This window comes from Zootoca vivipara, chromosome 7, assembly GCF_965207765.1.
Source record: "Zootoca vivipara chromosome 7, rZooViv2.hap1.1, whole genome shotgun sequence".
Lineage (NCBI taxonomy): Eukaryota > Metazoa > Chordata > Lepidosauria > Squamata > Lacertidae > Zootoca > Zootoca vivipara.
This window is the reverse complement of record NC_142590.1, coordinates 3061362-3183257: the sequence shown is the minus strand read 5'-3', so window position 1 is coordinate 3183257 and position 121896 is coordinate 3061362. Positions and strand designations below refer to the sequence as shown.

The 121896-nt window shown below is 43.5% G+C and overlaps 3 protein-coding genes across 46 annotated transcripts in view; 2 read left to right on the top strand and 1 right to left on the bottom strand.

Annotated features, from left to right (window-relative positions):
* Positions 1-2092: 2092 nt before the first annotated feature.
* On the bottom strand, positions 2093-77891 carry PRRC2C (proline rich coiled-coil 2C). 42 transcript variants are annotated; one of them, XM_060276560.2, is made up of 37 exons: positions 77793-77891; positions 71041-71106; positions 67832-67980; positions 65860-66037; positions 65099-65208; positions 63657-63794; positions 61152-61393; positions 60668-60747; positions 59898-60031; positions 59722-59809; positions 59349-59463; positions 55774-55851; positions 53643-54186; positions 52535-52695; positions 51227-51473; positions 47981-48194; positions 44374-46761; positions 42538-42743; positions 42035-42189; positions 39752-40100; positions 38814-38899; positions 38265-38450; positions 35158-35409; positions 31575-31664; positions 27949-28050; positions 22681-22906; positions 21604-21819; positions 21154-21266; positions 20308-20444; positions 18735-18969; positions 17239-17361; positions 13622-13834; positions 11984-12087; positions 11370-11435; positions 9982-10102; positions 8817-9053; positions 2093-3809 (listed from the first exon to the last, which is right to left on the bottom strand). In XM_060276560.2, exons 3-37 carry the CDS (start codon positions 67944-67946, stop codon positions 3549-3551), a joined length of 8310 nt encoding a protein of 2769 aa, XP_060132543.2. In that variant the 5' UTR covers positions 67947-67980; positions 71041-71106; positions 77793-77891; the 3' UTR covers positions 2093-3548. The 42 variants fall into 42 exon arrangements, with proteins under 42 accessions (XP_060132543.2, XP_088529749.1, XP_060132541.2 ...); XM_088673623.1 differs by having other exon boundaries at positions 65114-65208; XM_060276558.2 differs by lacking the exon at positions 71041-71106 and having other exon boundaries at positions 67832-67982.
* A 13187-nt stretch (positions 77892-91078) lies between these two features.
* On the top strand, positions 91079-115404 carry LOC118089249 (flavin-containing monooxygenase 4). 3 transcript variants are annotated; one of them, XM_088673622.1, is made up of 9 exons: positions 91144-91291; positions 91488-91567; positions 92217-92405; positions 95923-96085; positions 102361-102503; positions 104020-104219; positions 107872-108227; positions 109958-110030; positions 113902-115404. In XM_088673622.1, exons 3-9 carry the CDS (start codon positions 92280-92282, stop codon positions 114284-114286), a joined length of 1446 nt encoding a protein of 481 aa, XP_088529748.1. In that variant the 5' UTR covers positions 91144-91291; positions 91488-91567; positions 92217-92279; the 3' UTR covers positions 114287-115404. The 3 variants fall into 3 exon arrangements, with proteins under 3 accessions (XP_060132539.1, XP_060132538.1, XP_088529748.1); XM_060276556.2 differs by lacking the exon at positions 91488-91567 and having other exon boundaries at positions 91079-91291; positions 107875-108227; XM_060276555.2 differs by lacking the exon at positions 91488-91567 and having other exon boundaries at positions 91079-91291.
* A 4778-nt stretch (positions 115405-120182) lies between these two features.
* The window catches only part of LOC148684955 (uncharacterized), a 1862-nt gene continuing 148 nt past the window's right edge, over positions 120183-121896 (top strand). Inside the window, exon 1 of the mRNA XM_088673500.1 lies at positions 120183-121896. This exon is cut by the window's right edge and continues 148 nt beyond it. Coding sequence (XP_088529626.1) covers positions 120727-121896 — 1170 coding nt within the window. The 5' untranslated portion in view covers positions 120183-120726.

The window sequence follows — 121896 nt, the reverse complement described above, 5'->3', positions numbered from 1 at the left end:
GACCAGTGGTCAGGGATGATGGGAATGGTAGTCTCAAAACACATAGCTGCCAAGTTATCCCTTTTTTTAAGGGATTTTCCCTTATGCTGAATAGGCTTCCTCGCGAGAAATGGGAAAACTTGGCAGCTATGCTCAAAACATCTGGAGGCCCAAGGTTGAGGACCACTGCTATAAGAGTACACACAAAATCTATAGAAATTGCTATAAAAACTAGCATGTAACTGTTAATTACACCAAACTGGGCAGGGTGCCTTGGCACTGGCCAAACTCAAGTAACACAGCTAAGCAGCTAAGCCTGAGTTCCAGCCGCTTGAATGACTTGAGTTTCCCACTACAGGTCAGGCATCTATGGACTATCACCCAGCTGCACCGAGGGATGGATGCGAGATGTTTTTGCATGGCTTCATTAAGTCCTTGCTTTTCAGATGCTTCTCCTGCTCCTCCCAGAAATGTCCACAGCTTGTCCCCTCCTGAGCCAGGGGGACAGCCCTGCAGATGCCACTGCCACTGCCACTCTGCAACATTTCGCCAAGGTCTTCCAAGCTGCCTCAGACAGGGCTGCATGCAGCGGCTCTCAGACAACCGGGTATTTCCCACCAATGACCAGAGCCTCATTAACCCAATCTCTCCAGTCTGTGCACAAAGAAGTCGAAACATCACCTATCCTGAAAGAGGTCTCTGTTCTCCCCCATGGTGGCTTACATGCCGGAGAGATGGGAGTGGCACACCACCACACTCCAAAGACCCTGTGTGCAAAGCAACTGATCTAGCAGAGCATCAACCTACATCTGGAAGCTGGGCTGTCTACTCCCTTGATACAAGAAGTCTGAACCCCACATGCCAACATGGAAGCTGTGCTCCTTCTCTTCCAAGGCATTATATCATTTACTCATCACCTGTTTCCTTGAGCTATTTGCAAAATGAAGGTGGCCACCGATTCTCTAATAATGTGCCACCAGTTCTTGTTGCTGTGTATCCAAGGGAACAAGGTTCCCCACCTCATGTGGAACAGCTAGCCCAAATTGACCGGACTCCCACACCTGCTATTCCAGACAGCTACCTTGCCTTTTCTAGGTAATAGGAATGTGTGCCAAGTTTGAACAGGGCATCATAAATTAATGGTCACTGCATTAGATCTCTTTCTTGGTCTTTTCATATTTTCTTCCTCTCTCTTCATGTGACCTTGGCTTTTGTCATGCCTCTCTTTTGCTTTGTATGTCTGAGCAACATCGCTGCAGAGATGGATTCTGGAGCTGCAGAATATACCTCCCCTTACAATATTGGTGGGTGGGCTGACTTGCAAAAGTAATTTCTTAAAGCATTTATCATGGATAAATTTGCTGATCTAGGTATTCTACAGTACTCTCGAGTAACTGCAAATTAATTTAGTGTAAGTTAAGAACCACTATTTTTAATCACTATGTTGAGGACTGGTATTCCGGCTTCTTTTTTATGGACCACATTTCATAACTTTACTGCCACCAAGCAGGAAAGAACCTGAAAGGCTTCTAAATTAAAACTGGAATGCTATTTGTTCCCGGTGGCCAAAATCCAAAGGAACCTTGTACAGCCTGAGGTTTCTTTGTGCAGCAACCACAAGCTGCTTTTCCAACTTAAAACAACAGCCCAAGAACACATCTAACAACTCTAGCTGAAGAGTTCAAACTTGAGCTGAGCAACTTCCATCTTCAGCAGTTTCCTCTTATGTACTAAACTGCTCGGTTTGTATCTAACTAGTACATTATAGCTCTGATGCATTAAAGAATTTCTGTGCAAACAAGGGCCAGGTGCTGCCTTTAACCCAAACTCCTATTCTAGGCAGCCAAGCAACACTTTCAACTTTAGCACCTGCAATGCAGACTTACCTCAGGCCATTTTCCTCAAGCTGCCTCAGTTGAGGAAGAAGCAACCAGAGAATGTCAGCTGCCCTAGGGTCCTAGTTTTAATCTTTAAAGCATTTTTTGGCTTGGGACCCGAAGGGGTACTTGTCTCTATATGAACCTGATGGTGTTCGAAGTTCTTCAATAGAGGCCATTCTTTAATGTCAACATTAAAGGTGAGGTGGGTGGCAAAGCATGACATTCCCAGACACTTTATGTAGAGAATATTTTTTATTAGTTTCTGTAATCAAACCCATGTAAATAAGACCTTACATATTTAATACAGTGTTACCCCTGTACAAATGAAAAAAAGTTTAAACATTTCTAGACCAATATGGCTGTTAATTTCTGTACAATGCCAACTCACAGTACAAGTGGATATCTTTCCCCCAAAGCTGACATCACAGCTAAGTTTCCAAAAATTCAAATTATAATATTTATATAAAAAGATAACCAATAGCATTTCACTAGGCATCAATAGCAGCAACAGACTTTTCCAGCTTCTGCTGTCATCTGAACAAAATTATACACATTAGACTTTTAGCTCACTCTTCGTTCCAAAAAAATGTTGGGAAGGGGAAGAAGAAATTCTCAGAGAAAACAGTCAATTCTGCAATTGCTATGGTATGTGGTGCTCTCTTATTAACTTCCAATCATTGCCTGAAAAAGTCTTCAGTAACGTCATTAAAACAGCTCTACTATAGCACAGTCACAACTACATATAAGCAAGTATGGAGTTTTTTACATTCACAGAAGTTATCATACAGTACTCTCCTACAGCTATACTACGAGAAGGATACAATTAAGAAGGCATTATTTGACTTGATTCTATTTCCCAGCACACAGTGAGCAGGAAGAAGTAGCTTTGATATAAGAATGCATTGTTTCAGAGGATGCCGTCTTGCAGCAGGCTGCGTGCTTGTTGCTCTATACAGACATAAGCTGAAAGCAGTTTGAAGGCCAAAGGATTCCTTCCTCCAAGTACTACTGAGCCACAGCTCAATGTGACTGGCAATACAACTCCTAAATGGGAGTAATATAAACTTTGCACTTTTGGTATCAACATGGGAGTCAATTAGCATCTTCCCCAGTTAATTCAGCACCGTATCAAACCATAGCAGCAGCTATAGCCTGCCTTTTAGGGATATCTGATGTAGAGCATCACAGAATGAAGTGTGTGTTGGTGGGGAAAAGGAGGAAGGCTGAGGGCGAGTTGCTCTGCGTGACTTCTCAATCACCTTCAATTCTCGTTTCATTATTAAATAACAGCATCCTCTTAGGACCCTGAGCAACATAAAACCAATTTCATTTCTGTCCAGCATAGCCTTCCTTCAATCTGCCTTTCTTTTCAAAATGAAACGGCAAACAGAAGAGCATTTACCACTGGCTAATAACATGCTTCAGCAGCATTATTTTTCATTTTGCATCCTCAGAAACACAGGTGCCCCTATACAGGCAGGTTACACTCAATTCATGTGGCGGCATGGAAGCTACAAGCCCCAAGATCTCCAGACCTTTAAAGCATGTTACCATTCATGTCTGCCAAGGCTAATTAGCAACAGAGTCTATTTATGCCATTCACAGCCTTGAAGGGACATGCTTTGCCCTTTGGCTACAGGTTTTGCCACTGTCATTTCGCTCCCAAATTGAAATAAATGGGCACAACACTTAGGATTTTGTTTCCTCCGTCTTGATAGCCTGAGGTTTGATTGGTCCAGTTCTCACAGGCTTGGGGGCTGTTGTGGGTGCAGGGCTTGGTTTCTCCACCACTTTGTCCTGACATACTCCTGGGGAGGAGTCTGCCATTGCCTCAGCGGCTTTGCTCCCACTGTCACTCGCTTTCTGCATTTTGCTTCCAGGTGGCTTGGCCTGCTGCTGTTCAGAGAAGAATCTCTGTGTTGACTGGAGGACTTCTGCTCTCTGCTTTGCCTTAATAAGAAAGAAAGTGGGTTAAATAAGAGCACAGGCCTGAAAGAAACTACTTATTCTGTGTGTTCAGGATCTGAGGGATTCCAAGTTCTCCTGGTACTGCCTACAACAGTAACTCACACACCTTGAAATTTCTTCCACAATGTAGTTTGAATGCCAAGACAAAATCGCTTCTTGTCATGCTTGGCATTTTGAGTTTCTCTGGCAATCCAGTGAACTTGCAGTTCTCCAGATGTTGCTACCGTAGGAGTTGTCATTCAACTCCCTAACCTAGAGCCTACTAGTAGTACTACAGGAATTAAAGGGAGCCGGAGTGACATTTAGGTCAGTCCCACTGCGCAAGCCATGACCACGCTTCTTCCTCTCAAACACATTCTACAGTTTGTGATAAGCAGAAAGGCTATAACCACCATAAAAGTCAAGGCCAAAAAAAGCAATAAAGAATACACTGTATTTCCACCTTTTTACAAAGTCAACCTAAAGGCTACAGTGCCCAAAACATGTCATCAAAATTTATACAATCTATACAAGCATGTGGTAAGAATGGAATGTGACCTAACAAGTACAAAGATTAAAAACAAGGATACCGAAGTATAAAAATACAGCTTTGCATAGCTGTCAAAAACTTGAGATGCTGAAACTATAAATAGTAGTAGTATGTCAGCATGTGTAAAAACTTGGTGCAATCAAGAAAATAATCAATATTCTTCAGTGAAGTTCTACAGACCTTTCAAATGCCAAACGTGTTTTGGCTTGGTCAGATTTCCTCAGTGGCATATGTTCTTGTACAGAAGTTCTACCGTATTTATGAGTTTAATGTGCTATTGAATTTAATGGGCACCTCAATGTTCAAAACCTTGAAAGCAAAAAAAAAGTATTTGCTCGCGAATTTAATGTGCATCGGCAAAAAGTGCACTCTTTACAACAATTTGGACTCTTTAGAACAAGAATACAAAGCTGAAAATGAATGAACAGCAGCTAAAAGCTTATGTTCATTTTTCATATGTTCTCGTCCACACCAGAAGACTGAAAAAGCAAAGCCATGCTTCTTCCCCTGCCGGCCCTCCTAATATTCTTATGGGGGCCCCTTCTCCAGTCTTCAGGGAGTGGCTGGAAGTGGGAAGGCAGAAGAAGGTCCTCCTTTCCTTCCACTCTGCAGACAAGCTCTGGATTCTCCCTGCACCCCCTTTCCTTCATATTACATCTAATTTTCTAGCACAACTACTAACACAATACAGGCCTACACAACTGGTGGCAGAGACACTCACCTTGAGTGTGTAGTTCACACAAACCTAAGACTTCAGTGTCCCTCAATGTTCTCCCTCTACAAATGTTCTCTGGTGGCAAGGAACAGCTTGCCTCCAGTGACATGCAGAGAGAGAAAAAGACTGTGTGTGAGGAAGCCAAAAGCGGGGACACTTAACTAAACAGTCTTAAAGGCATTTCCAAAATCATGCATAGAAGGTGTAGTTCTCTCTAGGCCAGAGCTTGGAAGCCCTTCTTCCCCAGCCCTCATGGCCAATAGGGACAGCCCTAGGAGTAGTGGGACGGGGCTTGGAGGATGCTGCTTACCACCTCCCCCCCGTCTTCACTGACGATAAAACTGACAAAAAATGGGGTTTCCCTAACAAAAGGCACTTTATTTCGTTTTTCATTTCCAGCAAACAATTTTTTGCAAGTAACACTGACCACTTATAGCAGTTTAAGGACTGTTTCCCACAAAGTTCTGTTTCTCCAAAGCATGGTTTGTAAGGATGAATGACTAGCAACTCTCTTCTTCTGGGAGTTGGCTTCTTGAGATAAAAGACGCATTCTTTAGTGAGCGGGCAGTGTTGCATTTTGCAGCTGCTGCCCACTACTGATGACTGTTCCACCTCCTTTTGAGGAGGTTGGAGGAAGAGAACACAGACTGAGTCCTGTAGTTCATTTCTTTCTTTCTTTTTCGTCTGACAGGAGGGAGGGAGGGAGGAGAAGGTGGCTGTGGGGGCAGCAGCAGGGGGTGAGAGGGTCTTGGGGCACCTCAGCAGCAACCACAATGCCAGAGATCAGGCGCCTGCCACCGGCATCCCACTGCTGCCTCTACTGCTAGGGCTCAAGACAGGAGAAAGTGTTTTGGCGCTGGTGGACTTTTGGCAGCAGGGAGAACCAGGGGGAAACACAAGCCTCCTGGAGGAAGTGAAGCTGTAGAAGGCCGATGGCCTGCAAAACTACCATATTTACTTGGATGTAATGCGCTACAGAAACTAATGTGCACCCTAATTTTTGCAACGTAATGGTATATGCATAAGCTCACTGTATCTGACGAAGTGTGCATGCACACGAAAGCTCATACCAAAATAAAAACTTAGTTGGTCTTTAAGGTGCTACTGAAGGAATTTTTTTATTTTGCTTCGACTCTGACCAACACGGCTACCTACCTGTATCATACTTGTTGATATCTTCCATCTGCAAAAAATTGCAACATCTTTTTCACAGCAGTAACATTTGATTAGTGGGTCGCAAATTGTAATATTCGAGATTTTGTAAAGGTCAAAATCTATTTTTATCACATGCTTGTATAAATATTGCAAACACTTTCTTGGAACTGTAGCTGTTAGGTTGACTTTACTAAAAGGTGGAAAATTTAAATAAACCGTTTGAGTTTAAAGAGAAGAAGTCAGAATTACAAGGAAACCACCTGAGAATTATTATTATAATAATACCACCATCAGGGCTTGCCAAGAGGAAAGTCTCTTCTCATACCCTTCCACCCAAAGGTTATGTGATTAAGCTGCAGTTAAAAGTTTTTTTCAAAAGGAAGTCCCACAGAGTTCCATGGGACTTAGTCCACAAGCACAAACTGCTGATGTAAATTACCTCTAACAATGGCAAAGCCCTATTGGCTTCTGCAAATTCTTCCAAGTATATTACCTGTCCATCACCAGCAGGTCCCAGGGCAGATTACAACAATTTAAAATTCAGTATTAAAAACAGTTAAAATGAATTAGTCACAGAAAGTGGGTATGCCCTGGAAGCACACATCTCAGGTGTCAAAAGCCACAGTAAAGATCTGTGTCCAGCATTCACTGAAACTGTATAATGAAGGGGGCAGAGCCACCTACCTCTGCAGGGAGGAAATTCAGCAACTTATAACAGCAGCTGAGAGCTTAATAAAGTTCTTGTAGCTGGGACACACTACTGCAGATCACTGAGAACTGGCAGCAATTACGACATGAACCACACCCTAACATGCCTACTTCATGCTACAGCCTTAGCTGCTGCAACTGTATACTCCTCTCAACTGTGCTAACAACATGAGTCAGATTTTATTGCTGTAGAATCTTATGACAAATGGCACCTTGTGTTGTGTAGTTTTAAAAAAAACCACAAGCATCATAAAAAATTCTGCACAACCAGACCCTGTAAATAATTCTACTCGAGAAAAGGATTCTGCCCCCATGAAACAGGCATCCAGTTCATGGCACAGAACTGGAATTTAAGGGAAAAAAGGGGTGGTATGGAGGACAACAACTGAAAGTGTCATTTCCTCTTCATAATTCAACTGTGCATTTCCACAATTTTTCAAGATGGGATACGGGATCCCTGAGCACGATCATCGGAAATAGTAACTGGAATTGAAAAAGCATACGTGCCTGTAACAATTCAAAGTATCTTTTTGTAGCACAAACTTTCCATATGGTATAAAAATGTCTTCTTCTTTTAAACAAAATGATGGTCAGATGGCAACAGGCAAAGGCTTTATTCTAGATATCACACCTGGTTGTTATTGTTAGCCAGGCACAGGCAAACTCGGCCCTCCAGATGTTTTGGGACTACAATTCCCATCATCCCCGACCGCTGGTCCTGTTAGCTAGGGATCATGGGAGTTGTAGGCCAAAAACAGCTGGAGAGTTTGCCTATGCCTGTTAGCCTTCCTCAAGTCAAATATATATTTTTAAACATTTTCTCCAAATGTAATAATGATAACCTTGGCTGAGAAAGCAGCTACTTGTCTTAGGAAAGAAAAAGGACAGCAATGAGACCAAAATTATTCAGGTGGATGTTCACTTTACCATCTGCAGCATATTTGCCCTACATGATTTGGGACACAGGCTATCTAAATAGGTTATTTATTTTTCTTTTAAGTTACCTGATAAGTTTTAATTTTAATATTAAAAAATATCAACATATGCACTCCTCCCATCCACCCTCAAGCTAGCTAACCATAATTTGGACAAATAGCAGAACTCATTTGTCAGAAGCATTGCCTATTATATTGACCTATATTGACAAAACCATTTGAAAATACAAAAACCCTGTAGAGACCAGGCATCCTGAGACTTCGGCCCTCCAGATGTTTTGGACTACAATCCCCATCATCCATGACCACTGGCCCTGTTAGCTAGGGATCATGGGAGTTGTAGGCCAAAACATCTGGAGGGCCGCAGTTTGGGGATGGCTGCTGTAGACTGTCTCAGGGAACCACTCTTTTGTCCTTGTACACAACTGAAAAAATGAGGAAAGTCTGTTCTTTTTAACAATTGATTGGGTGCATTGATTTTGAGTTAATTTAATCTTTTGGTATCCCCACACAGCTCACATCGAAAGGAAAGTGTCTTGTTTCATTCAGAAGGGTCTCAAAGTGCTCTTCAAATAATGTCATGCAGTGAAATGCAGCTATTGATGGGAGATTCTAGCTATTTAATAACAGTTTTGTACACTTAAAAGAAGAGAAAGGCAAAGGGAATGGGTGCAATCCACCAGGCAGCGGACTGCAATAAAAGCAGGCAAACTCCTAAGCGTTGAAATCATATTTCCTGGGATTGTGCTTTTTTCTAACATGTGCTACCTGTAATCAATATTTAGAATAAATAATAATAAGAAAAAAAAATTGGTTTATATTCTCTTTGGCCACTGCAGAAAGGGGTATCTGAAGGATCAAGAGGCATCTTAATAGTAGTCTTTTGCCTTGCAAGCTGTTAAGACTGAACTGTGGTTAACACAGCATGGCCATCCAAAAATACTAACCTTTATGTCTTGTTCAGCCTTCATCGCAGTCTGGGCCTGATTGCCTCTGACTCCAGAGAGTGATCCACAAGGACCCCTGGCCATATGTGGCAAACGAGGGTGGCTCATAAGGCCTGTGGTCATCTGAGGTGGCATCTGACTAGCCAGTGCCACTGGCGGCCTCTGAACAGGCGCTGGGAAGGTGTTAGTATGTGGGGCTCTTACCAATGGAGGGACCAGGTTAGGCTGAGAGAGGATCTAAGTGGGGGAAAAACAACAACAAAAAGAGAGACATTTAGCTGTTAGCAGAATGCCAACCTGATCACATGGTGGCTTCTCTGCACCAATCAGTGCCTTGTAGCGGGTGCATTTTTTCTATTAAGATTGGCCATGTTTGGAGAATTCTAAGGGGGGGGGGACTTAAGGTAGGAAGTGTGCTTAAAAATTGTCTTAGCACATTTGAAAACCAAAAGGGGGAAGGGGTTCCTCAAAATATATGTCAAGATGCAGGGATTGGCAACAGATAGGTTGATGTTTTCAAACAGAATCCGACAATCTCAAATGTGAAGTGCAATATACAAGACATTTTAAGAATCAAAAGTACACACCACATGTCTCCATATCATATACTTTATAGCAACAGCACTCTGAAAGTGCTCCCCCTTTTAAAGGATGCTCAGTTTTTTATTTGTAGCTAACTATTTGGAAGACTGCTTTACAGCTGCATTTCAGGTAAGTGGCTAACAGCACACAATTCACCAGGAATTTCTGTACAAGCACCAATAAAATGAGTAGAGGTGGAGGCATATGCGATTCTCAGCAGAGCCAGCACAGGAGACATTCCTGGTGTATTGTGCCCTTGATGATGTCTGCTTTAAGCCGCACACTGGGACCCTTCTCTCAGACACTATTTTCCCCTCTCCCTTTAAATGTTTAACACTCCAATGTAGCAAGAGCTGTGCGGAGAAGCCTGTGGTCACCTGCCTACATTAGAGCTGTCCAATCTCTCAACTTTAGGAGCACAGATATTACTGAAAGCAAGATACAGAATGTTTATATATATTCGATTTAGAAATTATTTAAGGAAATATTTGATAGATATTCCTACATATAGGGGTTCTTCCATTTGAAATAAGCTGAAGATAGAAAATCTCAGACCATTGGCAGTATAGCAGCTGCTGCCCACCTGGGGTGCAAACTGTGGAGGAAATGGCTGCGTCATTCTCACAGCTGCCGACTGAAACTGCTTCTGGTAGACGATGGTATTCATTTTATTGGCCTGACTGTTCGGACTTGTGGAAGCAACCCTTAGAGAGAAAACAATTTAAGTAAGTTAATATACTGGATATCATAGGCACCAGAGAAACCCTGTGTTACACTTTTCATGTGCTACCTTGAATCCAGAAGAAAACCAGCCATTATTTAGTAAATGCTGTTTGTAGCGAATACAAGGAAACAGGAGCTTATTGTACAGCAATATGAAATAGATGCTAAAATTAAAGCTTAATTTACTACCACCACCCCACACAAAGGGAGAAATTAAGATGAACTATAAATTGTGGTATTCTGAATTCAATAGGCAGTGCACAATGCCTCTGGAAACCCTGAAATACAGCAAGAGGATTTAACACTATTCTGTTCTTTCACACAGAACCATGAGACCTTTGCTTCCTTCTGGCACCCAGCAAGCACTCTTATGTGATATTGGCAGTTTAATCTCCTGAGCTGCTGCCACACCTGACTGGGTTAATCACTATGGCTAAATGCTTCTATTAAAAAAATGCCTTCAGATTTTGGGAAACTCCCAAATTACTCTTAGCTGGGGGCTTTATTTTAAGGGAAGCACAAAACTTAGCTTTCCAAATCATCTCGTTTGACTTCCACTGATCTTGTGCTCAGTACTGCTTTCAAAGTCAATCTCCAGCTCTGATCAGGATCCAATGTACTATGAAGAGAGTTGTATTAGCCCTCAAAACTGAGAGGGAAAAACCTGAATGGGAACCTGCTTTTAAAGCTGAGGAGAATTTCAGTGCTTTGGTCTGGTGGTCAGCATTTCAAAGGAAAAAAACATTCTAATGGATGAGGAGTGCAAGCTTATTGCGTGAGCCGAAGCATATATTTGGTCCCCACCCTTCTATGTTTTGATCTCTCCTCTCACATTTGTGTTCTTCAAGTAAGAATTCCACATAATACTAGAAAGAGTCTTACAAGTCACCTTACTTTTCAATTTGAGTAATATGAGTGACTTTTGAGTAATTTGAAACCCTAAGTGCTGGCTGTAGCTCAAATCTGCAAGTTCTTCCCTCTCCAACTTAAGACCCAATACTACATGGCACGAATAAGAAGTATCTCTTCTTGCTCTGTTATTGCTGAATCCCTAATATCGCATAGATAATATTGGGGCTATGTAGAAAAATGTAAAAGGAAATGAAAATAAATTCTAAGGAGCACTCTTCATAAAATTCAGAACATTTAATCAAATAGCAGTATTCACTGACATGAGTACAGTATCCAAATCATAGTCATATTGATTGTTGTCATATATATATGAAACACAATCCTATGGAAACACACCTGTGCAAGCTCTGCTGAAATAAATGGGAATTGGGCAAGTATGCAGTCATTCTGTCTTCATATTTCCTGCAAAATAAATTGCCCTGTTTCCAAATATGTTTCCTTTTTCATCTCAGTCCTGAGCAGCTCAGTTAGTTGAGCCCTCCAGCCACACAATTACTGACACTGTCTCCTTACTACATAGCAGAGGAAATACCAAAAAGCAATATGAAATGGCTCACTGCAGAGAGGTCAGAATGTCTGTTAATGGCTTAATTAAAACATAAATATTCCACGCCAGTCAACCCATTCCCACATAACCCCATTTATTACATACTTATTTTAAAATAAATAAAATATAAAATATAAAATAAAATATTGAAGATGGGAGGCGTGGTCCATGTTCTGTGTTGTTAGAAGCATGTCCATATAAAATACTGTGGCCAGGTCAATGTTCTGCACAAATCTTTCTCCAAACTTCATTAGCCCTTATTTATTTATTAAACATTTCCATGCCACTTCACAGCTGGCTACCAGAGTGGCACCCTTATACTAATGCCTAATTAAGTACTATTTCTTTAAGTGGGCTTCATCACAAATCTATGCTGCTAACTTGTTTGTAAGGACTTGCTTACCGGAAGGGACTAGACGTTGGAGTGGTGCTTCGTCCGGTGACTGGAGGTGTGCCTGGTTTAACATCAATGCCACTTCCAAAAGCTTTCAGGTCCATTTCTGACATCTGAAGCAAAGAAACCCAACCAACTTACAAAGGGCACAAAATTAAACACTAACATTTTCATGCAGGACCCTGTCATACTCATTCAATCATCTTTACAATGGCAATAGGAGCTAGGAAACAAGTTCCACACCTACTCCAAAATTTCGGGGGGGGGGGGGGTAAGCTGTTGACATATTACGGTTCATACTCTCATATTCCATGTGACACAAATAATTAAAATCCTCAGCTAGGCAAACTGAAAGCTCTTAAACACGCCCTACCAATACTCAGTAAATCTCACCAAAAGACTTATGCATAACAGATAAAGGAGTCACTGAGTATTTGCTTGGTCTCTATAGGACTTAGAAGTACTTACTGGATAGTGTCAAATGGTCTAAGTAAATGTATTGCTATGGTGTTCCAGCATTTGGCTGAGTCCTCCAGAAAGCTACGTGCACAACATGAGCACAAACTCTGTCCGCTCAGCCTACCTCAGTCAGCTGTACAGTGTGGGTGGCAAAGCTGCAACTTGCACATTGCACACCAAGGTTTTCGGTGGTCTAAGGGAGCCCCAACAATTCAGTGGAAAATAAGCGGCTTTTTAAAAATAAAAAATAGTGACCCCACCAAACACTTTCCTCCACTATTTGCAAAGTGGACTTCGTCTAGTACCCCCAGGTAATTTTCAGTAGTATAAAAAGAACTGGAGCTTCTAACACGCCATTCCCCCCTCTTTGAAAAAATGACCTTCCCTTTTTTTGCTTATGGGTCCACTATTTTTAGTGCTACCCCGTGATGCCATTGGCTCACAGCTGGAGAAACAACACAACTGTTGTGAATATAAGGGTGCTTGGGGGAGGTACACTCACTAAGTAGCCAATAGTCAAGCATTTGACTGTGAATGTGAACCACAAACCTCCAGCCTCTGGGCCAACCTTAGCTTACCAAGGGGGTCCAATTTGGCCCATGAGGCTACAGTGGTACCTCTGGTTAAGAACTTAATTCGTTCCAGAGGTCCGTTCTTAACCTGAAACTGTTCTTAACCTGAAGCACCACCTTAGCTAATGAGGCCTCCTGCTGCCGCCGCGCCGCTGGAGCACGATTTCTGTTCTCATCCTGAAGCAAAGTTCTTAACCTGAGGTCCTATTTCTGGGTTAGCGGAGTCTGTAACCTGAAGCGTTTGTAACCCGAGGTACCACTGTATTTTCCCCAAACTACTCACTTGTCCACCAGCTGACAACACTGGGTGATGTCAGCTGATGGGGAGAGGGAGTTCAATTCTTCTGGGTGCTGTTTCACCAGGGTGTTTCCCTGCAGGGTATGTTCTGGGGAACTTTGGTTGAATTAGTTTAATTCTAAACCAATTCCATCAATGTTCAATCTCTTCCATTTGCTATTTGTTCCTACCTAAACTGGTTATGGTGCTATAAGGACTAAGACGTTATCCCTTTGGAATGATTGCTATACAATAACCATGACATGCCTGGATATGATGTGCATTTGTTCATGCTTTTCTGATGCCATTCAGCAAGATTTAAGACACAGTCACATTTACCTTCCCAGTTATAATGCTGTGTTGAGCTCCAGCTGGAATTAGTCCTCTGAAAGGCTGGCCTACTTGCGCTGGCCGACTCATATTCTGAGTCTGAGGCTGTGGTGGTGTGTGCTGTAAAGGAGGCTGAAGGGACTGTGGAAGAGCGATTAAAGGCTGGCCTGCTGATCCAAAGTTGGGCAAGGAAAGTTGTGATCCTGGAATAGGTACTGTCACCTGGAGAAAAACCAAGAATGATTTAGACACACAGATGCTTCAATAGCTAAAGTGCATCACGATTAAATTGCCACTTTTGAATACTGTTGAGAAATATACACGTGCTGCTCTCTATGTACAGCTAAATATAACTTGTACCTTTTGTATATCTGAACAGAAAGAATATACACATTTTTATCCTTTGGAGTTGTAAACTTGAAAACATATTGGCAGCATCTGATGATTCAGAAAGCAAGCGAGTCAGACATGGTTTTTAGTAAACAGAATTCCCTCCATGTCCTTCTTCTATAACTTATGTTTTCCCTATCGTCCTCATCAGCAAAACTGAGTTGAGAGTGGTAAATGGTTTGTTTTTCCTTGTGGAACTCTTGCCAAACTGGGTGATTCTTGATAGAGTTCTCCAGTACAGAGAGTTCCTCCTTTATTAACTTCTGTTTAGAGTACAGAACGCCGATCAGATGTTTGAGCAGCTTCTTGGAGAAAGTGTGGCACAGTTTCCTTGTATATTCAGTAGGATAAGTGGATTGTAGAGGGTTCTTAATTCTAAGACCCTTAGGTATAATGTCCAGGTTCTTGCATTTAGCCAGAAAGAAGATGTCAGCCTGTACCTGTGCAAGTTTCTTGGTGAGGTTGATGGACTTCCATTTCATGTGGCTCAATGTGGTGCTTTCCATAGTTCTAATTACAGGTAGGTAGCTGTGTTGGGCTGCCATAGTCGAAACAAAATAAAAAAGTTCCTTTCAGTAGGTGCTACTGGAAGGAATTTTTTTTTTCAGTGGTACCTCGGTTTACAACCACAATTGGTTCCAGAAGTCTGTACTTAACCTGAAGCGAACTTTCCCATTGAAAGTAATGGAAAGTGGATTAATCCGTTCCAGACAGGTCCATGGAGTACTCTACCTGAAGCGTACTTAACTCGAAGTATGAGTGTAATTGGTTCTGGAAGTCTGTACTTAACCTGAAGCGAACTTTCCCATTGAAAGTAATGGAAAGTGAATTAATCCGTTCCAGATGGGTCCGCGGTGTTTGTAAACAGAGGCAGTTGTAAACCGAGGTATGACTGTATTTTGTTTCAACTACGGCAGACCAACACGGCTACCTACCTGTAATGCAAAACTGAGGTTTCAGAAGCAGGAATTAGGTTTCATGGTGCAGAAAGCAGTAATTGAAAGTATTTATTTCTTGGCCCTGATGGAGAAGACATGCACCATACAGGCTCAAAAGGACAACACTGTGAGGACACAATAGTGGAAGAGATATATAGTTTCTTCATAGCCATCTTATTTGTGTTGGGTAGATTTTGCTAAAATTCCACACACACCCCATTTTAATCATGGCCCAGCCATTTCACTGCCCCTAATCCTCAAGTTTGATGCTTTTGAATTATGGTGCAGGAGTAGACTCTTGAGAGTCTCATGGACTGCAAGAAGATCAAACCTATCCATTCTGAAGGAAATCAGCCCTGAGCGCTCACTGGAAGGACAGATCCTGAAGCTGAGGCTCCAATACTTTGGCCACCTCATGAGAAGAGAAGACGCCCTGGAAAAGACCCTGATGCTGGGAAAGATGGAGGGCACAAGGAGAAGGGGACAACAGAGGACGAGATGGTTGGACAGTGTTCTCGAAGCTACCAACATGAGTTTGATAGGGAGAGTACACTTAGGGGATTGTGTCAAACAGGTTCCACCAAGTGGCCAGAGCACCAATAGGAGCATCAGTCATATTGACTGGAAATGTTCCAAGAACTCTCAAGAATACATATGAATCCATCAGCTGCTGTGGTGGGAGACCATCTTAATGTGTCCCCTACTCTGTGCAGAGAAACAGGAACGCAAGAAATGTAAATTTCACCAGGAAATGAGCTTAAGACAAGTGTGCTATTTTAAAAAATCTCCTCATCTAAAGCACCAAACCTATACCCTGTTGTGAACCAGTGTGTTACCTCCCTCAGGGTGGGATCATAACATATTGTGACAGCTCTATTGTTGTCATAGTAGCCGTGAAGTCCCGAGACACCAAAGATGAGCTCACTATAGATGCTGAAAATCCACTATTAAATTGGTATGGCATCTAGGGTCCACACATTCAAAGGGAAGGATTGAGAAGAGGCTTAACAGTATACTTCTCTAACCCCTCATCTGTTCTGTCCAGCCCCCATTGCAACCTCTCTTGTGTGTCTGTAATGACTTCAGTGATGGTGTCCTCACTGGATAACCAGACAATTAGATACAAAATACCAAAATTTAAAGTGCTACGAGCATAAAATATTAAATGAGATACAAAAGATAGCAGTATCAGTGGCAATATAGTTAGAAGACAAACGACACCCTACACCAAACAATATACCAAAATATCAAATAACATGAAGGGGCAATTGCTCCTGGCTACGACAGGGCACAAGCGAAGTTCTTAATTCATCCACTCCAGTTGCAGACCTTATCTAAATATGTACCTTATTCTGATATTACCTTTCTTACTCAGAAGCAACCATTCTCTGCTCTCATGTAGAGACCTCTGTCTTTAGAGCATGGAAATTTTGGTAAACATACATACTATGCCCAATTCCCCTTGCAACTTGGCAATAAAATAGAACCTCCATTCTTGATCCAAAACGGATGACCTCTTTTTTATTATTGTCCCACCAGCCTAATTTAAAGATTTGCCTCTTGCCTAGCAACAGTGCTGGCCTCCAATGCCACCACTGACTGCTGAGCCATGGTTTGGGGTAATACTGCAGTATGATCTAATGTAATATATCAAGTAGCCATTATTAAAAAGAGGGAAGCTTATGAAACACTTTTAGGATGCTAGCCTCTATAGAAGATCAGCACATCACTGAACAAACTGAAGTGAATGGGAATTGTATGCAGACATTCATCTAGTGCTCCTATTCATTTCTATGTACTCTATGTAGAAGAAATGGCTATGTAGTTTACAGATCTGCACCATCTTGCTAATGTTTAGATGCCATGAACAGCATGCATAGGATTTTTCTAACAAATCCCCAGCAGAAGTGCTATGGTCCTGAGTATCTATCACCTGATCTTGGAGAAAACTATTCTCTGAAACATTATGGTTTTGCATAATGGAAGATCAACTTGCTAGCTGTTGAAGATTAACTGGAGTAGGGTAAGGATCACAGTGATCTCTAGACAAAAGGTGGCTTGATTTTTTTAGAGCAACACCTCTGCAAAAAAACAATCTTATAGAAAAAGAACACTATATATATATTTTAAAAAAGTTTTATTCTGTGTTAGAACTGTTTTGGACTGCTACTTCTCTATAAAAAAACACCAACTATGTTCTCAAAAGGACATTCTCCTGTCAGGAGACAATGATACTACATGCACCACAAGACACACAGACACACAAACACTTATTAAATATAATTGAAAGCCATTTACCGTGCCATAGTTTACCTGCTGAAGAGCACTGGGAGATGGCGCAGTGTTATAGAAGCTAGTCTGACCTGTTTGCTGAACCTGTCCAGAATACAAATTTGAGGCCTGGGTAAGAGTAGCTCTGGCCTGAGAAGAGAGAGGTTAACATTTTCTAGGTGACTAGCTAAGCAAGGTTAATTTAATTTGAAGAACAGAACAGTTGTATGACCATTTCATTTTAAATTTACTCTTCTCTGTACACTGCAGCAGGAATGTTGCTGAACTTTAATTCCCATCAGCCCCAGCCAGCATGCCCAATGGTGAGAGCTGAAATCCAAGGACACCTGGAGGGTCACAGGTTCTCCACTCCTGCTATAAACATTTCCACATTTGGAAAAGCAGCAAGCATGAATAAAATATGTCCCAGATTTAATTGAACACATAACAGCTGCTATGTATAATCTATATTCAAAACAGCTGAAATACTTCCACTGCCAAATATGGGAACATGCTTCTATAAAAAGTGTAAAAGTTTTAATGGATGAATCAGGACTGCATCAGGGTGTGCAGGACTCTTCCATACATCTGTCTGAAATTACCTGCATGCTATCTCTGTTCTAATTTTCCTTCCTCCCTGCTACAGTTCAGAAAGAAGGGGGTGGGGAGAAGAGGTGTATTTGGGGAATCATATTCAGGGTTTGATGGGGTCCCTCCAAGTGTGGGTAACATTGTGAGCTGCCTCAGGTGTCTATGAGTCACCTCCCATTAATTACTCACAACGTTCTGGAGTGTCACTTTGTGTAATTGAAACAAAGTCTGCAGGCCCAGCTGCCTGGTGTGGAGGGCCACAGCAGCTGCAGGGGAATGCTGGCTGTTGACACCAGCCCAGTACATTAAGTGTTCAACAGTATGGTGCCTCAAACAACTGAAGCACTATGTAGAATAATACACATCAGTTGGGCCGTAGCTCAGTGGCAGAGAATCTGCTTTGCATGCAGAAGATTCCAAGTTCAATCCCTGGCACCCTCCAGGTAGGGATGGGAGAGACCCGTTTGAATTTGAAATGCTGCAGAGCCGCTGCCAGATAGTGCGCCATTGGCTTGACCCAGTATAAGTCAGCCTCCAGTACTCATATGACAGGGCACAATTAAATAAATGCACATCACAAAAACTGGGAAGGCTGTTTGCATGATACGGCTGTGACTGCCTGTGACAGAATGGATAACATTACCCTGTAGCTCAGAGGTTTTTAAGTTTTTTTCGAGTCCATGGCTCCCCTGACCAACTACATTCTTTTTGCAGCTCCCCTGTGGGGAAACACCTTCTGAGCCTCAGAAGTCGTTATGTCACCCCTTGCCTGCAGAGCCGGGTACTCATTGCCTCATAATGCAGATTAATTTCCCTTTTATATACACTCAGAAGCAGCACAACCATTCCATTTTGTTGTATTAAAGCTTTTGTTGTATTAAAGAGGTGATTCCAACTCTTCAGTTGCTTTTCTGGGGAGGTCTGACTCTGACCTGGAGAAGATGTGTATCAATAAGCTGGGAGCCTCCTAGTCCTGAAGCTTGACTCAGTTGATGCTCATACAAGATAGGAATAGGTTGAGTATTAGATGTCTGCTGAAACGCAAGGCTTGACTGTGCCTTGGCAAGTTCCTGGTGCTGCACTGCTGGGAAGTTGTGTAAGGCTGTGCCAGAAAGGACCACTGGTGACGGCTGAGACAGGCCACTTTGCATAAATGCCTGCTGGGATCTATAAAACAATAGTGCCCTGAATTAGTTAAGTTAATAAACATTATTAAACTACAAAAACTGGTTTCGTGATTAACCTTTTAATGTGCACTAGGCATAAAACAAGGAGAAACACACAAACGTATATCATACACCCCCTTATTACAAGAAGAAGAAGAAGAAGAAGAAGAACAACAACAACAACAACAAGAAGAAGAAGAAGAGGAGGAGGAGGAGGAGGAGTTTGGATTTGATATCCCGCTTTATCACTACCCGAAGGAGTCTCAAAGCGGCTAACAATCTCCTTTCCCCTCCTCCCCCACAACAGACACCCTGTGAGGTGGGTGGGGCTGAGAGACTTCAGAGAAGTGTGACTAGCCCAAGGTCACCCAGCAGCTGCATGTGGAGGAGCGGAGACGCGAACCTGGCTCCCCAGATTATGAGTCTGCCGCTCTTAACCACTACACCACACTGGCTCTAAGGGGGGAAGATTACTAAGGGGGGAAATCCATGCAAATACAGTGGTGCCTCGCAAGACGAATTTAATTCGTTCTGCGAGTCAATTCGTTTTGCGAATACCATAGGAATGCATTGATATTTTTTTGCCCATAGGAATGCATTAATTGAATTTCAATTATGGGAAACCGCGATTTGCTAGACGAATTTTTCTTGCGATGCAACCTCCGATTGCAAAACCCATTCATCTAGCGAAAAATTCGTCTAGCAGGGCATTCGTATAGTGAGGTACCACTGTACTCAAAACTGACATCATTTTTTAAAAGACTTTCTTTAGTCTTGTTTACAGAACTGTAAGAATGGTTCTTTCTAGAAACTGTAGCACATGACTTAAAGCCACTTCACCAGCAGTTGAATAAAAGTGTCATAGCCAGGGAAACAGATTATTTCAAAATCTAGCACAAAAATGCACCACACAAGTTGTAAAAGGAACAAATTTACAAGATTTCAAGTGCTTCTGCTCAGAATTGCAGAGGAAACCTAAAGTGGACAAACACAAAGGACTGGCAAGATTCTGAACAGGCAGAGAAATGATACTTCACATACCACATCTAACCTACTCCCACCTCAGAAATTCTAAGTCTCCTTTTAGTCCTTTTAGTCTAACATTTTCAACACTTATCCCTAAAGCACGCGAAAATCTAAAATGAACGAACTTACTTTGCATGCATTTTTAAATTTTAATGTGGACTGTTTAATTTCAGAACTTGCATTTTCTGGTCAAAAACAGTGCAGTTTTCACAATTCTTACACCAATGAATACAAATGAAATAAATGTGTGACATAGTTAAGAGACTAGAACTAGAAACAAAATATTAACAAAGAGATGTTGCTTTCTATTTACCTATAAGGCTGCAATGATGAGTTAAACAATTCCTGGGCTTGGGAAACAGCAGGTGCTGCTCCTAAACCCATCTGAGCTTGATGCTGCCCTTGCAGAGGTGCATATATAGGGATTGGTATCTGTTGAACTGATGTAGGCTGTAAGGAATATAATTAATTAGATATCCAAGCAAACAAACATCAGAAATTGCCATGTGCTCAGTCCGTCTAGCAATTCTATTCTCTTGAGGTGGCTCACAAAGTTCTCAGTTAAGAGGTTGTCTTTTCAACCTGCTTCTTGAAATCCTTTAACTGTAGATGCTGTGGATTGAAACTGGGAGTTTTTACTCACAAAGAAAGTTCTCTGATACCTATGATACCTGAACAAATAATGGTGTGTGCATCTCACTAGTTGCTAAAAATATCAAAGGAGTGGGAAGTACCTGCAGATTCTGTGCTAGATATTTGGCTTGCAGGAACTGCAGACTACAGAAGGTACCCCAGTTCTTGCAGCTGATGAGCATAATCTTTCACAGTAGGATGCCTCTCCTCTTTGAATACACCAGGCATCCCCAAACTTCGGCCCTCCAGATGTTTTGGACTACAATTCCCATCATCCCTGACCACTGGTCCTGTTAGATAGGGATCATGGGAGTTGTAGGCCAAAACATCTGGAGGGCCGAAGTTTGGGGATGCCTGGAAGACACTGTTAAAAATGTTCCAGTATGAGCCACCAGCTGTGACCACAACTCAATGGTTTAGCTGGACAAGGACATTTAAAATGTTGAACTCTGATTTGGAATACAAGAGTCAACATTTGTATGGTTATTAAAAAGCAAATATGCCACCCAGTCAATCCCCTAAGTACCTGTGAGAGCCCTGGCTGAAATCCTTGCTGTTGGGCCAGTGATGGAGGAGCCAGTCGTGCATGCTGGGTACCAAAGAGATGGCTTGTATCCATGTAGAAAGCTGGAATTTGAGCTACAGAGTCATAAGAGAAAAAAAATCAGTAGCACAGCGCCTGAGTTAACTAAAAAGTAAAGGCAATTGATACGCCTAGCTGCTAAACAAATTGGGGGGGGGGGGAGATTTCAAAGGCAAGAAAAAAAGACTGTCAATTTTCAAAAAGAGTGTTTGTGTTTTCTTTACAAATACTACAACATTCAATACAATTTGTTGGGAGCAACGAATAGACTGCAAAGTTGCAATCATGAAAGTAACCGGAAGATTTAAGAAACACTGAGCTTAAATTTAGTCACCCCTACCTTTAAATAGAAAGAGGAACCATTTATACCCAGATACAATGCAAAGAGACTACCTCGTATATTACCTGCTGCCGACTGAGACACATAGACCTGTGGACTCTGCTGCTGCTGAGCAATTAGCGATGGCATACAGCTTAGCTGGGAAAAGTGACCAGCAGATGCCAAATTACTTGTCTGTAACTGCTGTGGCTTCACTTTACAAATGTTAGGTGGATCAGAGGTTGTGGTTGTTTTTGTACTCAGTGAAGAGGTAGTGTATGTTCCAGCTCCTAAAATTACAACCAGCAAAGCACTGCTTTAATAGTTACTAAAATCTAACATGCTTCAGTAAGCTAGTCATAAGTTTGGTATACCCTAAGTAAAAATGCAAATTGTTAACTACTGCAGTACTTTATTCAAACATTCTACTTCTGTTATTTATTTATTTAATTTCTGCCCCAACCTTCTTTCCAAAGAAGATCAGGAAAACTAACAAAGCAGCAATATATATATATTTTAAAAAGAATACTTAACATTAAACACCTAGAAACATTGAAACACAGTTAACATATTCTTACAGGTAATACTTTCAAGGTTACCAAGAACAGTATATTTCAGTCATCAAATGCTTTGGAGGACATTTCACCAAGTGAGGTCTTGTCATGGGTCATCGCCAACCAGGCAACACCCGGACATAACAACACTAGCAGGACCTCCCATGCTAATTGAAGGGTGCCTACAAGAGGATTTGCCTAAAGTAGCTTCACAGATTACTTCTTCCTACATGTGATGGCCCACATCCAAAGAGTTAAACAGACCTAGAGCCTGAGTTTGCTTTTCCCCTCTTCCCTCCCCCTTTAGTGTCATGTCTTTTAGACTGTGGCCAGGGGCTGTCTTGCCTTGTTTCAAGGGACTGTATGCAAGCTGCTCTGGCAGTCTTTTTGACTGAAGGACCAAGAAACTTTCAAGGAGATGAGCAACTATATAACCTTTAGAAGACATCTGAAAGCAGCCCTGTATTGGGAAGCTTTTAAATGTTTAATTATGCTTTTATATATGTTGGAAGCCGCCTAGAGTGGCTGGTGCAACCCAGTCAGACAGACTGCGTAACAACAACAACAACAACAGCGGTGTAGTCCAAAAGCTTATACCTGACAATGAAGTTGTAGGTGTAACTGAAGCCACAGGAATGGGAGGCATTGATGCACTTGAGAAAGAGCTGTATGTACCACTGGTTGGTCCACTGCTACTGCTGCTGCTTCCACTGCCACTGCTGCCACCACTACCGCCACCTACTGGAGATGCTGATGATGTAGCTGGTGAATTCTTCTCCCCGACATTTGGTGAATTCTCCCATGCTTTGCGAGCAGACTCCATCTAGTCAGAAAAAGGAAATGGTTCCACTTTGAAATACATATTTAGCCCATTTAATTTTCACAGTGTCTTATTTTCACTTTGTCTCTCTAGATAGCATCCATACTCCTCTAGTTAGCTGCCAGGGAAACTGAATTGTTTTAGAATATTAGAGATAGAAATTGTTTAATGTTTTCAAAAAACATGGGGCAAGCATACAGCAAAGGTTAGAGCCAAGTGTGAATCATTACTATCTTTGATACATTTTAAAAAAACTTTTCTCAACAAAACCTTTTAGAAGTATTCCTCAGCTATTTAATCCACATTACATTGATAGCACCATTAATCTAACACATTTTACACTCTAGATCTGAATCTCAGGGACCCACAAGTATGCAATATGAACTAAGCCAAATGTAGCACAATCCTGCACATCAACCATAATACAGATTTCAAAAACCCCGACAAAACTTTTGCTTTTTATACCACAGTTTAGAATTTGCCAGTAACCAAAACCAGGATTAAATACTGTAGGTTTAAATAAGCTGGGCTATAATGGAAAAGTCAAAGAAGAGATTTGCAACCACATTTTCATTAACTGCTATCACTGGGCTTGCTTTTAAGTATAAAAATGTGCCCAAGACATGTGTCAACTCTTCACGGTTCTATATTGAACCTACCACCTCAGCATCTCTGAGCAGTCCTGAATAATGCATAAACTATGCATAAGCCACCATATTAATAGTACTCATACCTAATGAGGCATCATAAAATTGAACAGATTGTTACTTCTCTGGAAGTTGTATTATATTTTCTGCAGTGATTGAATACAGAAACAGGCGATGAAGATATATAATTACAATCAAAATTATTCAACCCTCATTGCAAATCAGGTTTATTAGCAAAATTTACAGACTTCCAGCTGTTTGCAATGAGCAAACTAAACAAAAGCAATTGAAATAGCTCAACACAACAGATGCTTCAAGTGGTTTCTCCAAATTCAGCTCAAATTGCAACTTATACTGGCTTCTCCCATCTCACTATTATTCAACCCCTTCATGGCAAGCATCTTAGTGTTGTTGTTGTTTAGTCGTTTAGTCGTGTCCGACTCTTCGTGACCCCATGGACCATAGCACGCCAGGCACTCCTGTCTTGCACTGCCTCCCGCAGTTTGGTCAAACTCATGTTGGTAGCTTCGAGAACACTGTCCAACCATCTCGTCCTCTGTCGTCCCCTTCTCCTAGTGCCCTCAATCTTTCCCAACATCAGGGTCTTTTCCAGGGAGTCTTCTCTTCTCATGAGGTGTCCAAAGTATTGGAGCCTCAGCTTCACGATCTGTCCTTCCAGGGAGCACTCTGGGCTGATTTCCTTAAGAATGGATAGGTTTGATCTTCTTGCAGTCCATGGGACTCTCAAGAGTCTCCTCCAGCACCATAATTCAAAAGCATCAATTCTTCGGCGATCAGCCTTCTTTATGCTCTCACTTCCATACATCACTACTGGGAAAACCATAGCTTGAACTATACGGACCTTTGTCGGCAAGGTGATGTCTCTGCTTTTTAAGATGCTGTCTAGGTTTGTCATTGCTTTTCTCCCAAGAAGCAGGCGTCTTTTAATTTCTTAGTAGAGCAGCCTTTTGCTGCTATTACCTGCTGCAAATGAGATGCATAGCCAGAAAGCAGCTTCTGGCACTGTTCCTGAGGAATCTTAGCCCATTCCTCATGAGGAATGGTCTTCACTTCAGTAATATTCTTGGCTTTGTGTGCTGCAACCGCCTTCTTCAAATCCCACCAGAGATTTTCTATGGGGTTCAAGTCAGGTAACTGTGATGGCCACTGTAGAACCTTCCGGGACTTCTTCTGCAACCAAGCCTTGGTGGAATTTCAGGTATGTTTGGGATCGTTTTCCCGTGGGAAGGTCCAGTGATGCCCAAGCTTCTCACGGACAGCATGTTTTCTCCTAAGATTTCCTGATACTTCAATGAATCCATCCTGCCTTCCACATGCTCCAAGTTTCCAGTGCCAGAGGATGCAAAGCAGCCCCAGAGCAGTGTGTTCTTTTCATTATTCTTCCTCCAGACATAATGCTGATCCATGGGGCCAAAAAGTTCCAATTCTGTTTCATCACTCCACAGAACAGTATCCCAAAACTTCTGTGGCTTATTTACATGATTTTGAGTATACTGGAGCTGACTTTTCTTGTGCTTTTGGTTCAGTAGTGGTGAACGTCTTGGAGTTTTGGCATGGAAACCTTCTGCACTTAGTAAGGCGCCTTACTGTGCTCACTGAAACATCAGTGCCTGCTGTCATCAAGTCTTGCTACAGCTCTTTCGCAGTCACTTGGAGGTTTTCCCCAGCCTGCCTTCTCAGTATTCTGGTTGCTGCCTCAGATAGCTTCCGTTTTCTGCCCTGTCCAAGTAGTGTAACCACTGTTCCTTTAACTTTGAACTTGCAAATTAGGCTTTCAACAGTGTTTCTGGGAACACGCAGTGCTTTTGCTATCTTCTTGAATCTTGCTCCTTGTTTGTGAAGGGTGATGATCTCTTCTCTATTTCTAACATGACCTATTTATCCATATTTCTAACATGCAGCCAAATTTGACACTCAGCAAACACCTGGCCAGCTCAGGTATTTCATGCTTTCCGTCTCAAGCACACTTGTTGCAACACACTTTGTTCAGCTGCATAAGGTGTGCTTGAGACAACACCTGTTGTATTTGTGCTGTTGTGAGGGATTCTATTCAGGGGAGTTGAATAATAGTGAGATGGGAGAAGCCAGTATGAGTTGCAATTTGAGCTGAATTTGGAGAAACCACTTGAAGCATCCGTTGTGTTGAGCTATTTCAATTGCTTTTGTTTGATTTGCTCATTGCAAACAGCTGAAAGTTTGTAAATTTTGATTTCAGCTTAACAGTTCAGCCTTAAAAACTCTGGTATTTACTTCCTTTCTTCCTGATGTTTAAGCATCTGCTTTGCGCTCTTGTGCCACTCAGTGAGTACTGAATAACTGCCACCACTGCTCTTCCTTTGAGTGAGAGAGGATGGTTGAGTTTGGTGCAGAAAATGGAAGGTCACCCACAGCCGTGGCCTCTTGCCTGCCTTTGAGCAAGAGCCTGGCCTGGCCTGATAACCCTTGCCATTGCCCCAACAATCCTTCTAACACCATGCTGACAGAGAGTGCAAAATACAGCATGCGCTTCAAACCTGCATAGGACAATTAGGAGAATACTGACGACAACCCATTGTATGTGTAACCACCCCCTGCAACTAGGCAATTGCAACAATCCAGCCAGGTTACACAGAGATCCAAGATTATTGTGTGTCATGAGAGGCATGCTGGTTTAGCCCCCCACAAACTGTAGGAAACATTTTTGCCACTAGTGTGTGGCCCTCAGGGGAAAAAGTTACTTATCCCTGCTACTTTCAGAAAAGTAACAATCAGTCAGTCTTCAGATGCCTCAGAACTTGTAGTTGTCTATGCGAGACAATTTTTATGGATAACCACTTTTGATCATAAGATTATGTATTACATGTATCAGTTTAAAATCAACCCTAAATTTTCTAATGCAACGGATTTCAGCTACAATGCATGCTGCAAATTAGCATCTTACTGGAAATTACCAGACAAAACTATATATTGGTTATTAAGTTTATTTTATGGCATTTAAAGCCTCCCCCCTCCCATTAAGTTTAATGTAAAATTATGTCCCTAGGTGTAAAATATTCAAGACACTACTCAGAAATATCAAATCTTCATTACAGAACACAAAAGGTTCAAATGTAAAACCTGTTTTAAGAAAGACAATAGCATGATAAGAATCAATAGCAAGACATTAGATACTGTTCATAACACAACTGCTGTATCAGAACATGGCATGTGCCTTTATCTACTCACTACCTTCCTATTGGCCTACCTGTCCACATTCACAACAGCAAGTTACATGCAAACTTTATACCAAATACCCAAATAGTTCCTCAGACTAAACAGAACAAAAGGGTACATTACTTTATCACAGCAATGCTTTCAGCCGAATACATCTACAGAGGCACAATAGTGAAGTTTAAATGATACGTCAATATGAAACAGATCAGAGAGGAAAAAGGCAGCACAGCCATGTCAATCTAAGCAACAACTGGAATAATTGTTGAGTGTAAGCTCTGCTGAAGTTGTGCACATTTACTTTACAAGTTGCTTTCAGCCCAGTGCTATGTTTGTTTTGCAATTTCCATAAGTATTTTGAAATGTGGGTCAGGTCTTCAAAAATTCAGTCTAGTCTCAGCTGATTAAGAGAGTTATTAGCATATACATACAATGTATGTCAATAAGACAAGAACCCCACCCTCTAAAATCTGTAATCACAGGGGACATGTTCCTATTTGGAATCTCTCTCACAAAACCTCTATTTAACTGAGTTATGCAAATACATGTTCTACCACTTTACAGAACTGAGAAGAATTGGTATCAACCTGTAAATAATGCTACTGAGACTCACTTTGCAGCATGAGATGCACAATATAGTCCAAATGAACACCGTCACCTATGAACACTACCTGGCTGCCTTCACAAACCTACCTCACACCATCACTAAAAAGGTCACACTAGTTACCACTTAATAGAAAATATTAAGCGATCAGCAAGTTCTAACACTGCCAGTCTCCTGCACAAAGTGTGCTGCATCAGCCAGCCAATATACATTACATATTGCTAACCTCAACAATAATTGCTCAAAACAATACAAGCTATTTCACAGGAAGGCATCTGGAACCACCTACATAGCTCATTTCCCATATACTCTCTATAGGAGGGGGAAATCACAATCATCCTAATAAGTCCTATCTGATATTCTGATGTGTATCTAGGATTTGGGTGGCAAGAGTCAGCTGATTGCTGTTAGTTACAAAGTGGGATAAAAGAAATGTAATGAACCCCCTTAGAAACTCTTGTTCTAGTGGTCTAAAAAGCAAAAACTGCCTTTTTGGTCTCTCCACTGAAGTTTGCCAGCAAGATCTTGATTAAGTCTTTCCCCTGCATGCAAGAAAATGACCCTTAGAGGGATGTGGTACATACCTTGAGGGTGAGGTCCACGGTAGCGGGAGAAACTGGAGTTAGGCTGGAGCTCTGTTGTAGAGCCTCCCTCCTAGGGAGGGGAAGGGTGTGGGGCAGGGGCACCTGAAAGGCAGGCAACACACATCACATTCTAGCTAGGTCTATAACAAAAGCCCCAACAAAAGCAAGAGCTCAAGCAATGCCGCTGAACTAGATTGTCTTTCAGGTGCAAGCATTTAGCAGGGAAGCTTTAACATAAAAAGGACAAAAAAGATCTGATAGGTGTGTGTGTGTGGGGAGACTTTCCGGTTCATAGTTATGGCTTGTTGACCATTTCCTTTTGGATTTAATTCCAAAAATTTAATTCAGGTTATTGTAATTCCCCTATACTGATTCTCACAGGACTCATTAAAGAAGTAGAATGATGGCCCTCAAACATTGAGAAATATCCTCCTTTCATAGTAAAATAAAAAAATTCCTTCAGTAGCACCTTAAAGACCAACTAAGTTTTTATTTTGGTATGAGCTTTCGTGTGCATGCACACTTCTTCAGATACAGTGAAATGGAAGTTTCCAGGCACTTATCATAGTGTCAGAGATGCACAAAAACTAAACTACTGCAGGAATAGTACAATTTTACTTGAACTTAACTAAGTGCAATCAATAGATTTCCTGAAGACTCAAATATAGACGAAACAAAGACATTGATGCTCCCTTACTCTTGGCCATTAACAGTGCTCTTACAATCATTCTTACAAAATACTGCCACAGAATGGAATTAAGCTAGTTTAAAGAATGAAGGTAGATGAAATTTTCAAACCACATATCTAGGAGTAAATCGAACTCCAAAAATACTGTACACAAGTCATCAGCATCCGAGAATTACACGGTACTCCAACATGGACATAATAATCAACCTCAAACATTTCAAAACTTTATGAACAAAAGGGATGACAAAGAAAGCCACAAACACCGCCACAAAGTATACTTAATAGGAAACAATTCACTAACTGGAAACTCTCTTGGAGAGTCATTCAAATCCTGCTCTCCTTCAAACACAAGCATGGTTAAGCCAGAGATGGAGTCGCAAAACAACAAAATAATAAGCACCAGGATTCCATAAGGGGACACTTTCTGTTGCCAGACAGCATTTGTCAAGGTGTACCATCAATCAAAGAACACAAATCCAAAGCCTTTGCAGACTTACCAAATAAAAATAAAGGTACATTGGATAAAAGCATTTAAATTCAATAACCACTGCCATTATTCTGCTCTTAAAAGTTCTAGGTTGCTTTGATCTTATTTGGCATCCACAATTGGTTTCCAAAGTTATTCACAGAATATCTAGGTGTCCACATATTGCAGCAGGAAATAAGATACTAGTCAGGAGAACCATTTGTAGAGGACCTGTACCACTTTGGCGAGAAACACGAGACTAACACACAAGCAGAATGATTACAATTCACATTGTATGCCCAGTTATTTAGAGGTCATTGCCCACACACTTCTCAATTTTGTGTGTGTGTGTGTGTGTGTTGCTTTTGCTTTTTCAAGCCCTTATAAGATGAACAGAAACTTCACTTCTCTCTTGTAGCTGTGGCTAAAGAGAGATATCTAACAGAGCCATGATTTGGCAGTGAGAAGCAACTTCATGGTCTCATGCTTTCACCCCTCAAACTTGTGCATGCCTTCTCATCCATTCTTTTCAGAGTTTGAGAGAACAATAATTTCCCATAATGTTTTAGTTGGGCAGCCCATCAATCCAAACCAGGGATTTAGACCCACTTCAAAGCATGACTCCAATCTCCACTTTGCAGGCAAACTATGGTTACTGCTAACCTGGATTATCCAATTTAGCTGTCAGCTGTTACAGTAATCTCAAACAGTGAAAGAGTAGGTGAAGGAACAGACTAATCATTGGGGGGGGAGGGGAGAGTAGAGAAGATGAAGAAGTGTGTAATCATAAATGGATGCTCCAACGGCTCCATGGCATATGAATTTACTCTAAAAGTGATATTATTGCATGAAAAGTCTGTTTTGTTACTTACACGCTTGTCCAGAGTTATGCCTACTAGCATAACACAAAAAGCCAATTTCAAGACTATGGTGCGAAGGGTGTATGTGAAAGACAACAAAGTAATTACTTGAGTAAGCCCTATTACTATATTATGATTGCAAATATGATCTTCAGGATTGCTCAATATGGATGTAGTTAAATTAACAAAATTCTTCCTGTATGTGTGACGAGTAATTTTTTTCAACATGTTCACCATGTTATATAGCAGATTGGCAATTTTGATATAGAAATAAATTCTAGTAAAACTGAAGTACATGCAGGTGCTGCTATTGGAATGGTCATTATACAAAATCTGAGTTATCTGAACACAAATAATTATGCCTAAACCTTGGTACATGGATGACTAATTCAGATATCCAAACAGTCAAAGTTTGCCCATTTCCTTACTTGGTTTTTTTGCTGGCCAGCAGCAGTCATTTCGGGCACAAAGCATGGAGGGAGATCAGACAAATCAGGGAGCAGGAGAGATCAAAGAAATGTTTTTCCTTTGTTTGGCTTTTGCTGATTGGCTGCAGCAGTTTCAGGCAGAAACCATTAAGTGAGGGAGGGAGCGAGATCAGACAAATCAGGGAGCAGGAGAGATCAAAGAAACAATTTTTTCATTTGTTTGGCTTTTGCTGACTGGCTGTAGCAGTTACAGGTAGGTAGCCGTGTTGGTCTGAGTAGAAGCAAAATAAAAAAAATTCCTTCAGTAGCACCTTAAAGACCAACTAAGTTTATATTTTGGTATGAGCTTTCGTGTGCATGCACACTTCTTCAGGCTGTAGCAGTTTCAGGCAGAAAGCATGGAGGGAGGGAGAATGGATAAATCAGATTAGAAATGTTCCCATAGGAAATAATGGAAATCATCAGCTCATTATGCAAATGCTCACATCATGAACGGTTTCCTGGGAATGCATTGTGTTTGGAGAATGGAACCTGCATGTAGACAATGCAGTGGAAAGAATCATGTAAGAAAATCCCTCCTGGTGTAATGGAGATGTCATGACTGGATGCTCTCCCACCTACTGCTGGGAAGGTAGCACTTTGGAAAGAAGAGCTAGGCCAGATTTCTTCTCAACGCACAGCTTTCTACAGGAAGGGAGGTGTTGTTTATTTTTAATGTGGAGGGTGATTTTATGCAAACCTCACCTATATTGTATATTCTGAAATCAGGCAAGCCCAAGAGAGATGACACCAAGTAATCCTTCTGAATGTGTAGTGAGAGCCTTAATGAACCTAGAATTAACTATTTTGTGAAAATCTCAATTGCCATAACAATATGCATTTCCTTACCACATAGGACTGCACACACAATATGCTAAAAACCCTATAGCCTAGTTTGCACTGATTGCTCAAACCACTTTCTATTTTCCCCACAATTCTTGAACGCCTCTCAAAATTCCATGTTCTGCTAGCCTTTATCTACAAGGTCTCTAACATTATTTTTGCATTGTTACTGCACAACAATAAAAATTACAGAAGATTTTTTCCATACCCAAGTAGATCTGTATAGCAGAGTTTTAGTTTTAAATGCCATGAAAAATAAAAGTTATGTTTATAGCTATGCTTAAAGTAACTAATAAGCTTACATTTGTCACTAAAGCCTCTTCCATCTTTGCACTGCTTGTAGCCACTGTACTGGAGTGAGAAGAAGGTGCTGTATAGTCTGTTACAGACTCCTGTAAAGAAAAGAAGTTGAAGAAGCTGACCTATACAATAACAAAAAAGAGCTTTGAAGAGATGAAAAAGCTAAAATAATCTCTCCATTAACAACTTCATTAACTAAACTGTCATATCACAATAAAGCATCATAAATAACTTTACATAACTTCATAATCCACAAAAAGGTACATGAATACACTTCTCCCCTAATAAAGCTATAACCTAAAGCATCAGCAGCAAGACAGCATGGCAAATGGATTGAAACAACATTCAAGTGAAGGCCATCAAAACCTGGCAAGCTCTTGATGCCTTCCTAAGGACCTGAGGAGATGTAGCTTAACAAAGCCCTACTGGTACTGAAATCAAGAACCATGAATGTACTATAGAAAATGCCTGCCAATTTAACTGTTCTTGAAGGTTGGCAGGTAAGATGGCCTCCATTGCCAACACTGGAAGTATGGGCAGACTGGTTGGGGGGTAGGCCTTAAAAACACACACCAAAAACCTCAAATCCAACCACTGGCCCTCCAGCTGTTGCTGAACTATAACGCTCATCACCCCCTGCATGGATGGCAAATGGTCAGCAATGATGCAAACTATGGACCAGAAACACCTGGAGGGCCAATGGTTCCTTTAAATGTCACCACCAGCACTTTAAATTAGGCTGAGAAACACACTAGCAACCACATGCAGTTTCAAAGCTTCACATGGTCTGACCACCTAGCTCCTATCAAGACACTTGACAATTGCATGCTAAACCAGCTGAAGTTTCAAAACTGTCTTTAAAGGCAACCCTACAAAGAGTCCAGCCTGGATGTGATAGAGCATTGATAAGTGTGGCCACATTTGACCTCTCTAATAGGTACATCAGCTGTAGCTGATAAAATGAGCTCCTGGCCACCATCACCTGTGCTTTGCCTGTTAATGTATAGTACACAAGAACTCAGAAAGTGTGTACTTGGTTCTTTAGTGGGAGTGCAACTCCATCTAATACCAGTTGTAAGGACCATGTGATCTCGCTACCTACAGATTTCAATCTTATCTGAATTTAATTTCAGCTTGTTTAGCCCCATCAGTCCAAAGACAACATCTAAATACCAGTTTAGGAATTCTACAGCTCCCTTGAAATCAGAGGACAAAAAAGAGGGTTAGATTTGAGTGTCACCTGCAAGCTAGACATTGCAGCCAAAACATCCAGCTGATGTCCCCCAGCAGTTTTATGCAGACAGTAAAAAGTATGGGGGACAAGACAGATCATTGAGGCACTCCACAAGTCCTCCTCAACCACCTTCTGAAAATGCTCCTCAAGGAGGAACTGGAAATGTTTACTAATTACTGAGGGCCCCCTATTTTTAAAAAGCCAAATCATGAACCCCCTAATTTTGAAAATTTTGATAACTCTATGGTAGTTACCTCTGCAAAGCAATGTTCTGAACAAAATGTGGGGTAGCCCCTAATAAGCAAAATATTTTAGGGATACTAAAAAACAGACTAGGGCTGAGTGATACCTGGTTTTCAACATTGTGATATATCAGCAGCTAAACATTACAATATTCTGATTCATCACAATGTCTGAAATTGGATATCAGGCATGGGGACGAGGGAAGGAGCAGCCACGGAGATCGCACAGGTGGGGTGAGATCATCATGTGATACTGGCGGTGCCTTGAAATCAGCTGCCCTGTTCTCCCTCATGTGAGGAACAATATATTGCCTGCATATTGCCAGGTCAAAATTGTTATTGTGGTGCGATTTCAAAACAGATTTTGGCCAATATATTGAAAAATCGCAGAGCGCTAGGCCAATCAAGGTTGTTTCTGTCCCAAATCCAGGCTGAAGCTGAACTGGGATCTTCACATGAATGGTGGTATACAAATTTAATAAACAAACAAATAATAGTAACTGGGATGGATCCAAATAATCAACATCTTCCTAAACTACCTGGAGTTGATATACCACATCCCACTCCAACACCATGACCCAAACTAGCCAATGTGAAAGTGGACAATAATTGTCCGAAGCCATAGGATCTAAAATGGCCTCCTTTATTACTTTTGTTTAAACATACAGTACAAATGTGCATTACTTTCCAATGGTGGATAGATGTGACTGTTAAAAGCCAATTTTTCTTCTTCTTCTGAAGTCTGAATAAAACTATTTGGAAAAATACTAAAATATTTTAAACAACATGACATGGAACATGCTTTAAAGTTCTAGACTGTTTTCCTTGATAGTTGATAGTCTGCTGTAGTCGAAACAACAACAAAAATTCCTTCCAGTAGCACCTTAGAGACCAACTAAGTTTACTTAGTTGGTCTCTAAGGTGCTACAGGGTTTAGGAAACGTTAACTACATGACTAACTGATGCTCAAATACTTGATTATTTTAAGGCAAGACGTTGCCTGAAAGAATATTTCCACATGCATCAACTGAGAAGTAAGAAGACTTCTCCCATATGGAGCAGAGGAGGGGAAACTTTGGCCCTGTCATTAGGTTAGGATGCAATGCTAGGTGAAACAATGGCTTAGCTTTGGGTAGCATGGCAGCAACATGACCACGGGAGGAGCAAAGCATCCACACTTTTTTCTCCAAGTACCCACATGCTCAATCATTCATGCTTAGCCAGGGTTTCGCTTCATTTTTGTGTGTACCAGAATCTATGAGCCCATGAAACCATACATTTTGGACAGTTCTTTGAAAAGTCTTCAAATAAAGAACAAATGAAACTGAGTGAAAGCAATGCAGAAAACACAACAATGTTCTTTGTCTTACGCTGATGTTTCCACCCTATTACTTCATTCTGGAACTAGGAGAAGTATGAGGAAACAAAGCTTTAAGCCAGAGGTCAGCAACCCTTTTCAGCCGTGGGGTGGTCCACCGTCTCTCAGAGCATGTGGTGGGCCGGGCTAATTTTTTTTTTTAGGGGGGAGGGAAATGAACGAATTCCTATGCCCCACAAATAACCCACAGATGCATTTTAAATAAAAGCATACATTCTACTCAGGTAAAAACACCAGGCAGGCGCTACAAATAACCCAGAGATGCATTTTAAATAAAAGCACACATTCTACTCATGTAAAAAAAGCGCTGATTCCCGAACCGTCCGCAGGCCAGATTGAGAAGGCAATTGGGCCGCATCCGGCCCACGGGCCTTAGGTTGCCTACCCCTGCTTTAAGCTGTTTCAGCTTCTTTCAGAGACTTGTAGCTATTGTTACTTTCCTACTAAAGCAAATCTCCATAAAAGCTGCCTGACGCAATATTTGAGCAAGAACTGCCGCCTTAAATGCTTGGATGCCTTCACTTACTCATAGCCATTTTTTAAAAATGGGTACTGCAAACTTTCTAGGATGAAGGCCATAGAAAGAGCTCTACTGAAGCCAGCTTCTCCATATTTATGAATATTCACTATATATGAATATTTATCATATCTGTAAGTATTCCACTCAGGTATATCTAAATTCCACCCATTCAGCACTGATTAGTTAAGTAGCCATTCCATTTAATTCTTACCTTTTGAGTTGCTCCAAACTCTGATGCGGGCACGGATATCATTGGTCCTATTTCAGTACCAAGTTCAGCAGTTGCTTTGCCTTCTTTAGAAGTAACAGGGTCTGGACTTCTGACTGCAGTAGGGCTTGATTTCTCTTGCCCCTCAGGGTCCCCTTGATGAGCCTCTTTTACTTTCTTGTTCTTTAATGACCGTTCTTTCCCAATGGGACCAGGCTTGTACTCTTTGTTTTCTATTGGACTCAAATCTGAAAGCTATGCAATGTATTAAAAGATTATTGCCTCTTCATTTCATAGAATCATAGAGTTGGAAGAGACCACAAGGGCCATCCAGTCCAACCCCCTGCCAAGCAGGAAACACCATCAAAGCATTCTTGACAATCATTTATTTATACAGCACATCTCAGGTGGGCACCATTACCATTAAAAGAGAACAAGGGAAGTGTTCATGGTGAGCTCTGGCACTTTTTTTTTAAAATAGAAAAATAGCATTGCTTCCTCCGAAGGCAGCAATGGGTGGCAAGCACAAACATGAGAAAATACTCCCATGATCCCTAGCTAACAGGACCAGTGGTCGGGGAAGATGGGAATTGTAGTCCAAAACATCTGGAGGGCCGAAGTTTGTGGATGCCTGATCTAGCTCATAATTGCTTCCAAACACTGGCCATACACCTTTATTGCCTCCTTCCTAGTTCAGATGGAATGGAGATATAGAACTGCGTGTCATCAGCATGCTGATACTGTGCTCCAAATTCTCAGATAAAAGCCCCCAATAGTTTCATATGCATGCTGAATAGCACAGTAGACAGAACAGACCTGTGAAGTCTCTCACAGCTCAAAAGCCGTGGAGTTGAGTACTTGGAGTACTATGGTCTCCTAGTACTATATTCTGATAGCAAACTTGCAGGTAGAATCACAAGCATAATACAGTGCTTCTAGCTCCCACCCCTGAGACTTGTTCCAGAAGGACACTATGTCCAATGGTGTTAAAAGCCACTGAGAGGTCAAGGAAAACCAACAGTTTTATTTCCCCATACTCTCTCCTATAAAGGTAAAGGTAAAGAAACTCCTGACCATTAGGTCCAGTCGTGACCAACTCTGGGGTTGCAGCGTTCATCTAACGTTATTGGCCAAGGGAGCCGGCATACAGCTTCCAGGTCATGTGGCCAGCATGACAAAGCCGTTCCTGGCGAACCAGAGCAGCACACGGAAATGCCGTTTACCATCCCATGGTAGCGGTACCTATTTATCTACTTGCACATTGAGGTGCTTTCGAACTGCTAGGTTGGCAGGAGCTGGGACCGAGCAACGGGAGCTCACCCTTTCGCGGGGATTCGAACCGCTGACCTTCTGATCGGCAAGCCCTAGGCTCTGTGGTTTAACCCACAGCGCCACCCGTGTCCCGACTCTCTCCTATAAAGATCATTAACCAAGGCGACCAAGGCTGTTTCAGAGCTGAAACCAGACACAATCTATCTATATATATAAAAATGTAAACTGGCCATGTCTGTTAGTATCCACATTTCACCAAAACCGCTTGCGCTCAAATTTTGACACAATGCCGCATGTGAATATGAGAGCAAGCCCATACCGTTTTCAAAGACAGATATCACACCTGTGCCATGTAAAAACCCCAAAACCCTGTGTTTCAAAACACACCACCCAGACGAAAATGCATTCTGGGAAAAGAACCCTCTAGCGGCAGCTATACTAGTACTACACCTGTAGAACCTTCCCTGTCAACAGCACCTCAGCTGCCATTTACATACTAGGCAGAAGCCTTTACAGACTAGGCCAAATGGAGGTACTGACTCACCTGGGTGGGGGTTGTGGGGGGATGGGACGGGATAGGTCAGGACACGGTGGGACCAGTCACAGGGATGTCCCGGGGGTGGGGGGAAGAGGGGGTGGGATACGTCATGGATCAACACAGTGTGGTGGCAGTCACAGGGATTAGCCATGGCAACGTGTCACAGGGCCAGCTAGTTAGATCTATATACTGTAACTGCTTCCTCTTAGTCAAACTGCAGCTGGATGGTCACCACTCTCTTGTCACCTTGCCATGAATGGAATTTTAGAGACTGGGTGGTAGTTTCTAAAACTTCTGGATGGAGGAAGGTTTAAAAAGGTATGCAATACTCCCTCTTTCAAGATGCTTCACATCATTGTAGGAAGGCTTTGACCACTCCCCCAGTCTAGTCAATCCCTGCTACTAGATTTTACCAGTCACGGGCAGAGATCAAGAGGGCACACAGTCAACCTCACTACTGTGTCCTGTCCATGTCCTCAGGCTACAACAGAAACTTATTCCACAGGCTGCATGCTCTGGCATAAAGTTTGGCATAGATCCGAGTGGTTTTGCCCATAAAGGGATTCACAAATCTCTCACAGTAAGCTATTGAATGGTTAATGAAACAATACCGGTCTGGACCAAGTCAATTTGCTACTCTGTAAAACTCTGCTGGGCATTCAGTGATTATATGCTCTCTTTGCCGCCGCCACTGAAAACATGGTAGGTGAAGCTATGTATCTGTACCTCTGTTAGGTTAGATTTGCACTGGGATCTACAGGAATCCACACATCCTACGTTTTTGCTAGTTTTGGGAATTGCTATAATTCATATTTTACAGGAGTGAAGTACAGTACTGGATTGCAATTCATTATTCCAATAAACAATGTAAGAGAGTATGTTTCAATTTTTATTATACAAGCTTCCTGGAAATGCAGCAATTTCTGGTGCCTTATAATTTTTTAATTATTGTCTATTTTTCTTCTTCTATTATTTCCTTATTTAGGTATTCTTGATGCTCCACTGTCTTAAGTTGTATTTTTGCTTTTCCTAGATAAATGTATAGATTCTGGAGTGAATTAATTTGTTTCAGTTATATCAACAAGCAATCACAGCAGTTTTTAACATGTGGCAGTTGATTTTGTGAGCACCTCACACAAATATTCAGTCTCCCCCCCCCAAAAAAAATGAGAAATATGTTAACCAGGATACAGAAGCATAGAAGTTTGATTATATTTCCCTCTTGGTGGAACACATGGCCACAAAAATGCAGCTTCTAAAATGCTTCTGTAGTTCACGAAGGTTGGAGAGTTTCACTTACCTTCTGTGCTTTTATAGGTCCTGCACGGGGTTGCTTTTGCCTTTGCTCCTTTGGTTCAAGAAGCTTCTCTGAGGTCTTCTCTGAAACTGGGCCAACTTCGCTATCACTCCCGCTAGATGCTGGAGCACCAAACTGAATAGTTTCTATTCCCAAATCAATTCCACTTTCTTGCCCAACTGTTGTTCCCTAGTAAGGGTCCCAGAAAGTTTAGTTTAACACAGGCACACTTTTGTTCCATACTGCAACATTCAATTAAGTATTTCACCATAGCTCTAATGATATCAGCAAATTTATATTACAACCATTGAAGATTATATTTCATATCGATCAGGTTTTATTTAAGGTATCAGATATTGGTTTGAAGATGTAACACCTGTAAGCTAGCTTCCTACTAACGAGTAATGGCTGTTTTACCTGTGAAAACTAAACTAGTTACCCATTTGACAAAATGGATAATGGATAATGTGTTTTGCTCTTTTTTCTTCCAGCCACTGACAAATTACCGGTAGAACACAGCTAACAATAGATGAAAACATGTCTGTTCATTACCTCTGGAGATGGAACTGATCCAAACGATGTCAAAGGCTTATTCCATGCACTGACTGAAGGAGGCTGGGGAGGACTAATGGGTCCCACTAAAAGTCCAGAGAACAAAGTGGAATTAGAACAAAATTTGATAGTATTAAGTGCTAATTGCAAACTATGATTCCCCCCACCACTTACATAAAATTAGTGCAAGGCAGCATGCTGCTTGCTAAGAATTCAAAATATTTTAACATATTGCATGAAATGGTAAGAGAACATTCAGGGCAAAGTATCCCAGTTATCTGTTCACAAAGAACACATTAATAAAGCGTGTGCTAGGAGTTCAGCAATTCTATTGCTTCTAGATTGATTTCTATATTATCTACATCTTCCTCTCAAGTAGTAGAGGTCAATGAAAATAAATCAAAAGTTCAGGTGGTTGGCATTTGTGGGAAGATCAAATACAGTAAGCTTTTCATTTTTTGATTAAAGCTGAAATGCCTAAAAATACCTACTGGCATTAGCCTAGGTAAGAGAAAAAGCTCATAGAATTGTAGAGTTGCAAAAGACTCTGAGGGTGATCTAGTCCAACCCCCTGCAATGCAAATGAACAAAGATATGTCATAGCAGTAAATAATTCTCAACAATTTCCTTTCAAAAAGTGTCTACAGAAAGGGCAAATGGCAGGCAGTAAATGTTTTCACAAACATTGGGTAGTCCTACCCATACATAAGAACAGTGACGTCAGAGAAAGGAGGACTGAGCCTGGGTATATGTGGACAAGCCTTGCAGCTCTCCATCATTATAAATCACTTCACAGGACAGCTTATCTATGTGGAGGATCCAAAGCATCAATCCAGGAGTAACTCAGGTGCCCAGGAAAGGTTGTTTGTTACCCAAGATCTCAAGCACACATTTTTTTCTTGCATGTCTTACTAGGAGGGGGAAAATGGCTTGCTTACATTTTTTTGAGATGTCACTGAGGACTGTTGTAGGGGGCACTTTATTATCCCATAATTCGGTTCCTACAGCATTATGAGATGGTGTGTTCTGAAGAGTTTTGCTTGTTGCTGTATACTCGGTGCTGCTGTTTGCTGCACAGGTTGCCTGTGGTTGCAGCTGAACTGAAGTCTGTGGACTTGGAATCTGAGACACACACGGCAGTGTGAGTTGTGGTTGAGCCTGAATCTGTTGAGTGGCGGCGGCGGCCGCTGCTGCTGCTGTCGCCTGCTGCTGCTTTTTGGCAAACCTGGGTGGTAGTTTGGAATTTGGACACCTTCCTTTTTCATTTGAACTCTTTTTGGTCCAGACCTAAAAATATGTAAGATTGTTAAGAGAGCCTGCAGTTTATCTGCCAGAACAGCTGAAATGGAAACTCTGCTCCAAAGAACTGTTAGATATTTTGTTTTCCCATATACATCAGTTGGGCTTTTTAAAGCTACAATAGGGAAAATTGAAGGTTTTATAAAAGGTTTATTAAATCACAAGACATATGGAGAAAGTAAGCAGGAACACTGATTTACACTCAATATAAAATGGTCATCCACTAAAATTGACAAGAAGCACATTCAAGATGAAGTACTTTTTGCAAACAATATACAATTTAACCTATGGAACCTATTGCCACTGATATGATATCCACTAGGAGTAAGTCACTCTAAAATAAAGATTGGATGAACCTATGGATGAAAGTACATCAATTAGCTACTACTAGCTGCAAAACTGATTCCTTATTTTCAGTGCCAATATAGCAATGGGCTCAATTCTCATAATATCCTGATTGTGAACTCCTGAGGCACTCTGGTGGTCAGTCAGGGTTCATCCACACTTCCACTTGTCCCTTGCTTAGAAAGCACAGGCCTGAGTGGTTTTCCCCTTGTCCTGTTCCTTTCCTTTATGTATATTATTTATGATTTTCAATTTTATACATTTCAATAATTTTACAGCCATTTTAATATTTCAAAACTTGACTTCTTTCCTCCGCTTTCCTCCCTTAAATTTATTTTTTATATTTTCTGGATATCCAAATTAACTTAATTCGTTCATTTATTCATCTACTTTAAATATACAGTAGAACCTCGGTTTATGAACATCATATTTTTTCTTTACCGCTATAGCTTCCAACGGAGAGAGCCATAGTGGTGTTTTAACCTCTAATAGATTTTTGCATTTATCCCATAGTCTACACATATTTTTCCTAATTATATGATTTGTAAATCCTTTATGTACTTACACCTTTTCATATCATAAATAAGTGTGCCAACCAAAAATAGAATACATGAATTCTGTAATGTCATCCATTCCTTCAACCAACAAAGATAGGATGCTTCACAGTATAGTCTCATATCTGCCAGGGAAAAACCTCCTCTCTCTTTTGCATCTATCAATATTTTATATTTTATTCTCAGTTTTTCCCCTTGCCAAATATATTTAGAAATACCTTTTTGCCCTGTTTTGCCCAGGGAAAACACAGTTTTTAGTGCTAAATCGGAGAAAGTCCAAATTGTTGTTTGCTCCAATTTAGTGCCAAAGAACTATTTGCAGTTTTCTACATGGGAAAGCAGCAGGATAAGAGGAAGTGTGGAGAAGCCCTCAGTCCTGAGAACACTCAGCTGGTCAAGCAAAGGATTTGATCTTAGAGCTATATTGAGAAATCTGCCATGAACTGCAAGTAGCACGTGTTGCTCAGAGCTGGAACACCAGACCTTTAATGACTATCAGGAAGCACTGTTAGCGCTAACTGGCATTTAAGCGACTTCCCAAATAACACCAATGAAAATGGGCAAGTAATACAAGACTGAAATGTGTTGCCATGAAGGGTTAGGTTTACAAATTCCACCACAGGTTTTGACATTTTTGAAGAAAGTTTATTTATTTATTCTGTTTCAGCCTCCACCAAAGGGCCAGAAAATAAATAAATAAATCAGGGTTCCTGTCAAATAAGTAAGAAATTCACTACATTTTTTTTAAAAAACACCATAACTGCATCATACAAAACTGAGCAACTCAGTATTCTTCTGTGAGAACTGAAGTTTGTGGGTAGCCTGAGAGGCTGACACCCATGGAATAAGACTATTTCAGAAAGTAACCAGCTCAAGTGAACAGTGCTTTTAGAGAAATCTTGCTACTGAGTTATTCATGCAAGTGAGCTCACAATGGAGGGCAGGAACGCACTGCATATGCACATATTATGTGTACAAAAAAGATGCCTGGGACAGAGAGAGGAGATACATATGATACTAAACCTGCACTGTTTGCTCTTCCTTCTTCCTGCGTTCTTCGTCTTGCAGGCGTTTTTGTTGCTTTTTTGATACCACTTCAGTAAAACCATCATTGTTCAAATTGGACTGGGAATCTTCAACTACTGTCACTTCAGGGTGGTCATCAATAATTACAACACCTGTAATGAAGGTCCAAAATTTAGTTATAATTAACCCCTATTCAAATTAATGAAGCCATCATCTGTGGGGTTGATTCAAATGGCAGAAAAAAATAAAATAAAATACTATTATACTGCAGACCCATTTATGCACGTTCAGGAAGTGATCCAAAAAGTCACACAAGAAGCAGAATAGGGCAGGGTGGAATGGGGGGTTGCAGGCTTTTTCCAATGGTGTTTCAAATATACACAATTTCACTGATGTGTGCAGTGCCTCGGAACATAACCCCCACGTAAGTGTGTGTGTGTGTGTGTGTGCGTGCGCCTGTAATACATTTAAGATTCTTAAGAGGAGCTTCCAGTACATACTTGCATAGTTGTTAAGGTCAAATTGAGAAATTGCATCCACTTTCTCCTTCACTTTCTTTGGACCAGCTTTCGGCTCTTCTCGCTTCTTGATGTTGGGATCTTTGGAAGCTTTCAGCGCAGCAGCACTGTTCCCACTTTCTTCTGGATGTAAACTGCTCCCAACTGTTTCAGCACTAATCACAACTGCAGCTTGTTCCTCAAATGGTCTGTATCATAAACACAAAATGAGATAGCAATGTAGCAAAGGGTGGAGAAGGGAGAGATAGAGCTACATAGAACTTTACTAAGACTTTAGTTGAAGCTAACACACTCCATTTTGTGCATCACAATGAATTAAGAAAAGATACTGAGAAATGACAAAGGAAGTAGAAAGATGACAAAGAGCCTATAACCAAGTTATAGGAAGAAAAACTGATGGGAGTTGCATTTGGTCTAGTTCAAAACTTAAGTGGGTGAAATTGTGTAACAAAAATTTAGAGGCAGAACTTAACTACAGGAGTGCTATCGGCATTTCCCTGAAAATATCAAAAGTGGGGATTTTACGGGGGGGGGGGCAAACCTGGTGGTAGAACACACGCCTTGCATGCCCTGACATGTCCTAGTGGAAACAGCTGGGAAAAACTCCTGCCTAAAAACCTTGGAGCAACTGTCTGTCTGTTTGGGTTAGATAGACCAATGTTCCGACTCTGCATAAGACAGATATCTTTGTCCCTATAGACACTTGTTTTGAGTATAGCCTATTTTAATGGCAAGAAAGGGATCTCTAGATGTGTTGATTCAGATACAGTACAGTGGTACCTCGGTTTAAGTACACAATTGGTTCCGGAAGTCTGTATTTAACCTGAAGTGAACTTTCCCATTGAAAGTAATGGAAAGTGGATTAATCCGCTCCAGGCGGTTCTGCGGAGTGCCGTGTTTCTCCGAAAATAAGCCATATCCCGAAAATAAGTCATACCCAGAAAATAAGCCATAGTGATAGGCAGTTTAACCTTGTAGGTTAAACTGTACCATACTTAATTAAAAAAAGGACATCCCCTGAAAATAAGCCGCTGCATGTTTTTTTTGAGGAAGAATAAATATAAGACGGTGTCTTATTTTTGGAGAAACACGGTACTCAACCTGGAGCGTACTTAACCCGAAGTATGAGTGTAATTGGTTCTGGAAGTCCGTACTTAACCTGAAGCGTACTTTCCCATTGAAAGTAATGGAAAGTGGATTAATCTGTTCCAGACGGGTCCGTGGAGTACTTAAATTAAAAGAACTCAACCTGAAGCGTACTTAACCCGAGGTATGACTGTATAATTTAATTGGATATGACCCACAGATTTGTTTTTCTTCTGCCTACACTGAGCTACAAGGACTGATAAAGGTTCTCAAGCTCAGAAGCCATATTTGGTTAGCTAAAGAGATTCTGTTTTAGTACGGTAGTTTGGGAAAACCTGGAACTGGTGCAGAAAATTATAATTCCTCACCAGATTTTAACACAAAAGAGTAAGTGACTCAATTCCACAACTTGTAATGAGAAAATAAACTTTAAAAAGGTAAAAAGCAGCTGGGGTTACAGGTGCCGGAGACAAGAATAATTTGGGGCAAGCATAATTGCTGGATGGTGGTTTGCTCTTCACAGCTTTCTGTCTCTATCCATAATTATCACCTCAATTTTCCATTTATTTTACAATCATTAGATACCACTTATCAAAGCTAGTTAACTCAAACCACTGAATGGTCATAACTCTTTAAACCAATTTGGTTAATCGAACCTATTTTTAAGTTTCCAGTGAACTCAGTAATTGAATGAAATTTCTGCATCAATCTTCCAGTGACAAACATACTTACCCCCTTTTCCCAGTTCTTGTTGGAGGGCCACTTCTCCTTTCATTTCTTGGCCCTGAGAAGTTTCGTCCAGATTTGGGTGGTCCACTATTTCCACGACGATTTTGCCGATCAATTCCAGGCCGCTGACTGGAAAAACTTCTCTTGGCTATTTCCCTTTTGGGGGCTAGTGTGTTTTCCCCAGTCTTAACAGCTGCCTGTGCTGCAACATCTGCTATTTTTTTTTCATCCCTCTCACGCCTCTCATTGAAATCACTACTTTCTGAAGCCGTTTCCCACTCTTCATTTGCTTGGTCTGAGGAGTTCTGATTGGACAAGTCTGGTGTCTTACTTCCGGACACCTCCAAAGTAGTGCTTGGCTGTTCATTAACTGCACTACTCATTGCAGCACTTGATGATGAGCTGGTTGTGACTTCACTTATTTTTGATGCTGCCTCTCTCTCTTTTAGACGCCTAAAGCGTGGTGGCTTATCTTGCCTGGGAGGTCGTGCAGGTCTTTGCCTTCGAGGCCTTTCCCGAGCAGGATCAAATTTTCTCTCAAACTTTGCAGGTGGCCTTTTATCCAGTGATATAGAACCATAATGGTCATGCCTTTGTGGAGGCTCCCCATCTTCAAGTTTGGGGGGATCCATCTGCCTTGGGTTCCACTGATTCTCTCTGTATCCTGGTTTCCTAAGAGTAGATGGCCGAGGTGGACGGCCAACTGGATCTCTACCCCCACGTCTGAACATGCCCCCCCTGCCACGTCTAGAAGGTTCTCCTTTAGGAAGAAAACCTGGTTTGGGTTTATTCTCATCTTCCCTCCCATAAGTTTTGTCTAAAACCCTATTGTCCCCTCGGATATTATGTTCAGGTTTATAAGACAATACGGCTTTTGCAGGCTTTTTGACATCTGTCTTTTCTTCTCTCTTTGGGTGTCTGCCTTTGCTTAAGCTGTCCTTGTCTGAAAGAAGGGTGTCACTTGCACTTTCATGCACTTCACTGTCAGAGTCAGTTTCTGAGCCTCTCTGTCTTCGCCGTTTTGGAACGACTTCAAAATCGGAGCTCTCACTACGGGTTTCACTTTCTTCTCGCTGCCTAAGAGGACCGGAAGGCACGTGCTCCACTCGAGGCTTAGTGTCTCTGTAATGCGGATAGTCTCTATTGTGGCCTCTTCCGCCTCGACCCCTGCCTCCATAAGAACCTCTGTAGCTTCGTCCTCTAGAATAATATTCTCCACGTCCTCTGCCTCTGTATCCTTGGTCTGGGAACCAGTCCCTATCCCTAGCTTCTTTCCAGTATGTTCTGGGAGGCAAACCAGGTTCTCTTCTCACAGGTCTAGTTTCCATACGAGGTCTCTCTACAGTTCGTTCTTTGTTGATTACTTTCTCTGGCTGCTTTTCTTCCTTTGTTGTGCTGACAGGCTGCTGAACTGGTTGCTGCTGGATAGTAAGGGATGGAAGCTCAACAGCAATTTGTGGACTAGGCAGCTGTGGAGCTATGGGTGGAGATGTCTGTACTGCAGGTGGCTGCTGAGACGCTGGTGGTACAGGCTGCTGTACAATGAGAGGCTGCTGGACAATGAGAGGCTGCTGCACAGCAGGTGTAACTGTAGACTGCACAGGAGCATCTGTACAGTCTGAAGCTTGTGGTGTGCTTTGCAATGCCTTTTTACCACCTGTGGTGGTCTTCTCTGGTTCTAGCCTGGGAGGTGGAACCTGAGCCTGTTCCTTTTTCTCAATCTTGCTAGCTCTCTCATTTGTCAGTTTCTCTCCTTCTCTTTCCTTCTTTTGTTCACGCTCTTCTCTTTGCTCACGCTCTTCTTTCATATCTCGAAGGATAGGCTTTTTAATAGGACCAGACCTTCTCACTGGCCTATCACTACCTTCCTCTCTTCTCCCATAACCTGGTCTTGGACCCCACCTAGTTTCAGATTTAGGCTTAAAGGGTTTTTCAGGCTTTGGCCCTTCAGACAGCCTATTAGTTACAAAGACTTCTTTTTTCAGTTTACTATCTATTCTTTCAAGAATTGGTTCTTTTGGCTCAATGTGTCTGCTGGTGACTTTGGGAACATTTGCTTGTGTATCATTTGCTTGGTCTTCAGATTTCAGAGAATGGCTTGACCCATGAGAAATGCTCTTCAGGGAAATATTGCTCTCTTCTACAAGTATTTCTTCTTCCTTGGAGATTTGGGAGACATTTTCTGCAGTTACTTCAAAACTCAGTGCAGGAGCAGGTGTGTCACTTTGGTGAGGCTGAGCATCTTCTAAAGACCTGGCTGAAGTCTTCTGTACACTCATTTCACTGGGTTCTTTGAAGAAGTCCACCTTTGTCTGAGAGTCCAAATGAATCTGTTCTGCTGAGTAAACCTCTTGAACAGTTATGTGTTCTTGATCCAGAAGTGTGTCAGGCCTAAAAGAAGGAAGCCACAATTTAAGTTGAAGTCCTATCAAAGTCTCTCTATATTAAACATGTTAAAAAGAATGCAGGACAACTGCTGTAGGATTAGCTCATACAATGTTCACAAGAGACAGAAAATCATTTCTGAGAGTATTTTAGCCAATGAACTTGTGGTGGGGACGAGGCTAAAACAGGGGTGGCTAGCCTTTGGCCCTCCAAATGTTGCTGGATTGCAACTCTCATCATCCCTGACCTGACAATTGGCCATGCCAATAGTGCCCCCCCCAAAAAAAATATTGCACTAACAAACCCCAGAAGCAGCCAACTAGGAGGAATCATTCTGTCCGGTCACTTCAGATTCAATAAAATATATGAGGTGCACTGAATGTTCTACCTGTATTACTGAGCGTCTACCATGCAAAAAACTCAGCTCACTGTATACCTTCATATTTGAAAGTGTACAAAGCCAGAGCAGATACCAAGATTATGTTCAGAGTCCAACCTTGTATACTGCGGATTAATGAATCCCTAGAGAGAGAACATAAACTACCTATTTGAGAAATACCTTTTGTGCCCCCAAATGTGTCCCTAATATAGTCTTACAACTTGAAGCAAGGCATTTGTTATTTGCAAACAACAGCGTTGCCCCTTGGTTATTGGATTTTATGCTCAACACACTTGGACTATCACAAGCTTTGTCTGCAGGCCAGATCCCAACCTCCCCCAAAGACCACTTTGACAGCTGACATCAGGTAACAACTTCAAAAGGCCCCACTGAAAGTGAGTCCCTTTGCACTGTGAACACCAAACAGCTGCAAGCACACATTCAAATGTCTTGCTTTCAGCTTCAGACCCCTCAGGTGCATCCATCTAGAACTCCCTAGTGCAACACATCCCAGTGAGATTCCTTATCAGTGAGCTATCCTTGTACAAGAACAAGTGGGAGCCCATTTTAAACTCATAATTGTTCCTTTGCAGCTGCATCCTTACCTATATAACAACTTGCATCACATATGTCTGGTATTACGCAACAGGAAGTGGTTTGAGGAAAACAACCTTGTGGGCCAAATTAGAACCCTAGATGGATCTAACTTGGCCCATGAGCCAGAGATTCCCTAGGCCTGTTTTATGGTATGTGAACTGTGCGGGCTTATGCTTGAAATGCACAAGATGCAATAGGATAATGCAGAAAAAGACAAACAGAATACAATAAGAGAATCCCAAAGCTTACCTTATATCTTCAGTGTCTTCTAGGATTTTGGGGGGATTGTTAGTCTGCTGAGGCTCTGCATGAGGATACGGTTCTGACCCCCACACCATGCGCGGTTCTGGCAGAGGAATAGCATGCTCCCTTGCTGATCGAGTAACATGATCAAAAGAGTCCGCAGCAGTTCCTGTCCCTTCCATCTGGTCCCTTCTTAGAAGTGGCTTAGGAGGTATTATTCCTATAATGGAGATATTGAAATTAAGAAGTTAAACCATACAGCTCAAAAAAGTAACTGAAAGGTATGGGCTTGCTGACTGGAAGGCCAGCAGTTCAAATCTATGTGACGAGATTAGCTCCCATTGCTCTGTCCCAGCTTCTGCCAACCTAGCAGTTTGAAAGCATACCACTGCTATGGGAAGGTAAATGGCATTTCCTTGCACTCGTCACAGTGTTCTGTTGTGTCAGAACCCTACACATCAAGATGATCTTACAAATGGAATTTTTAAATTTAGAAGCTGTTACTAGAAAACTTTCCACTCACAAAGAAATTTTGTTGTGGAGTAACTTTTCTGAGGCTTGTACACTCACTAGCATACATCACAGTACTTAAGAAAACTTTACAAGCCTCAGAAAAGTCACTCCACAACAAAATTTTCTTGATAGACTGTGCCCATGGACAATGCAATTTCCTAAGCTGGATAGAACCTCAATGAAGTGCCTCCAACCCACAGAGAGGGGTTGGGAACAGGAAGAAGCCTCTGGAATTACAATTTCTCAAATTTAATCCATTCTGGGAGTCCGTTCGACTCCCGGATCAGTTCCAAAACCAAGGTGCGGCTTCTAATTGGCTGCAGGAGCTTCCTGCACTCAATCAGAAGCTGTGTTGGACATTCAACTTCCAAAAAACATTTGCAAACCAGAAAACTCACTTCTGGGTTTGCGATGTTCGGGAGCTGATTTTTTTCAACAACTAAGGCATTAAACTACCAAGGTACCACTGCATCTTAATCATCCCAAGAACAGGTCAGGTGGCAGGATTCCATTGTGCATCACCGAAAAAACATTTCAAAGGAATGTACACAGGACTTTGCCTACACTTAATCCTATATGCCCCTCAAAGAATGGGTTCAACTGACTTAGAGGAGAAATAAACATGCAGAAATCCCAAGAGGGGGGAAAAGATCAGATGAAAAAAAGGTAGCGGGGACTGGGAGCTCAATGAGCCTGAACAAAGGTTGTAAAGGCAAGCCTAAATGCACTTATCCATTCCTCCTGCCTCTGTTGAATTATTTGCAAAAGGGAAGGGGGATGATGAAACGTAGCTGTGAGGCTTGCTCATAGCCCTAAGAACTGTGGGCCAGGAATAAGCTCAGTCTCGAAAGAACAGTGTTCACTACTGCTGTTTTCTTTCTCTCCCTTGTCTGCAACAGGGGAACCTTGCACAAATCAGATTAAAATCAGCAGAACAGTGCAGACTTGGAACTCATTCACTATAAAGGCAGGAGAAAAGACTTTAGGGAGGTAGGAGGTATCCCTAGAGATCAGCCATCATGTAGTCGTAGAAGAAAATGTGTTTAGACCACTGGGATAACAGCAAACAGACATAAACCACCCCTTTTGAAAACAACAACAATACATAAAAGCAGCAACCCTCTAATTTAGCAGTCAGTAAACATCTACAAAACATCTACATCTACAAAAGCAGAGACATCACCTTGCCGACAAAGTGATGTATGGAAGTGAGAGCTGGACCATAAAGAAGGCTGATCGCTGAAGAATTGATGCTTTTGAATTATGGTGCTGGAGGAGACTCTTGAGAGTCCCATGGACTGCAAGAAGATCAAACCTATCCATTCTTAAGGAAATCAGCCCTGAGTGCTCCCTGGAAGGACAGATCGTGAAGCTGAGGCTCCAATACTTTGGCCACCTCATGAGAAGAGAAGAATCCTTGGAAAAGACCCTGATGTTGGGAAAGATTGAGGGCACTAGGAGAAGGGGACGTCAGAGGACAAGATGGTTGGACAGTGTTCTCGAAGCTACAAACATGAGTTTGACCAAACTGCGGGAGGCAGTGCAAGACAGGAGTGCCTGGCGTGCTATGGTCCATGGGGTCACGAAGAGTCGGACACGACTAAACGACTAAACAACAACAACAACAAACATCTACAAAATAAACCGGGCAGCCAGATGTAGTGAAACACACCACATCTATATATATATGTAAAAATGTACACATTGCACGCACAGAGGTCACAGCCTTCTCCGTAACTGCTGAACCGTAATGTAACAAATTTGGCCACAACGTTCCATGCCCACCAGGGAGGGATCTGGCATAATTCTCCCCCCCCCAAAAAAACCACACCTTTCACACCTAAAATAACAATTAAACACAAAAAAGTGGCGACCAAATTAGACGTCACCACCAGAAGCTCTGAAAACTCCAGCAGCATCCAACAGAAAGGCAGATTGCACACTGCCGCCTCCAAAGCTGCGCCACCAGATGACACCACAAAATTCCACGGCAACCAACTGAAAACAGTCCTTTTGCAGCACCAAGGCCTAGCTTTTTCAATAGGCTGCAGCATTGCCAAGCAGGGAAAACTGAGCAGGCCGCACCATTCAGTAGGCCACAGGCAAAAACAAACAGAATAGGGCCTTTCACAATGGGGAGGGGGGCACAGGGATGAGGCACAACAAAGGGAGGGGGGAACACATAGCCATGGGGGGGGGAGGTAGGACCCCGAGTCAGCCAAAGCAGTGGGGGATGGGGACATTTTCAGGAACACACATGGGTGGGGGAGTCTTATTTCTGACACTTACAGTAGGGGAGTCAGGGTTGGAACAGGGCAGGTGAGGGGACTCTGAAGGGAGACTCTGAAGGTCCATTTAGCAGAAAAGGGTCCATTTAACAGAAAAACCCAGAGCAACGCGTGGCCGGGCCAGCTAGTGCTACAATAAATTAAATTGCCAAAATTAGACTACCATAATTCCACACAAACAGAACACACTTTGCTAGGATATAACAAAGGTGTAAGATGCACAAGCAGGGTGCAAATACAGAAGCGACTTCTCCAAGAGCCATCAGTCAAAAATGAGGCAACCAAAGGAGGATCTCAATTGTAATACCGGTTCACATTAGAGTAGGCAAACCACTAGGGACCTTAGTCCCAAACCATTTAGGGCTTTAGAACTCTAAAGCAGCACTCTGAATGGTGTTGAGCAACAAATCGGGAGCCAACTAAACACCTTTAGTATAGGTGAGATTTGTACCTGGATGCATGGGTGGCATATCCATAGCAGGCCTTCCTGACATCATTCGTGGATCCACGTAAGATTGCATCATGAGCCACCGTGGATCAAAGCCCATAGAAGCCAAATGTGGGGGATGTGGCTGCATGGGTTGATAGAGAGGTCTATGTGGTGGTGGGGGAACAGGGCCAGCAGAAGGCTGGGGTGGTGTAGTCTGCGGTAGGACCCCTTGCTGCTGCTGCTGCCACTGCTGCTGTTTCATCTGCTCCTATAAAGCAAGAGAAAATATGAAAATTTTTGATAAGCTATAGCAAACTGCTTTTAAACAAGTTTCCCCCCTAAAAATGTTTTAGGCACCTGATTTCAGAGGTTTTTTGGCTATGCTCCAATTCTTATTGAACACAGTACAGTGGTACCTCGGGTTACGAACACGATCCGTTCCGGGACGCAGTTCGTAACCCGAAATGGTCATAACCCAAAGTGCCAATTTGCGCATGCCAAAGCGCAATTTCTGCAATTTCCGCGCTTTGCGCAAACCGCATGCACCACTTCTGCGCATAATGCACGTGCGGTGAAAACACTTCCGGGTTTGTGGAGTTTGTAACCCGAGGTATGACTATAATTCATTGGTACAAGCTCTGATTATGAGGTTAATGTTTGCTAGATATGGCCAAGACAATAGACATAAACCTTAGCCATGGCTAATAATCAGGACAGGAGGAATTAGCATTTGGGAGTGTTATGGCTGTACTAGGTGGCTGAGGACAAAAAGAAGGAAACAAGGAGGACCATTATTGGAAAAACTTGGATGGAGAAGACAAGCCTTTCTTAGCACTGAGGAACATAGTGGACAGACAGTTGAATCATCTGGCACAGTAATTTGAATGCTTAGTTCAAGTATGGTAACATTTGCAAATCTTAAATATGATAGATGGCAAGCTATGGCTGACAGATCACTGAATAACAGCAAAGGTTACAAAACACTTATGAATAAGAGGAGCTATTACTTGCCAACTACTGCATGTTACCCACATCTTACAGTAAAGTTTAGTTACTTGTCTGGTGTCTGGTGTCTCCCCTCAAACACAAATCACAACCCCCCCCCCAAAAGTTTTATGATTAATTCTGTATACTGTTCTTCATTTGAAGATCTCACAGCAGTTCACAGTGCAGAAATGCAAAATAAATAAATACTCACACATGCATGCATGCATGCATACATACATAAATAAATAAAAGCAAGGGAAAAACATCAAACCAACCCATAACTTCATCTCCCACAATTTAATGATAAGTATACATATTAATCTCAAAGTGCTATCCTTTTACCTGTTGTCTCTGAAACCTTGGTGGCAATGATTTCTGAAACTGTTTTGAATAGCCAGAAGAAATAGCAGGACGTGGCTGAGCACCAGAATCAGTCTCGCTTTCATGAGAACTTTCTCTTTCACTATGATTGCTTTCTTGAGTGGTGGAAATAGCTTGACACACTGTCCAGGGGTGGGGAATGCAAGAGAAAAGTAACATTAGCAGCATGGGTGATAAATATGGATGATAACAAGTTCAAATTCAAAAACCACTCCAATTATCTTAAATATTAATGTAGGTGGGTTTTTTAAAAGACTTATTGGACATCATGACAAAGCAATGCTGAAACAGAGGAATAGGAGAGGCAGAAACTACACAAATGTAGTGGCCCAAGGTGAACATGAGGCCAGCACCTTAGATTAGGAAGCAGCAGTGGGTGCGGCTGGGCCTGCGTGGTGGAAAGGCTCCGTATGAGCACTAGGCACTCAGCTCCCAGGCAGGCCATGCACACAGCAAGCACCAGAAAGGCCAGCGCAGTGCCTGCCCGCCCAGACTCCCACTTGTTTGTCCATTCTCAACAGCAAGAGCTAGGGTGGACTGGCTGGCTGGGCTCCCTTGCCCACTTGCTTGCTTACTCCGAGGCCACCTCAGCTCCTGGCCAGCAGCAGTGGCACCATTCACCTGGAGAGCTTGTAGCCAGCGCTGCTGCAACAAACAGCTGTGCAAGCCTTTAGGATGCAGAGACAGGAAAGGGCATGAGAGGAGGGAGGGAGGGAGGGAGGGAAGGAAGAGGGACAGAGGCCAGTGTTGCCTGCAGCACCCCTGACCATTATTCAAGGCACCACGGGGTGCCACGACATACTGGTTGAAAACCACTGATATAGGCACATGTAATCACAACCAAGTAAGCTTTGTCTTCTAGCCTTAGTTTACAAAATGCTGAATGCAGTTGCTATTTATCTCATTTATGAATTGCTTCCCATGAGGCATTCTGAAACAATTTACGACGTTTCCTTCAATATATCCAAAAGAAAAAGTAGTATGCAGTTCTTAGGCAGTACTATAGTTAGGATTCCAGTTTAAGACAGCAGGTTGCTTACTTTAAACAAACAAAATAACTGGTACAAACCTCTCTCCTCTTTACTGCTGCTTTCACTTTCTTGTGGCTTCTCAACTGTAACAGGTGGAGTGATTGGCTCTTGAGGTTCAGACACTTCAGCTTTTGGTTTCTCTTCTGCTTCTTCCCTTTCCACTTTTTCCTTTTCCTTCTCCTTCTCCTTCTCTGCTTCCTGTTCCCTTTCTTGGTTTTCTTTTTCTTCCCTTTCCTTTTCTATCACTGTGTCTTTTTCCTTTTCACTTACTTTTTCCCTCTCCTTATCAGTATCCTTCTCCTTTGCTTTTTCTTTTTCTTTCAGTGGGTCTTCTCGGGGTGGTTTTGTTACACAGCCAAATTTCTCATTTAACCGTTTTAGCTTTTCAGCACATGCTGCTTTTCTTTGCTCTTCCATTCTTCGCTCCTCTTCCTCTCGCCTTTTACGGGCTCGTTCTACAGCTGCAGATACTTCCGCTTGCTGTCTTCGTCTCTGTTTCCAAATCTCATCCTCATCTGGTGTTGGCCTAGAAGGAAAAGGACCTTGCTTTCCTGGCCCTGCCAAGCGATCTGGAAGTGGATGCTATGTTTTTTGAAATAAAAAGTGCAAAAGTCTCAAACAAAGGTAATTTTAGACCCACTACAGAAATGTATATGCAAAGTGATTCTATGGTTCTTTTAGCAACTCTGAAACAGGGGTCTTCTATCTATGAACTGTCAGAAGGTCTCACACTAAAGTTAGGCCTAACAAGTGAAGTGCTGGCCACAAGCAATGCCAACTAGAAATGTGCAATTCTGCTGGAAATCCCTGAGTTCTATTCATTTCTCCCCAGTTGGGCAGCTGTGCAGAAGAATGTGCCTCAATTAAAAGTTGTTTATCTTAACAGAGAATAATGTTAGGGCTAAGGACACTACAAACACCTACTACTCTAAAAGCATCTTTTCAATTCGTTATAAACTGACAAGCAAAGAATAAAGGAAAGGCTGCAATAAATATTTGCCAGCAGTGGTTTCCAAACTCCTCCCACCCATGGACCACTTGGAAAATTGCAAGGGTCTTGGCAGACCACTTAATTATTTTTCTGCCTGTTGTAGCAATTGTAATGTGCTGTGCTGGGTGCTGCAGGATTGTTAAATATAATATTGCTTCTTTTATTTCTTATATGCAGTGTTAGAAATTCCCAATTGCAACCATGTGGAGATCTCAGGATGCCGGGTTGGCAAATGACATCCCCATCTGGTTGGGTCCTTAAGAAGCTAAGCAGAAGAACTAATTTGTTGCATTTATATCCCACCTTTCTCTCCAAGGAGTACATGGATCACCCTCCTCCTCAGTTAATCCCTACAATGACCCTGTGACATAGGTTAAGAGGATGTGACTGGCCCAAGATCACCCAGTGAGCTTCATGACTGAGTAGGGATTTGACCCTATCCTCCAAAGTCCAAGTCCAACACTCTAACCACTATACCACACTACTGGCTCCCTACAAAAGTAGTATTTATTTAAGTAGGTAAAAAAATAAGGGGGGAGCAAAATAACAATTGGAGAAGAATCTGAAATATTTTCCTTAAAGCTTGAATTTGTTTTATTCTGTATTGTTTAATTTGATGTTTTAATGTGCTGTAAAAGCTTTGAGATTTTTTTCATTAAAATATAAAGCAGTATAGAAATGAAATGAATACTACCACTACTAAATTTCATTGGGAAAAAGGGCTCCTAGACATTCTGTTGTGGCATCCATAACCTAGGTTTAAGTTGCGATCTGGCGATTAGTTTATATATTTGAGTTTCTAACACTGCTTATAGGTATTTTATTGCACATGTTACTTGCAATTTGTGCACATTTAACTTCTGTGCACTCAGCTTTATGCAGTTGGCAAAATTTCGTTAAAGATTTTTAAAGGGATGGAAAGGGGGTGAGCAATTAAAATTGTTACATGCTCTTCAAAGACATCCTTCAAAGGCCACCTGAATGAAGTTTGGAGACCACAATTCAATTCTCTGTGCTGTATTTTATGGAATTACTACATTAAATCAGCTGTTCTTATATGTATTACAATGTGCACTGCATGACTACTATGCAAAGCACAATCTTACATTTAACTAAAAAAATTAAAGAGAGAAAGTTAAGTATTGACAGTTGGGCCCAGAGGTGAATTTTGCTCATACCTGAAGAGCAGATTTTGGCTGAAGCCCAGAACTGCCCCTCTCAAGCACTGAAGACTGGGCTGGTGTCAGACTGCGTTCCTATTGGATTAAAAAGCACAACTGTAAATATTATTGTGAAACAAAGCAAATGGTGTTGATTTAATCCTTTTCTAGTTCCCTTTCAGTTGGATGTACTCAATATGATGTACACAACATGTAATTACTCACTTAGGAATCATTCTTAACACCTTCATGCTCCTGAAAGGAAATAACAGTGGTGTCCTTTTGTCCAGCGCTGCTGGCCATTGAAGGCACTGTGGTCACTGAAGGTGTGCACTGTTTGGGAGTTACCACCAGCCATGTTCCCACTGGCAGTGGCTGGCACAACACCCCCCCAGAAGGGTTGTTTTAAGGGGGTGGAATAGTGTCCTAAACAGGCCCAGTGACAGGCCAGGGGCTTGATCCAGGCCTTTCTGCTGCAGCAACATGGTGCACCTTAACAATACACAAACCAGAACAAAAAATGTAACCCTCCTGGTCCTGACCAACAGAAACTGGCAAGGCTTTGGATCCAGCACTGGCTTCATTCACTGCCATCATCCCCAAGACCAGGGGGCCCTGGGTTAGGATTCATCGTTCTATGCCAACACTAAAATCCCCAAAATGTCCAGCAACAGAATCAAACACTCTTAATCAGCCAAATCAAAAGTCTGTTCAGTGTCTCTGACAACTGGAGTTCAAATGTGCTAAAGGCTTCAGATTGCAATGGCCTCAAAACCTCTCACTGCCAACATAAGGACTGTACTGATGTGGGATATGCAGTCTTGAGTCTAGTCAGTTTCCATGTCAGCAGAGAGACTAGGTACCTATCTTTTGCATAAACACTTAGCTGCACAGAAAGTTAAATAATGCCAATTCTCTATTTAGAAAGAATCTTTCAATCTGTATGAACATTCAATAACATGAACACATAGTCATAGGTTTGCTACCTCAGAAAGAAAAATTCTTTTTTCAGTTCATCCAAAAAAGCCCTTTGTTTTGCCAACAATCACATATATGGCAGATCAGATATATGCAGAATGTTCCAAATGGAAATGGGCAGGCTAAGGACTTCCGGCCAATCGCGAGGCAATGGCAGGTGCTGTTCTCCTCAGCTGAGGAGGACGTGGTGCCTTTGAGGCAAGGGGGGACTGCTACAGCGCAGCAACCCGCCAGAAAAAGCCCCTAATCGAGCGTTTAGGGGGCATGGATCCGGCAGACGCCAGGAGCGTGCTCCCCCTTCCATTGGTTGCCTAGTTTTTGGGCGCCGAGAGAGAAGGGGGTAGGAGCAAAACGCGGTGCATTGGAGCAAAGCTATCTCAGAGGCATGAAGCTGTGACCCTGCCAGGCAACAGCGATTGGTTCTTTCTAAATTTGGAACTAAAAAGGACTGTACCGTGAGTACCGAAAATAAAAAATCTGAACAGCTAAATCAATAAAAATTGGGCCACGGGAAGGGGTGGAAAAGAGGAAGTCAGCCCCTGACCACTGTGTGACGGAGAAGGCAATAATATTGTCCTGAACCCAAAGTTGCATTTGAATTTAAGAAGATAATAACTGCCTAAAAGAGAAAAATTAGTTGTTACTTACTTTAGAGGAAAGCCCTCTAAATGGCTGGCGAGAGACTACTGTGATTCATTCTAAAGGAACGTACTTCCGATTTTGAATTTCTGAACTGCCAAGAGCTCTACTGAATATAAGGACTGGATATATAAGGGAATTGGATTGGATCTTGGTGAAGAAAATAAAGGAAAAAGGATATATTGTTTGAAAATGGATTATTACTTTTGACTTTCGATTCCGGATGAGTTGTGGACACCATTTCTTGTTTTGCAAACACTGACTGTCCTTGGAGAAGGAAAGTAGATAGCCAAAACATGTCTGCCTTTGAGCAGTTTGTGCTGGCACAGCTATTGGAAATTAAAAATGACTTGGTATAGTGCAATCTGGAGATTAGAAAACTCAAAGGTTGCGATGATCAGAAAGAACTGAACAGCAGAAGTGAGAGTCCAACTGTCCAGTCAGAAGTGGAGGAGAAAACTCAACAAGAGCACCCCAGTCCATATAGAAGAAATTGAGTGGTACAGAAGGAGAGTCCATCTGCGCACGAAAAACTAGTTGAGAAAAATCAGTATGAATTGAAAGGTATCTCCTCTCGAAAGATGAAGACATCGAACCAGGGAGTCAAGATGATCACAGAAAATAGAAAAGGGGTGTTTAGAATTACAGGATTGAAGAAAGATGCAGGGCAGCAGGGGAAGGTTAAAGGAATGAGGGTAGAAAGAAAGGTGAGGAAGGGGGTGGGATAAATAGTTTATAAGTGGTTATGTAATAGGGTAACCCGGATCGAAATAGGACTGTTTATATAGACTTGCCGACCGTAAAAAGGGCCTTGTGATTAGAAGGGTTAATAATAGAAATATGGTTTTGACTGAGATGGGGAGTTCTTAGAAGAGAGGCGTGGGTATAAGGAAGAGAAATTTTAGTTTAGTACTGTATTGCATAAAAGTATATTAAGAATTTTATAATATGAATTAAATGAATAAGTATGTTTAAGGTAGAAATATAATATGTAAGGAAAGAGGAGTATGATGTCATAGATGATAAATATGTAAATTATAATGAAAAGGATAATTATAGAATTTTGGTTTAAAATTTAAAGTGTATAAACATGTTTAAGATAGAAAGAAACAACGTTAAGATGATGGTTAGGAAATTGCCAAAGAGAGTATAAGATGAACCACAGGAAGCGGTGCTGAGGAAGTCAAGCTACAATGTCAGAAAAGATGAACGGTTTTTGAATTATCGTATATGTATGTTTTTGTTTTATTATGTTTGTGTTAATGTTTTCATTTGTTTCTTGTTTTCTCTTTTAGGTATTGCTGGGGGTTGATGTGTTGGTGATGTTTTGTTGTTATATGTTAAAAAACCAATAAAATTATTTTTTTTTTAAAGGAAATGGACAGACTAGCTCTTTTGACTACTGTTGGATTCCATCACCTTTAACCCCACTTAATCAATGATAGGTTTAAAAGGAACTAAGCAATTCAATACACCAAGTGGTTACTTCAAAAAGAGAGGCTATACAGTCATACCTCAACATCTGAACGCTTCAACTTCTGAAGGTTTCGACTTCCGAAGTCGATAACCCCCGGAAGTCCTTTCGCTGCCTGTGCCCAGTTGGCGCCTGCGCAGAGCGGCACACGCGCCATAGCAGCGCTTCGAGAACCGAAAACCTTGACTTATGAAGACAGCCACAGAACGGCTCGTCTTTGTAAGTCGAGGTACCACTGTAACTTGTTGTGATGCAAAATGCAGCTCAGTCAGAAGGGAAGCTATGATAAGATTACTTGTAAAAAACAAACAAACAAAACCTACCCTTATTTTATGTAAATTCCCCTCTACAGCATGTTTCATTACTTCATTAACACTTTCATTAACACTGGTTGGAGAGGCATGCCAGCACTTAACCAGCTTTATCACAATAGCATCTGGGTGATGCACACCCAACTTGTAACTTATACATCAGGACAAAAAAGTGATTATATAAAAAATACCTGATCAATGTAGTTGCTTTTATTATATGGCACTTTGGAACCAACTGACTGCAAAGGAGCAGATGATTTATGTTCTTCTGAATCTTTCTTCTCCACGTCTTTTGTAGGTTCATTACTGCATGAAGGGGATCATAAAAGGTCATATTTTGCATACCCCCCTTTTATATCAAACATGCTTTATATGTTAATCATGAAGATTATGTTAATCTTCTCAAGTTGCGATTTATAGCTGTGTTTCCCACATCCAACACTCTAGCTACTACATAACTCTCAGTCTCTCGCGTGCATTTTACACGTGGTACAAATACTACTGGTAGATGATTATTTCAAGTTTCTAAAGACGACGTGTGTGTGTGCGCGTTTTAGAAATCACCTGCTGTACTGTTCCTTCTGGTTACTTCCTTGCTCATCATCATCACTGAAGTTCAACTGTTCAGTATAATCTACCTCACTCTGGGCTCCTAGAATAACAAAGAATGGTAGGTCAGCACTGCAAAACACTTTTCTACATGCAACCAGTTAAATGTTCACTGATATTAATGTTCTTACCAGCCCAGCCTTCATCAGCTTCAGCATCCAAATTATCAAACTTGTCAAGTTCTTTGAGCTCATTAGCACTTAGGATGGCTGGGCGTTCTACAGCTTCTGAGCTCCGTGAAGGGGGCCCTCTACCCCTCGGTCCTCTAGAAAAAGAAAGCAATCTATCATATAGGGCTTATATATCAGTATTTCATACTTAAGTTACTGAAGAGACTTAAGATTAGTTTCAGCTCAATATTGAAAAAAGTAGATATCTGTTTACAAACAGCAAGTTTAATTAACAAAGGGAACTATTTTCAATTACTAGATGGAAGAATCAAATGTTAAAGAACAAGAAAGAAAAAAAAAGTTCTAGGTGCTGACATATTAAGTGCCTGGGTGCCTGAGGTTTCCCCAGTGCTGCTGAAAAAATAAAAAGACAATGGAATATATACCAAACACACACAACAATATATATAATCAATAGACAACAATTTAAAAAGCTATACAAAAATATCAATGGTACAAGGTTCAATGTTATGAATAAGGGAAAACTGCGCAAAAACATGCACCTGTAAGTTGACTACTGATGTTTTGCTGACTAACATTGGACTATGCACCACTGCTGCTTTAGTAATTTTATGCTTTGTATTGTTGCATCCTCTTTAAAGTTTAAAATAATCATAGTTTTAAAATTATGTTAAATAAATAAGACTATATATGCATTATGCAAATATAGTTGTGATATCAAAAAGTTTTAAGAGCAGTAATCAAATAATGCATGTAATTGGTATTTTTACCTGGCAGCCTCAGATGGAGCAGGGAACCTGCTGGGGCCGGGCATTTGAGGATATGCCAATTTAGGGTACTGGTTAAACAGCTAAGAGGAAAAAACAAAACATCAGATATGTAAACATTGTATTTTAATTAAATGCCAAAATCATAAATAGGAAAGTGAGAGTTTATATAATATACCAGAAATAAAAACTGAAATCTACCTAAAATTAACGTACTCTTAAATTGACAACTTTATACAGTTAAGTTATTTAGGTGTGTGTCTTTTTGCAAGTCCCTTGGTGCTCTATGATTTCTCAGTCACATCACCTGCTAGGAGGAGAAAATGACTCTCTCAGATAGCAATTACCGTAACAGCAACAGGAATATAAACAGCATAGCTGCAAAGACCACAAATACCACTTCACTCAGCTGAGCAATTCTACTTTCCTTTGATCTTCAGGACCCTTAAGAGAAAGAAGTCTAAAAGAGATTGATGGACAGACTTACATAGGGTGGTATCATTGCTCTGTACTGAGGTATGATCCCAGGCTGTTGCTGACCATTAAGCTTGGGAGCAGGTGGCAGTGCTATCCTTATATCTCTCTTCTCTGGTACCTTGGGGCCATCACTCTGTTCTACTGGTCCAGGCACATTACCGTCTTCTTGAGCAACAGGTTTTGCTTCTTGATCAGTTGGAGAATTTGGAGAGTTCAGATTCCTGCCTCCACCTTCTCGCCAGCTAGCAACATCTGCAATGGGATAGGGGAGGTTATATTCTGAACAGATTTCTGTAAACCATTTATTTTGTGTTGTGCAAGAAGTGTTTGGTGTATTTCTCATCAGCTTCATCCACCCCTACCCCCCCAAAGGACCCTCAGTGACAAAACTGTCATCTCAGCCTACTTGAGCTGTGACACCACCAAGAATTCCACACAGTCCACTTTAACCACAGAAATTGTTTAACTTGATCAATTCAAGCTCTCTATAACCGAGAACATTCAGCAGTTATTGTTTTAAGTAGGGCTAGCACTGGCTCAATTAAGGCACTATACTAAACAGTGGTTAAAGAAGCTGAACTATAGTTTAATGTAGTGTTTGAATTGGTTAACCATAACATGCAACAGTCTGGCAAAACCCAATCAGAAGTCACATTTTGAAGTAGGTTTGCAAACTGTAGTTTGTGCTAATTATGGTTGGCATGATGTATTAACTGACATTCCAGTTACACCACTTGCTCCATTTCTAAAGGCCAATGAACCTACAGCCTGGATAACAGATCAGGTGGGAAAGGACTGTAGACAAGCAGCAGTCATGACTTGCTTGTAGGTTTTAATGAGGAACTAGTGGCCTTGCAGGTGCTGTTGGACTCAAACTCGCATCAGCCCTGGCCAACATGGCCAAATGGTCAAGGATGGAAGTTGTTGTCTAGCAACATCCAGAGAGCCACAAGTTCCCTGTCCCTGACCTCAACCACCATGAATGCAAACCACGTCAGAATTTTTATAATTACAAGTAGGCAGCCATGTTGGTCTGGCATAGTCGAAACAAAATAAAAAAAATCCTTCCAGTAGCACCTTAGAGACCAACTAAGTTTGTCATTGGTATGAGCTTTCGTGTGCATGCACACTTCTTCAGATACACTGAAACAGAAGTCACCAGACCCTTATATATAGTGAGAGGGTGGGGAGGGGTATTACTCAGAAGGGTGGTGGGAATGGGTGATTGACGGATAGATGTGGAAACCTATTGATGACAGTTAACGACTGCAATTGGTCTTACAGGGAAAAAAACAAGGGGCGAGATGGCTAAAGATAGCTTTATCATGTATAATGAGATAAGAATCCAATGTCTTTATTCAGACCAGGTCTCTCCTGGTTTTAAGTTTGGTGATAAGGTGCAGTTCATCAACTTCTCTTTCCAGTCTATTTCTGAAATTCTTTTGTAATAAGGCAGCTGCTTTGAGATCTTGTATAGAATGTCCTGGGAGATTGAAGTGTTCTCTACTAATTTCTCTGTCTTGTGATTCCTGATGTCAGATTTATGTCCATTTATCCTTTGGCGTAGGGTTTGGCCTGTTTGTCCAATATAGAGAGCTCAAGGGCACTGTTGGCAGTTGATGGCATACACAATGTTAGAAGATGAGCAATTAAATAGTCCTGATGGTATGTTTGATGTTGTTGGGGCCAGTAATGGTGGTGTCCCAGTACGTTTCCAAGCACAATTCAAAGTGTTGGTGTTGACCTTTAAAGCCCTAAACGGCCTCGACCCAGTATACCTGAAGGAGCGTCTCCACCCCCATCGTTCTGCCCGGACACTGAGGTCGAGCGCTGAGGGCCTTCTGGCGGTTCCCTCACTGCGAGAAGCAAAGCTACAGGGAACCAGGCACAGGGCCTTCTCCGTAGTAGTACCCACCCTGTGGAATGCCCTCCCATCAGATGTCAAAGAGATAAATAACTACCTGACATTTAGAAGACATCTGAAAGCAGCCCTGTTCAGGGAAGGTTTTAATGTGTGATATTTTAATGTATTTTAAATTTTTGTTGGAAGCCGCCCAGAGTAGCTGGGGAAACCCAGCCAGATGGGCGGGGTACAAATAATAAATTATTATTATTATTATTATTATTATTATTATTATTATTATTTAAACAGAGCAAAACATGAACTCTAAACATGTCAAGAACTTCTAGTCTATCAAAGCACAAATGAACACTTCATTATTAATGAATATACTGCTTAATGCCAAAATAGACTTCTAGGTGTTGTACAAAATATAAAAAACCATTAACACATTATTAAAATGTGTCATAATTTAAATACACCAGTTAAAATATCCCTTAAAAAAAGGTTAAAACAGCAGACTCTGGTCAAGAGATCAAGCAAATGTCTACATGAACAAGTGTTTCTTCAAAAGCTGGTAGAATTAATTTGCATATTACTTTAAGAATGGTAGCATGGGCCAAGAACTAATTAAAACTGTATTCAAAACTATTATTACATTTTATGTATACTTACTTTGTGGTCGTAAACTGGGCCCAGGACCATAAGGCTCTTCAGCTGTATCCTTCTCTTTACTTGTCTTCTCTTGATCACCAGCTGCCTGAAGACTAGGAAATTCTTGCTGGAAATAGCTATTTATTTGAACTCCAGGACCTGAGATAGTTGTAAAAAATGCAAGTCAGTAATTAACAGTTCAGAAAATCCAGATATTCTGCTAAGTATGCATATGCATATGGCCAGAGCAAGATGCCCTGTACAACGCCTATTCTCTCCCCACTCCAAGTAGTAAGAACAGCACTATCATTTTGAAGTTGCACCGTGAGCAGCTCAAAGTACAGCTCAAAGTCATGAGGGAATACTGCTGTAATGTGAGTTTGGGCACTGACCAGTATGGAATTTATGTAAGAGGCCCAACAAAATGTCTAGCCAATCTGACCAGAAATAGTTGGCAGATGTGTAGTTAAAAGCAACTGTGCAGTTAGTCCCTTACATGTATGATGGCTGTGACACATAATGGATAAGAAATCTCCCACATATAAAACACCCACTACTAACCCAAGCTTATGTAAAGTTATCCTTTTCTACTGCATTTACTTGGGTGTTGGTGTCTCTTTTTGTGGCAGGGGAAGGAACCCTGGGCCACAGGGATGGAGCAGGCCAGGCGGGTAGAGCCGCAGCGACTGCTACTCCTGTGGGCCACAGAGGCGGCATTGCTAGCAGCTTTGGGCCTTGTTGCTGCTAATGAAGAAGGAACTTTGGAGGAGCCTTTTGAATCAAAGACAGCCTTTCCTTCTGAGGAACAGGGGAAAGAGCATTCAACTGGAACCAATGTGGTAGGTCAGATCTTCATTGACTCTGACGAACCAGTCTCACATTGAAGATGGAGAGAGTTTCAGAAGCGGAAAAGGAAAGAACTTTGGAGGAGTTAAATTCTCTAGAACTGTCACCCCTACTGCAGGTGGGAGGGAAGATGGAATGAAAATCCTTAAAGAAAGTAGTAAAAAGGCCCAGAAGAAAGAAGCCTATCAGTATCTTATGAGAGAGCTGACATGAATCATAACCACTCAACCTTCAAAGCTATTAATAAACTACAAACTACACACACACACACACACACACACACACACACACACACAGAGAGAGAGAGAGAGAGAGAGAGAGAGAGAGATGACAGAATATTTAAACTTTTGGGTCTAGGGCTTTTGTTTTGTCAGAAAGCAATTTTCTCTAAAATGTTTCACGAAATAAAATCATTACTGATATAAAATTTCTCATCAGAATAAAACTGCAAAAGACATGAGGTTTCCTTGAATGAAAGTACAGTACAGTACAGCCAAGAACAATGTTTCTACAACGCTATCAATTTTGGCTGCCTCAAAAAATTAAGACCAACTGTCCTAAGATGGCAATGCAAAGTGGAACTGCTAGCCCAACTAGGCCGGCCCACCTCCACTTACCATCACCCTGCCCACCTTGCTTGGTATTGGCCCATGATTTGGCAACAGGAGGTGCTTCTGGAGGAGCAGGAGCTGCAGGCTTTGGCTGGGTCTGTGGCACTTCTGGTGGTCTGAAGCAATAAGAAATGTGAAGAAGCAATCTTGTTAGCACAAATGTTTTAGCAGGGTTTAAAAGAGAATGTTACTTATAGAAGACAGAGAATTCAGACTCTTGAATCATTAAATTAAGTGTTTGCCATGTGTCACGGGGACTTCCTACAGGGAGCCTCCCCCCCCCCGTCATCCTGACCAGCACTTCGCCCAGCGACAGCACAAGCGGCGAGTCAGGAGGAGGGAATGAGGCACTGCTCTGGTCGAGGGTCAGCGGATGAGGGACTCAGCAAGACGTCGGAGCCCAGGCGCTGCCCCAGCCAGCAAGAGGGGAAACCTCTCCTTCCGGCGCCCGAATTGAGGCACGCGCCCACACGTAGGGCGAAGGGGCGGCATTTTGGGGTGCCCAGGCTTTTATGCTGGCCGAAAAACAGGCGGCAGCCATTGCCGGGTTCTGAATCGGACTAGGCAGTCATGTTTTCTGTGATCTCTGCACTGTAAATAGTATGCACAATAAAACTCTTAAAGACAGTGCGGACTGAAGCGTCTTTACTCAAGAGTAGCTGCAACAATCCCCTGACACCATGGATCTTCCAAAGTGCTCTTGTGGCATATACCAAAACTTTACACCACTATTCTTAATGAGAATTTAACTTTGACCTTTAACTTACTTTTCTTCCTCATGTTGCTCTTGTTTAGAAGCCCATCCTGTGCCATCCTTAGGCACAATGTTTATATTCGGATCATTGCCTTTGTTTTCTGCTTTAAGACTGGGGAGATTAGCAGGAGGGGGCATCCTTCGTGAAATGGCAACTTTTCCAAGACTCTGTAATCCATGGCGTGTTGTGACTGCATCAAGAAAAGACATTTTGAACTGCTGACTCTGTCACAGAAATGTACAGATTTATCAAAGAAATAGGATTCGAAGTAGAACTTGGAAGATTTGCGAATCCATTGCTCCTAGGTCCCAAGTTAGGATTGCTTTGGTATTTATTCTACATGCACCCTGTCCTTCTATTGAGACAAATATGACTTCCATTGTTGCCATAAAATGGGTGCCTCTCATATCTCAACCAGGATGCTGTTCCACAGGAGAGGATGTATCAATAGAAAATACAAGGGTTCAGGACAAAATATAAAAACTCAGTACTGTATGCAGGAAACAAAGTACAATGAATGTATTCCTCACAAAGTACCTGTTATTACAAGGTACAAGTGGTACTCCAACACAAGCTATACTCCAAAAACATGGAAGTGAATACAGAGCAGGGTGGATAAAAATCAATGATTTTTTTAAAAAAAATATATCGGATTTTTTTTTATTTAAATCAGATTTTTTTTAAATCGGATTTTTTTGATTTAAATCGGATTTTTTAAAAATAAAATGCTTTTTGGGGAAAATATATTACCATCCAAAGGTTATTCCATCATGAAATAAAGATTAATTTTTTAATTATGTAGAATAAGGTTTTATATGTTTAATTTTTGGGGTAAATAAATTCCATTAATCCATTCACAATGTCATGCTCTTCCAGAGGTTTTTGTAAGATTATTGGGCAGTTTCTCTGCCTACAAGATATTATCACAGATGTTTGGTTTACTTTTACAGTTCTCAAAACTGAATTTGACTCAACAGAGATCACATGCCTCTTCTTCACAGCAAAAATGTTATAACATGAACAGAGTTGAGAAAAAGACCTTAATCCTATTGTTCTACAAACCTATGAATACAGAAACGACCCCTTCAGTGCTAAGTTTCAATAAGTTCAATGAATAGAATAGAAACAATATTTTTCTGATTGTTTGGAGCCCCCGTGTTCAAAAACACACAACTCTCCCTAAAGTGCATGCTGGGAAATAGAATCAGGAGACCTTGCACAACAGCGGCCTCTAGCAGCGGCTACACTGGTACTGCAGGTAGGAAAGCTTCCCACTCCACAGCAGCTCAGTTCGGCTTTGCATACTAGAGGTTTGCAGACTAGGCCGAATAGAGGTGGGGGGGAGACAGGGGTGGGAAACATCATGGGTCGGGACAGGGTGGGGCCGATCACAGGGATGAGCCCGGAGGGGTGGGGGGAGGAGTCAGAAGGGGGACTCTGAGGACCCATTTAATAGACTAAGCCACAGCAACATGTGGCAGGGCCAGCTAGTAAAAGAATAAAATTCAAAATGCACAAAACAATCATAGATAAAAGAATGAGAGATGGCAGACAACAAGTTAAGGATAAAATGCTAGGGAAGTTTTAAACAAGTACATTACTTAGCAGGCCAAATGGCTGCCAAAAGAGAAATCTCTCAGCTCATAGAAGGCCTAAAGAAAGAATGCAAGATTCTTTCCCTCAATAGTGTGTTCAACAATAGTAGACGAAACGCATTATTTAGATTTATTAAATTCATTTCCTGCCTTCCTCCTCAAAGGGTATCCAGGACTCTCCAGAGCAGATCTGGAGAGCATGGGTGGGACTGGAGGGGGAGAGATTAGCAGTCCTCTTGCGCAAGTGGAAGGACATCATTGATATAACTCAAAATGGTAGCCAACTATAAACAACTTATTAAATTTAGATGAGATACTTTAATAACGCAAACAAAGCTATCAGCAATGAGTATTTCTCAAACAGTAGCAGCTCATATTATTTTACATACCTGCAGCTTTCTGTGTTTCCAGAGTCTTTCCTTTATAGGTATTAAACAGACTAAGTGTTGCATACTTGGTTTTTCCATCCTTTGCTTTTGTGTTCTGTCCTGACTTTTCAGACATTTCAGTTCATTGAGCTAGAGCCTCCTTGTTCACCCTCTCAAAATGAAAGGAAAACTCATTAGACAATAAAGAAATATGCACCTGACATCAAAGCCCCCCTTTAACATGTCTTTAGACATGTTAACCAGTGAAAGTGACATAGCTTATTTGAGAAAAGAGGCATTCAGAAAAAAAGGTGCTGCTGCAACTGTCCCATCATGACATAGCTCTGCCTATTGTGTATTACAGTGGAACCTCGGTTTATGAACACCTCGGTTTACGAATTTTCGGTTTACGAACACCGCGGACCCATCTGGAATGGATTAATTCACTTTCCATTACTTTCAATGGGAAAGTTCGCTTCAGTTTATGAATGCTTCAGTTTATGAACAGACTTCTGGACATAGCTGCCAAGTTATCCCTTTTTTAAAGGGATTTCCCCTTATGCTGAATAGGCTTCCTCGCGAGAAAAGGGAAAACTTGGCAGCTATGCTTCTGGAACCAATTACACCCATGCTTCGGGTTAAGTACGCTTCAGGTTGAGTACTCCGCGGACCCGTCTGGAATGGATTAATCCACTTTCCATTACTTTCAATGGGAAAGTTTGCATCAGTTTATGAACGCTTCAGTTGAAGTACTCGGCGGACCGTCTAGAATGGATTAATCCACTTTCCATTACTTTCAATGGGAAAGTTCGCTTCAGTTTATGAACAGACCTCCCGAACCAATTGTGTTCATAAACCGAGGTACCACTGTATTACAATGGATAATGTAACAGGATGGGCTTTCCTACCAGAGTATAGGAATACTTGGCTCAAGATACTGCCACAGCACAGGCAGTGGTCGAATGAACTGCAACACTGCATTGAAGCAATGCTGCTGAAAGACTATTGTTGAGATGCTGACATGCATTCATCATTAAAACAATTTCACAATTCATGATATTGATTTTCCAGAAAATTTTGAACTAACTTTTTTTGTTCTGATTTCCCCCTCAAAACTAGTTAGGATGTTAACATATTTAGTAAATTAAACTAAAGCCAAAAAGTATGTCAGGATAATTTTCCGTGTTGTATTTCCCCAACAGCTAAAGGTATTTGATTTGAAGTATCTGAAAAGAAAAACAATTCAGTAAAACACTGTATGTGATTTAAATGTTATATTTAAATTGGGGTGGGAAGATGGATTTGGCTCTACACTGCCATGGACCAAATGTGAGAGATGAATTGGGACAGCCACCTATCACTTGACATCACAATGGCATCAGGTTACCCTCTTTTTGCCTGCATGTGCAAGCAAATGAATGCACAGCCTGCAAAACTTTCAGCTGATTGTTGGGTCTCATGGAGCCCAAAGCAAAGTACTCCACATGACCAGAAAATCAGCTATAAGTTATAGATCTTGTGGAACCCCTTTGCACAGGATTTTGCAGGTGCTGCCAATCAGCTTGAAATACTCCTTTCAGTTGAGACATGTCTTTACCTCCCCCACATCTCACTTGTGGGCCAAATGGGAAGGCCTGGTAGGCATGTTAAAGAAACTGATCATCAATGGGCAAATTAAGGGAACTGATCATTAACGAATATGCAACTTCCATGGACACAACTGAAACACCAATGTGTTGCTGAGGAAACATGGCATGTTTCCTGTTGCAGTTTATCTTCCTCCAAAAACTGCCACTACACAAATCGAATCTGCACAAGATCATGTGGCTTGTTGCTCAGATGTACTAATGCTAACAACCGAGTCATCCCAAACTGCATTCCTAGCTAAGATCATGTCATGTCATGTTACGTTTTCCCACGGAATTGCTCTAGTTCTATAATTTTTTGAAGAGTAATATTAAATAAACGAAATAGCAAACCTTATGGCTAGAATGGCAAATATGAAATCAAAGCTGTAATTGCTGATCCCTAGGAAGTCAATATATTTATGCAAACAACTCTACAGGCATGCAAAACTTTTTATGTTAACAGTTTTCAGTGTCTTCATCACATCACATTAAAATCTACGGTAAATAATGAAAGAGAAATGTATTCTATGAATTATGATACCTTTAAAAATTTACAGGCATTTAAAAATAATTTAACTCTTTGAATAACATCACATACTTTGCTGATGTAGTCAAAAATGTGTTCTGTTATTTTTTACTATTGAGAAAATCTTCTATTCTGTATAAATATTTGAAAAGTTAACACCTCAACAATACTTTTAGAAGTTTTGTTTACTAAATATAAATTAAACATACTAAATCAGAACTCTGTTAACTTAAGAGAGTTAAAAATTTACTGGAAAAAATCCAATTCAAAGTTTCTAAAAAAACCAAACCTAACATCACTTGCTGAAATATTGCTTCCATATTCCTTCTGTTGTTTTCTACAACATTTTTCTCAGTAAACCATCACATACATCTATAGACTGTGCAGCCTATATGCAGTCAATCAAACAGGATTATCACTTTTTTGTAATATAATTATGCTCCAAGTACAGTATGATCACATCTTATGTTGGGGTTTGCTGGCAGCTGTTTTCTCTCACAAGCAGGCTAGCCACCACATTCTATACTAGCTGCATATGACATCTGTGATGTTGTTAAGGTCCAACACTTTTAAAAAAATAGCCCTCCTTTTCTGATTCCAATAATGCAAAAAGGCCACAGCTGTATGTGGTATGCAGAGTCAACTGTTACGTGGTTTCAAGTGGTATGTAATCACAAACTAAAGAGGAGACGTAACAGTTCTGACTATCAATATATGCCAAATTACAAATGGCATATGTCAGCATCTGCTGAATCATTCATACTCTCATCAAAGCATAGGAAAATGAAAGAAATAGGTTTCCACATCTTGCATGCCAGTATGTCTGGCTTGAGGTCAAGTAGTTTACCGGGATGATTTTTACTAGGTGAAAATGTATTTTTTAAACCAGCCAGGGGAAATCCAGTTACTGACAGCTCAGCACATTAACATTTCCAGTTTTAAAAAAATGTTCTATCCATATACAATCGTACCTTGGTTCTCAAACACAATGCATTCTGGGAGTCCATTAGACTCCTGGAATCGTTTGAAAACCAAGGCACAGCTTCCGAAAATCATTCAAAAATCAGAACACTCACTTCTGGGTTTCGATTGTTCGGGACCGATTTGTTTGGGAGCCAAGGCGTTTGAGATCCAAGGTATGACTGTATACAACATTGCAATGAATTACAGTTAGTTATCTTGTCTTTGGGGCAGTTCAGAAAACAAAGTAGAAAGACAACACAGCCAGAAAACCTTGGTGCATTTGCCAGACCGATGACGGATGTGGAATTCTGTTCTCCATCTTAAAGGAAGGGAAGAGATAGCAACCTCATGACATTCCCTGGCTAAGGAATAGTGAGGCTAGCAGTGCCTACTTGTTCATCTCTTCCACTAGCAGAACGTGGGGGACTGAGATTGGAAGTTTCCTTTTTAGATAAACTACAGTTTGTTTGGTTCGGACAATATGACATGGTAAATAATAACTAGATTAATATTAAATCATTTGGATATAAATTATGTAGCTGATTGACTCCAGCTATAAAAGCTGAGGCTGCTGAACAGACTCTTGGACTGGGGTATTTTTTGGAGGGGTATTCAGCTGTTATTGATATTATTTTCTATCTTTATACAGTCAAATCTTGGTTTTTGAATGTCACAGCTGCTGAACGTTTCAGAAGCCAAACACCAAAAACCCAGAAGTGAATGCTTCTGTTTTCGAACACGCCTCGGAAGTCAAACAACTTCCACAGCACGTTTTCCCATTTTCACCATTAACTTTGCTAACAGCCCTTTGATTTTCAGTTTTCAAACATTTCGCAAGTTGAACAGACTTCAAGAACAGATTACATTCGAAAGCCAAGGTTCTACTGTATTTAGAAATATGTGGAAAGTGTTCAATTTTGTTGTGTTTTATTTATTGTTTATGGCTACTTTTGTAATTATGCAAATCTTTTCATGTAAATAAAATACTGTTAAAATAAAATGCTGATAAAATACAGTTCTATTTTCCCAACTAACAATGAGATCTTATTCCTATTAGTCATTGGAATTTCATTTTTGTTTGCCACTTTCTTTTGTGATGCTTTGGCTACACCACGGCAGAGTGAAGCAGAATGGAGAAACATTGGAAATTCGACAAAACTATGCTGTGTGCAGGTTCCTATAATCCCATACTTGGCCCCAGAAACTGTGAGAGCTGCTGGCGAAACCAACCCTATATGAGGATATTTTAAAGACATTCTCTCCAGTGTTTGAAATTAGCCAGGCACATTTTGCAGCAGGCCACTTGTGACCAAGTGAAGATGCCTGGGCGCCAAGGTGGTGTCTGACATCTCCATCATCTGGAGGTGCATGCATGGGGTCACTTTATCCCTGGATAAAGTGACTTCTTCTTTTTCTAATAATCCGTAACATAGCTCAAGGTTATCATCTGAACTATCCAGATGTTTAACTGATAATCTATCACAAGGCGAGACTGTAACTTTGGTTTAAGGAGCCATTTGACCCCTAGCTTGTATATCTGAGTTTCTAACACTGATTCCCTCTACAGGTAAAAAAAAGAAAATATGCAAAATATGACATCATAATAATATGTGACAAAGATGCAGGCTTTTGAAGAATGAAGTAACAGTATTAATAATAATACTCTTATGTAGTTATGACTTAACATGGTTTCTGGTCAGATGCACAACATCATTTTGCAAACATATTAAGTAAGGTATGGACCATTAGGTTCAGTCGCGGACAACTCTGAGGTTGCGGTGCTCATCTCGCTTTATTGGCCGAGGGAGCCAGCGTACAGCTTCCAGGTCATGTGGCCAGCATGACTAAGCCGCTTCTGGCGAACCAGAGCAGCACATGGAAACGCTGTTTACCTTCCCGCTGGAGAGGTACCTATTTATCTACTTGCACTTTGATGTGCTTTCGAACTGTTAGGTTGGCAGGAGCAGGGACCGAGCAACAGGAGCTCACCCTGTTGTGGGGATTCGAACCGCCGACCTTCTGATCGGCAAGCCCGTTAAATCAGTATTCCCAGTATTTAAAAACTGGCAATGATCTACCTAGTCATTGGAGGGAGGTGGAGCATGCATGGAGTGGGTGGGTGGAAGGGAAGGATTGCCCAGAGGACTTGGGAGCTGGGGGCACTGTTATACAGTGGTTCCACTCCTTCCTCCTGGGCCATGTACAAAAAGTGGTGTTGGAGGAGAGTGTTCAGACCTCTGGGCTCTCACTTGTGAGGTGCTTCAGGGCTCGGTCCTCTTCCTCATGCTTTTCAACATCTTTATGAAGCCGTTGTGATCGATAGATCACCAAGAGGTTTGGGCTGGGTGTACACCAGTATGCGGATGATACCCAGCACTACCTCTCCTTTAAATTGGAACCAGTGAAGGCAGTGAAGGTCTCGTGTGAGTATCCGGCAGTGATTGGAGAATGGGTGGCTGCTAATAGATTGAGGTTGAATCCTGACAAGACAGAAGTACTGTTATAGGGAGACAGGGGGCGGGCAGATGTGGACTCCCTAGTCTTGAATGGGTAACTGTGCCCTGAAGGACCAGGTATGCAGCTTGGGAATAATTTTGGGCTCGTCCATGGAGGCATGTCAATTCTGTGTCCAGGGCAGCTGTCTACCAGCTTCATCTGGTATGTCAGCTGAGACCCAACCTGCCTGTGCACTGTCACGCCAGAGAAGTGTATGCTCTGGTTATCTCCCGCTTGGACTACCGCAATGCGCTCTATGTGGGGCTACCTTTGAAGGTGACTCGGAAACTACAATTAATCCAGAATGTGGCAGAAAGACCGGTGACTGGGAGCAGCCACTGGGACCATATAACACTGCTCTTAAAGGATCTACATTGGCTCCCAGTACATTTCCAAGCACAATTCAAAGTGTTGATGCTGACTTTTAAAGCCCTAAACCATGGGTAGGCAATCTAAGGCCCAAGGCCCACATCCGGCCCAATCGCCTTCTAAATCCGGCCCACGGACGGTCCGGGAATCAGTGTGTTTTTACATGAGTAGAATGTGTGCTTTTATTTAAAATACATCTCTGGGTATTTTATATAAGGCATAGGAATTCGTTCATTTCCCCCCCAAAAAAATATAGTCCAGCACCTAACAAGGTCTGAGGGATAGTGGACCGGCCCCCTGCTGAAAAAGTTTGCAAACCCCTGCCCTAAATGGCTTTGGCCCTGTACATCAAAAGGAGCATCTCCACCACCACTGTTCAGCTGGGGCACTGAGATCAAGCACTGAGGGCCTTCTGGCAGTTCCCTCACTGAAAGAAGTGAGGTTACAGGGAACCAGGGGGAGGCACTTCTCAGTAGTCACACCCACCCTGTGGAACCACCTCCCATCATATGTCAAGGAAATAAACAACTATTTGACTTTTAGAAGACATCTGAAGGCAGCCCTGTTTAGGGAAATTTTAAATGTTTGATGTTTTATCGTGTTTTTACTATTCTGCTGGGCAGCTGCCCAGGGTGGCTTGGGCAACCCAGTCAGATGAGTGGCATACAAATAATAAAATTGTTGTTGTTATTAATGCTAAGACAGAAGTGTACTTGCAATTGTCTGAAACCTGTACTGCTGATAGAAGCTGGGTGAGATGAAAGCATTTGGCAAAGACACCAAGGAAATAAGAAGAATCCTCATACAGTAGTGACTCCCCTCTAGGGTAGACTTCTTCTACCAAGCTGACAGTAATCAGCAGAACTCACAATGCTAGATTCAGAATGTAAATTCAGCAGTAAGAGGTAAACAAAAATTCTCGTCAAGCACTAAGCATTAAGAAGTTGAAGCCAGAAAAGTTAAAAGTACCAAAGTATGTTCAGATATCCCACAGTAGAAGTAGAAGTTTATAGGTAAAGAAATAAGAAATGGCTGTGATCTTACTTTAAAATTTTCAGAATTTGACTTCAAAGTAGGAAGGAGGCCCTGTAGTCCTCAAGATATTGTAGGACTCCAACTTCCACCAGTCCCAGCCAGCATGGTAGAAGTTAGGGATGGTAGGAGCTGAACTCCAGACCATACTTTCCCCAACCTCAAGTACTGGTAGCTTTATTATGATAACCAGAGTTCCACATTTTGCTTTCCATACATGTCACGACACTGCCCTCTGATATGCATGGTAACCTGCAGCGGGCAACTTTGGAACTGCACATCCTGTAGAATTCTATCAGTTATATTGTACAGTGTGTCTGCACAATCAGAATGAATTTCAGGAACCGTATTGAAAAATATGTCTGGCCCATCTTGCAGTGTTAAAAACTCATATACAGTGTTACCTCTACTTACGAATTTAATGCGTTCCGAATGCATATTTGTAAGTCGAAAAAATTTGTAAGTCAAATCCCATAGGAATGCATTGTGAGAAAAAAATCGTAAGTCACCAAAATAGATAGATAGATAACCCTATCTAAAAATTTGTAAGTAGAAAAAATCCTATCTAAACCGCATCCAAGATGGCAGACGGAGCTCCGTTCGTAAGTAGAAACATTCGTAAGTAGAGGTACCACTGTACAGTATATAAGCTAGGCACCAACCCCTTAAGTCAGGTTACAGTCACCAAAGCAGAATGCCTAGTTGCCATTTTTGGGCCAGACAGCTCAAAAGTCGTATTTTTAATATGACTTTTTGGTTCCTGAAATTCATCCTGAGTGTGCAGATAAAATACAACTGATAGAATTCTACAGGAAGTGTTGCTAGTGTGTGAAAACAGCCAAGATCCAAGGATCCCCAGGCATGTACCTCTAGACCAGGCATCCCCAAACTTCGGCCCTCCAGATGTTTTGGACTACAATTCCCATCTTCCCCGACCGCTGGTCCTGTTAGCTAGGGATCATGGGAGTTGTATGCCAAAACATCTGGAGGGCTGCAGTTTGCGGATGCCTGCTCTAGATGGTGGAAACATCAGGCACCATCCTGGTGCCCAGCCATCTTCACATGGTCACAAGTGGCCAATAGTCAGGTGCAAAATGCACCTGGCACATTGCTTTCTATGGTGAGTGTAAATGAGGAATGGGGCACTTGGTCGCTTCTCCACCACTCCACTCACCTTCTCCCAAGCAGGAAAGGTGGCAGAGGCCTTATTGGAAACTGCATTGATGAGACCCCCTAGAGTGTGATGAAGGGAATCATTTCTAGCTCCAAACTTGGTAGTGGAGAGAGGAGCCAAGGATTGTCCTGAGCACAGAGGTACAGCTTGAGGTCAGTGACAAGGGGAGTGAGAGGGTCCCAATGACCACAATATCCAGCTTGGCCACCAAAGCAAGTAAAAATTTGTTGTAGGAACACCAATAGGACATATTTTAAGCTTATACAACAAGATGGTTTAAAGAGGCTAGGATGGTGGCTGTTTGTATCAAGCAATGGCCTGTATGGGACTTATTCACTTTATCTCCTGTTCCCACCCCACCCCACCCCCCAGCCCAGGTTTTTCTCTTCCGCATCAATTTCATACTGATGTCACATAGACTAGGCTTAAACAGCCTTCCTCTCTTCAAACACCACCAAATGTGTGGTAGCCAAATAATGGCAATACAACCATAGTCTCTCCTAGGGAAGATGCCCCAGCTTTATTATATGACAATGATTACAAACCCGCAAATGTCAATAACTAATTTGTACCAGTTCTTGTATTTTCAAGATGCTAGAAGTAATGCAAACATGTGAACCAATGAGTAAGTTTACATTTTCTCAGCACAATGACTCCAGTGAAGAACTCTATGTTTAGGAAGGCTGGTAGGAGTAGGTAACTGTGTATTGGAGCCCACTGAGGTGCTATTCTCGGATGGCAAATAAATCACTTTTTCTTCCCCAATCAACCCCCCTTCTCACATACACTGGCATCCACCATCTCATTGTCCTGGGACCAAAGTACTTGAAGGTGCACCTTTCTCCATACAGCCCAACCAAAACTTTGCAGTGCAGTTGAGGGTGAAAGTGTGAGAGAGGCCTTTCTCCACCTACGATGGAACTCCCTTTCCTTAGCCATGTTCTGGCAAAATCTGAAGGCATTCATATTAATCTAGACCTCTGGAAGCGGAAGGTTCTTTTAGGCATCACCGGTTTTATTGCTGACATTTTAATTACCAGATAGGGTTTTCATCAGGTTTTATAGATTGCTAGCCGTCCTGAAGAACCCTTCAGGGTGTAGGCTGGGATGGACTTTTTTTTTTTTTTACAACCAGCCAGTTAACTGTATCCCCGAGTGGGCTGCTGCAAAACCTCACCCCTGCCTGACGAAACGAATTAAATCGGGCGGTGGTGGTGCATCCCCAAGTAATAAAGGATCCGCAGCAGCCTAGGACTGGATTAGTCAGGAGAAAGTTACTCATTTTTCCTCTCACAAGGAAGGAATCTGGAGAAGAGGACGAGGGCGAGGGGGAAAGGGACGCGCCGGAAGCTTACGCGTAAAAAGGGAAAAGGGAAGCGGGGACGAAAGAATGGCGCCGGAAAGCCTTCAAAGTGGAAAAAGGCAGGATGCGCAAGGGATGGGGAAATAAGGCCGCGTTGCCGATTCCTTCGCGCTCTTCTCTGCCCACCCCAGACCCCTCTCTTCATTCCTCCCGCCACCAAGCACAGCAGCATCCCTGCCCCCAACACACAATAACCCCATTCAGAAGAGGGGGGAGGAGGAGGAGGAGGAGGCAGGAATCGCTCCTCTTTCTCTCCCTCCCCGCTGCCAAGGCCCGCCGCCCTCGCCGGGTGCGCGAGGGCGAACCCTCCTCCAACGGCCGCCGGCATCGGCTTGACGCGCCCCGCTCCTCCTCGCCGCCGCCCTCCGTCCCCGCTTTCCCTCCCTGCCTCCCGTTAGCCCCGCGCGAAGCCGCCTCAGGAGCGCACTCACCGAGGCCGAAGTAAGCGCCTTGCGTCGCCTCCACACACAGCAGGGCCAAGATGGCGGGCGGGTAGCCAAGCCGGCGGCGCCTCGCGAGCGTCTGACCTCACCACGCACGCGGCGCCTCGCTCCACGTGACCCTGGGGCTTCGGCGCTCTGGCCGGCGCCTGCCTTCCCTTTCAGACGCCAGCCGCGGAGTCAAATCTGAGCTGGGAGTGCGGCGCCACCTACGGGGCGCCTCGGGAATGGCAGCGGGGCCGTGGGCGCGCACGTTGCGTGCTGTGTTGCTGTGCGCCTCTAAACAGGAGGGCTATGTTTAGTTATCCGGGTTGGTACAAGGCGGATGCAAGAGGTTTCCATCACTTTGTGGACCTATCAGCTGCACCTGAGTTAGCTTTAAAAGTAAGGGCAAGGAGGTTGTTATGTACTGAGCTGAATCCTAGAACAATAGGATTCAGAATCAGCGGGAGCTACCCAATCCAACTCCAGGTGGAAGTGAATCCTCAACCTGATTGGCCTGCTGGAGCAGCCAATCAGGCGGCTGGCAGAAGTGAATCTGCTACCTGATTGGCCTGTAGGAGCAGCCAATCAGGCTGCAGGCAGAAGTCAATCCACAATATAATTGGCCCACAGGTGTAGCCCTGAAGTAGCCAATCACGCAAGGCCCATTGTGTAAATAATGTATATAAGCAGACGGTTTGGGGAAAAGAGCCATTCGTCTTCTCTTCTCCTCCTTGATGACTATGAGCTGAATAAAGAGCATGAAATTCACTCTTGACTCCGAGCATATTTCAGAGGTTGTGCTGGATATGGGTCATGAGGGATGAGGGAGAAAGAATACAGAAGAATACCTACTGGAAAACAGTAGAAATTAGTTAATTACTGCATTCCCCTGTGCACTGCTTGCTGGCTATTGAGGAGAAGAATGTCAGAGCAGTAGGTGTGGTGCTCACATATGGCGAAGGGAATAGGGGAGATCTGGGACAATGGATTCAAGAACTAAGGTATTTACTATTTCAAAAGAATGACCCAGACAGACAAGGATAAGGTGATCAGCAAGCATTATCAGGTACTGTATCTTGTCAGGCAGGAGGAACGCCTCTCACATTTCTGTTGTAGACCTCCTCCTTTCTGTGTGACACTGGTATGATGCTTGTAAGGTGGCCTTTGGTTGGGGGTTGGGCAATTTCCTACATACTTTTTCTGGGTCCTCACCTCCTGCAAGACGGGAAGGGGAAAGGACTCTGTTGCAACAGAAAAATAAAGATTTGACGTGCTTTGACTGGTTCCTGCCTCCATGAATTCTTCTCTGACCAGTAATGGACTTAAGGGACACAGAGTCCGTTGATGGGGAGTTGGGCTGTAAAAGCCAAAGCCAATTTTTCCTTCTCAGTTTCTGCAGTTATATATAACAAGATGTGTACCCCCACTCTTGCTTACTTGTGGGGTGTGGAGTGATCTGGGACCCTCACAAGGTGGTTTGGTGTTGAGTGTTTGATATGGTGAGGGTTCTACATGGAGAAGTGTTAGCAACATGCTCAAGCTCCGTCCTAGGAGGGCTATGATGCTGTTTAAGCTAGTGCCCCCTTTATGTCCTGTGCCCTTTCGTCATAACTTCCCATCACAAGTTTCCACTTGTGAGCTCTAAATGTGCATGAGAGATATGACCCCAGACAACACACCCTATTTTCAGAGTTAAGTTCTTCCTGTTCTTTATAGACTCTGGGTGCGAGTGTGCTTTGTTAAGGTTTTGAGTGACGACATATCCTATACTCTGTGACAGTGGCATGAGCGGGATGAATGTCAGGGTAGGGACACCTGTTATATACTAGCTGGCCCTGTTATATACTAGCTGGCCCTGCCACGTGTTGCTGTGGGTCATTCTGTTAAATGGAGCCTCAGACCCCCCCTTCAGACCCCCCTCACCTTCAGTGTCCCCCTGTTTTACACGTGTTATGTTTAAACACGCGTATCCCTGTGACTCCCCCCCTGTTCCGACCCATTACCTATCCTGCCCCCTCTTCCCCCCACCCCCTGGCTCATCCCAGTGATTGGGCTCACCCTGTCCCGACCCATGACCTATCCGGTGCCCTCCCCCTTATTTGTGGCTTGAACGAGTCCGCTGTTTTATTTGATTTATTTTGTTGTGTTGTGTTTTATGATGGGCGTAAAGCCGAATAAACATTCTGATCTGCCCTCCCCCCCAGCCTCCCCCAGGTAAGCCCCCACCTCCACTCGGCCTAGTCTTGAAAGCGGCCTAGTCTGCATAGCAGAGTAGAGATAAAGTGGAGAGATAAGCTTTTCTACTTTAGGTGTAGTACTAGTGTAGTCGTCACTAGAGGGCGCTGTTGCAGAATCTCTCTCTGCCTTCTACAGTGTTTCCCAGCTTCCCTGGCTGTGTGATTTGAGGGTTCCAAATGACCAGGTTTTGGGGGTTTTACGTTGCAGAGGTGTCACATCTGCCTTCCCAATGGGCATGGTGTTACTCAGACATTCACATTTGACGTTGTGTCAAAATTTGAACGTAATCGGTCAAGCGGTTTTGGCGAAAGATCAACGCAACGTGCAGGCCCCTTTTACATTTTTATATATACAGTGGTACCTCGACTTACGAAGACGATCCGTTCCGCAGCCGTCTTCATAAGTCGAAGTTTTCAGTTGTCAAAGCGCCACTTGTGTGCATGCGCGAAGCGCGCACACTGCTTTGTGCAGGCGCAGAACACGCGCACGCGGGGAAAATACTTCTGGGGTTGTCGACCTTCAGAAGCCGAATCGTTCGGATGTTGAGGTACCACTGTATAGATATTTATTATTGCAGTCTGCAGAAAGAATAAAATGGTCCAGAGGAATTCTCCAAATTTTGGACCCCAAATACAAAATCCAAGACACTTTTATAACATTCTCTTTACATGATTAGCTCGTGAATGATCTTTTCCAAGGACATAGTGGCATAGCAACCCCCACTGACATCTGGGGAGCACCAGCATTTTGGGGAACACCCAGTGGCTTTGCCCATGTGCAGCACCCAAGAAGCCAAACAACCGCCGTGCAGCCTGCCCCTGCCTAGCTGCATGGACAGCTTGTGAACACCTCGTGCTTACTTTTCATTGGTCTACAAAAATGTGCTTCTACCTATTATACACCATTATAACAACACATATTTTAAAAACGAAGTTATAAATCCATCCATTCTTTTGTCTCCTGCAAAGTGTTGCATTTTGGGTAGTCTGTTACATGAAGCGGTCATTCTGTGTGATTGTTCTTTGGAACATTAGTCTCTTCAAGGCTACTTTGTCTTTCTGCAACGCAAAGCTGATAAGAGAGGCTCTGCATGTTAGCAAAATACAGTACAAAAATGCATCTTCTATTCATAGGTGCATGGAGAAGAAAAAAAATAGTTTAAACTTCCAAATCTATGTTTCTGACTCTACAGTGTAAGAACACAAAAGGGGTCACAATTGACAGAGATTACAGTGGTTCCTCTGGTTAAGATCTTAATTCGTTCCGGAGGTCCGTTCTTAACCTGAAACTGTTCTTAACCTGAAGCACCACTTTAGCTAATGGGGCCTCCTGCTGTTGCTGTGCCGCCGGAGCACGAGTTCTGTTCTCATCCTGAAGCAATGTTCTTAACCTGAGGTACTATTTCTGGGTTAGAGGAGTTTGTAACCTGAAGCATCTGTAACCCGAGGTACCACTCTATCTGACTGATACTTGACAAGGTGCCCCATGATATTCTTGTAAAGAAGCTGGTAAAATGCGGGCTAGACAATGCTACCATTCAGTGGATTTGTAACTGGCTTACTGACCGAACCCAAAGGGTGCTCATCAATGGCTCCTCCTCATCCTGGAGAGTAGTGACCAGTGGGGTGCCACAGGGTTCTGTCTTGGGCCCAGTCTTATTCAACATCTTTATCAATGACTTGGATGATGGGCTTGAGGGCATCCTGAGCAAGTTTGCAGACGACACCAAATTGGGAGGGGTGGCTAATACCCCAGAGGACAGGATCACACTTCAAAATGACCTGAACAGATTAGAGAACTGGGCCAAAGCAAACAAGATGAATTTTAACAGGGAGAAATGTAAAGTACTACACTTGGGCAAAAAAAATGAAAGGCACAAATACAGGATGGGTGACACCTGGCTTGAGAGCAGTACATGTGAAAAGGATCTACGAGTCTTGGTAGACCACAAACTTGACATGAGTCAGCAGTGTGATGCAGCAGCTAAAAAAGCCAATACAATTCTGGGCTGCATCAATAGGAGTATAGCACCTAGATCTAGGGAAGTAATAGTACCACTGTATTCTGCTCTGGTCAGACCTCACCTGGAGTACAGTGTCCAGCTCTGGGCACCACAGTTCAAGAAGGATACTGACAAGCTGGAACGTGTCCAGAGGAGGGCAACCAAAATGGTCAAAGGCCTGGAAACGATGCCTTATGAGGAACGGCTTAGGGAGCTGGGTATGTTTAGCCTGGAGAAGAGAAGGTTAAGGGGTGATATGATAGCCATGTTCAAATATATAAAAGGATGTCATATGGAGGAGGGAGAAAGATTGTTTTCTGCTGCTCCAGAGAAGCGGACACGGAGCAATGGATCCAAGCTACAAGAAAGAAGATTCCACCTAAACATTAGGAAGAACTTCCTTACAGTAAGAGCTGTTCGGCAGTGGAATTTGCTACCAAGGAGTGTGGTGGAGTCTCCTTCTTTGGACGTCTTTAAGCAGAGGCTTGACAGGCATATGTCAGGAATGATTTGAAGGTGTTTCCTGCTTGGCAGGGGGTTGGACTTTGGTCTCTTCCAACTCTCTGATTCTATGATTCTACTGGACATTTCTTGCTCTGGGACTTAATGAGCATTACATTAAGCGGGTAAAACAATTGCATTAAAAAAACCTCTGGATAGCTAGGTATAATAAATGTTCACAAATGTACCGAACAAACACGTACATAAATATATAAACCACATGTCTGGAGCAACACAGGAAGACAGTTCTGAAACCATTTTGACTCCGAAACTGACCAAGGGTTTCTCTGCAAGGAGGGAGGGGGTGAGGGAACCTTCCCATTGTCTCAGGAATTAAGTACTGTAATTACAATCTCAAAGGAATGGCCAGACTACCAGGAAAGGCAATCAGATAAGGCATTATCACAGGCACCCCCAAACTGTGGCCCTACTGATGTTTTGGCCTACAACTCCCATGATCCCTAGCTAGCAGGACCAGTGGTCGGGGAAGATGGGAATTGTAGTCCAAAACATCTGGAGGGCCGAAGTTTGGGGATGCCTGCATTATCTTTTTTTATAATCTATTTTTATTAATTTTCCAATTAAAACACAATTATATCACATCCATTATTTCAAATTATACAAATACGTATCAATTAAACCGAATGTTATGCCAAATCATATAAAATTTTCGGAGTTCCCATGCTTCAAAAATTTGGGGATTCCTCGCAACTGTCCACTGCCGTCTTTTTCTAAAGTCCAAATCGTCACTCAAAGTCCATAATAATCCCGATCTTTCCCCACCAGTCACTAAGATGTTTTCTTCTTTCATCCGATTTTTCCACAGCTGCTGAGATAAGTATCAAACGAGATTCCACATATATTCTTTCTCCTGTGTGAGTTTTAATCAGTCCGGCCTCCCCATAAATCTTCTTGTCTGGAGTGTCCCCTGTTGCGTCAGTCTTACAACACGGAGCAGCGCCATCTTAGAAAGCTCAGATCACTTTCGCTTCTTCTCAAAACTTTTTTAGACTAACTATCTTTGTAAAATTCACAGCTTTTCCAGGCAAAAGGCACAGCCGTCACATTATGCATAAACTCTTGATAAATTTGTGGCTCTCCTTGCCCTGTAGCTGAACTTAGCTTCAGATCGCTGTTCAAATTCAAAGTGCGTCGCACCCCATAAATCCACCGGACGCTTTCCAGGCACTCCGACTATCCAGTTAGAGGGGGGATTCTCTCTTCAGCAGTTTTACAACTTCAAAAAATATGCTCAATATCAATAGTTTATAAAATTCATTACTCACACAGGTATCCTTTATTTCTCGTTTGTTCCAAACAAGCAAGGACATCGCGTCCGGGAAGGTATGAAGTAACTCGTAGAGTATATGAAAAAAATTAAAAAGCTCGCTTCCCTTCTCGTTCCGTCCCCATCAATCTTTCTTCCAGATGAAATACAGCTTCGACTTCTCACCCTCAGCAGCGTAAATTCCTTGGCAGTAAACAGAGCTTCTGCCCCTCCTTCTGAAGCATGTCCATGGATTTAAACCTAATTATCTTCTTTAATCATAGCTGCCAAGTTATCCCTTTTTTAAAGGGATTTTCCCTTATGCTGAATAGGCTTCCTCACGAGAAAAGGGAAAACTTGGCAGCTATGCTTTAATCATGGAGATCCCGCCATGCAGGTTAGCGTCCGGGAGTGCCGACTCCCCATGAGTGCTCTCAGCCCAAGCCCCCCCCGAACAATCGGGGTGGGTTTGGGGGCATCGCGGGCCCGCGGGCCCTCTCCGTAACACCCGGAGAGGTAAGGGGGTTGGGGATGCCTGCATTATCAGATAACCTTGCAGACAGGAGATAAACAAAGCACTCAGATTTTCTGTTGTAGACTGCCTTTTCTATGATGTAGGTATGATATATCTGGGGGGTGGTCTTGGGCTACACCCCTTATGTGATGTATGCATGATGTATGGAGGGGTGGTCTTGAGCTCCAGGGCAGGGAATTTCAAAATGTCGCTATAAGGGCAGGCACGCCTTTGTTCTGGGTCCTCCTCCTCTCTACTGCATGTGAAGGGAACACCCTGTTGCAATAAAGATCAGACTTAGCTGGTGTTGTGTATTGAGTCAAAGGATTTTATATCTGTATTATTATTGTCTGTATTTGCATTAGGATAAAGTAACTGCCTTTTGGTTCCAGAGGGTACAGCTACTATTGGTTCATTTAAGCTGCTGTATTTGGATCCTCTGTCTTATTGGTTTCCTCCAAAAGGCAGCACTGTGATTGCTTGATATTGTTCCCTCCAAAATGTATCCCTTCCTAGCTAGTCCCCTGTCCCTATAAATGTAGCTTTCCTCTCCTCAGTCTTCAGTCTTGTTCACTTTAATAAAGAGCTGTTACTAGAGAACTGTCTCCAGCATGTTTTGTCAAGAGAGCTGAAATCACAAACCCCACGTCACAACAATTGGCGACGAAGGTGGGATCCGGAATGCTGAGGAGCGGTTAAACACAACCCTGCCTCAGAGTCCGGATTGCAGCTGAGAACAAGACTCACTGGCCAGCTGAGAAGACGACCCTGCCCGCTAGGACAATGGAGAGTCCAAGGGTATTGGAGCCCTTCCAGCCATCAGAGCCCCACACCTGGGAAGACTACGTCGAACGCTTCGAGTTCTTTGCAGTGGCTCAAGGGATCACCGATGCCAGCAAAAGAAGGGCCACATTCCTGAGCTACTGTGGGCCCGAGACCTTCAAGCTGGCCAAGGCATTACTTGCTCCAGTGAAGCTGAGTGAGACATCTCTCAAAGATATTCTTGCCTGCCTAACAAGCCACTTGGCGCCTACTGAGACCAAGATGGCCCGGCGGATGGAGTTCCATAAGAGGCAGCAGCATGCTGGGGAGTCTGTATCCACATTTCTGGCTGAACTCCGGAAGCTCGCTCAGCACTGCGGCTTCCAAAATCTGGAAGAGACTCTCCTGGATCGGTTTATTGGTGGTCTGAGCAGCAAGAAAGCCAGAAGACGCATCGTGGCTAAAGAAGAGGTTACCCTTGCTTCAGCCTTGAAAGAGGCCACCGCCACGGAGAATTATGAAAGAGAGGAGCTTGATGCCAGTCGCAAGGCCACTAAGCCACAGATAGAAGTTGCGCATGCCATGGACGAGCTAGAGGCTACTCCGAGCCAGAGCCCAGCCCGTGGGGTCGAGTCGGTGCGTCAGGCCTGCACAGTGCACAGAGATCGCCGAGGCAGTTGCCCAGGTTGTGGCGGAAACCATGAAAGGAAGAGTTGTCGTTTCAGGGATGCTATCTGCCGGACGTGCGGAAAGACGGGTCACATCGCCAGGGTCTGTAGATCGGCGGCGTCGGGAGCGACAGGAGCACCTAGACTGGAGCATCGCAGACCGCCCACAGCAACTCGTTTTCTAAAGGACTGCCACTACGTAACGGAGATCAACGGGAGGGCCGTGCAGTTTCCAGCGCAAGGCAAGGCACACGTCAAGGTGAAGATTGAGGGTCAGCAGTGCGACATGGAGGTGGACTCCGGATCCGCATTCACCATCGTGTCGGACCAGACCGCGAAGACATTCTTCCCCAGGGGTAAGTTGCCCCCTCTGGAGCCCTTTCCGGCAACCTTGCAGTCGTACTCAGCAGGCCGCATCCATGTTATGGGAATGTGTGCCGTGAGAGTACAGTTCCGGGACAAACAGGCTGTACTCAAACTGGTGATTGCGAAGGGCAGTCGCCCCAGTCTCCTGGGCACTGACTGGTTCCCTGCCCTGGGACTGAGTATCTCAGGGCTTAATTCAATCCAAACCTGCCCTGAGATGAGTGAGGTATTATGCAAGGAATTTGCTGGTCTCTTTAATGGAAAACTGGGTTGTTATAAAGGGCCCCTAGTTGACTTCGAGTTGGACCCCGGGGTGGCTCCAATCCGACTCAAACCAAGGCGAGTGCCATTTGCACTGCAACCCAAGATCGAGGCAGAGCTGGATAAATTGGTCAAGCAGGGAGTTCTCTCACCCGTGGACTCTGCTAAGTGGGAGACTCCAATCGTCACACCCCTTAAAGCAAATGGGGAAGTCAGGATATGTGCAGATTACAAATGTACTATCAATAAGGCACTCAGGGGAAACTCATACCCCATTCCAGTCGTATCACATCTGTTGGCTAAACTGGCTGGGGGCAAGGTGTTCGCCAAAATTGACCTGGCACAAGCTTACCAACAGCTGCCAGTAACCCCAAAATCAGCGGAAGCACAGACTATTGTCACACATAAAGGGGCGTTCAGAGTTAACAGATTACAGTTCGGAGTTTGTGTGGCCCCAGGGATTTTTCAAGGGCTCATGGAACGCCTGTTAAGAGGTCTGCCGGGGGTCTTGCCATTTTTTGATGATGTTTTGATTGCTGGAAAAGACCCATAGGAACTGGTTGCGCGTGTCCGTGCAGTGTTGCTCAAGTTCAAGGAGGTGGGGTTGCAACTGAAAAAAGAAAAATGCAGTTTTGGGGTGCCAACTGTGGATTTCTTGGGGTTTAAAATTGATGCATCAGGCATCCACCCCACAGATGCTAAGATTAAGGCCATCATCGAGGCACCACGACCACAGAACAAGACGGAGTTGCAGTCATTCCTGGGACTTATTAACTTTTATCATTCGTTCTTACCCCAGAAAGCTTCGGTAGCTGAACCATTACATAGACTATTGCAGAAAAAGAATGTGTGGCGATGGGGGCGGGAGCAGCAGAAGGCTTTTGACTCCTTGCGAGGAATGCTGAGTAGCAGTAGCGTCCTTGCTCATTATGATGAGTCAAAGCCGCTGGTCCTGGCATGTGATGCCTCTCAATACGGTCTGGGGGCTGTGCTGAGTCATAGGGAACCGGATGGGTCGGAAAAGCCCATCTCTTTCTATTCCCGTACGTTGTCGCCCACAGAGCGCAACTATGCTCAAATTGATAAAGAGGCACTGGCTATTGTGTCCGGAATCAAAAGGTTCTATGATTATTTGTACGGTCGCCATTTCTCCATTGAAACGGACCACAAACCACTGTTAGGGTTGTTCAACCCAAACAAACAAACGCCACAAATTCTCTCCCCCAGAATGTTGCGTTGGTCAATATTCCTGAATGGGTTCCAGTACACCTTGACCCATGTGCCGGGGAAACAGTTGTGCCATGCTGATGCGCTGAGTCGATTGCCCCTTCCTGGCGGGAGCAATGAGGATCCTGCTCCGGCGGAGCACATTATGATGCTAGAAACACTTCCGGGGGCTCCTGTAACAGCTACGGATATAGCTGAGAAAACTAGGAAAGATGCTGTTCTCTCCCGTGTGCTCACTTGGGTGGGGAGGGGGTGGCCAGGTGGTCCGCATGAAGAAAAATTCAGGCCTTATGCGACAAGGCAGCACGAATTGTCCATGCATAAGGGTTGGCTCCTATGGGGAGATAGGGTGATAATCCCAGCACCACTGAGAAACAGGGGTCTTGAGACGCTTCACATGGGACACCCGGGAATGGTCAGGATGAAGTCGCTAGCCCGATGTTATGTGTGGTGGCCTGGAATGGACCAGAACATAGAACAATGGGTACGAACATGCAAGGCATGCCAAGAGGTGCGGCCAGAAGTGGCCAGAGCACCAGTCCACTGGTGGGAGCAGTCCAGGACTCCCTGGAGCCGGCTGCACATAGATTTTGCTGGGCCATTCCAAGGGAAGGTCTTTTTGGTTATCGTTGATGCATATTCCAAATGGTTAGAAGTGGCGATGGTCCCTAGCATGGCATCAGCTGCCGTAATCAAGGTGTTGAGGCAGCTGTTTGCTACCCACGGGTTACCTGAGACCATTGTATCAGATAATGGGGCAGCTTTTGTATCCCAAGAATTCAGGGCATTCTTGGCTGATAACTTTATAAGAGGGGTCACATCCGCGCCCTTTCACCCATCCTCCAATGGGCAGGCTGAGCGCATGGTAAGAACAGCCAAAGAATCCATTGCGCGCTTAATGGAGGGTAACTGGTCGGCTCGCATTGCGCGAATGTTATTTTTGCAGCATGCGACGCCGTGTACTGCGACGGGCAAGTCGCCAGCCGAGCTGCTCTTAGGTAGAAGACTGGTAACAGTGCTGGATTATGTCCACCCAGATAAAATGCCAAACCGTAATTCAAGAGCAACCCCCCAGGCTGAGACTGACACAACAAGGTATCTCGCCCCTGAAGATCTGGTCTGGGTGAGGAACTATTCACGAGGTCCGCGGTGGGTGGCCGGTGTGATCACCCGGGCTAGTGGACCTGTGTCCTATTATGTGACCTTGGAAAATGGGCAAGTTTGGAAGAGACATATAGATCAGCTGAGGCGCCGGGCGCTCAGCAGGGAGGAGTCAGATAATTCATCCCTGGCTAATGACGCACAGCTGCAAGACCAGAGTGAAAATGGTCCAGAGGTACAGTCACCAGGGGCTTCAGCAAATGAACCAGAGTCTGCTAGTCCTCATGATGACGAGGTACAGGTCGGGGACCCTGAGATGTCTGGGACTCCATCTGTTCCTGATGAAACCCCTATAGCAGCCCCTCCACCACAGGTAACACCCAATCCAGAACCTGCAACACCTGTTGTCAGGAGATCAGGTAGAAGTTGTAGGACCCCACAGTACCTGAGGGATTACGTCTGCTGTGCTCACTAGGGGGGGAGGGGTGTTGTGTATTGAGTCAAAGGATTTTATATCTGTATTATTATTGTCTGTATTTGCATTAGGATAAAGTAACTGCCTTTTGGTTCCAGAGGGTACAGCTACTATTGGTTCATTTAAGCTGCTGTATTTGGATCCTCTGTCTTATTGGTTTCCTCCAAAAGGCAGCACTGTGATTGCTTGATATTGTTCCCTCCAAAATGTATCCCTTCCTAGCTAGTCCCCTGTCCCTATAAATGTAGCTTTCCTCTCCTCAGTCTTCAGTCTTGTTCACTTTAATAAAGAGCTGTTACTAGAGAACTGTCTCCAGCATGTTTTGTCAAGAGAGCTGAAATCACAAACCCCACGTCACAACAGCTACAACCTGTCCCCACATGCTTAGGGTTAAACAGCACGGATTCCAAAGCAGATGGCCTCACTTTTTTTAGAGAAAGGGGGGGGGAGAAAAGAAACCACTAACTTCAAGCACTGATTCAAGATTATCAGTTACCTCTTTTAGGCCAGAGCTGAGTTCCCTTAGATTCAGATTGCCCCTCTCCCTGCAGCCAGGATTAAAACAGCAAGTGAGAGGAGCTTTAGTCCACTCATGAGAGCCAGTGTGGTATAGTCAGTGGTTAAGAGTGGTAGACTTGTAATCTCGGGTTCGCGTCTCCGCTGCTGGGTGACCTTGGGCTGCTGGGTGACCTTGGGCTAGGCACACTTCTCTGAAGTCTCTCAGCCCCACTCACCTCACAGAGTGTTTGTTGTGGGGGAGGAAGGGAAAGGAGATGGTTAGCCGCTTTGAGACTCCTTAGAGTAGTGATAAAGCGGGATATCAAATCCAAATTCCTCCTCCCCCTCCTCTTCTTCTTCATGATTACTCTCTCCCCACGATTCATAGATAGCCCTGCTCTGCTTCTCCCATCTCCCTTGCCTACCCATCCACAACCCAGAAGGTTTCCATCTGCAACATGAGGAGAGATTATCAAAACCTCAGACACACAAACCAGACCACATGCTGCCCATGACCTCTCCTTACCCTTTGGCGGGGGCAGAGAGCTAGAGAAGGAATTTGAGGTGCCATTCCCACCTGTGCCAAAGTCACCTAAAACCCACAGCAGATAGTTCATTGTTGGAAGTTTAGCACGTAATTTAATAGACCTCTACCATGTCCCCACTTCCTTTTTGTTTTACTCAACTTAAAAAGCCACAAATATTGTAGCCTTAGAGCAGGCATCCCCAAACTTCGGCCCTCCAGATGTTTTGGACTACAATTCCCATCTTCCCCAACCACTGGTCCTGTTAGCTAGGGATCATGGGAGTTGTAGGCCAAAACATCTGGAGGGCCGCAGTTTGGGGGTGCCTGCCTTAGAGCCAACTAAACAGCTGTAGACTGATGAGCGGTAGGTGGAAGAAGTAAACAGTGATGTTATAATCCTGCTCTCAGCTACAGGACGTTTCCAAAATTTCCACTGCTGCGAGTACATTTTCTTGGAAACAGTAATAACTACAGCAAAAAGCCTCTTTTTTGTCTTCCCCTTTGGTAGGCATAGAAGATCTAGGCATAGAAATGCATACTTTGGGACATGAATGTTATTTGCTTGTGCTTATTTTAACTACCTGATATATTTTGCTGAATATTGGTTATGCTTTTGTCTCATAATTTATGGAAGTGTGTCGCTCGGTCACAGTGAGTGTGACCATTCTGTGGGAAGGTAAGAGTCAGACTGCTTGCTAGCAATGGGAAATACACAGCACTCAAACACACCAAAGTGAATAGCGCTGCTTTGTTAACCTGACTGCTAGGATTGACAAATACATACACCTAGGAACAGTTACTGGTATTGGAAAAACCAGCTCATCCAACATTCCTGTGATTTACAGGAAGCATGAGTCATGCAGTGCAAAACAGTGACCTTTGCACTTTTCTTGTATGCTGAAGAAATAACTTGTTAACTAACTTTCTCGTGTGCCGAGAACTTTCTTTCCTGACACCAGACTGGGCCATGGTGCAAAGAGTGGCAATTGTTGGAGCAGGTGTGAGTGGACTGGCCTCCATCAAATGCTGCCTGGATGAAGGGCTGGAGCCAACGTGCTTTGAGAAGAGCGATGGCATCGGAGGACTTTGGCAATTCACAGTAAGTGGCATAAACTCAATTTAAAGCTTTAAAGAAAGTGATGGCATTCTGCTACAGGAATGTATGCACGTAAGAGACAGTGGCCTTGCTTCAAAGTGGGTACAGGTGTACATCAGTAGTGTGGTAAACCTGCCGTGGAAGCAGATTTCCACATTTTGTTTTGACATTAGGCTTTTCATACTCTCCACCTGTGTAGACTGACCATGTGGGGAAACTGGACTGCATGCACAGTTCCCACCCTTCGTTCATCTGAAGGTCAGAACAGAACGTGCACAGGTAAGTTACTTTCCATGCAGCTGGGAACTCTGTAAAAGAACAGTTGTACTCGAGCAACTTCTACTGACACCTTGAGTGAACATGTGTAAATTAGGGGCAAGAACGGTTTGCATAATCCTGCTTCCTCCCCCGCACCCAAGCTTCATTCAGCTACACATTTCGAATGCATGAAAACACATGTACATTTTTTTGTTCTCCACCAGAATCAGAGGAATCCTGTTTTGTGCCTCCTTTCAGCAGACGCTGGCTTTGCAAAGTCCTAACAAGTTGGAATCTGGTGGCATCGTTGACCCACCTTATTGCCAAGGATTGCTAACAGAAAGTTATCAATGTCTTGTCAAAACTCTAACCCACAGGTGTTTGTTGTTGTTGTTGTTGTTGTTGTTGTTGTTGTTGTTGTTGTTGTTTGTTGTTGATATTAAGAGCCTAGGAAGCTGCTCTATACAAAGTGAGAACCTTTGTCTGCAGTGACTGGCAGCAGTGCTCAGGTGTCAGGGTTCTGCCCAGTGATCTTCTGTAGGCAAAGCAGATGCTCTGCCGCTATTCTATGACCCTTCTCACTTTGAAGTTAGTTGAAACCAGTGTAATTTCGCAGTGCAAATGGCTTACTTTGGCATCTTAGTTACTGTGTAACCGCTCTGTCACACAGGAAACACCTCAAAAGGGAAGAGTTGGTGTTTATAGATCGGTTCTGACCAATACCTCCAAGGAAATGACCTGCTTCAGTGATTTTCCGTTCCCAGAAGATTGCCCCAACTACCTGCGCCACTCTGCGCTCCTCGAGTACCTCCAGGCATATGCGAAGCATTTCTACCTTCTTGACTACATACGCTTCCAGGTGAGGGGGAAATTAGCAGGCAGGTATTTTGCAAGGAACAGGGCCAAAGAGTGCTCCATCCGTTCTAAGGCTCTCCTCCTGCATTGCAGGGGGTTGGACTAGATGACCTTCAAGGTCCCTTCCTTTTCTTTTTTAATTTAAAATGCTTTATTCATTTTACAAATAAAAAACAATCAACTATACAATCCACAACCAAAACAAATATAAATAATGGAAAATAAAAATATAAGCTCCACAAAAAAAAATGACAGAGAAGGAAAGGAAGAGAAAAGAAAAGAAATTAAGGAAAAAACAAACAACAAACGTTTTTTCCATTACACAAAATCATTCCTGGACTACAAACCATATTTTATATACCTATACACAAAGTTCCTGGACAGAATTTGCCTTATTTTTCTACTTTTCACGTTTTTCCTGTTCCTCTGTTGTGTCCCTTATTTGCTTTCTTTTGACTTCCCTCTAGCTCTTTGCAGTTTTTATACTTCCACTTCCTTTACTTCTTCATCTTTCAGATTCCAATCTAATAATAGTCTATATGTTTTTGATAGTGTCTTTCTATTATTTAATATTAATTATTTTTCTAGATCTGATATCTTTGTAACAAATCTGTTTTTTTAAAAATCTGATTTAAAGATTTCATTTAGGTGGTAATATTGTAGCCAATTCATCCCTGTCTGCTTGAGTTCTTCATATCTTTTAAGTTTTAATTGGTTATTTTCTTATTCTATTATTGCTTTATCAGTCGGCCAATTAGTTTCCATATTTTTCTTTTTCACTGTGATTGCCTCGACCACCAAGGGTTTTTTGGTTCTAATAGTTTTTTATTTCTTTCCCATACTGCAAAAAGCGATCTCCTTATTATATGGTTAAGGAATCCTCTATGCCTTTTGACTTTATTGTATCCTAAATAACCATGCCAGCTGAACCTGTTGTCCCAGCTTTCAATGTCTAGTATATTGTCATTTTTTAATATTATCCATTCTTTGAGCCATACTAGACACACAGCCTCGTAATATAATTTGAGGTCTGGCAGTACGAACGCTCCTCTATCTTTTACTTCCGTTAACAATTTAAACTTAATCCTCGGCTTTTTACCCTGCCAGATAAATCTTGCCAGGTTTTTCTGCCAATCTTTCAAACAAATTAAGCCATTTGTTATTGGTATTGTTTGAAAGAGGTACAACATTTTCTGCAGCACGGTCATCTTAATTGTGGATATTCTTCCCCATAAGGACAAATTTAGCCTCCTCCAAGTTTCCAATTCTGTTTTTCTTTCCTTCCATGTTTTGGTATAATTACGGTATTGTTGCATGAGTTTATATTCTTTGCCGTAATCCAAATTCCTAGATATTTTGCTTTGTTTGTTATTTTTAATCCTGTCATCTTTTCTAACTCTAGTCTTTCTTGTTCTGCCATGTTTTTCACTAATAATTTGGTTTTTATCTTTGTTCAATTTAAAACCTGATACCTGACCAAATTCATTTAATTTTTCCAATGTTTCTATTGTACTTTCTGTTGGGTTTTCTGTCGTTAATCATCAGCAAAAACCTTTAATTTGTAAGATCTCTGCCCAACCTAACTCCTTTTATTTTTGACCCCTCTCTAAATTAAGGTTACCAGATTTTTTTCAATGAATCCGCGGACACTTTAAATAAATAAATACTACACGTTTGGGACGTTGATGCTGCAGCGATGGCGGTGGCAAAGGGTCGGCCTCCACCTTGACCTCAACCGCCACATTTCCCCTTCCTCTGAGGCTTCTACCTCCTTTCTCCATGAGCCTGGGCAGCCCCTGAGTTGTTGGTTCTTCAGTGGTGGTGGTGATGGGGAAGCGGTGGTGGTGGGTCAGGCATGGAAGGCTGAGAAGGAAGGCCGAGAGTGAGCGGGGCAGAGGTGAGGCTCGGGCAACGCAATGCCTCCCTTCCCATCGGAGCAGCCCCATTCCAACTCCTACTTGCGTGCAAGCAGGAGGGGGCGGAGATCCCTCAGCTGGGAAGGGAGGCTTCACACTGCCTAACTGAGAGATCCCTGCCCCCTCCTGCTTGCACACAAGCTCTGGTAGGCAGCGTGAAGCCTCCCTTAACAGCTGGGGTCAGGGAAGGTGGAGGCAGCCCGGAAGCTGCATCTTAGAGCCCCTGCACCACCATCATATAGGGCAGTGATGGGCAACCTTTTGAGCTTGGTGTGTCAAAATTTGCCATAAAACCAAGCATATCTCGGGTGGTGTGTCACTTCGAGAAAAAAAACACCATAATTTCGCAATATTTATAGTTCAAATAACAAAAATGTATAATTGTAATATATAACTGTATTTAATAAACCAAAAGCTAATTATTTAACCAAACCAAACCAAAAAACCCTTATTTATCACAAAGTGCCCAGAGTTGTTGAGCTTTTGGGGGGGAGCTGTTTTGGAGGTTTTTTTGGGGGGTGAAAAAGTTGCTTTGTTTTTTTTGGGGGGGGGGAAAGAGAACAGAAATAAATGACGAATAATACCTTCGCTGGAACTAACACGCAGCACCGACATAGTCTGCCAAAGCGCCAGAAAATCCAGCACAGAACGGGTTAAAAAACGAACGCTGTTACACCCAATCATAGTCTGCCAAAGCTCCAGGGGAAAAAAACAGCACAGAAAGGGTTAAAAAACAATCTCTGGTTACCAGCAACAACAACAACAACAACAACAAAAGGATCCGGGTTCTAACAGCGGAGACAAGCTCTAGCGGAGACAAGCTGTAGGAGGAGCGGGAGAACAAATGGGGGGGGGGAAACCAACAACAACAGCGCGAATGGGCCGATGGGGTGTGTGCCAGCAGTGAGGGCTCTGCGTGTCACGTCTGACACGTGTGTCATAGGTTCGCCATCACTGATATAGGGACTTCCGAGCAGCTCCTGAAGCCAGCCAGACTCCAGAGCCAGCTGCTGAGACTGCCGCTGCTGTGTTAGATGAAATCCGGGGACATTCCGGGGATGGGATTTGTCTCGGGACGTCTGGTAACTCTACTCTAATTGCTTTAAATAATGTTTCCAGTATTGTAGTGAAGAGAAGCTGTGATAGCAGACATCCTTGCCTGGTGCCTTTAGAAATAATAAACATTTTGGATAACTCATTGTTTATTTATTATTTATTTTTGGTTTCTATATACAGTATCTCATTTATCCCTTCCAACTCTACAGTTCTTTTCTTGATTCTGTCCTTACATAAAACAGATTTTTTTGCACCCTATTTTCTTTTTTTAATTTTCTCATTTTTACAAAAATTATGACATAGGTACAGTTGCACATTGAAATCTAGAACTTCAAATCATTGACTGCTCTCCCCACCCTTCCTTCATATGTAATTATCTGTTAGGGATTTAATGCCGTGCAAGCTATCACAACAGCATAGTTCAAGAGGAAAACCACTTTGACCTGTGCACTTTCTAGGCACAGAACAGGCAAAAGTGTGGACAAGCCTAGCATGCATAATTTGAGTTGCTTTCTTCTTTTTTTGTTTTTTTGCTTTTGCTTTTACAAGACCACCGTATGCAGCATCAGAAAACACCCCCATTTCACAGCCACTGGTCAATGGGTGGTTGAGACGGAGACTCATGGGCAGCAGACATCAGAAATCTTTGATGGCGTAATGGTTTGCAGTGGCCAATATGCAGAGATCAATCTTCCATTGGATTCTTTCCCAGGTGTGTTTTGAATGCATTACCTGAAACAACACATAAGCTAGCACTCTCTCCTCAGAAAAAAAGAGATGTGTACTAAAATCTCAGAATATCTGGTACCTTCAGTCCAAGGAATTAACCGTACCGTGAAACTTTTCTCTTAAATCATTGATAGAAAAGTGTTACAGTGCCATGTCTGACTGGTACCAGAGGTTGGCCTGTCATCAGGCAGTGGAATTGAAGTCCATTAAGAGTGGCCGAAGGGATGCAGGTGGTGCTGTGGGTTAAACCACAGAGCCTAGGGCTTGCTGATCAGGTTAGTGGTTCGAATCCCCACGATGGGGTGAGCTCCCATTGCTCGGTCCCTGCTCCTGCCAACCTAGCAGTTCGAAAGCATGTCAAAGTGCAAGTAGATAAAGTGGGAAGGTAAACGAGAAGGTAAACGGTGTTTCCGTGTGCTGCTCTGGTTTGCCAGAAGCGGCTTTGTCATGCTGACCACATGACCCGAAAGCTGTATGCCGGCTCCCTCGGCCAGTAAAGCGAGATGAGCGCCGCAACCTCAGAGTTGTCCGCGACTGGACCTAACGGTCAGGGGTCCCTTTACCTTTAAGGGTGGCAGAACAGAAGGCACACCTGACCCACAGGGCATAATCAACAGGGAAGTTCTCCCACCATAGCTGCCAAGTTTTCCCTTTTCTCACGAGGAAGCCTATTCAGCATAATGGAAAATCCCTTAAAAAAAGGGATAACTTGGCAGCTATGTCTCCCACACAAGCCCTAATGAAATAATCACAAGCAGCTGGTAATTACAATTGCAAGGAGAAAGTTGCCATTTGAATTAAGACTGCCCTTTACATCTGAGAAGATTTGATGTTTCTGCTGGTAAATTTGAAAATGTTTCTACTGTTTCCAACAGAGGACATCTAAATATCTCTGAAAAACTCACACAAACAGGGCATGAGCTTAAAGGCCTTCCTAACTTTTTTTTAATCCCCAGCCTCTGAGATATACTGCATCTGAACATGAAGGATCCGTTTAGCTTTTATGGATGATAGCTGTTGACAGACCATGGATTATTATTTTTTAATCCTCTATAAGAGTTTGACAATCTCCTTGAGTCCTTGTCCAATCAGCCCAATAGTTGGATTCAGATGGTATCTTGCCTCGGAGTTTCCCCTTAGCTCTCTCGGCTGACAGCCTTTGTGTTATGTACTGAGCTGAATCCTAGAACAATAGGATTCAGAATCAGCGGGAGCTACCCAATCCAACTCCAGGTGGAAGTGAATCCGCAACCTGATTGGCCTGCTGGAGCAGCCAATCAGGCGGCTGGCAGAAGTGAATCTGCTACCTGATTGGCCTGTAGGAGCAGCCAATCAGGCTGCAGGCAGAAGTCAATCCACAATATAATTGGCCCACAGGTGTAGCCCTGAAGTAGCCAATCACGCAAGGCCCATTGTGTAAATAATGTATATAAGCAGATGGTTTTGGGAAAAGAGCCATTCGTCTTCTCTTCTTCTCCTTGATGAATATGAGCTGAATAAAGAGCATGAAATTCACTCTCGACTCCGAGTATATTTCACTGGCGACGAGGATGGGATCCTGCTGAGCTGACCGCCACCACGCACTGCACCGCAGCACCGCCACCTGCTGCACCGCTGCATCGCACCGTGCATCCAGGCTTCAGCTCCAGGACCCAAGGAACCCAGAATGGCAACCGACAGCAGCTTCTTGCCATTCAAACCAGCATCAGGAGACTGGGAAGGGTACGCCGCCCGTTTCAACTTCCTCCTGCAAGCGAAAGAAGTCACCAACGATGCCATGAAGAGGGCGACATTCTTCAGCGTTTGTGGAGAGGAGACGTTTGAAATCGCCCGGGCTCTCCTTGCACCTAGAGATGTCGCTACCGTCTCTTACAAAACAATAATGGAACGGCTGAAGGAGCACTTTTCACCACAGCCCTCGGTGGTAGCTTGCCGAAATGCCTTCTACGCAAAGCGGCAAGCCCCGGGGGAAACCATAACTGGGTTTGTGACCTCCCTCCGCCAAGCCGCCCGGTTATGCAACTTCTCAGAGTTGGAGAACATGCTTCGTGACCGCCTCGTCGGTGGCCTGAGGGACGAGATGTTGCAACGACGCCTCTACGCCAAAAAAGACCTCACGTTCCAGATTGCTCTGGAGGAAGCCCTGGCAACCGAAGCCGCCGAGAGGTCAACGCAAGAGGCACGACCGGCCCCGCCATCCCAACCGAGGGTCTACCACGAAGACCTCACCGACGAATCCGAATCTGACAGGGAGGAAGTACACCGAGTACAGCGGCGCACTCAAGCAGCACACACACCACAGCAGCCTCGACGAGAAGGAGGGAACTGTGCAAGCTGCGGGGAGAACCACGAGAGGAGGACCTGTCGTTTCCGCAACGCAGAGTGCAGGCAGTGCAGAAAATTGGGACACATCGCCCGGGTGTGTCGGGCTCGACTCACCCGTCGACAAGCATCAGATGACCGACCCAGGAGCCCCAGGTCACACAGCACCATGCACCAAGGCAACTCGACGGAGATCACGGACTACCAGGTATTCCAGTTGCCCCATCCCAGCACAGAGAAAATTTATATAGAGGTACAGATAGAGGGAGCCCCATGCCGCATGGAGCTGGACACGGGTTCAACTCTATCCATAATCTCGGCCCGAACATTAAGGGAACTGTGCCCTAATGGGGGTCCCAAACTAAGGCCGGCCCCATTCACCCTCCGGGACTTCCAGAAACGTAAGGTCCCTACAATGGGGGTGGGGACCTTCAGGGTGCAATATCGAGGGCGAAAGCAACAATTGGACTTGCTGGTAGTTAAGGGCCCCTACGTTAGCTTACTGGGACTGGCATGGTTTGGACCTCTGGGGCTAGCCGTTACTGGGGTGAACCGCACTAGCTTACAAGTGGACGTGGACGCCATATGCAAAGAGTTTCCAGGGGTTTTCGATGGGGCATTGGGACGATATACAGGACCCCCCATTGCCCTACAGCTAGACCCCGCTGTACGACCCATCAGGCACAAGGCCCGCCGGGTCCCGTTCGCCCTGAAACCCCGCATAGACGAGGAATTGGACCGGCTCGTGGAGCAAGGAGTGCTGGAGCCGGTGCCCAACGCCCCCTGGGAAACTCCAATTGTCACACCCGTCAAGCCTAACGGTTCGGTCCGCATCTGTGCAGACTACAAATGCACCATAAACAAGGCTCTCACGGCCCATGCATACCCAGTGCCAGTGGTCAGCCATGTCCTCGCCACCCTGGCTGGGTCAAAAATCTTTGGCAAACTGGACTTGGCCCAAGCGTATCAACAGTTGCCTGTGGACGAAGCCACAGCAGAGGCTCAGACGATTGTGACGCACAGAGGGGCATTCAGAGTAAAGCGGCTGCAATTTGGCGTTAGCGTGGCACCAGGCATATTCCAGAATCTAATGGACTCTCTCCTTAAAGGGATTCCTGGCGTCACCCCCTTCTTCGATGATGTACTGATCGCCGGGCCCACACCAGAGGAATTTGAGGACCGCCTCCGCTCCGTCCTGCACCGTTTCCAGACGGCGGGCCTCAAGGTGAAGCGGGAAAAGTGTTTACTGGGAGTGCCGCAGGTGGACTTTCTGGGATTTAAGGTGGACGCAGAAGGGGTCCATCCAACCGGTGACAAGGTACGGGCCATTTGTGAGGCCCCAGCGCCCAAGAGCAAGCCCGAACTTCAGTCATTCTTGGGACTATTGAACTTTTACCATGCCTTCCTTCCCCATAAGGCAGCGGTAGCGGAGCCCCTACACAGACTCCTAGATAAAAGGGCCCCTTGGGTGTGGGGCCAGCGACAAAGGGCCGCATTCCAGGCAGTCAAGGACTTGCTCGTCTCAAACTCGGTCTTGGCACACTTCGACGAGAGGCTGCCAGTGGTGCTGGCATGCGACGCCTCTCCCTATGGCATCGGTGCTGTCCTGGGACACCAACTCCCGGATGGAAGAGAGGTGCCGGTGGCATACTTCTCCCAGACGCTTGCTGCAGCCGAACGAAACTACTCACAGATTGACAAGGAGGGTCTGGCAATCGTGAAGGGCGTAACAAAATTCCATGATTTCTTGTACGGGCGGCCCTTTACCATAGTGACTGACCACAAGCCGTTGCTTGGCCTGTTTGCCCCCGAGAAGTAGACCCCCCAAGTGTTGTCTCCACGTGTCCTCAGGTGGTCAATTTTCCTTGCCGGCTACCAGTATGCACTAATCCACCGCCCTGGGAAGGCGATGGGCCACGCAGATGCCCTCAGCAGGCTACCACTACCAGAAACAGGCCCCGACCCAGCGCCTGCGCAAGAGGTTATGACCCTGGAGCTGCTTCCCGACCGACCCATTCAGGCACAAGAAGTTGCGCACCATTCCACAAAAGATAGGGTCATCTCCCGGGTCCTGGACTGGGTGTGGCGAGGATGGCCCAGCAGCAGCCCCGGGCCAGAATTCGCTGGCTACACAAACCGCAAACATGAACTGTCGGCCCACAAGGGGTGCCTGTTATGGGGAAGCAGGGTTGTTGTTCCCCAGCCCCTCCGCAAAAGGGTCCTCACAGCCCTACACGAGACACACCCAGGGGTAGTGAGGATGAAGGCCCTTGCCAGGAGTTATGTGTGGTGGCCGGGGATTGACAGAGAGATAGAGGCCTGGGTCCAACACTGCCAGACCTGCCAAGAATCCCGCCCGGATCCCCCAAGGGCCCCAGTCCAGCCCTGGGAGTCCGCCCGACATCCATGGTCACGCTTGCACGTGGACTTCGCTGGCCCCTTCCAGGGAAAAACATTCTTCATAGTGGTGGATTCCTACACCAAATGGCTGGAGGTCGCACTGGTACCGTCCACTTCTACGGCGGCAGCCATCCGGGTACTACGTAAGCTGTTTGCAACCCACGGGCTCCCTGACACCCTCGTCTCGGACAATGGAACCGCATTCACGTCAGAGGAGTTCCAGACCTTCACAGCGCAGAACGCCATCCGCCACATCCGCTCAGCACCATTCCACCCTGCCACCAATGGCCAAGCGGAGCGCATGGTGCGGACCACCAAGGACAGCCTCCGCCGCATAACACAAGGGGACTGGGAATACCGCCTTGCCGCATTTCTTCTAGCACAGCACAGCACCCCAAGCACAACGACGGGCCGGAGCCCAGCTGAACTACTCATGGGCCGGCGCCTTGCAACTAGACTGGACCGACTTCACCCCGACAGAGCTCAGGATGAGGTAGTGGTGGGGAAAGGCAGGAACCCCCGGACATTTGTGGCCCAGGACCCAGTGTATGCAAAGAATTTTGGGGCAGGCCCAGCATGGGTACCCGCCACAGTCACCAAGGTGACCGGTCCCGTGTCGTACGAGGTACTAACAGAAGGGGGGCAATGTTGGCGCCGCCACTGCGACCAGCTACGGCGACGATTCCCAGGAGGAACCCGGGAGGAGAGCGGGACAGAGGGGTCCCAAGGGGACAGCAGGGCAGTGAGGCCTGTAGAGCGAGAGGGGTGGGCAGGGGAAGCAGAAGCAGTAGGCACAGAGGGGCGCCCCGAGGCTGGAAGGACACCGGAACCAGAGTCACAACCTAGTGGTTCAGTGGCGCCAGACCAGACAGCCCCGGCACAGCCAGCAGCCTCGGAACACGAGCCAGAACCAGAACCCCTGACCAAGGAACACCCCAGGCCACAACGCACACGGAGGCGGCCAGCAGACCTTGGGGACTACGAATGCAACTTCCCGGGCAGGACTGGAACTTAGAGGGGAGGGGTGTTATGTACTGAGCTGAATCCTAGAACAATAGGATTCAGAATCAGCGGGAGCTACCCAATCCAACTCCAGGTGGAAGTGAATCCGCAACCTGATTGGCCTGCTGGAGCAGCCAATCAGGCGGCTGGCAGAAGTGAATCTGCTACCTGATTGGCCTGTAGGAGCAGCCAATCAGGCTGCAGGCAGAAGTCAATCCACAATATAATTGGCCCACAGGTGTAGCCCTGAAGTAGCCAATCACGCAAGGCCCATTGTGTAAATAATGTATATAAGCAGATGGTTTTGGGAAAAGAGCCATTCGTCTTCTCTTCTTCTCCTTGATGAATATGAGCTGAATAAAGAGCATGAAATTCACTCTCGACTCCGAGTATATTTCACTTTGATACATGGATATCATAAGAAACCTGTATACATCCGGCACTGTGCTGAGCAGCAGCTAAGAGACCTATTATCCAGTGGGAAATCCCTTGTGAAATAAGGGTATTAAAGCATTTCCTCTTTTTTTCCCTCAGGGATTGAAAACTTCAAAGGTCGCTACTTACATAGCTGGGAATACAGAGATCAAAAAGGGTTTGAAGGGCAAAACGTCCTTGTAGTTGGTGCTGGCAACACTGGAGGGGACCTTGCGACTGAGATCAGCCGCACGGCTGCAAAGGTACCACCATCCTTTATGGAGAAATAAGTGCTGAGGTTATTTCAGTCTTGAGTGGGAGATACAATCACATCATCACCCTGGAGCAATAATAATAGAAGAATAACATATTGATAGAGTGCTTTCAAGTTTAGCCCTTACAACAGCCTTTTAAAGTGGTTTTTAATTATTTCTACCAGTAATTTTGTTGCCTTAGTGTTTTTGTAAACTGCTTTGAGGGTGGTGGTGGTTTTTACAATCAAGTGCTGTAGAAATTTTATGGGGTCGGGAACTAACTAACAGCCTTGTAAGGTAGATCATTATTATTATTCCCATGTTACAAATGGGATTTGGTGTGTTGAGGTTGAAAGAAGCAGCTTGCTTAAGTGGGTTCATGGTAAAGGCAAGATTTAAACTTAGGACTCCTTGATTCATGACGGTTCCCATCTCTTAGCCACCGTGCTTCACAGCCAACCATGGTGTGCAAGCTACAGTTCCCAGGATCCTTTGTGGGGAGCCATGTGATTTTATTGTAGGGTGCAAATGTTGGCTGGAGGTCACCAGGTTGGGGGAGGCTGATCTAAATGATCCTCAAGGCAGATTATTATTATTATTATTATTATTGAATTTATATACTGCCCTATACCCGAAGGTATCAGGGCGGTTCACATAAAAATATATCAGTATATAAAATAAAAATAAAAAGAATAACCCAATAATACCTCCTGCAAAAGAGCCACATTTTAAAAGGGTATGGGATGTTGATCAGCTTTTACAGCAGAGGATGCAATTCATACTAAACTCTGGAAGGGTCTTGGTGGTGGGACATGATCTTCCGCACTCTGGTACTGCTTCCACCACTGACCTTAAGTATCATGTCAGGAAACACCAGATGTGATGCTTCTCCACACAGAGGCCAGATGGAACGTGCTCTTGGCTTGATTTTTATTGGTGGGGTAGCTAAGAGGAGAAAGGTGGCCTTCGAGCCTCTCCCCAGCTCTCTGGTGCTTCTTCCACTTTGAGGGGTCTGTAGAGAGTCCATTTGTTGCATTCCCTAGTCTGCACCCCATTCCACTTTTAGTTCTGCGATGCTTCCCCAATGTTGCTGCATTATTGCCCTCTAGGGGGGCATTTGCATTTCAACATTTGTGGTATAAAAAGTTGAAGGATTTCAGCAGGAAATTACAGGACATCATGCACTGATTGGAAATGTGGTGTCCGCCCTGAAACTTCTTCAGGAACAAACAGTATTGAAAGCAGGATCAGATATAACTGCCCCAATACTATTATGAGCACAAATACTCATGAATGCACAATGCAAAGGACATATGGAATGGCTCTTGGTATGATCTTGGTCTGCTACCTCATCAGCTCATTGCTATTTCCTGAGGAGTTACTTTTGCTATTAAGATAATGATATTGTGTGAGCAATATCAAAAGGAGCTGGCCAACCTTTGGTCCTTGGCCTCGTTGCCACTCCATCAGACCAGTTCTCACATGCTCTCAAATCATCTGCTTCTTCACTTTGAATCCTCTTCAGGTCTTCCTCAGCACCAGAAGTGGAGCCTGGGTGCTAAGTCGTGTTTCAGAAGCTGGCTGGCCCGTTGACATGGCCTGGACAACTCACTTTAATGGGTTAATTGAAAAGCTGCTTCCAGAAGGCACCATAAACAAGCTAAGGGCAAAGAAGTTCAATCAATGGTTTAACCATGAGAACTATGGCTTGATCCCTGTTAAAAGGTAATCTTCCGAATTAAGAATGTGCAAACAAGAATGGCCTGCTTACAGAGACTGAAGTTTCTGAGACTAGCATTCTTAAGTAGTAATTAACCTCAATGGGTGGACAGTATCTAGGGGGGGGGGTTCATTTCCCAATGCTTTTTGAGCAAATTTCTCTTCTTCAGCATCACTAGCTACAGTTGTCAAGGCACATACATATTGTCAAGGAGCTCACTTCTTGTTTCTATGAGCTACTTCTACAAAGAAGATCATTTTGCTGAAAGCTCACTGTAACTGGAACAGTGCACAGTAACTAGGTATCTACCAGTTACAGGTAGGTAGCCGTGTTGGTCTGACGTAGTCGAAACAAAATAAAAAAAATTCCTTCCAGTAGCACCTTAGAGACCAACTAAGTTTGTCATATGGGACCTAGGTGGCGCTGTGGGTTAAACCACAGAGTCTAGGGCTTGCTGATCAGGTCAGCGGTTTGAATCCCTGCAATGGGGTGAGCTCCTGTTGCTCGGTCCCTGCTCCTGCCCACCTAGCAGTTCGAAAGCACATCAAAGTGCAAGTAGATAAATAGGTACTGCTCTGGCGGGAAGGTAAACAGCGTTTCCGTGCGCTGCTCTGGTTCGCCAGAAGCAGCTTTGTCATGCTGGCCACATGACCCGGAAGCTGTCTGCGGACAAATGCCAGCTCCCTCGGCCTATAGAGCAAGATGAGCGCTGCAACCCCAGCGCTGCAACTTTTTTCCAAAGAGGGCCAGATTTGATGAAGTGAAGGGTCATGAGGGCCAACCAAATTTGTTGACCTTTTTTTAGGATTGAAGTTATTGAGGTGTTTTTTAAGGATTTTACCCCAGAAAATAAACTTCCACAGGGGCCGGATTAAACCGACCGGTGGGCCCCCAAAATGGACTTTGGACATGTCTGCCCTAGAGTGTGATTCTTGTCATACGAAGCTTTGCTGAACTTTCGTCTCTAAAGCATTGAAGCATATAGACTGAGCATTAGAACCAGTGCGAAAGGAGAACCAGTGGCTTCTTGTAAGGCGTGACAAAGGTATGCAGAGGTCCATGTTCTCACGAAGGTACCAAAGAGTGCTTACCAGTCCCTTATTTCCAGCAAGTATCATTCCAAGGAAAGTCCAACAGTGAGTTGAAGAGGTAGAATGTAAAGTGCTTCACAAGCAACATTTAACAAAAAGTGTCAGGCAGTTTTACTATGAAAATATTTATGGTAACTGGGGAAGGTGGTGGTCTGGCAGCACCTGCCTCTACTGAACAATCAAATCCCAAATAAGGATACCTGCTGTAGTGGACGACCCTTGCTCCGAAAGGCGTGGCTAAAATTAAAGGGTCCAGGACCTTAGAGGAGGAAGAAAGGTTGTTTTCTGCTGCTCCAGAGCAATGGATTCAAACTACAAGAAAGAAGATTCCACCTCAACATTAGGAAGAACTTCCTGACAGTAAGAGCTGTTCGGCAGTGGAATTTGCTACCAAGGAGTGTGGTGGAGTCTCCTTCTTTGGAGGTCTTTAAGCAGAGGCTTGACAGGCATATGTCCAGAATGCTTTGATGGTCTTTCCTGCTTGGCAGGGGGTTGGACTGGGTGGCCCTTGTGGTCTCTTCCAACTCTATGATTCTATGATTCTTAGACCAGAACAAATTTCATAAAATCATACACACACTTTACAGAAACAAAACTATACAAGAGAGAAAAACTTCAAATAATTACACAGATAAAAATGGCTCAGAAGGTAAGAAAACAAGAAACACTATCTTATACAGCTAATTAACATAAACGCTTACACTTAAATCTCAGTAGGCTGAGCAATGGAACAAGATGCTGTCAAAAGCCCAAATAGACGCTGACCTCAGCTTGGCTGGCTGCCAAGAGCTCCCACCATTTCAGGGAGTTTTATGGGAATTTATCGACCATGGGCATTCACCTCTTCCACCCAATTGCCTGGCGGCTTCATCATATACCTTGAGGCGGCGGCAGGTGAAAACATTAATCTATAATAATAATAACAACAATAACAATAGTTTATAGTTATGCCCAAATTAAAATAACTGCCAACCCCAACTAAACATTTAACCAACCCCAACCCAAACAGAGGACCCAAAATTAAAACCATTTGAAATATTTTAAAACATTTTAGCCAAATGGCTCCTACCCAAGTTGTTCCAGCAATGTCCCTCTGGCTTCCCAGGAGCCAAAGGTGACAAAGAGGGTTTAGGACAGGCATCCCCAAACTGCGGCCCTCCAGATGTTTTGGCCTACAACTCCCATGATCCCTAGCTAACAGGACCAGTGGTTGGGGAAGATGGGAATTGTAGTCCAAAACATCTGGAGGGCCGGAGTTTGGGGATGCCTGCTCTTTGAGCTGTTCAGGGTAAGTGTGGCCCCGCCCTCCAGGCCAGGTGGAAATGGACCTTGCAGTAGGGAGCAGGTCTTTCTTCCCCACTCATGGCAGCAGCAATGTCCCTCTGGCTTGCCATAACCAGGCTTTGAGCTGATTAGATAATGTGTTGGGGGGGGTATTGGTTTATTTTGTTTTATTACATATTTTGTGTTCTCATTTTGTATTTTTATGCTGTGAGCCGCCCTGATATCTTCAGATAAAGGGCGATATGCAACTCTAACAAAGAAATAAATAAATTCCATGCATCCGCTCCTTCTTCCTCAGAGATCAGACCCTCCAAGTGTCCCTATTTCCCAGAGATGTCCCTGATTTAGAGAAGCCATCCTGGTTTCTGATTGGATCCCAGAATGTCACACTTTTCCTTAGGATGTCCCTATTTTCTTTGGAGCAGTGGTCCCCAACAGGTGGTCCGCGGACCCCCAGGGGTCCGCGAGCTATGCCAGAGGGGTCCGCAAGATGCTATTAGAATAAAAAATATATTAAATATATTTCGTATGATAACAGATTTTTTGTTTTGGCCGCTTCCTGCATGAGCAGAGTCTAGCGCAAAACTAGAATTAGATAGAGGCAGTAGTTCTGCTGTATGCCGTTAGGTGGCGCTTTACAAACTCTACTGTTTTGCAAAGAGGCAGCGCGCGCATTCTACTAACGCTCACCTCCCCAAGGTGCTTTGCGCGCGTCGCCTTCATTTGTGCGCTACTGCGCAGGTACCCTTTCTTCTCCATTCCACTCCCTCCTCCCTGGCGCGCGCTGCCTCTTTGCAAAACAGTAGAGTTTGTAAACAAAGCGTTGTTTTTCGCGGAAGCTACAGTTCGCATAGTTAAAAATGGACCGTTGGTTAAAAAGTGGTTCGTTAAAACGACAAAGGCCTACAGATGAAGAAGAACTGTAAAAAATGTATAAATATAAAATATAAAAAGACTCTTAATTTGGCTCTCACTTTTTAATTTCAGGATTAGGAATTAATGGGGGTCCTTGTCACAATAGCGGCTCGATGAGGGGTCCTCGAGAAAATTTTGTTGGGAACCCCTGCTTTGGAGAAATGTTGGAGGGTATGTGAGATTCAACTTGTAAAGGTCAGGGTTAGGGAGGAAACCAGAAGAATTCTTGTACACACCAACAACATATTTAACAGGCATGCCTATCATCTCTCAGTGGTGTAGTAGGAATTGACCTTGGTAAAGAGGGATACGTAGCTGGTAGTCACATATGGACTAATGGTGTTTCTTTCCACTTTCCTCTATTTAGCAGTTCATGGACATCTTTAATTTTGAACGATGAGCTGCCTAGCTGTATCCTCTGTGGAGCTGTGATGGTAAAGCCAAATGTGAAGAGGTTTACAGACACCTCTGCCATCTTTGAAGATGAAACAGTAGAAGAGAATATAGACACAGTCATCTTTGCAACTGGCTACTCTGCCACATTTCCCTTTCTGGAAGAGTCTCTCCGTGATGCCTGCAGGAGCAGCACATCTCTGTATAAGCAGATCTTTCCTCCTCACCTAGAAAAGCCCACATTGGCTTTTGTTGGCTTTGTAGCAGTAACTGGAGCCATTCTGCCAGCAGTGGAACTTCAGGCACGTTGGATCACAAGGGTATTTAATGGTATGAATGAATAATTTTATTGTCAGTTTCCAGTTTACACCAAGGGGAAGCACAACAACATTTAATGAAACAGCAATTGTAACAAGGTAGGAAGGAGAGGAAATAGTTGGCACTCCTCCTACCCTGTGACCTGTTGATGCTAACATCAGATCATGCACCACTCCTGCTTTGCATAAGGATGGGGTAAACATATGATTAATTTGGGTAATTTGGCCTTTAAATAGTTTCATGTGTGCCAGATTAAAAACTAAAAAACACACAAGAGCCCTGCTGGGTTGAACCAAGGAGAGCCAGTGTGGTGTAGTGGTTAAGAGCAGTGGACTCATAATCTGGTGAACCGGGTTCGCGTCTCCACTCCTCCACATGCAGCTGCTGGGTGACCTTGGGCTAGTCACACTTAGAATCATAGAATCATAGAGTTGGAAAAGACCACAAGGGCCATCCAGTCCAACCCCCTGCCAAGCAGGAAACACCATAAAAGCTTTCCTGGCAGATGACTGTCAAGCCTCCGCTTAAAGACCTCCAAAGAAGGAGACTCCACCACATTCCTTGGCAGCAAATTCCACTGTCGAACAGCTCTTACTGTCAGGAAGTTCTTCCTAATGTTTAGGTGGAATCTTCTTTCTTGTAGCTTGAATCCATTGATCCGTGTCCACTTCTCTGGAGTAGCAGAAAACAACCTTTCACCCTCTTATATATGACATCCTTTTATATATTTGAACATGGCTATCATATCACCCCTTAACCTTCTCTTCTCCAGGCTAAACATACCTAGCTCCCTAAGCCGTTCCTCATAAGGCATCGTTTCCAGGCCTTTGACCATTTTGGTTGCCCTCTTCTGGACACGTTCCAGCTTGTCAGTATCCTTCTTGAACTGTGGTGCCCAGAACTGGACACAGTACTCCAGGTGAGGTCTGACCAGAACAGTGGTACTATTACTTCTCTTGATCTAGATGCTATACTCCTATTGATGCAGCCCAGAATTGCATTGGCTTTTTTAGCTGCTGCATCACACTGCTGACTCATGTCAAGGTTGTGGTCTACCAAGACTCCTAGATCCTTTTCACATGTGCTGCTCTCAAGCCAGGTGTCACCCATCCTGTATTTGTGCCTTTCATTTTTTTTTTGCCCAAGTGTAGTACTTTACATTTCTCCCTGTTAAAATTCATCTTGTTTGCTTTGGCCCAGTTCTCTAATCTGTTAAGGTCATTCTAAAGTGTGATCCTGTCCTCTGGGGCATTAGCCACCCCTCCCAATTTGGTGTCATCTGTAAACTTGCTCAGGATGCCCTCAAGCCCATCATCCAAGTCATTGATAAAGATGTTGAATAAGACTGGGCCCAAGACAGAACCCTGTGGCACCCCACTAGTCACTTCTCTCCAGGATGAAGAGGAGTCATTGATGAGCACCCTTTGGGTTCGGTCAGTCAGCCAGTTACAAATCCACTGAATGACAGCATTGTCTAGCCCGCATTTTACTATCTTCTTTCCAACAATACTGTATCATGGGGCACCTTGTCAAAGGCCTTGCTGAAATCAAGATAGGCTACATCCACAGCGTTCCCTTCATCTACCAAGCTTGTGACTCTGTCAAAAAATGAGATCAGATTAGTCTGACATGACCTATTTTTCAGAAACCCATGCTGACTTGAATCAAAGCAGCAAGTGTACTTTCCTTTTATTGGCTGAAATACAAAAGTTCATATTTGCCATTTTCTTTCTCATACTCAGGGTCAAGTGAGCTCCCTCCAATGAGCAGAATGATCAATGAAGTTGCTAAAAGGAAGAACACACTTCTTAAAAAGTATGAAATGCTATATATTATTGTGCATGTTGTATTACTGTAATCATTCAGGGCTTATCCACACTTACCTTTTGCTGTGCTTTTCCTACACAAAGCTCCATGCCTTAAGGCTCTGTGTGCAAGCGTTTTCCTCCCCCCCCCATGAAAACCAGCTCTTTAAAGCTGAATCGGGGCAAACATCAATTTGGGTTTTCCATGGGTTGCTGTTTGCTCTGATTGAGCTTTAAAGAGCAGGTTTTTGCAGGCCTGGAAAGAGTGGAGGAAAGGCAAGTGGACCACAAAGGTGGTCATCCCCTTGGACTTTTAAAATTATAGAGTCTCCAAATTAACTTTGCTTTATTCCATTGGCCTCTTGCCAAATGTCCTGCATATATCCACTTCAAGGCCTTTTCCACTACATCCATAACTTTTGATTTTTGTTGTATCCAATTACTAATTTTTCTACCTTTTAATGATATTCCTAAAATTGCACGTTCCATGGCCTGCTGTGTTGTTCTTAAGCTGTTCATGTTTCTCTATGTCATAGTCCATTTTTTGGATCCATAACACATCAGAGGCAATATGCACATAATGAACACTTTAACTTGCAAATCCAACCAAATCTAAGAATGGCACACCTTAAAACAATGACTTGATTTTGGGAGTGGAGAGAGACTGGTTTGTTTCCCAATCAACTTTAACTGCACCACCTGAATTTGCTGATATGTCTGTGAATAAAAAAACAGAACTGAGATTTTATGGCAGAAAAGAAGAAAAAGCTTTGCTCATGCTTTTGGGAGGTTCAGAGATGACTTCAAAGAGTAGTGAAGGATATCAGGCACCTCCCTCCCCAGATATTTGCTGCTACCCCATTTACCCATTTTCAGAAACAACATGCTAAGGTCCCATACAACATGGATTAAATTTTTAGAAACCTTCAGGTGATTAAAGAGACCTCTTTCACTTCGTCCCTTTTGCTGCTCCTGCTCTGATTGGCTGCTCTCTAGAAGTTTTTCATCCATGAAAATAGTGCCATCATGTGGTTAAAGAAGAGTTTCCACCACACTTGAATTCCCAGTCTTTGTCCAGCCACTGAGCAGAAAATACATGGTCATCATTATCATCCTTGTGCCTGATTTGGCCATAAGGAGCAGTAATGTTTTTATGAGGAGCAAGATGAGAAAAACGAGCAGATTGTACAACTGGTCTCCCTTTCCCTTTCCCTTTTTGATTCCTTGATGCTAAAATGTTGTGGGTGAGAAATGGGGGAAAGGCAGCATTATCAATAAGATAAACTGGGGATTCCATTCCAAGAAACAGATGACCAGACTTCTCACCTGAACCCAGATGCTGAACCTAATGCAGTGAGTGAACTTCATTTGGCATCAAACAGGAAGAAGTTCATTTGCTGTTCAGACATATATCAGAAAGGCATTCAAGCTGCACCCTCACAAACTGGGCCACTGGGACAGTCTGGGCAGCCCTGTATACTTCTGAGCAATATTCTGAGTATTTGCTGCTTTGTTAATAAGGAATGACCTGGGACTCAGCTGTTTATGGAAGACAATCTTACTCGGCTATGAGTGATCGCCAGAGAAGAAGAAGACATTAGTAAAGATACAGTGATTTGAAGATGCTATAAACATACAACACGAGATGGCACCAGAGAGCAGAAAATTGTAAAACACGGTTTTCCATAGAGATTTCTTTCTTTTGTTATAATGACCTAATTTCTGACTTACTTATAGCGTTTCCCCCCTCTGTGTCTAGATCCACCCCTGGTTTTCTTATCATAGGGGTTTACTACTACCACTACTACTACTACTACTAATAATAATAATTTCATTTCGATACCACTTTATATTTTAAGGAAAAAAATCTCAAAGCAGTTTACAACACATTAAAGCATCAAATAAAACAATCCAGAATGAAACAAATTCAAGCTTCAAGGGAAATCTTTCAGATCCTTCTCCAAGTGACGTTTCCTTTCCCCATATTTATACCTTCTTAATTTATGTAGCTGCCTCATAGCAGAAGCAGGGAGGCAGTGTGCTGTAGTGGTTAGAGTGTTGCACTAGGACTTGAGAGGCCATGAAGCTTACTGGGTGAGCAGCTGGAATACTGCAGAACCAATAGAGGGAGGTAAAAAAAAGCTTCATCAAAAGCAAGCCAGGGGCTTCAGCATTGCCCCTCCTCTAATGGGCTTTACTTACCCCATTGAATTAGAAACGAATTCAATAAATTGGTGGACCATTGTTTTCACCCTTTTTTTATTCTATGCTAGCAGCAGCATACAGTGGTGCCTCGCTTAACGGATGCCCTGCTTAACAAAATTTCTGCTTAACGAAAGGTTTTTTCTAGCGGAGGTTGCCTCGCTAGACGAATGCGTTTTACGAAAAATTCATCTAGCGCAGTGTTTCTCAACCTTTTTTGGGCCAAGGCACACTTGTTCCATGAAAAAAATAACGAGGCACACCACCATTAAAAAAGTTAAAATTTTTAACTCTGTGCCGCCCTATATTGACTATATAATTATGACTGTAAGAAACACTTGCCAATTGCTGTGTTGGTTGCAATCTCCTGTAATAAGGCTTCACAGGCCGCTGATTTCTCTGCCAGCACAATCCTTTGCTCAGCAAGTTTCAGGTTGAGCTCATCCAGCCAGCTTCTTTAAGTTTGTCTAAATTTTAGTTTAGTTTGTCTAAATTTTGCCACGACGTGCGGCGACGAGAAGGGCGATTTGCATTGTCACGTGACCCGGCCGGCTTCCTTTCTGGCGGGTCAGTGTTGTTTATTGGCGGCCGCCAGGCACGTGACAATGCAAATCGCCCTTCTCGTCGCCGCACGTCGCGGCACACCAGCCAGCGTCTCGCGGCACACTAGTGTGCCGCGGAACAGCGGTTGAGAAACGCTGGTCTAGCGAATCGCGGTTTCCCATAGGAATGCATTGAAATTCAATTAATGTGTTCCTATGGGCAAAAAAATTTCAAAAAAATTTCAATGCATTCCTATGGGATTCGCTAGACGAATTTTTCGTTATAAGAAAAGACCTGTGGAACGAATTAAATTCGTCTAGTGAGGCACCACTGTATTTGATTAGCTCCATCGCATCCCAGCATGATTACATTTAGCAGTGGTCTCTGATTGACTAGGATAACTAGAGAAGAAATGATAAGGAAAGAGAGATACCAGTCACTGAAGCAACAGCATCGGCTGGAAAAAACAGCCCTCTAAAATTGCTATTTTTGAGATAAAGGTCAAATTGGGAAATACTTGGCATAATGCTAGGCTGTTGAAATTTGTTGGTGAGCACCTAGGTTCAAATCATTTCCTCAGCCATCAAGGCAATGGGCAAGTTGCTCCTCTCAGCCTAACTACTAGAAAAAATGACAAGTAAAGTTCTCCGGCATGTTGCCCTCACCTCCAGCACCCCATAACACTGGGCCCTGCTTCCTCTGCCCCTAACATTCCTGGGTTTGTCTAAAAGGGGCTTCTAACCACATTTGCCTTTGTGCAATCAGAAACTTCACATAACAACAACAACAACAACAACAACAACAACAACAACAACAACAACAACAACAACAGCAACAACATTATCGGAGTTCCCAGTCTTGAGGAGGCTTCAAACGGCCTCCAGCCTCTACACTAAACAAGCAAGCGTCGGAGGAGAGAAGAGGGCCTGCCTGGTGCGCAGGATACAAGGGGGTGGAGCTGGTCCATGCACACACCCAGCCCCCCCCCCCCCCGTGTATCTTGAAGGCTCCTGTGATCAGACGGAATAGTACTACAGTCACCTGGGGGGGGGCAGGGGCGGGGGCTACAAAACAGGTGAATTGTGCTTACTGGGCCTTAGAAGTTTGACATTCTTCCAATTTCTTTTCCACTTTAGGGGTATTCTTTCCAGCAAGAAAGACAAAACCAAGACGAGTTTCGTCTCCTACATGGATGAAATTGCTGCTTGCTTGGGCGTGAAGCCCAATGTGCCATTGCTTTTCCTATCAGACCCCAAACTAGCCTGGATGGTTTTATTTGGCCCCTGCACTTCTTATCAGTACCGCCTGACTGGACCTGGAAAGTGGGGGGAAGCCAGAGGTGCAATCCTGACCCAGTGGGACCGAGTTCTCAAGCCCCTGAAGACACGGGTCATAGAAGACTCTCCCCAACCTGCTACAGTTTCCCACTGGCTTAAAGCCCTTGCCCTGCCCACATTTCTGGGGGCCACCTGGATCATTCTTAAATACCTACCTCCTGCGTGGCTACCAAGAACAAAGTGATGGAGTGTATTAAATTTGTTTCACGTTTAGTGGTTTAAGTTCACAATGCCTCGTCACACCAGTTTTGAAAAATGAATCATGACCCATGTACAGCGAGTGAGGCTGTTCTTGTATTTTGTGGGTGCCGTAGGCTTGGGGAAATGATATTATAAACTTAGCATGTAGTTTGACTGGATAAATGTGAAGTCTTTATTTTCCAATTATTGTTTAGTTGTGAGGGTGATCTCTGTGTTGTAACAGTGTAGTCCGAGAATGGTTTACTGCCATGGTTCCCAATGTGGGGCCCACACAGGATCATAGCTGGGGGGGGGGGTGAGGTGAGGCCCCGCCAGGGGCGCAGGAGATTGTTTTTTTTTTTTTGCAAAATAGGCTAAAAATATGTACATAAATATAAATATTGATTATTGCCTCATAAGAAATGGTTTTAAATAGAGGGTGAATTGAATGGGGGGGGGTTGCTGGAGAGGCAGAAAGAAGAGCTAATTTGTCCATGGCTAGGGGGCATAATCTGGACGGTTCTGCCAGGGGTGCAAGATCACCTAGCTACGGCTCTGGGCATACGCCCCACAGGGGGGCAATTTGATTTTTATGGGGGGCAATTTGAGAGTGAGTTATTAACAGTGAGTGGTCTTTTAGGCTGCCTCCACGCGAATAGGAGTTCACTTTTTGAATGATAAGAATTATATGTCACCCGGGGGGGGGGGGAAGCATCAGGATTTTAGAGATGCTTTGGTGGGGCATGTCCAAAAAAGGGTTGGGAACCACTGGTTTACTGGGAAATGAGTTTCACTGTATTCAGTGAGTAAGTGGGGCTTTTGAATTGCATATTTCATATAGGCCATGTGGCACAGCAATATTGTTGACTTATGAGGAAACAAATTTGGTGAGAGCAGCAGTTTATCTGACACGCCATATAGCTTTGATCTTCTGCAACCTTCTCCTCAGGTCAGATAGATCAAGGGATGCTAGTGTGGAATCTTTTCTTCCTTTGCCTTCAATTCTTTCAAACAGTGGCAGATTTTAGCTATAACAAATGCATATGTATGTATATGTCACTTCATAGTTATTGTTTAGAATGCTCCAATCTAGCTTCATTTGAGAATAAATATCTGCAGGCACGAACTGTAGTATAATCAGCCCTTTGCAGTATATTCCTCTACAAGTACACACTTTCAATATGTGTATGGCTGTGTATACGCACGTCATGCGGAACCCGGAAGTAACCTGGAAATGTCATAAAGCCAGCACTGAAGAAACATCACTAAAAGGGGTGGGGGTGGGGCAGGGCAGGAGTGGAATGGGGGGGGGTTGCGGACTTTTTCAATGGGTTTCGATTATATGTGATTTCACCGTGTGCGGTGCCTCAGAACATGACCCCCACTTAAATGGGGGGCTGCTTGTAAATTACAAATGAGATCACAGAATCACAGGCATTTGTTTTCTGTTTTTTTAATAATAATTTTTATTAGTTTTCAATTAGAATCCAATAATAGCCTCATCATAACAATACCAATTTATAATACAATTATCAATACCAATTGTTCAAATACCAAATTATATAATTTAAATAAGGTGGCCCCCCCACCTGCTAGAATTGATGGCTTGATTACTTGCTTTATTTCTGCATTCCAAAATCTTATTAATTTCCATTGCATTCTAGTCAAAATATTAATCCCTTGTACAACAACTGCAATATTAAAAACTTCTATTTGTGTTGACACATTAAATGATTTATAAAACTACAAGTGAGGCACTCAGGCTATAGCCTGGTTCTTCCAGTGTGTGGCAATTATTCTGTCTGTGGTGTTTCTTCCTGTAAAATATTATGCCTATCTTTCCCCCGGTTGTTGCTGTTATCAAATGAAGTCTTCTCTCAAGTTCAAACCTTAAAGTTGGTTTTGTTCCACAGTTTAGGATCTCATCTCTTCTAGCTCACGCCTGTGCTTTAGTCCAGTTAGGTATGCTCTAATTAACAGGAGAACCTCTGCTTCTTAATGTTGGAGGGTTTTTGGCAGGCAAAGTGCTTTTGCACTCAGCAGGGGCGTAGCCAGGATCAAAACTAGGGGGGGGGCAAGCCATGGTCGTTCAGGGGCGAGGCCAAGGCATGGGAGGGGAGGGGCCACAAAGTGGGAATGTGGACGGGGCTACAGGGCCAGCGGGCCTGAGGACATCGTGGCGGCAGCGGCAGCGGCCACCTTGTGCTTCTGGGGCTGGCAGCGTTGGCGGCTACCCTGCTTGGCTGGAGAGGACGGGAGGGTCGGGCAGGCGAGAGGGGGTGGCAGGGCGGGCGAGGGCAAGGCAAGGCACGGCCGCAGCCACGACGGCTCCAAGGCGTTGCTGCATATCAGCATAATATTTCAACCATGTTGTGGGTTCAAACCCCACCTTAGGAAAAAATTCTTGCATTGCAGGGGGTTGGACTAGATGACCCTTGTGGTCCCTTCCGACTACAATTCTATGATTCTATTGATATATTACCATAGCATATGCATCATTCTGCTTTCTTGAATTGTCCTACTCCTAGGCATAGCAACCAACTCCTAGAGGCCTAGGTGCCTCCCCCCCCCCCCAATTACTGGTAAATACCATATTTGAAAGAGTCATCCCCCCATGTTGATGGGCTTTCTATGTGGGGCTTATCTGCCCCCCCCGTATTTTATTAAGGATGGAAGAGGGAGGGAAGGAAGGAAGAAATAGAGAGAGGGATAACTCATATTTGTGGGTGCCTCTGGGTGACGCTGTGATGCTGGAACTCTGCAGCAAGAGGAAGATACCGGTACGCCTGTACAGGAGCCTTGTAAGCAGCTTTCTCTCTGCTTGATTTACAGCAGGCACGTCCAACAGGTAGATTGTGATCTACCAGTAGATCACTGGATGTCTGTGGTAGATCACTGGTAGGTCACTGGCACCCCTAAAAAAAGCTCACCCAAAATTTTCCTCCTCCCTAAAAAAAGTTGAACTATGACCTGAAGCCCTAAACAAAAATGGGCCTCCCTCCCTCCTAAAAGAAGCTCAACAAGTTTGACCTAAACCCCCCAAAACAGGGCTTCCCTTCCTTAAAAAAACTCAACAGCTTTGACCTGAACCCCCCAAAAGGGGGTAGATCACTCCCAGTTTTAAACTCTGTGAGTAGATCAGAGTCTCTTGGGAGGTGGCCACCCCTGATTTACAGTATACAGATGCAGGAGGAGGGGCAGACTGGAACACCACTGCTTTTTATAAACACCACTGTGTCTGTCAAAGCTACAGCCCCCCCCTTTCTTATTCACTTCCTTTTAGCCTTGCAGAGCCACCTTAGTCAAATTGAATAATCTGCACCCTCATTAAATCGTCAATAGAACTCTTAATGCGATTCCTGAATGCTCATTAACAACTCCCACTGAAGAACAATAGGGTGAAGTGGTCAGCTATTGAATATTGCCTGGGGATATCTGCTCCATTGTCTTAACTGCTTAACTACTGGTAGCCACTTTGCTTTATTTATTTGATGTGTTTTTGTTACAGCTGTGTGTCCCCCCCCCCAGCAAGCAGAGACTTAGCTGCTCTTGCTAAAGCAAAGTCCTTTCCACTTCAGTTTTTGGAGTTATGGTCTGTAAAATACATTAATTTTTTGCTTCTAGGGGGAGCAGTTGCCCCCTCCTGCCCCCCCTGCCTACTCCCATGACCAGTAGTGGTCTTAATTCTTGTAGTGAGATGGCTGGCAAGATCCACCTTTACTTGTATCGATGTATCAGTATACAATGTTCTGATAAGAAATAATAGACGGCGATCTATATTTGTCTTCCCCAATTTCTGCCACAATGCGTGTCTCGGAATCGTATCAAAAGCCGATTTTAGATCAATAAAAGCAACATACAGTTTTTGCTTCAAATTATGGATGTATTTGCATAGCAGAAAGTTCATCACAAAGCACTGGTCCAATGTGGATTTCCCTCTTTGGAAACCTGCCTGGGCTTCAGATATCACCTTATTTGTATCTGCCCATTCTTCCAGTCTCCCAAGGAGGAGTCTGGCATATAATTTAGAGGCTACATCTAGCAAACTAATAGGTCTATAATTAGCGGGAATTTTCTTATCACCCTTTTTATATATTGGGGCAATTATGCTCAGCTTCCACCCTTCTGGTATGCAACCTGAGCTGTTAATATATGAGAACAGTTTTGCAAAAATGGGTGGCCAGAAATCCAGTCTTATCTTATAAATCTCTGCTGGGATCATGTCTTCTCCTGGGGCTTTATTGGCTAGTTGGCTTATGATTAGCCTCTTAATCTGGTTGGGCATGACGTCTGGCCATTCTGGCAGTTCTGATAACTGAATGTGGTCAACTTGTGAGGGTGAGTTGGTTCGGGGGCCATATATTCCTGTAAAATATGTAACCCAATCCTTTCCTTGGACTGATGCTTCTAGCGAGTAGCCCAGCCCATTTGTACCTTGGGCGACCAGATGCCCAAATTTCCGTGAATACTTTTGAAGTGCTACATCTCCCAATGCTTTCCACTGTTGCTCATAATATATTTGTTTCTTGCTTGTAAGTAGTAATTTATAATCATAACGTAATTGGGCTACCTCAGCTTGTATAACAAGATTGTGCTTAGCATGTTTTAACTTCAATTTTCTGAGTTCCCTAGATAAGCTTTTTTTTTTTTTACTATTCTGACACTCCTTATAAACCAGGTATGTCTTTTAAACTTTTTATTTTTTGTCATACTAGTTGTGGTCATCAATGGGCGCATTCTGTTAATTATGTTCTCATACAGACCAATTACTAATTGTTTCTAAGAACAATTCCCCCTTTAATGAAACAAATTCATGGGAATCCAGGATCTGAATCGTTTTTTCTTGGACCTGTGCATTCCATTTTCACCTCTTATTTCCAAGTATCAGATATTCCGTTTCATCCAATAATTTAGGAAAAGCAGGAGAAACGAATGATATCAGAGATAACTCAAGTGGGAAGTGGTCACTTTCAGCTCTGGGAATTATTCTAAAGCTGTCTCGGTTGCTGTAGGGGAAATGGTTGGCCGTGCCTGACCCTACAATGCTGCTGCTGCGCGGGGAATTCCGTTAAAGGAATTCTGGGGCTGGCCATGCTTTCGTCCGTACCCCCTCCAAGGGGCTAGGGCCACGGAAGAGCCCCTGGGAGCAGTTGAGGAGAGGAGAGTCTCTGAACCCCGTCTCCATTCTCTCCTCAATTTCTATTCCTCGCCCTGACTTCCGCAGGCGGGCGGATGTCAGATAGTCGTAACCAATGCCTAAGCAACCACTCACATTTTGTATTTGAAATATGGTTGTGGCCAAAATTATGCCAAAAACCTCAAACTTAAATTTCTGTGTGAAGTGTGATTTATTGGGGGGTGTTTTGGAGACCTCTACACGCAAAATCGATTTTAAATCACGGACACCTTGGTTCTGAAAATGGTGTTGCCTGTATTGGTGTGAGTGATGGGGTCCCATGGCACAAATTTCATGTGGTCCCAGTGCAAAGGAAAAGAGCTAATATCTTGTCCCTTACTATAATGTCCAAACAAGTTGTGACAGCCAAGAAGAATGATAGGTTTGTAAGGAGTCTTCAATAATTTTGCCAAGGAAATTCTGATTGTTCAGGGCCTAATGCTAGTATTAGCTTCTCTTGTAAATGGAGATCCTTTATGAAATGCATGCAGGACCATCAAGCGAATCTATACTGAGATACACCAATCACCATTTTTACTCCTGGAACTGCTCTGAATCTGACTTCAGGAAGAACGTGTTTGAACTGCACAGTGTCCTGGAATAGACACTCTGCATTCGGAAAGAAGGGAACTGAGTTCCCTCCCATTTCCCACTTTCCTGCTGTTCCAAATGACCAGTACCCTGGAGTTATGATTTGTCTTGCTGTCAGGATTCTAACTGGACTGTAACTGACCTTAGAATTCTGCAGAGCAGTTGCTGCTGTGGCCGGCTGCTCAGGTGAACGTCAGCCCAGTGGCCAGCAGCTGAGTCTTTTTGAGGCTCAGGAGCACCTAGCAAATACCTGCTCTATTCCTGGCCCGCTAGACTCTAGCTGAGGAACGCATTTCAGGTAAGTGTAGGGATTAAACATTCCTCACTATGCCATCAGGTGTGTTTCTGCTCTGTGGGAAAGGTAGCAGATAGCAGTAGCAGATAGCAAAACAGCGAAATCATGAGCAGATTCCCATCCACAACAGGTTGCTGTGGTTAGGGCCATTTTCACAGGAACAATGCAACAGTATATTCAATCAGGAGCAGTGTGCTGGAAGAAAGTATGAGTGTCGGCTTCTCTGGATCAGATGTCTATACCTAACCAGGGGGTGGGAGAGAGCAGGGGAACTCTTTCTTTTGCTGCTTCTTTCTGGCCAGGAGGGAGGATGTCCTTCAATGACTAGACATGCTTGTTATTCCCTCCCTCACTGTATGTTGTCTTCTCTTTTGTTTCCAGGATGTCTGCCAAAGTCTCCCTGGGTCCTCTATTCTCCAAACCCCCCCTGCGGGTGAGAGAAGGCTCCCTGGTGGGGAGATTGCTGAGCGTAGTTTCTTGCCTCCAGTTCTGTGGGTTCTTGATGAGTATTTTGGCCTGCATTCTGTGCATTGCAACCACAGCCAGTGTCAACTGGAGAGTGTGGCGTGGAGAGAACAGCTCTGGAAACGTCTGGATTGGAATCTGGAATGTCTGTTTTTGGAGAAACCCTTCTGACGACGGCAACTCTTTTTGGCATTGTGAAGGTCTCACTGAGCGATATCCAACCCTCCCAAGGGAAATTTTTATTGCTCAGGACTTAATGGCCTTAGCTTCCACTATGAGTTCAGCCGCCCTAGTATTAATATCATTTGCCTTGTGCAATGTGTTCGAGCCCGGAAAACACGAGGATTTCCTCTTAACTTTTTTTAGGCTTGGAGCGTTCCTGAACATACCTGCAGGGATCCTTGTCCTGATTTCTGTGATATGGAACATGTCTTCTGTCTTGCAGAATGGGAAAATTGACTTCCCAGAAACTTTTGAATTGCCTCCAATTCCCAGCGAGCAGCATATTGGGCCTTCTATTTATCTTGGCTATATCGCTGCGGGTTTCCAGCTGCTGAGTGCAGCATTGGTTGGGATGGAGAGATTTTGCATCAGGACCACCACAACAGATCCATATCGAATAGACATTGCAGTGGTGATTACCCCAAGAAATTTGGTAAATAGCAAGCGTCTAACTACTTGTTCAAAGTGTGGTTCTCATCTGGATCTGGTAATTAAAGAGAAATCCTCCACAGTTGAGATACAGGAAAGCCAGGCAGAAGATCTTGACACTCGAAACCAATCCTGCATCGTAGAGATACCGGAAAGCCAGGCAGAAGATCTTGACACTCGAAACCAATCCTGCATCGTGGATATTCCGGAAAGCCATCTACAAGATCTTGACATTCGAAACGTATCCTGCATCGTGGATATCCAGGAAAGCCAGGCAGAAGATCTCGACACTCGAAACAAATCCTGCATCGTAGAGATACCGGAAAGCCAGGCAGAAGATCTTGACACTCGAAACCAATCCTGCATAGTGGATATCCAGGAAAACCAGGCAGAAGATCTTGACACTCGAAACGAATCCTGCATCGTGGATATTCCG

Excerpts from the sequence above, each read along its gene's own strand:
- PRRC2C (XM_060276560.2), bottom strand. The coding sequence starts at position 67,946 with ATGTCTGAAAAGTCAGGACAGAACACAAAAGCAAAGGATGGAAAAACC. Across the intron at positions 65,209-65,859 it reads GAGCAACATGAGGAAGAAAA|ACCACCAGAAGTGCCACAGA; the intron begins GTAAGTTAAAGG and ends TTATTGCTTCAG. Across the intron at positions 61,394-63,656 it reads GCCCAGTTTACGACCACAAA|ATGTTGCTAGCTGGCGAGAA; the intron begins GTAAGTATACAT and ends ATCCCATTGCAG.
- LOC118089249 (XM_060276555.2), top strand. The coding sequence starts at position 91,160 with ATGGTGCAAAGAGTGGCAATTGTTGGAGCAGGTGTGAGTGGACTGGCC. Across the intron at positions 91,292-92,216 it reads GAGGACTTTGGCAATTCACA|GAAACACCTCAAAAGGGAAG; the intron begins GTAAGTGGCATA and ends TCTGTCACACAG. Across the intron at positions 104,220-107,871 it reads GGCTTGATCCCTGTTAAAAG|CAGTTCATGGACATCTTTAA; the intron begins GTAATCTTCCGA and ends TCCTCTATTTAG.